Source organism: Pipistrellus hanaki, assembly GCF_964339955.1.
Source record: "Pipistrellus hanaki genome assembly, chromosome: 1".
Lineage (NCBI taxonomy): Eukaryota > Metazoa > Chordata > Mammalia > Chiroptera > Vespertilionidae > Pipistrellus > Pipistrellus hanaki.
The window spans coordinates 197,196,655-197,316,801 of NC_140503.1; the positions used below are offsets into that span (position 1 = coordinate 197,196,655).

Below are 120,147 nucleotides of genomic sequence, written 5' to 3' on the forward strand. Positions count from 1 at the left end.
CCCACTCCCATACATGCCCTCACCCCCCAGAGTTTTGCGTCCATTGGTTATGCTTATATGCACGCATACAAGTCCTTCGGTTGATCTCTTATCTCCCCCACCTCTCCCTAACCTTCCCGCTGTAATTTGACATGCTGTTTGATGCTTTACCGTCTCTGTATCTATCTTTTTGTTCATCAGATTATAATGTTTTTTATTATCCACAAATGAGTGAGATCATGTTGTATTTTTCTTTCATTGACTGGCTTATTTCACTCAGCATAATGTTCTCCAATTCCATCTAGGTTGCTGCAAATGGTAAGAATTCCTTCTTTTTTATGGCAGCATAGTACTCCATTGTGTAGATATACCACAGTTTTCTGATCCAATCATCTGCTGACGGGCACCTAGGCTGTTTCCAAATCTTAGCTTTTGTAAATTGTGCTGCTATGGCACCTTCTCTATTTTCATGTCCAATCGTGACACCCAGAGGCTTTACTAATCCACAGGATAAATGTTAAAAATGAGTTTTTAGCTGGATACTTAGTGACTTGTTAGTCATGTAATGGATGTGCCAAAAGGGTTCCCTTGATAAAATTAGTGGTATTCAATCTATACAGCATATGAAATTCAACATAAATTATCTTAGAGACACTTACTGCCCTTGATCCTTCTTAATATCAATCAATTCAGAAAAATACCAATTAGATTTAGCTCCAATTCAGAGATTATTTTGGAATCCCGGGTTTCAACCATTTCACAATATCTACCTAAACTTCCTTCAGCTTCTTTGGGTTGTTTTGATAGGTGAAAACAGTTTGGTCTTGTTTAGCATACTATAAAAATAATAATATTGAGTGTGGTTCTGTTCACACTCAATATTATTGACTTGGTTTTGATTTTTTTGTTTTGTTTGTTTCTTTGTTTGTAAGTAGACTTGGTCTTATAGCCTTGCTCTGGGAGACTTTTTCTAGGCAAGAAAAAGGGGCTCCAAAGATAGGCTAACCACCCCAGACCATCTTCTAAGTATAAAACTTAAAAGGAATGGTCATCTTGAAAGTGTCCATCAGTTTGGACCAAATGCATGCATCTGAGTTAGTCAACAGTAACCGCACTTCATGCTTGTTGGAGTCTCCATAGTCCAAGACTAGCGGGACGTCCTGTTGGTTATCTGCCCTCCCCTGACCCAATCACCAGCACCTACAGCAGGGAAATTCCATCTGCCCAGCAGCCTGCTTTATAGACTGGCCAAGAGAAGCTCAGGGGAGTTGGTTGCTGGTGTGAGGGAATCAGCATCTCACAGGGTTTGGGGATTGGTTCGTTGTTCTAACCCTGGAAGAGTATGCTGAGCAGAGGTGAGATAAATTCCCCAACAGGACTGTGCCTGGAAGGAAAGTCCACAATCCAACAATTCTCATCCTGTGTGGCAAGCCCTCAAATCACCTCCTCATCGTACATTAGGTTAGACAACATCCTGCTTCTGCCTTCTTACAGCTTCAACTCAAAGAGGAACTATCTCAGACACCTGAGGCAGCTTGTTTGTTGTATGTGTAGATGGATTCACATGATTTAGAAGGTAACAACCTTACGTGCCTTTCAATTCATTTCAGGGACACTTTCCTCTGGGCAGGTGGCCAGACATGGAGAAGGGAAGCTCTCTGAGAAGTCACACAGGACAGCCAGTTGCAAAGCATTCTGGCCCAAAGCATCTGGATCTGGTTGCAGCAGCTCGGCTGCTCCAGACCTAGAGTGATTCCTTGTCAGTGAGGCCCACCCAGAGCCCTCTGCAAGGAAGTAAGTGGGGGGCAGCCCCAAGCCGGCTGGGAGCCTGGGAGGTCAGGGAGAGGACGGGAAGGGACTCTGTGCGGGTCTCCCTCCAAGCCTACAAGTAACTCACAGGTCGAGAATCTCAACCTTTCAAGGGAAGGAAGGAACAGGATAAGGAATGGGGAAGATGTTGAGTTTTCTCTGAAGGATGTTCTAAACTCTTGTGCCCAGTCCCATGAGGATTAGGTAAGCTTTGGGTGTCTCCCATGTGTTCAGGGCATTTAACTCTTGGCTGAATAGGGAAGATTCCAAAGGCAAAGGGAGATAAGTCAATAAATAAGAGAAACCAGCCAGGCTATCACTGCCTCCTCTTCTTCCTTCCATCATATAAACTGCCATCCCAAGAGGCACTGCCCAGGCACAGGCGTGCCGGCCTGAGCCCAAATCCCACTGTGCCACTTGCTGGCTGCATGAACTCAGGTACTTAGTCTTTCTTTCTTTCTTTCTTTCTTTTTTTTTTTTTTAAATATATTTTATTGAAATTTTTTTTTTTTTTTTTTTTTTTTTTTTTTTTTTACAGAGAGGAAGGGAGAGGGATAGAGTGTTAGAAACATCGATGAGAGAGAAACATCCATCAGTTGCCTCCTACACACCTCCCTCTGGGGATGTGCCCACAACCAAGGTACATGCCCTTGACTGGAATTGAACCTGGGACCCTTCAGTCAGCAGGCCGACGCTCTATCCACCGAGCCAAACGATGAAGGCAAAATGGCTCTTCTTGAAATACTAACCTTGGAACCACCTCTCGGGCTTTGCTGGAGTACAGCCTGTGGTGATTTCTGGGGATATTGCTTGTTCCTAAAGGGACCTTCTCAGTAGACAATGTATTGAGAAGCCTAAACTTGAGGTATGGAGGGGAAAGGGAGAATGGTTGTCTTCAATTATTCAGTAATGTAGATTAGGCATTACATTTAATCCATGGGCCCCCAAAGAGAGAAATTAATTGGGATGATCATCCAAATTCAGGATGAAGTTACTTCTGGGTTGGGGCGGGGCGGGGGGGGGGGGGGAGTGAAGGGAGATCCATTCAGGGTGAGGCAGCAGGGACTTCGCTGCCCTGAGAAAGCTTGACTTCTTAAGCTGGTGAAATGTACATCCATGCACCCTGTCTTCCAGGTCTGAGCTCATTCATCACAAAACTTTAAAGCTCCCGTTGACAAGGTAAGCAGCCAGGTTTGGAATCCACCAGGTGATTTGTAGGGTCTTTACAACTCTCACATGATCCGAACTAAAGCAGCTGGAATTGGGGCCGTTCCTATGGATCCGCTGAGCGCCTGGTTAGTAACCAGACCCGGCTCCCAACGGGTGTCCTAGTCGCGCTGTTCCTGCAGCGCCCACCAGCCCCTTCCCTGGGCAGAGTCGAAGGTTTGGCTGATGCCCCCAACATGCCAGACTTTCCACCAGCCAGTCCCAGCTCCAGGACTGCTGGAGCCTCCGAGGGATACTAGGGTCTCAGGCTTGGCCCCCAGTCAAGAAGTACGGCTGCTGGCAGCAGGGGCCTCCGGGAGCATGAGCATGCTACAAACCTGTCTTTAGGTAGTTCTGCTTTAATCAGCTGTTATCACACTCTATTAGGGTGATGGCTGCTTTCAAAACACAGTGTCCCCGCTGTCTCCCTGGCTTTAAGCTGGGGGGAAGCTGGCGAAAGCAAAGCAAGGAGCCAAGTCAGTGGATCCTGAGTAACGAGCAGGCAGGCCCAGCCAGGAGACCGAGGGCTCAGCCTGACCTGATTACTGTTTACAAGCCTCGAAGCCACCGGCTTGTGTAGAAATGAGAGTGCACATAATCCAGGGGTGGGAGACCTACCGCAGTCCTCCAAGCCTTACAAGGTACCTCAGAGTCAGAATACTGAGGGACATGGCATGCTCCTGTCACTGCCTAGCCAGCAGCCTCCAAAGTGGGGGTGAATACACCCAGGGTTCACAAGATAACCCATGTTAAGGAACATACAAGACCTACTATTTCTAGTTATGCATATCGCAATCTTAAAATTTCTTTATATTTTATAATATACACTAGAGACCCAGTGCATAAAAATTCATGCACTCGAGGGGGAGGGGGGGTCCCTCAGCCCTGCCTGTGCCCTCTCTCAGTTCGGGAGCCCTTAGGGGATGTCCACCCGTCAGCTTAGGCCCTTCCTCTATGGGGATCGAGCCTAGGCTGCAGTTGGACAACCTTAGCACTGCCGAGGAGGTGAGAGCGGCTCCCACCACCGCCGCTGTACTCCACCAGCCTGGCTTGTGGCTGAGCGGAGCTCCCCCTGTGGGAGCAACTGAAGACCTGGGGCAGCTCCTGCATTGAGCGTCTGCCCCCTGGTGGTCAGTGTGTATCATAGTGAGCAGTTGTTCTGCCATTGGGGTCAATTTGCATACTGCCCTTTTATTATATAGGATATTTGATTGCACAGTAGTCATAATACAGGCAGTCCTCAGGTTACATCAGAGATCCATCTCTGTGGTACCACGTAACGCAATTTTCGCTGTAAGTCAGAACCCACCTACACAAGCACCTACATCACTCACATGGCACACATACACAGCAGTAATGAAGGAAACAGTAAAAAATATTTAAAAGAAAGATAACAATTCCTGACCATTACTTGTTTTGTAAAGGTCAGGAATTTATAAATAATAAAAAACATAAAGCACATACGTCAAAATGACGGAACTTTTTTAAAAAAAAAAATATTGTAAATGGGAGATGGTGGCCTAACCATAAAATAACATAAGTCGAGTCCAACGTAACCCAAGGCCTGCCTGTAATGGATTATGTTAATGAGTTGTCATCTATGCCAGGGACTATCCCAAGAGCTTGCATGTATCAATTCATTTAACCTCTACAACAACCCTAAGAGCAGCTATTTTTATTTCCATTTTACAGGCCCAGACAGGTGAGCCCTCCAGTGTCGCACAGCTGGTTTAGTAAACCCCCCACTCCGCTGTCTCAAGGAGGCTTAGTAACAAGTGCCCAGAACCTTGGACTATTTCATTGTTGTTTTCTGGCCACTGGCGCTGCCATGAAGAAACCTGGTGCCAACCTGATACTTGGATCAAATACTCAATGAAATTACCCTTCAAAACTAAAGGTCAAAGGACAAGCAACCCCTAGAGAATTCTCAGCCAGCAGCACTAAAAGAAACACTGACAGGAGTTCTTCAGACAGAAAGAAAATTATTCCCAATAGATGTACAGAAATGCAGAAAGGAAGTAAATAAGAGTGAATACTGACTGACAAAACAATAATAAAGATATCTATGCCTTTGAGCTAGCTATTCCACTTGTAGAAATTCTCATAGATACATATGCCCCAATCTCACCCAGATCCATTTTCTGCTGTTCTCTGCCCAAATCTGTGCCAGGAGAGCAACCACTCTGATCAGTGGGGTCCCTTGCCATCTGGCCTCTGTGGTTGGGTTTGGCTCATGGGAGTTATTGGCAGGAAACTTCAGAACAAGAAGAGAATGGTAGATGTATTCTTTTTCCTGTCCCCTCAACCCTTCAATGGTGTGTTTCTGCAAATACACAGCTCCTGCTAGGTGGCCTGCAGTGGCACCATTTTCCCCTTCAGACCTGGGCTGGTAACAGCTTCCTGTTGTTCTCCATCCGGGGCACCTCAGCATCCATCGATGGTTCCTTAAACCTACCCACACCTCCGCAAAGTAGTCCCCTCCACAAATCTCCTAGTTCGAACCTTCTGAGTTCCAGAACTGCTTGCTTCCAGAACCCTCTCTGATGCAAATTCAGATTTCATTGATTTAATCAAAGAGTTGTTTGCAATAGCAAACACTGGAAACAGCCTACTATCCATCCTTTGGGAAATTGGGTACATAAATGATGGTATTCATGTTAACACCATTCCAAATTTTAAAAGAATAAAGTGGTTTAATAGAAACTCAGAGGGAATGTTCTCCAAGATGTATTAAGTTAAAAAAAAAAAAGCAAGGGAAGGGTTTGTATCATAAATTTTCATTTATGTAACAGAAAGTGCTTATGCCTATGTACAAATATTAATACCTCTGCAAGAACACATAAAAATGTGACCTTATTGATAGATACTATTGCCCTTTTTGAAGTGTGTTTACACGGGGGATGTATTAGTTTTTCAAAATCACCTTTGAATTGCTTGGCAAATCAGCTTCCTCTCCCCTTCTCACCTGGTTTCACTCTTAAAAATACACTGTCAGCCAAACCAGACCTCTCAAGTAAGTAGCACTTGAAAGAAACTTGAATAAATCAAAGGAAGAGAGACAAACAGAGGGTCCGGGTTTCAATGAGTTTTCCCAGATTTCTTTGTAACTTTCCTCTTCAGGGGTGGAGATAAGACTTGCAGAGTGGTAAAGGTTCTGGGGGGGACAGTAGGACAGGAACCGACTATTTACACTCCTCTCCCCACCCAATTCTGCCCTCGAGTGAGTGTCACGTGACCTGCCACCAGCTGCTTCTGGTTTGGATAAATTTCCGGTCACCTCCGGTGGTGGAGGAGTGAGGCTGCAGAGGAGCCTAGCTCCCTCCAGAACAGCTAAGGGGTTACCAAGTAGTCACTCCACCCAATAGCATCAAGACCAAAGCAGATGGCTTCATGGTCATCTTTATCTTTTTATTTTTAAATATATTTTATTGATTTTTTACAGAGAGGAAGAGAGAGGGATAGAATGTTAGGAACATCGATGAGAGAGAAATATCAATCAGCTGCCTCCTGCACACCTCCTACCGGTGATGTGCCCACAACCAAAGTACATGCCCTTGACCAGAATCAAACCCGGGACCCTTCAGCCACAGGCTAATGCTCTATCCACTGAGCCAAACCCATCAGGGCCATGGTCATCTTTATCTAAGAAAAACAAACAAACAGGTCCTCTTCTGAGAAAGTGATATATCTTTGTCTAATAAAGACTGTAAGTCTCATAACTGCCCTGTTCCCCTCTTCGCCTTGGCTGTCAGAAAGCTCAGGCATGAATTTGCTTCCCACCTTGAAAATGTTAGTGCAGATTTTGTATTAGTTTGTATACAGGCACATCTGTATACTGATTCTCTGTGCTTATCATCCTAGGTGATTCTCTTTTCCCTTTAGATTTTATGTCTGTGTGTGTGTGTGTGTGTGTGTGTGTGTTTATTGATTTCAGAGAGGAAGGGAGAGGGAGAGAGAGAGAGAAGCATCAATGATGAGAGAGAATCATGGATTGGGTGCCTCCTGCACACCCCCTACTGGGGTGCGAGCACACAACCCATGCATGCACCCTAACCAGGAATTGAATTGACCTCCTGGTTCATAGGTCAATGAAATATTTATTAAAATTAAAAAATCTGTTTCATTAACTTATAGCCACCCCTCGCAAATATTAAGCAGACAGGAAAAGACCTTTGAGTTCATTGAATTATCAAAGCAATAAGCAAAGATGGCAGGCCGCCAGAGACTCAGTCACTTCGCTGGTGTCCTATGAATGCCAATATATTAATATGCACGTGGGTCTATTTATAATTGAGAAAGACCAGAGCTCCTGTCCGAGGCATGCTTCAAACGGAAGAGCCGTGCCACATCCATTTATCATGATTGATTTGTCTGACCAAGATATGGTTGGCATGCTTTTACACGTGAAGTAATGGATCTTGATAAAGCCGTGTTTGAAGCATTGGCATTCCCATTGGCATGCTTTATTTTCACATTGCTTACATTTAACAAGAAGGACATGTCATTGGAGCAACACTTTCATGTGCTGAAACCTGTAATTAGTGCCAGGGATCTTAAGTAATGAATGACTGTCCTTCATGAAGGGACCTCATACATTCCAATGTTCATTTAACTCCCATGACCCTCCATAAGCCCGTGTGTGGTGTTTGGTTGTAAACTATATGGGAAGTTAATAGCAAGCCACGTTAATAAAGAGAGGAAAACGACTATGAGGAGCCCTCAAATACATAAACCCTTCTGACTCACCTCCTAATTTTAAGAACCGCTTTTTACTGAGTGTATGCTGTGTGCCATACACTCAATAAATAGTTGAGTGTACGGCACAGCTTTAAGAGTTTTGTGCTTAGGGCTGCATTAACTCTCCCCTAACAACCCGAAGGTTGTTTGTTTTTTATCTCCAGTTTGACAGAAGAGAAAACTGAGGCACTGAGAGATCAAGCAATCTGGTCAAGGTCAGTGAATCTGAGGCCAGGCAGTCTGACTGCCCGGCCCATGCACTCTAGGTGGGGGTCTGCCCTTCTCTTTCTCAGGGACTCTCATCTCTCCCTCAACCCTAGCCATCACCTCCTCCTCCTCCCCCGCACTAATTGTTCCCAGAGCTTTTGCCTTTGTCCACCTTGACTGGACATCTCAGGACCCTTTCACCTCAACACAGCCCAAAGCGAACACATCCCCTTGGCCTCCAGACCTAATGCTCCTCTTTGTCCCCTGCACCTGGCATCGTAGCTTATAACCCTCCTCACCCACCCCGAAACCTGGAGGGGCTCTGCTGTCTCCTCCCCATCCCAGGTGATCTTATGTCACGTGGACTCTCCCTCTATTCCTGCAACATTATTCCCATCCACCCTCCTGTCCTCCTCGGCAGTCTCTGTCTATGACCATGGCAATGGCCTGCCAGGAGCTTGCCCAGCTCCTCTGGGTCCCCACTCCAACTCAGCCTTCATCCCTTTGCCTGGTTAGTTTTCCCCAAACAGGAACTCGGATGGGTGAGCACACTAAAACCAGTCCTGTAATGTACGCACTATTCCAGCACACAGGGCTTCCCAGCTTCCCCAAAGCACCTCGTTCTCCTTCTGTAAAGAAGTCTGGTGCCATCCTGAGGCCACCTTGCTAATGAGATCCCAAATTCCTCCCCCTGCCATATATGCTGCCTCCTGCCCAAAAAGAGACCATGTGTCTCCATTGTGTGCAGAGGTAAGGAGAAACCCACTCTGGCTTTCTAGGTCCTTCCACAGCATGGTCCCAACCAGCCTTCTCCCACTTAGCTCCTGCTCAATGCCCTTAATACATTTTAGGTTAAAAAAAAATGGAGAGAGAGAGAGTAGGGAAGTCAAGAGATGTGAAGTGTAAAGGCTGTTATTTAGCCCAACACAAGGACATTCTAAGCCAAAAGTCAGTAATACGTTTCCTCCTAGTGAAGAAATATATCTTATGGGCTATTCTCTCCTGGTCTATAAACAGGTTAAAAAACAGATGCTTCAGCTGTTTCTCTAGTCCCCCTTGTTTTTGTTTTTTCTAGTATGAGTTCTTAATCAGTCCATTAAGTGAGACATCGCCATGTACTTTTTAAGAGAAAATGTGCAAAAGCTCTCCCCAATGAGCTCACAGTGGAAGACTCCAGTGTATGATGTTACCCTGGAGCTGGTGTGCCTTCCCTTCAAGGCCCTGAGTGGGGCTCTGGCAAGTGTGAGGTGAGCAAAGCTGTAAGCTCTGGGGTGCAGATTCCCAGTCAAGACTGTGTTTCTTCTTCATTACACTGAAACATTACTCATTAGCTTTTAAAATTGGTATGAATTCCTCTAACTCCTTTTGTTCCTAGAGTATAAATGTCAAAGATCGGTGAAGTGAGGGAGTAATTGCACTCCATGATCAGCCAGAGCCAGCAGGCAACCTGAGGTGGGGGCAGGGCAGGCAAGTGGGTGGTAACACTGACTTCTCAGTCCCTCCCCCCTGCTGTCAGGCACAGATCATCCTATGGTTAAAAGGGAACAGGGGGTGGTGGTGGTGGTGGGGATCGGGGCTGGCTGTGGGCAGCTGGGGAAGATGGCCCTGATCACAGGGCAGGCCTAAGGACCATACCTGCACACACATTTTGTGCACTGGGTCTCTAGTAAGAAATAAGTTTCTGTTGTTTAGCCACCCAGTCTACTGTAAACATCATGGCAGCCCGAGCAGACTAAGACAAACCCACTTCTCCTCAGATCTTCTTCTTAAAATGCCATGTTCCCAATTCCGAGCTGTGAACTCAGCACTGTTACAGCAAAGGCCTTCTGAGCTGCTCTTAGATGTAGGCACAGAAATCACCATTTACATAACACAGACTCAGCATAAATCTAGTTCATTGGTCTCTGTTCATTCACTGCCTCTTTATGCTCAATGGATGTTTAATATCTTTTCATTCAGCTCTCTTCTTCCTCTGAGATGGGTTAATGGTGTTGAGCTATTTGTTTTTAGAATGGATTTCTATTGTCTTCCAGCTGTAATGCTTGCTTAACCTAGAAATGCTAACTTTTTTTTTTTCTCACCATGCCAGTAGAAATGCTAACTTTTAAAAAGAATTAGTATTGTTATTTGTTTGCAAGGCTTATGAAATGTCATTTCACAACAGCTATATTTTTCTTTTAAAAATTATTTTTGCAGAGTACAGAGGACTGAATAGTGTCCCCTCAAAATTCACATCTATGAAGAACCTCACAATATGACTATTTTCTAAAAAAAGAGAGAGAGAGAGAGAGAGAGAGAGAGAGAGAGAGAGAGCCTTTGAAGCTGTAATTAGTAAAGGATCTCGAGATGAAATCATTCTTTTTAAAAAATCTTTTTGTTGATTTCAGAGAGGAAGGGAGAGAAAGAAATTGAAACATTAGTGCATTAATGATGAGAAAGAATCATTGTCCAGCTGCTTCCTGCACATGCCCAATTGGGGATTAAACCCACAACCCAGGCATGTGCCCTTGACCGGAATGGAACCTGGAACCCTTCAATCCACATTATGTTCTACTCACTGAGCCAAACCGGCTAGGGTGAAATCATTCTTGATTGAGGATGAGCCCTACATCCAATGACTGATGTCCTTATAAAAGGTGAGGACAAAGAAACACGGAGATTGGAGTGGCGCCACCTCCAAACCACCTCCAAACCAGTGAATCTCAGAAGTCAGGAGAGAGAGAGCACATCAAGGTGGAGGCCTACACTCACAACCCCTCCTGGATGTGACACCAGTCAGAGGCAAGAGCTCTGCAATACCCCATTTCTCCCCCACCCCCCACCACCACCCCAGGCTTCACGTAACACCTGGGACTGGCTTTGCAAGACTTTTCCCTCCAACATTCAGATACCAATTGTCATGAACTTCCGTTTGGCCAAAGAAGTCTGGCCAAGACCTCCTGCCTCATATTCAGCTGGGTCAGGCTGCCCCAGAGTCTCCCTGGGTCTGCCGGGCTCCCTTGTAACCCCTCCGACAACACCAAATGCAGCACAACTAAACCATCAGGGAAGTCTTCAGTCAAAATTGTGTTTGATCATTCATCCATCCAACAAGTATTTACCCCAACCTCAGTGAACAGGGTGTGGCTGGGCTAGGGCACAAAAATGTCCACAAGTCACTGGAGTTTTCACAAGCAAGTTCCTCTTCCTGGAATGGCCTCATGGCTCCCACCACCATCACCACCTTTCCACTGGCCCATCCCCAACCCCTTCATCTGGTGAGTTTCATCCCTAGAGGCGAAGTTCAAGGACATCTCCTCTTGACCACCTCCCCCATCCCCTGCTGTGCTCCCACAGGACTCCACCCTGTGATTAGCTCTATCCTGCACCTTACCTGCTGTGTGGTAAACACCTGCCTTCTAGTCTTCCATTTTCTCTACACTGTGACCCTCTCTAGGGCAGGAATTGGCTTTTTCTCTATATATACATAGCGCCACCAAGTGCCTCGAAATGTCACTGACTCAACAATATGTGTTGAATGGGTATTTCTGACCGAACTTCTTCATTACAGATTCAAAAAGTGCTCCATCTGAAAAATTGGCCCATAATGCATAGAAAAGAGCCTCTGCTGTCTCTTTTCTATGCATTATGTCTCTGAAAATACTCAGCCAAAATACCTGTGAAGTCTGTGCATGTAAAATATCCCACAAGAATTAAGCAGTGGCAGGAACTGAGTGAAGCAAAGCTATTGTGGTGTCACTGCTTCTATCACATTGATGAGGTTAATGATATGCATTATAAAAAAGGAGCTAAATCTGTCTGCAGGAGGGACCAGAGGCCACAAGATTATAACTTACATTATTTTCAACCCAGCGTTGTGGCCTTGGACAAATCTTATTGAATCCAGCAGCATCCTCATCTGTAAATTGAAAGTGGAGCTCCAGTTAATTCTGAACTTCCCCCAAGTCCCCCTGAGTCTGTAACAGGTGACACAGTCAGCCTGTAGCCCTCATCACACCTCCCTTCCAGGCCCAAGCACCAACTGAACTCAGTGTCGCGAGAGGTCAAGAACAGGCCTCAACCTCAGGCTCTGCAAAGCTGTCTGTGATGGCATCTGTTCCTCTTCTGGTGCATGTTGTCTCCAGACACTTATCCAGACCATGCATGTCTCAAGCACATGGCCAGGGGTGACGCCCTGGGGCACCGATTCTTGAATACTAGTTGGCAGTTCTTTGAAGAGCCCCAAACTAGGTCGCAATGAAGAGCTAACAGTGATACTTACATAATACTATATGTTAACTATAATTGTGGTTTTTTAAGGTTTATTATCATGAAATTTCAGACCAAAAGGGTTAAAAGAAAAATTGTAAAAGCATCCCTATTAGGAATATTGGGGAGCAGAGAATTACCCTCACTACCCTTCTTTAGTTTTTATGTCTGAACTAGTTATAAAGTAATAAAATAGCCCGGCCCGTGTTGAGTGTCAACCTATAAACCAGGAGATCACGGTTCAATTCCAGGTCAGGGCAAATGCCCAGGTTGCGGGTTTGATCCCCAGTAGAGTATGTGCAGGAGGCAGCCGATCAATGATTCTCTCTCATCATTGATGTTTCTATCTCTCCCTTCCTCTCTGAAATCAATAAAAGTATATTTTAAAAAATAAAGTAATAAAATAGACACAAGAGTACATGAACAGGAAAAAAAAACTAACACAAGTTAATAGATGCACAAGGAATAATCACACAGGATGTTCTGATCATGAAATGAGGCTCCAAGAGATGATTGAGCCAGGCATCTCTTTATAGTTCTTTAAACAAAGAAACGATAAATACATTTGTGAGAAACTGACAGGACAAAGAAAGTCAGTGCTCGTGAGAAAGGAAATAAGCAAGGTGTGGGCATTCCCTAGTGAGGAATCTAAACAAGGCTGGGGCTTGGGTAGTGATGAGTGAAGGTGTTATTACAAGGTTTGTAATAACAAAGCCTTTCTGACTCTAGATTTTCTAAGTGATAAGGTGTCTCTGGGCCTTCCGGAAGTGGGTCGGCACCGAGGATGCAGGTATTTCCTGCTTTTAGGAGGGCAGAGCAGAGTCAGAGAGGTCCTCCCACTCCTGCTGCTTCTGGTTGATTTTCTTTTCTTTTTTATTTAAAAAAATATTTTTATTGACTTCAGAGAGGAAGGGAGAGGGAGAGAGAAATAGAGGCATCCATGAAGGGAGAGAATCATGGATTGGTTTCCTCCTACATGGTTCCTACCAGGATCGAGCTCGCAACCCAGGATGTGCCCTTGACTGGAATCGAACCCAGGACCCTTCAGTCCAAAGGCTGATGCTCTATCCACTGAGCCAAACTGGCTAGAGCCCTGTTGATTTTCATTTGAAATAACCAGTGTGCCATAGTGGGACTTCATGGGACAGCTTGCCTTGGGCCTCCATGGGAATCAGAACTGCATGGGGTTCTCAGCCAGGAACTGGAAGCTGGAAGTAATTTCCCATTAGAAATATGAGACCAGAGCCCTCACATTTCTGATGGGAAATGACTTCTAATCTAGATCCCACATCTAGTCAAGCAACCACAAAAGGGAGAAGATGGACAAAAGACCGTTCCAGGCCTGCATGAGGCGACCCACCCCTTACCCTCCCATGCTCACCTCGATTTTGCAACACAGATGACCCCTGCGGGCAGCTTCCCAGGTCTCCTCGCAGCTGGCTTCCAGCTCCCCGTCTCCCATCCATTCCCAACTGGGGCCAGCTCACCTCCCAAAGGCAAAAAATGGTTCTTGGTGGGGGCTGTGTGAAAAAAAAAAAAAGTCTTATTTTTGTTTGTATAAAGCACACGACAAACTACATAAAGAGATATACAGTATCTCTGTGGTCTGAAAATTATATGGGGGAGAGGCTATTAGGAAAACAAATGTCTGAAAAGTCTCCTGGGGTAGGGACCATATTTTTATATATATATATATTTTATTGATTTTTCACAGAGAGGAGGAGAGAGAGATAAAGAGCTAGAAACATCAATGAGAGAGAAGACATCGATCAGTTGCCACTTGCACACCCCCTCCTGGGGACGTGCCTGCAACCAAGGTACATGACCTTGACAGGAATCGAACCTGGGACCTTTCAGTCCACAGGCCGATGCTCTATCCACTGAGCAAACTGGTTTCGGCGACCATAATTTTTTAAAAGGCTGAGAAATTCAGGCTTAGTCCCTGGAAGTTACTGCTGGACTGCGGAGAGAAGCCATTGGAGAAGGAGGCCCTTTCTCCACTTGGCCTCTCTCCTCGCTCTGGGGCAGCATCTAGCAGTGGCCACATCTCTTCCTCGAACATGGCGTGTGCTCCCGCCACCCCGGCCTGGGCCCCCTGCTGCACTGCCTCCTGTCTGAGGGTTCAGGCTGGGTGTGGCGGCAGCAGCCTGCCATTACCTCTCTCTGAGTTGCCTCACCATCTTGTTTCGCTTCTTGGCTCTCCCACCGCTGACATAATCAACCCCTTGATTAAATTCCTTCTGTTAATAACGGGAGGGACACGAGCCAACCCTGTGCGGCTTCATAAAATATGTGCTTTATGGTACAAAACATTTTTAAAATTTGATTAAAATATTGCAAAGCTCCCAGAAGGAATAGTGGTTCATATTTTAAATTCAAATAATAATAGCTGGCCCCAATCAGAAGGGGCATGAGGCAGAGTGAAGACAGGAATAAGCAATGTTTTCAGTTCTTGAGGATAAACCATATGTCACTTTGTTGGGTCTCCTGGAGCCCAGCACAGCATCTACAGAGAGCACAAAGGGGGGGGGGGGGGGGGCAATTGTCTTCTCATTCCTTTCCTCATTCACCTTGTCTACTCTTTCCACAGTGACCATTCTTGGTTTCACTTTTATAATCATATCAACTAAAATCCCTGTAAACAAAACAAAAATAAGATGTCTTGTTGTTTAATTTTTTTATATATGTTTATTGATTTCAGAGAGAAAGGGAGGAAATAGAGACATCAATGATGAGGGAGAAGCATTGATTGGTTGCTTCCTACACACCCCACACTGGGGATCGAGGCTGCCACCTGGGGCATGTGCCCTGATCGGGAATCTCCTGGTTCATAGGTGAACACACACCCACTGAGCAACACTGGCTAGGCTTGTCTTGTTTTAAAAAAAAAAAAAAAAAAAAAAAAAAAAATTCTTTTGAAAGACTAACCCATACCAAAATATAAAGAGTGGTTATTTCTGAGTAATAAAATCTGGGGCAGTTTTCCCTTTATGCTCATCGCTGATGGAATTTCAGGCCCAACCGAGCTAGAATTTGGTTTAATATATATTGAGGCACCTTCCCCCTCCCCAACTTGGAACAGAGGAAACAGGAAAGGAGACGGTGAGAGGAACAGCTCTCCGGCCACATATCCCGTGCAGCTATTTTTTTAATGGTGGTAAAATACAGATAAAACGTACCATACATCAACATGGAAAACTTCCCCAGGGTGTCCCGAGAATTAAATGGATCACTGTCGATAAAGCACTTTAGGGTCTGACGCACAGGGGTGTTTGTTAAAAACTCTGAGGAGCAGAGGAGCTAGGGCACAGGGGCCAGTGATCAAGGAAGCCATGCAGGGCCGTGGATGGGGCTCCCAAGAGGAAAAGCAAGCCAGCCTTCCCCTCTCTCCCTCTTCATTTCTGCACCTCTCATCCCCTTCCCAGTAACTGCTTCACTTTAACGCTGTTCCCACTGAGGCCGCTAGAGGGAGCCACTTCCTCCCGCGGCTCCCTTTCTCCTTCTCCCCCTCCACCTGACACAGCTTCTTTGGAAAACACCCATCTTCCTTCATGAAATCCCATAACTTTGATGTTTCTGAAACATTGTTCACCTGGAAACCGAGTCACCTATTTGATCACACAAATTAGAACCAAAGTTGACAAAGTTTATAATGTTTGGGACCCACCTTGCCCAGAGGCCACACTGAGCCAAACGGGTTAGGTTGAAGGTCCTGGGCCCTTTCTCCTCCCTGTCCGCTCTGGGGGCCTGGGCCTGACCTCCTCAGCATCTCTCCCTCCTCCCTAAGCCCCTCCCTGGAGGCCAGAGGCTGGGCATGGGGCTGGGGCCCTGGGGCTATTTCCTTCCAGGGGAGCAGAGAGGCCAAGAGGCCATGGGCAGATTGTCAGGGCCCAGACTCCGCAGCCCAAGGACCTGGGCTTGCTGCCCTGAGATGATTTCCTCCTGAGATCTTCCTGCCGGGAGCACCACAGGGAGTCAGCAACCAGGGAGACATGCAGAGATGCTTTCTCCCTCCCACAGAGCTTCCCGGGCCACAGCTCCTCCGTCCAGCCCAGCAGGCAACCATCTCTGCTGCTGGCACTGCTGGGTCGTGTGGGACTGACCTGCTGAAGCGCTGCTCATCCTCTATCCCCGGGTCTGTGTGGCTCGTGGCTACTTAGAAGAGAAACAGGGGAAGGAGGACACATGAGGAAGAGGTGTAGAGAGAGGGGAGAGGGAGGGAAAGAAGGAAAAGAGGGGGGAGGGAGGAGTCCTGGAGGGTCACTTGCTATGTCATTCACTTTTGTGCATCAATGTTCAAGTCTCTAATATTTCATAAATTTTATTCTGGGGCTCTGGGGCTCAATAGTTCAAGTCACCCCTTAATTAACTAACTTCATGTGCATGTCCAACCTGCTCTGAACCCTGTCTGGGCAAACTGTCTTCTCACCCACCTCCCTCCCTCGGAGGGAGTCCCGTTCACTTCAGTGTGTTTTCAGAAGCATCGGGCACTCAGGCGCCCTAAGAATGCCCCACTTATCTCTGCTTCATCGCTGGACAGGCTTCAAGCCGCACCGGAGGAGGAAGGAAAACAGTGCTGTCCGCACTTCAATCCCAGGTATCAGGAAGCCGAGGACAGAACAAGACTTTCCTGGTAAGTCCCGCCCAGAGGCCGATTGCCCCACAGCCCTCAGCTTATCTGCAGGGGGAGGGGTGTCTTTGGGGGTGCTGCTGCCTTCACCAAAAGCAAAAACCAACTGCAAGGCTTCCAGAATGTCATGATAGGAGCAGAGAGCCAAGTGGCTTGAGCTACTTCCGAAATCCACACCACGAAGGCATCTAAGGAACCAGACTCAGGTTGGCCCTGGGTCCTGACAAGAGAAGCCAAGTCACCTGTCACTTCCCCGGGTCAGGACCCGCCCACATGGGCATGCGGCTTCCGGGGGCTCCTCCGGGCTGGCTGACAGCACCCTGTGGCCGGGGAGACAGGACAGTCCCCCGGGCCCTGGGCAGGCTGGAAGGGGGTAAGTCTATCCTGGTATTGCAGCCCCTCTTCACTGAGCTCCCTGAGGGCCTCTGCAACTGGTGCACCCTGCCCCGCACCCACCCGGAGGGGCTGCGCTGGGCGGTGTCCATCAGGCAGAGAAGCCCTGCCCTTCACAGCTTACGTTCCAGAGCAGTGTTTCCCAAACTTTTGACATATGTGTTCCCCTTCTATAATTTTCGTAATGCTGAGTACCCCTCGTACTCATGAGAACGTAGAATTAGGTGCAGCTAAGCACGGTGCAGTGCCTATCCCCACCAAACTCCGGTGCAACGGGTACCCCCACCAAACCCTTCCCGTACCCCTGGGGGTACGCGTACCACTCTTTGGGAAACACTGTAGAGGGGCAGCCAGCCATTTATAGGCAAACGATTGCATCTGATCATTGCAGGGGAAGGCACGTTCTAGGCAGAAATGCAAAGTGGGAGGACGGGAGATGTAGGAGGACAGGGGGAGACAGGGAGGCCTCTCTGGGGAGGCGACTTCGGGGCACAGCAGACACGTGAGCGCAGGGTGGGAGCCAGGCATGGAAGCACGGGGGACAGTGGCTCCCAGGAGAGGGAGACGCAGGCGATGAGACGACCAGAAGCAGACCCTGTCCCAGAGCTGAGAGCACTGCCGTGGCTGCAGTTTCCCGGAGGAAGAAACAGAGGGTCCAGGAGGGACCTGTATGTGGCAGCCCAAGCCAGACCATCTGACGCCGAGGCATTACGTCCGATGGCTGCTGTCATAGGACACATGCAGACCTGTGACCCTCAACCTGAACCCTGGCCCAGCTGCCCGTCGAAATCCAGAAGTCTCCGGCTTAAGGACATCTGTGCAGTGCATACGGCGTGGTCTGCGACACCCCGGAGGACCTGGGACAGCACACGGCAACGGAACATGCTAACACAGCATGATGCAAATATATCCACGATTCTGCAGCAGAACAGCTCCGTGGGCAAAATAAGGTCCTATTAATAGCCTCGGTTCAGGTGAGGTTTTGCTACCAAATCGGGTCCCATTTTGATGCCAAATTATTGTAGTTACCAAAATAAACAACAGACCACTTTGCATTGACTGAGCCTTTAGGATTTCCACTAAAAGCCGGGGGCAGGGGATGAAGGGGGGGGTGGGCGGCGCGCACATATCATAGCTTCTGGAAATGACGGCTCTGAAGACAGGGGCAGAGAAACTGCGTTCACAGCCGGGCATGTCCCAGACTTGGGATGCGCAGCCAAGTCTCCTTGGTGAGGGAGCCACAGCAGCTGGAGACAGCGACGACATGGGAGAGCAGTGCCAGAGTTCACGTCCACGGCCAGGTGAGAAAAGGCCACAGAAGCCCCGTTTCAGCAAATACGCCACCTCACATGAGTGTTCCTCTTGCCGCTCACGCTGCCCGTGCTGGACGGATCGGCTTTGAGAATGTGGCAGAGGCAGATACGTTAAAGATGGAAAAGAGAGAAAAGCCATCCTCCTTTAATTTCTCCTTTTAAATCACCCTAGTATTCTTCCTCTGTTTCAAGTCCTCTAGGGTGTCCCACCTCATCGTATATCAGTGGTCGGCAAACTGCAGCTCACGAGCCACATGCGGCTCTTTGGCCCCTTGAGTGTGTCTCTCCCACAAAATACCACGGCCTGGGCAAGTCTATTTTGAAGAAGTGGTGTTAGAAGAAGTTTAAAAAATTTGGCTCTCAAAAGAAATTTCAATAGTTGCACGGTTGATATTTGGCTCTGTCGACTAATAGGTTTGCTGACCACTGTCCTATATAGTAAAAGGCTAATATGCAAATCGACTGAACAGCAGAATGACCAGTTGATATTATGTGCACTGACCACCAGGGGGCAGACACTCAACACAGGAGCTGCCCCTGGTGGTCAGTGCACTCCTACAGAGAGAGCACAGCGGCAGGAGCCTCTCCCGCCTTCACAGCAGGGCTAAGGATGTCTGACTGCCGGCTTAAGCCCACTCACCTACGCTGTCAGTTGGACATCCCCCAAGGGCACCCGGACTGGCCGGGCTGAGGGTGCAGGCTGGGCTGAGGGAACCCCCAAGTGTACTAATTTTGGGCACTGGGATTCTAGGTTAGGATAAAACGCACAGGACTTTGAAAGGCCCTATGATCCAGTCCTCCTCAGGGGGCTTGTTCTCAGCCCCCACCCTGCCCACACCTCAGTGCTTAGTCCAACCCATGCAGGAGGCAATCAGTGGATTTGTGTCTCTCTGAGATGGATATTTCTCTCTCTCCCCTTCTCCCTCCTGTTCATTCTCTCTGAAAATCAAAACAAAAACAAAACAAAAAAAGGCAAGAGAAGTAATACAGGCCTCATATTTCTTTCAGAGCCGCTAGTATGAAACTAAAGCTGCAGCCACCATGGAGGCTTATCCAAATGCCATAGACACCAATCCGATGCCCAAGCAAACGGAGGCCTCCCTCCAGTGGTCAGATGGATTCTACACCAACCACTTCCCCGGCTTAGAGGCTCTGCCTCCTGCTTTTGCAGCCAGGAACTGAAATGTGGTCCTTGGCTTTCCAAAGTCTTTTTTACATCACTCTTACCTGCTCCCTCCACTGCCCCGGCCTCTGGCCCCTAGTCCTACCCTCTGCCAGGCTGCCCTCTCGTAGATTGGCATGACCAAATTCGTCCAGTCCAAACGCTAATATCAACAATAACTTACATCTGTCCAGCAATAGAAGTTTCACAGTGTACTTTTGCATCAATTACCTGGTTGAATCTATCCTTGTGCTACGGATATACCCATTTTATAGGTGAGCAGGTTGCGTGGCCAAAAGGGGAAGGGACATACTCAATATGACACAGTTAGTTAGATGCAGCACTGGGCGCTTGTCCACCTACACTGCAGTGGACTCAGAACAGGGGATTGTCTGGTTATGAAAAACAGAGAAGCAGAGTGTTGAGTTTCATTATTTTTATGAACATCGCTAAGTGGAAAAGGCACTTGGTAAAGAGGGTAAGCCTGCCTCTAACCAGGAGCCCCTCAGGTCACAGGCCAGCAAGCAATTCTAAGCCAAAGTGTGACAACTGCAGCTAGATCCACTCATGTGGGGTTAGCCCCACCCAAACCACACGCATGCTGCTTTGGTCATGGGTCTGAAGACGAATGCGGGAATGGCTGTTTCTAGGGTCCCGTATGAAGTGAAAATCTGGGACCGCTTATCAAAAATTCCAAGATGGACTCAAAACCTGTTTGCTCAGTGGATAGAGCATCAGCCTGCAAACTAAAGGGTCCCAGGTTCAATTCTAGTCAAGGGCATGTACCTTGGTTGCAGGCATATCACCATTAAGGCAAGAGGCAGCTGATCGATGTTTCTCTCTCATTGATGTTTCTAGCTCTCTATCCTTCTCCCTTCCTCTCTATAAAAAAAATCAATAAAATATATTAAAAAAAAATAATTCCAAGATGGGACAGCAGTGTGAGCGAGTGCACAGAGGAAGGACCCTCACGCAGACCACGAATAAAATAGCAGTCTGAATGCAGCCTGCAGCAACCTGCCCAGGGAAACCTACTCCTCACGGCAGGAGCCAGCCTGCTTATGTTGTCGCTCTTGTGACAGGCTGCCATCCTCGGTGACAGTCTAACCACCTCCGTAACAATAGGCCTCAGCTGGCCTGGACTTGATCGATAACTGGCAGCTTCCCTAATTTCTGCTCCTGCTTCCAACTCAGGACCAACCCAGGGAAGCCCAGCATAGGCCCCTATGCAGAGAGGACTCCTGCCTCGCCCACCTGCCTCCAGCTGCACGGGCGGCGTCTTAACAGAATTGCTGAGCTGATTTACAGATCTGCCCCTTCCACTTCCATTTCTTGGTGGAAACTGCTCCTTCCCGAGACTGTGCCACCCCATCAGGGCCCTCTCCCCAGTTGGAGGTAGACAGGATAATTGGCAGGTGATGCTCTGAGCTGCTGTGTGAAAACACAGATGTGCCGTATTTCTCGACGCTGACATCACAGTTCCCGGCCCCCAGGGAGCAGGCCACGCGTGCTGAGCCAGCCTGGGTTCTGGGGAGCCACGCGGTCTTTCTTGCAGTGTTCGCCATGGGAGTTTCCGGCTGTGAAAAGCCCACCTGCTTTCCAGCTTCAGTGGGAGCTTGTACTCACTGGAAGGCTTCAGACCAGCATGCTGTCAAATCCTTTTAATGAACTGGAACGGGGAACATCCACAGCCCCACACGGCGGGCAGCTTCCCCCTGGAGCCCTCCTGGGGAAAGAGCTGGGTGCTGTCCCCAGGTGACCGGGCCACACCAGGCCTCCCTGGGAGCTGATGGCACGTGCAGCTGGCTGTGGGCAGCGCTCTCCTGGACAAAACCATGCTAACCCCAGAGGGTCCAGTGTAGGAGTGCAGGGCCCAGCGGCACCACATGCCATTCCCACGCGTGCAGAAAAAGTGTGGCTGCTGAGGGCGGCTGAGTGAAGGAGCTCTGTGAAGAATGAAGCTCATCACGTGCCACTGTTGGGTCCTCCGGACATTCAGGGAGTCACATCCCTGCAGGAGGCTTGCTGGGGAGCGTGGCCGTGGGCAAGGAGGGAGGGTGGGGCAGTGAAATGACGAAAGGCAGTGCATGCAGGGGCTAAACACAAGGGTCCTGCACCAGGCTGCCTGGCTTCCCCTCTCTATCCTACCCTTGCTGCCCGTGTACAAGTTAGAAAATGGCCCCGGGCCTCAGTTTCTTCAGCTGTGAAACGGGGAGGGTGCTAATAATAGCACTTAACTTACAGGATTGTGGTGAGGCCTAACTGCGTTAACAGTGGGATGTGCTTGGAATGGTGCCTGGCTCCTGCGAGGTACTCAGCAGGTACCGCTCTCTGGGGCCAGATTGTCTCCTGGGAACCTGTTCGGATGACCTGAGAGAGACATATAGACGCCCAGCGTGGCATTATGAACTCAAGACTACACCGTAATAGTTTCTGAATAGAAACTATTAATATTCAAGTGCTCTGACTATAAAAGAATGTTTTAGCATTTTGCTGAGTATAAAATTTTTATTTTGGAAGAAAATCAAGAACAAAACAGCAACAACAACATCAAAAAAAACACACTAGGAAGCCAGAGAATTAGAAAGACTATTATTGTCGTCGTCTTTATTAAGTCTGGCACAAAAATAAATGTTATGCAAATTTCTATTTAAAAAACCCACAATTTATCCTGGAGAAGAGCAGCACAGAACAGTGCAGTAAGTGCTACTCTTCACCGGGCGTCTCATCTTTGCCAACCACATGGCCCTCAAACCCGGGACAGGGACTTCATGACCCCCACTGTTCGGAGGTCAGGGCCCGGGGTGCACACACTGAGTACCTGGGGGAGGCCCGCTGCCAGGGTCCTCCTCATCCTCTCTTCACTTTTTGTTCACTAAACTCAAAATGCAAATCTGGCAATTGCTGCCAAATAGTCTCTAATAAGCAAACTGGTTCTAATTGTATAGAATCCATATAATATATATTAAAATACAACAGCAAACAAGATTATTTGCTCTATATGTATTAAAACTTAGAAAGAGCCCTGGCTGATGTTTCTCAGTGGTCAGAGCGTCGGCCTGCACACACAAGGGGCACTAGTTCGATTCCCTGTCAAGGGCTCATACCTAAGTAGCAGGTTCATCCCAGGCCTTAGCATGTGCGGGAGGTAACCAGTCCATGTGTCTTTCTTTTCTTTTCTTTTCTTTTTTTTTTTTTTTTTTTTAATATATTTTGATTTTTTACAGAGAGAAAGAGAGAGGGATAGTTAGAAATATCGAAGAGAGAAAATCATCGATCAGCTGCCTCTTGCACACTTCCTACTGGGGATGTGCCCACTGCCAAGATACATGCCCTTGACGGGAGTCGAACCTGGGACCTTTCAGTCCGCAGGCTGACGCTCTATCCCCTGAGCCAAACTGGTTTAGGCTTCATGTGTCTTTTTTCACATTGATGCTTCTCTCTCTTTTTCCCCCACCCCTTGCTCCTTCCCTTCCACTCTCTCTAAAAGTCACTGGGGAAAAAAATATTCTTGGGAGAGAATTAATCAAAAACAAAACAACAAAAAACTTAAAGAAAAAAAAAAAAAAAGAGAGAGAATCAGAAATCAATTAAACCCTTTCACTTTGACATAATATAAATCCAGTTCCAAGATATTGGGTATATCATATATATTTTTAAAAATAGTGAAAAGACGATCCTCCTATAGTTAGGAATGACTCACATTGTTAATTTGACTCAATGTTAAGGGAAAGTGAGGGTCAAGCCCGGTACATTAATAGAACTATTATATTTCTGATCCCTGGGTCAGGATAATGGCAGAACTGGAGACTCATTTGTTATTTACCCCTGGGCTAGAACTGCAAATAGCAACCACGCACATATCAAAAAACCTTTGTAAATTTAATGCTGGAGTCACATGGGACAGATTACTGTCTAATAAAGAACTGGTTGATTACCGTAAAATTGGAATTCATTCTAAGAACAAGCTATAGTTACTTGTCTCCCAAACCCATCTAAGTTATTTAAACGTTATGTGGGAAAATCGACCCAGGCCATTATGCTCAATTAGTATTTGACAAAGGAGGCAAGAGCATACAATGGAGTCAAGATAGTCTTTTCAATAAATGGTATTGGGAAAATTGAACAGATACATGTAAAAAAAATGAAACTAAACCACCAACTTACACCATACACAAAAATAAACTCAAAATGGATAAAGGACTGAAATGTAAGATGGGAAATCATAAAAAAAAAAATCTTAGAATACATAGGCAGCAAAATATCAGACATTTGTCATAGCGATATCTTTACTGATACAGCTCCTAGGACAATGGAAAATAAGGAGAAAATAAACAAATGGGATTACATCAAAATAAAAAGCTTCGCCGTAGCTGGTTTGGCTCAAATGGATAGAGCATCGGCCTGTGGACTGAAGGGTCCCAGGTTCGATTCCGGTCAAGGGCACATGCCTAGGTTGTAGGCTCGAACCCCAGTGGGATCCAGGAGGCAGCCAATCAATGATTTTCTCTCATCATTGATGTTTCTCTCTCTCCCCCTCCCAATCCCTTCCTCTCTGAAATCAATAAAAAATATTTTATTTTATTTTTTTTATAATTTTTTTTTAAGTATTTTATTGATTTTTATACAGAGAGAAAGGGAGAGAGATAGAGAGTTAGAAACATCGATGAGAGAGTCATCGATCAGCTGCCTCTTGCACACCCCCTACTGGAGATATGCCGGCAACCAAGGTACATGCCCTTGACCGGAATCGAACCCGGGACCCTTCAGTCCCCAAGCTGACGCTCTATCCATTGAGCCAAACCGGTCCCGGCAATAAAAAATATTTTTTAAAAATAAAATAAAAATAAAAAGCTTCTACACAGCAAAAGAAACCATCAACAAAACAACAAGAGAGCCGAAACCGGTTTGGCTCAGTGGTAGAGCGTCGGTCTGCGGAATGAAAGGTCCCAGGTTCGATTCTGGTCAGGGGCATGTACATTGGTTGCGGGCACATCCCCGGTAGGGGGTGTGCAAGAGGCAGCTGGTCGATGTTTCTCTCTCATCGACGTTTCTAGCTCTCTATCTCTCTCCCTTCCTCTCTGTAAAAAATCAATAAAATATATTAATAAAAAAAAAAAAAAAAACAAAACAACAACAACAACAAGAGAGCCCACTGCATGGGAGAACGTATTTGCCAATGTTATATTTGATAAGTGTTTAATCTTCAAAATTTATAGGAAACTCATACAACTTAACAAAAGGAAGATAAACAATCCAATCAAAAAATGGGCAAGGACCTAAGTATATAGATACTTTTCAAAAGGGGACATATAGAAGGCCAAGATGCTCAAAGTTACTAATTATCCAAGAGATGCAAATCAAAACAACAATGAGGTACCATCTCACACCTGTCAGAATGGCTATCATCAACAAATCAACAAAAGACAAGTGCTGGCGAGAATTTAGAGAAAAAGAAACCCTCGTGCACTGCTGGTGGGAATGCAGACTGGTCCGGCCACTGTGGAGAACAACAGTATGGAGTTTCCTCAAAAAATTAAAAATGGAACTCTCATTTGACCCCATTACCCCACTTCTAGGAATATATCCCAAGAAAACAGAAACACCAATCAGAAAGTGCATATGCAACCCTATGTGCATAGCAGTATAATTTATAACAGTTAAGATTTGGAAACAGCATAAGTGCCCATCAGCAGATGAGTGAATTTAAAAAACTGTGGTACATCTACAAAATGGAATACTACACTGCTGTTAAAAATAATGAATTCTTACCATTTACAACAGCATGGATGGAACTGGAAAGCATTATGCTAACCAAATTAAGCCAGTCAGAGAAAGATAAATATCACATGATCTCACTCATTTGTGGAATATAATGAACAACATAAACTGATGAACAATAATAAATCCAGAGACACAGAAGCATCAAAAAGACCATCAAACCTCTGAGGGAAGGTAGGGGAGAATGGGGGTAAGAAGGAGAGATCAACCAAAGGACTTGTATGCATGCATATAAGCCTAACTCAGACACCAGGAAGGTGAGGGCATGAGTGGGAGGGGGGGAGTGGCCGGGGAGAAGTCAATGGGGGAAAAGAAGACATATGTAATACTTTAAAGTTTAAAGTAAGTTTAAATTCTTTATTTTTGAGCAATAAAGAATTTAAATAGAAATAATAAACTTCCAGCCGAAACCGGTTTGGCTCAGTGGTAGAGCGTCGGTCTGCGGACTGAAAGGTCCCGGGTTCGATTCCGGTCAAGGGCATGTACCTTGGTTGCGGGCACATCCCCGATAGGGGGTGTGCAAGAGGCAGCTGGTCGATGTTTCTCTCTCATCGACATTTCTAGCTCTCTATCCCCCTCTTTTCCTCTCTGTAAAAAATCAATAAAATATATATTTTTTTTTTTTTAAAAAGAAAGAAATAATAAACTTCCAGTGAATGACTACTTAATTGTAATTTTTTCCTGGTATAGGAATGATTTCTAATACCTACCTTTTTCTTCACAATTTGTGTTTCCTTTAAGCACTAGTTCAGCCCACAGTAAACATAAAGGAATTGCAACAAAAAAAAAGTCTATCACAGTGACTATACCATTAAGAGAAGATGAAGTGAAATGAATAAAAAAAATTGCTGTTTATTTCTTTGTTACACAAAGAGAATTAAGTGGTTCAAGACATTTGAGCCCATCCCCTATGTCCTTTCTGACATGATGGGAACACATAAAACGATGGCACCTTGACTAGGAGTCCAGCTCCGGGTCCAGCTTTTCCACTTTGATGACTATATCTGGAGTTGAAGCAGCAGCACCAGCTACTTGGCTCTCTGTGTCGGATTCGGACAACACTTCGTCCTTGATTTTTATAGGCTTATTGCTGCCCTCTTCATCGTCGTCTGAAGACTCATCCAGCTCCCATTCGTCATCAATGTCCATTTCAAACACTCTCACATGACGGAGATTTGAGCTTAACTGAATAAAAAAAGGCCAAATACAGACTTTTAAAATGTAATGGCTTAACTAATATATTATATATAAGGAATTAGAAATCAGGTTTTATAGGAAAATTAGAGGCCCAGTACACGACATTCATGCACTGGGGGTGAGTAGGGGAGGGGTCCCTCAGCCTGGCCTATGCCCTCTCGCAGTCCAGGACCCTGCAGGGAGCGGACCTAAGCAGGCAGTGGGACATCCCCGGAGGGATCCTCAGCATTGCCGTGGAGGTGGGAGAGGCTCGCACCACTGCCGCTGCCCTCACCAGCCATGAGCCCGGCTTCTGGCTAAGCAGTGCTCCCCCTGTGGGAGCGCACTGACCACCAGGGGGCAGCTCCTGTGTTGAGTGTTTGCCCCGTGGTGGTCAGCACGCGTCATAGCAACCAATCGTCCCTCCCTTTGCTTGATTTGCATACTAGGGTTTTATTACATAGGGCTATTTTCCCATCAGTGTTCAACAAAATCACTAAACTGAAGCTTCCATTTTACATAAAAGAATCTCCACATGCAATAGTAACAATTTCATAATTAAAATCTAGAATTGTTACTGATTACTTAGTAAGCTTTCTCAGAATAAGAGAACTAAATAGCTAAGGTGACTAACAAGCTCTTCATTAACAGAAGCAATTCATCACAAAAAGTTTGCCCTGAAAGGACCATGTGGATCCAGTCGCCCTCTCCTGTAACTCTTAGGAAGCAATCTGCAAACACTTACCACACAGGACACCTTTCGAAAACCATTCCCCGCAACATACTGCGCTTTCATACTCTCCAGTAATCGCCAATGCTTCTCGAAATGCAGGGTACGCGTAGGGATAGCGCCACACTGTTCATCCAGCCTAGAGAGCAGGAAAAACCCGCCCGGGAGTGAAAATGGGATCTGCTCCTGGTGTCCCAGGGGTTGTCAGGATCAACCATGGGCTCGATTTCTACCAATATTTCCACCGATATAATTCTACCCAACCTCTGTATAAAAACCCTGGGTGCTATAGTCTACAAAAATACTACAATTACAAATAAGCAAAATATCTTCTTAGTAAGGTTTTTATTCTCTTCGGAGGAAAACAAATTAACACATTTTTAAGTTAGAGAAAGGACCTGCTTACTTAAACCTCAGTCAAAGCCATGTATTGGGAATGGCCATGTCCTCTCCATGTGGCTACTGAGGCCCTACGTCGGGAAGGGAAGCCCTAAAAGCAATCTAGGGTAATTAATTCTACTACAAACTGGGGTTAACACTTCCCTTGAAGAACTCACAGAAGTCCCATTCTCCACCCCAAATAATACCAACCTTGTTCCAGGATATACCTACTGATTTACTAGTAAAGCAAAGGAACAAAAGAGCTGTTAAAGCCAGTATTTTTAAAATAAAAAATATGACTGACTGACTGATTATCTCTGGTTAACTGTTATCTGGCATGCATAAAGGACTGGAATATATGACATACATTAAAAACATCTTAACCATCATATCAGAAAGAGGAACTTACTGATGAATTAGTTACCTTGTAGAGTAATTCCCAGTGAACTGATATTCTGAAGAATCTTCACAGTTATACACTGAAGACAATGGCAACTGGACCAAGAGTCTGTCTCTTCCTTCGCGTCCCACAGTGTCCTTAAGAACAACTGTCACAGTTTCATCATCATAAAACTGTGCATCTAAACAACTGTAGGTGCTAGAAGAGAAATAAGTTTTGTTACATGAAAGATGATCGTAACTACAAAAACAATATTGGATGCATAATATACTTGTACCAAGCAAAACAACCTGACGATAAAAAAACCAAGTGACATTCTATACAATAACATTTGAAATATGTATCATTAGTTTGCACTAAAATCACACTTCATCTGCAAGTATACAGTATGTGGCAATCCCTCCCTTGTGTTGTAAGCGAGGGAAGCCTTATAGGTATATATCACTTATCTGAGTCTAACCATATTCCTATAATTCACATGACAAAACATATCCTATATAATAAAGAGGTAATATGCAAATTGACCTTCATGCCGTTACACTGTCACAGAAGGGACTAGGCAGCGGCGACAGGGCTGGCAGCTGCTCCACATGGGTTCCACAGGGTTTCCTGCAGCCCCATGGGGGCACAGGGGTCCCAATAGCCGCTTCACAAGGCTTCTGCGGGGTTTCCATGGCCCCACATGTGCACCGTGGGGGCGGGGCCCAGTGGCCGCTGCATGCAGCACAGAAGTGGGGCATTGGGGCAGCACTCCAGGACTCTGGACTGTCCAGTGGGGCAGGGCTCTGGGGCTCAGGGCAGTCCCATGGCACGAGGGAGGGGAAGGGTGTCCCAGGTCTCACGAGATTTTGCATTATCCAAACAGAATTTAAGATTTACCTTCTCCTCACTTTCTCAGTTGTGGCATATGTGAAGCTCCCAAATTTAACAGCAATTAGTCCATTGCTTACAGATCTTGAAGAAAGAAGAGGGGGGGGAAAAGAGACTATGTGGAACAACCTGGATAGCCAATAATCTAAATGCTTGAAAGAACAATCAATCAGTGTTAGTGTATCTACCTAAACCCCGAATCCCAGACCCACATACTCACTCTAGAACACTAGTAACTAATTTAAACACCTAGAGAGATAAACCCACATCAAAATTACAACTTGACTTACAATCTTATGGTCACCAAAGTAGCTGGGTACCTTACACAATTAAGGACATCTGGAACAACCAAAAGATTTCATATCTTGGTCTCAAAATATGTCCTGGAAATTCAGATTTAAACCCTTTTCAGATACTAATGGCATTCTGAATCTGATCTACCTTTCAGAACTTTCCTGATGGATTCTCAAAAGCAGTGAGAAAGGCATTGTTGAATGAAAGGCAGGTAAAAGGCCTTTCTATAAGGACCCCATAATGCAGTTTTGAACTTCTGCAAGTTGATAAGACGTAATCCTGAGTGTTCTACTCTTGATTTTTCCTAAGCCTAAAAAACATCCTCCATGTAACTGCTCTACACCAATACAAAATCAGATACTCTAGAATCAGAAGGGATTGGTAGCTTTCTAATCTGGCCCTATCGTCTATCTAGTGACATGAAAACTAAGACTGCGAACAGTTCAGGGAGAAGTCAAAGCCTGAGGTGTAAAAAAGAGGAACTGTATGTTTTATGATTAAGAATAAAATCTTATCTCTTCTGATTCAAACTTCAGACAAACACTTACTGGGAAATATCAGTATGTCTCCTTAAGATGCACATTTTATAAATTGAATCTTCTAAAATAGTAAAAAGAAGATAATGTAGATTTGAAGTCTTATTATTCCACCTAAAGAAAAAAAACATTTAATGTCAAACATGGCAGGCAGTTTTCAATGCACAGAACAAAACGGTGTTGTTCACATGATAAGGGAAAAACACACACTTACAGAAAAGGAAATTTGAACAATCTACGTGTCGAGTCCTCACTAAAACAAAAGGGGAAAAATTAATAAAATTTTAAATTGGCTGCTGAATTATACCACCCAAAAGGCAAATAGAATTACCTTCTAGTATCTTTATATAATGGGATACAGATTGCTTGATTCATTGATTTTCCAATTACATCCTAAATAAAATAATGTTTAAAATATCATTAGAGCAGAAAAATACTGTACAGAAAGTAAATGACCAGCATTGGTTAAGTAAAAAAAATCACCTATATCATCAAACCTTTTGCACAAGAAACTTTAATGACAGTCATGACAGGGAGAGAGAGACACAATTCTGAGCTGACGAGGGCCTTGGCGATAAGCAGGTAGCACCCTAAGAACCACCCCTATAGTCTCACAGTGTCAGCCACCCACCCTTCGGGAGTAAACAGGAGACACAACAGCTCCAAACTAAGAACATTTATACCAAATACGAAAGATGCCAACACTTTCATCTTTTTATTTTTAATATACGTAAGAAACTCGAAGGGGAACCATATTAGGGGGAACCATATAAACCTGCCAGTTTTGTTAGTCAAAAGCATGTTCTATGGTTCACCTTAGTAACTATGATCATTAACATAAATGAGCCACACACTGCAGATGTTCTCGCGCCTACACAAAGGCATGAGTTTCGAACTTACCGCTGGCTTTTGCAAACATTGATCAATAATGTTCTCCATCCGCCTTTTCACAAAATGCAATGATTTTCGAGGATAATAGGGAAACAGCAGAGGGCTTTCTGGTTTCAAAGAAAAAACAAACAAACAAAGCTAGGTTAGACCAGATGATCAGAAGGAAGTATTCTGTTATTAGAGCCAGCCCATACAGCTTATGCGAGGGAGGGATTCTCCCCGGCCACTTCGTTACCCCTTCACACACCATCCCTGAAAACACCCCTGCCATTCAGCACCCCCGCTTAGACACAGCCCCACTGACTCCAGGCCGAGCCCGAGCAGCCTGTTACTCCACATGCTACTTCTCCCACCAAAATCCACAGGGCCTTTCTGTTGGCTCTGAGAAGACTGGGAACCGTAAGACATATACAATGAAACCAAGTTTATTCTTCTCTCTTCTTAGCCACAGTGGAGTGACAACAGGAGTCCGGTGCTGTTTTTGGAAGATTATGATACTAAGAACAGAAACAGGAGACGAGTACTATGAAAATAAGCTCTTTACTTGTAAAAAGGCTACTTTTTCAATAGAAAGTAATATCTAATTTAGTATTTTCTCACACCAACTAGGCTAGGTTCATTAAATAGCTGTTATTTCTATTGCTTACAATCCTTGTACGGAGTAAGCATCATGTTCTCCATTTTACAGATTACAAAAAAAAAAAAAAAAAAAGACTGAGCCCTGGTCAGAAGTTTGGAACTTTCAGCCCCAACCCCCAACAACTGGGAAGGGGAGAGAAGCTGGAGTTAAGTTCCATCACCAGTGGTCAATGCCAGCAATGGCCACGGCTGCATAACGAAAGCTCCATGAAACCTCTGGACCACAGAGCTCAGAGGCTCGGGGAGGTGAGCACCTGGAGGTTCTGGGAGGTGGAGCCCTTGCCGACGCCATGCCCGAGCATCATTTCTAGCCGGATGTTCCTTTGTAATAAACCAGTGGTCATGGGCTTTCTCTGAATTTTGTGAGCCATGTTAGCAAATTATCCAACTTGAAGAAGGGGAGTTCTGGGAACCTGCAACTTTGTAGCCAAGTGAGACAGAAACGTGGGTCACGTGGGGTCCCAACACTTGCAGGTGGAGTCAGAAGTGGGGGCAGTCTATGCAGCTGAGCCTCTAAGCTGAGGTGTCCAGTGCTAACTCACGTAGCTGGGGTCAGGATTAAATTGTAGGACACCCATTTGGTCTCATGAGGAAAAAACCCTCCAATTGTGGTGTCAGATGAGCTTTGTTGGTTGTGAGTATGCGAAACAGAATTCATTCTTGCATTATTTTATTAATTACTGTATTATTTTCCACATGAACAATTGTAAACCTACTTTTGCCCCATCCAGTACTTGTTGCCCTGAAAAAGAATGGACTCCTAGGGTTAAAACTAAAGAGCAATATCTCAAAACAGCCTGATACTGGCACAAGAACAGACATATAGATCAATGGAATAGAATCAAGAACCCAGATATCAACCCAAATCACTATGCTCAATTAATATTTGACAAAGGAGGCACGAATATACAATGGAATCAAGACAGTCTCTTCAATAAATGGTGTTGGGAAAATTGGACAGATACATGCAAAAGAATGACACTAGATCACCAACTTATACCATACACAAAAATAAACTCAAAATGGATACAGGACTTAAACACAAGATGGGAAACCATAAAAATACTAGAAGCATCCACAGGCAGCAAAATCTCAGACATATGCCAAAAGAACTTCTTCACTGATACTGCCCCTAGGGCAATGGAAGCTAAAGAGAATAAACAAATGGGACTACATCAAAATAAAAAGCTTTTTTACAGCAAAAGAAACCATCAACAAAACAACAAGAAAGCCCACTGTGTGGGAGAACATATTTGCAAATGTTACCACTGATAAAGGTTTAATCTCCAACATCTACAAACAGCTTATACAACTAAATAAAAGGAAGATGAATGATCCAATTAAAAAATGGGCAATGGACCTAAATAGAATATTTTCAAAAGAAGACAGAAGGAAGGCCAAAAGGCACATGAAAACAGGCTCAAAGTCACTAATTATCCGAAAGATGCAAATCAAAACAACAATGTGGTACCATCTCACACCTGTCAGAATGGCCAACATCAACAAATCAACAAACAACAAGTGTTGGCGAGGTTGCGGGAGAAAAAGGAACCCTCGTGCACTGCTGGTGGGAATGCAGACTGGTGCAACCACTGTGGAGAACAGTGTGTAGTTTCCTCAAAAAACTGAAAATGGAACTCCCATTTGACCCAGTAATCCCACTCCTAGGAATATATCCCAAGAAACTAGAAACACCAATCAGAAAGGATATATGCACCCCTATGTTCATAGCAGCACAATCTACAATAGCTAGAATCTGGAAACAGCCTAGGTGCCCGTCAGCAGATGATTGGATCCAAAAACTATGGTACATCTACACAATGGAATACTATGCTGCCATAAAAAAGAAGGAATTCTCATCATTTGCAGCAACCTGGATGGAATTGGAGAACATCATGCTGAGTGAAATAAGCCAATCAATGAAAGAGAAACACCACATGACCTCACTCATTTATGGATAATAAAGAACATTATAAACTGATGAACCAAAAGATAGATATAGAAACAGTAAAGCAACAAGCAGACTGTCAAATTACAGAGGGGAGGGGAGGGAGATCTGGGGGAGATAATACATCAACCGAAGGACTTGTATACATGCATATAAGTACAACCAATGGACACAAAACTCTGGGGAGGAAGGGTATGTATGGGGGGGGGGGCAATGTTAAAATATGTACACAGATAATAATTTAATAAAATAAAATAAAATAAAATAAAATAAAGAGCAATAAACAAAGTTCTAGGCCTCAGAGAATTCCTTTCCACTCTCCCCCACTCCCTCATTCATTCAGATAAGCAACAACCAGATCCAAGTGGCAGAGATTACATCTGAGTCCAGCTAAAATCTCATCTGTAGTTAGCAGAATCCCAGCTCCATCACTTACTGGCTTGTATGAGCTTGGGCCTTCTCTAACCTTCAGTTTCCTCATCAGTAAAATGAGGATAACAAGGACCTTCCCACAGGTTCTTCTGAGGACTGCAGGAGGTAATACACGTATGTGGCTATCACCATAAGCATCTAAGAAATAGCTAAACTGGTCAGATTACTCTTTCAGAAAGCGAAGAATACTTTACAAATATTCTCATCTAAAATGGTGACATTCTGACATGTAGAATGGCTGCTATTTTGTGTTGCATCCCTAATAATGCTGGGTAGGGAAAGTTTTTATAGCTGTTATTTCCAATCAGCTATATCAGGTGACTGTTGGGCCTTCTCTAATCAGTTTTGTTTTGTTGTTTTTTTACCACACCAACATTTTAAATCCTAGAACAGTGGTTTGCAAACTGCAGCTCGCGAGCCACATGCGGCTCTTTAGCCCCTTGAGTGTGGTTCTTCCATAAAATACCACAGCCTGGGCGAGTCTATTTTGAAGAAGTGGCATTAGAAGAAGTTTAAGTTTAAAAATTTGGCTCTCAAAAGAAATTTCAATAGTTGCACTGTTGATATTTGGTTCTATTAACTAATGAGTTTGCAGACTAACCTAGAAAATGGAAGGCAAAACAAGGAACAGGAAAGCTGCAACCTCAGGAGAATCCGCGGATGGGTCCTGCTGTTAGGAGTCAGCCAACTGGAACCGGCAAGCAGACTACTCTGACTAGCAGGCTCTTTAGTTTTCTTCGCAATATCCTATTTTTTATAAGGTGCCATACAGACAACATCATACTTCAGAGTAAGCAATCTTACTAAACAGTTACCTGGTAACTGTTTTTGAACATGGTAATGTCATACACTTTGGGGTTTTTTGTGTTTTTGTTTGTTTGTTTTTTTTTACCTTTTTTCTATTCAAATAAAATGGGCACAGAAGATAAATCTAAAGAAGTTAGGTAAGAACTCAGCAAGGGCTCAGGAAAACTGACAGTGGGTGCACTGGTCTCCAATAAATAAATGCGCTGGCCAACACCTCCTGGGCCCATGAAATACCTTTCAGGTGGCTGCTGTTCTGCAGGAAGTCATACCACTGGTTTCCTTCTGTGTTAGGGGGTGACACCAGGTCATCATCTTCATCTTTCAAGTACTACAAACGCAGAATTTAAGATGTATGTAGGAAACCAAGCAAATCAGGCCTCAAATTGCTTACAGATAACGTTCTTCTACGTAATAAGTCTGTTTTACTGTCAAGTCCTCTTGGAAAGTGCCCTGCTGTTATTCTAAGTGAGGAGCTCAAAATCTGCTAAGTACCTAGCAACTGAAGAAACTGCTAACTACTAAGAGATTAGAATGCTATGAACGTATAGGCCATACATTGAATTTTTAATTTTGAGTTCTATTTTCATGAAGCATATTTTAAGCTTATACATGTAAGTCTATAAATTAATTTGAAAAAAGTTATCAACTGGCAATCCACTCTGTGGCAGCAGTGCTCGACCTGAAGCCCACGGGCGCTTTCAGGGACTTGTGAGTTCAGGGCGGTGTTCATGGTGATGCCACGGTGCTGTGTGCCCTGTCACTGGAACGACATCTGCTCTGATGGTCAGAACCGCTGGCGCCGTCACCAAGCGTCAAGCCGCAGCGCCAAACCTTATGGCCGCCGCTGTATCCCTCTTTGCCACATGCTCAGTTTCACTATCTCTGATGAAGCTATTGAAATTATCAATGTTATTATAGCCTAACCGTGGAATATCCTGTGTGACAGAACCAGGAAGCATCTGTAAGGCACTTCGACTGGCACCAACAGGGAGAGCACTGGATGCCCCGGCTGTGACGTCGCCAGGCACTCTCCTGCAGTAAATGGAATTCCGTTTTTATATGAAGGAATGATTGGCGAAAAACACTATGATTATCCGTTCTTGGGTACTTGGCAGATATTTTCTTGAAAATGAAGAAAGTGAGGCTGTCACTTTAAGCAAAACAACTGCCAGTATTGGTTGCCAATGGTAAAGTTTAAACATTTATGCCAAAATTAAAATTCTGAAAATCCTGTATCTGTCACTGTGAAACTGACAGCTTCACGAGACTTAAAGACCGACGAGACCAGAGGTGACAGTAATGAAACCCGACTCCGGCATTCTGCATGAAGAAAGGTGTCGGCATATGGAACTCAGTGAGCCGGTATTTTCCTCATGGCAACACATGACATTACAAAATCACGCCTGGGGGACAGACCTATTCAAAGTGCCAGGCAGATGAATGGACCTGTAGTGCATTAGAGTACGCAAAGTCCACTGATGCAATTTAGATTCCACACTGAAACTAACCTTTAACATACTATCACTTGTCAGGATTTGGTGCGTATCAGAGAATACCCACCATTATCTGAATCGCTATTAACATACCTCTCCCTTTCCAAACACACACCTGTATGAAGCCAGGTATTCTTTAAATACCTTAACCAAATCAATGTATCACAGCAGATTAAATGCAGAAACAGATATGATAACGTAGCTGTCTTCTACTGAGCCAGACATCAGAGACTTGCAGAATTATAAAACAATGCCACTATCTACTAAGTTATATTTTATAAACTATAGTTGTTTTTCATTGAAATTACTTATATTAACATGTAATGGAACTGTTATTTTTAATAACAATGCTTATTTTTTAATGAATCAAGAAATATTTTGTTTCATTTCTAATTCCTAATAACATTTACCATTTACAGATATACCCCACAAAAAAGTTATTTATGCCGAAACTGGTTTGCTCAGTAGATAGAGCATCAGCCTACAGACTGAAAGGTCCCAATTTCAATTCCGGTCAAGGGCATGTACCTTGGTTGTGGGCACATCTCCAGTAGGGGGTGTGCAAGAGGCAGCTGGTCGATGTTTCTAACTCGCTATCCCTCTCTCTTCCTCTCTGTAAAAAATCAATAAAATATATTTTTTTAAAAAAAAAGCTATTTAGGGTCCTCAATCATTTTAACAATGTAAAAGGGTTCTGAGACCAAAAAGTTTAAAAACTGCTACTCTTTAGTTATTTCACTAAAAGGGCAGGGTTACTCTGTAACTGGCCTTATATTACATTCCATAAACTTTGGATAATAAAGACGAACACAGCTAATGTTTAAAAATTAGTTTTTAAAATTTAAAAACAAAATAAAACTAAATTAAATCCAAAGTCCATACCTGACCAACTTTTTCAACATTAAAGTACTTTCCTTTTCGATTATAAAGGTCTGGAGCCTAGAAAGGATAAGTACAGTTTAATTAACAACTCAACTCTCTCTCTCACACACACACACACACACACACACACACACACACACACATCTTATATTTAAACCAAAAACTTTGTTAAGAGAGCTGTTATAGCAGTTACTTTTTTCTTTCATGGACTGTAAGACACATATACAAACAAAAGTTCAACTTACAGGCTATATGTGAAATACATAAATATTGCCATTAATTACTCAATGTTTTAAAAAGCATACCTGCTAAGGACCTTCAATGAAACTGGACTGAATTTGACCACTTCTTACCATTACCCAGCTCTACTGCAATTATTAAGAAGAAAAACCAGCATTACAGAAATACCAATCTCCTACCTCATTGAAATGTTCAGTAAGAAATTCAGCAACAAAGGTGATATCTTTTTGAGTCATCTATCAAAAAAGAAAATTGAACACATCAAGATAAAAGAAAGCTTCCCAGTAAAAGAAATGTGTAATAACAAATGTGACTTTTTTACTATCTATTAAAAGCTATTGGACAAATAAAGTCCCATTGAGGAAATAGCAATAGAAACCCAGATTATGTAACTCTGAACATATGAAATCCCGGGGTTCTGAGAAGCATGTAATTAAAGACTTTACCCCGTTTTCCAATCAGTGACTCCAATAGCCCCAGAGCTCCTCATGGTCAAGGTTGTTTATCATGCTAGGCCTGTGCCAGGCCCAGTGCAGGCCCTCCTGTGGGAGCAGGGACTGTAAGCCCAGGTAAATCACCAACCCCTGAGCCATGAAGGCTGCACTCCACAGCACTACGTGCTTCCGCACTGGCCCCTGCTTCTCGCAACGCCCCTTCCTTTACCTTATGCAGGTTCTTCAGCCCACAAAAAGTACCCATCCAGGTCCCCCCAACAATGAACATATTTTATCTCCCAATATAAAGGTAAGAGTGATGTCTTAGCACAGCTACTGTGAACTTTCCCGATTTACTAGTCCCGGCCCCACCCACAGCACAAAGATCTACTTTGTGTTGAGCTGCAACCCCTTATTCATTTATTCCACCGAGGCTAATTTTACTGCTCTATGTTTTTTCAGGCTCAAAATTACCTAATCTATTCAGACAGTTTGGGCAGGGGTGAGGAGGAGTGAGCTGCACCATTGGGAACTCTGACCTAAACTGTAGGATCTTCCTGGAAAGAGACTGCACTGCTATTTGTCACAATCCTTATAGTCAAAAGAAATTAAGTATGAATATCTAAGTACCAGATTTCCAAGGAAAATAAAAATGTACTTTAAGAATGTTAAATCTCATAAGATTAGCCATGCTAAAGGTATTTGTGAGACAAAAAACAAAAGGCTTACTAAGATCTGTCTCATTTCTATAGCCGAACAGCCTATTAACTAATAACTTGGTATAATAACAATACCAAGACAGCCAGCAAAGCTGAGCTCCACCAGGGCATAAGTAACACATGAGAGAAATATACTGTTATTACTACCTTATTCAGCTCGGGAATCACGTGGTCTTCTGTCATTCTCAACATTGCTGAAAATATAAATTTAAAAATTACCTTTAAAGAAAAACTACAAACATAATTTTAATTATAGATGCTCTTCCAAGACTAATGTGTTTCACTGGACCAAATTCTCAATTTTCAACATCCTCTTTTCACCCAGAAAAACGTATTTTCTTCTAAAAACTACAGGAAAGGAAAGGGGGTCAAATATGGTGAAGGAAGACTTGGCTGTGGGTAGTGAAGACACAAGGCAATAGACAGATGATGCAGTGTTAAACTGTACCCTGGAAACTTAATATAATCTTATTAACCCATGTCACCCCGGTAAGTTTAATACATTTTTTTTTTTTAAATCCTAAAGGGTCAAGAATTTAAATTTGGTTTATTTTTCTAGATTCCCAGCGGTTAGGCTAATCATCCTAAACTCTTACTTTTCATTTGTTCCTTCAACCCAACCCACCACCATTCCAGACAAACAAATATAACTGCTGCCTGTGCTAAGACTGCTTTCGCTAGGATTCCTCCTTCTACCCCGGTGACGTTTCTTCTCCTCAGATCTGCAAGGAATCCTTTCCTCCAAAGCCTTAGAATACCACGGGCATGTTTCTTTCCCGTGGGCTTATTCACTACGTCAAGAAGTTTGCACAACAACCCGTGTGTGTGTATTTACGTCTATTTACACAGACTCTGGTATCTGTGGCTATCGCCATCAACACTGTGCTTTCTGTGTGACGTGCCCCTAAGTCATGAAGCCTGTTGCCTGTGCTTCAGCAGTGCTGGAATGTGCCCCTTGTGTTTGGTCAGGAAAAGGCATGTTGGACATACTTCTGCAAATACAGATTTTAAAAGTATTTTTAATTCAAACTTCTATTGGTAAAGCCAGCCATTCTCATTCATTCATTTATCCTTCCCAAAATTACATATTAAGCGTAGCACAGGTGCTGGGGACAGCACGTATAAAAGAAGACCCTGCTTTCATGAGGGTGACATTTTACACAAGAGCAAGCCAACGTTAGAGCTAAGGTGGCAGAGCCAGGTTCCCATGAGGCCCCAGTGCCCGGACCAGTGTGCTTCCCACAGCGTCCTGCTCTCACTAGAAGGCCTGACTGAGTGGCAGTTCACGCCTCTTCTAATCCCGCTTCTTGTTACCGTGGGGACATGCAATAAGAATGTAAGCTGCCTTGCCGAAACCGGTTTGGCTCAGTGGATAGAGCGTCGGCCTGCAGACTGAAAGGTCCCAGATTCGATTCGGGTCAAGGGCATGTACCTTGGTTGCGGGCACATCGCCAGTGGTGGGAGTGCAGGAGGCAGCTGATGGATGTTCCTCTCTCATCAATATTTCTAGCTCTGTCCCTCTCCCTTCCTCTCTGTAAAACATCAATAAAATATATTTTTTTAAAAGAATGTAAGCTGCCTGAATTACTCCAAAAATTTTAAGTAAAACCAAAGTGCTACTTCTGTAAGAGAAAACTTATTTCTAACTCTGATCAAACAACAGGCTGGCCTGAGAAACACTCTGGCTCCCCATTCTGGCTAGCGTTGGTACATTTTTGAAAAAAATCTAAAGATTATTAATGTCAACATCTGTAGACCGCATTATTTTATCAAAAGCAATTATATTAGGCTGACAAGTATGAAGTTTGTTTTCAGATATCAGAATTGAAGGTTTGCGCAGCTGTTAACGAATAGGGGATAAATTCTATTTATAACTAAATTTTGCATATGTTGGAGGAAAATGTATGCTGGATTATTCCAAAGGTTTTAAGAGAGGTCACAGAAATAACAGTACAAATGGGCATCAATAAAATATGCACACACTGTAAAGTGAACATTAAAGCTTTTAATATCAAGTTAATAAGTATCTGTTAATTACCTACAAATACAAAGATTGTGTGGAGATTTTTAAAAAAGGGCCACAAGTGTCTGCATTCTATTTAGCTACAGCATCACTGTCCAGTGGAAATGACGATGGAAATGTTCTAGGCTGTGCTGTCCAACACAGTAGCCCCTAACCACATGGCTTCTGAGCACTTCAAATGTGTCTAGCATAACGAAGGAACTGAACATAAAATTTTACATAGCTTCAACTAATTCAAATAGCCACAAGTGGCTAGTGGCTACCATATGGACTGCATAGATCTAGAGACAGAAAACCAAAGTATAAAACAGGAGATAAGCTACTCAGGGGCAGATGCTGTGTCTTTCTTTTCTCTATATATATTAATTCTAACACCTAACAATGCCTAATACATAACAGGATTCAAAAAAAATTTTTTAGTATCTTTTTATTGATTTCACAGAGAAAGGGAGAGAGAAACATCAATGATGAGAGAGAATCATTGATTGGCTGCTTCCTGCACACCCCCTCCTGGGGATTGAGCCTGAAACCTGGGCATGTACCCTGCTGGGAATCAACCATGAACTCATGGTTCATACGTCAATGCTCAACTACTGAGCCATGATGGCTGGGCTAAAAAATGCTATTTTAGCCTAAGAGGTTAAACAAGGTTTAAAAAAAAGGGGGTGGGGGGTACTTAGCCCTGGCTGGTATTGCTCAGTGGGCTGGAGCATCATCCTGTGCATAAAAAGGTCATAGATTTGATGCCCAGTCAAGGCACATTCCCAGGTTGTGGGTTTGATCTCCAGTCAGAGTGCATATGAGAGGCAACTGACTGATGTTTCTCTCTCACACCAATGTTTCTCTCTCCCCCCCCCCCCCACTTTCCCTCTCTTCTTCCCTTCCTTTCTCTCTCTCTCTCTAAAAATCAATAAAAACATATCCTTGCCGAAATTGGTTTGGCTCAGTGGATAGAGCGTCGGCCTGGGGACTGAAAGGTCCCAGGTTTGATTCCGGTCAAGGGCATGTACCTTGGTTGTGGGCACATCCCCAGTAGGGGTTGTGCAAGAGGCAGGTAATCGATGTTTCTCTCTCATTGATGTTTCTAACTCTCTATCTCTCTCTCTTCCTCTCTGTAAGAAATCAATAAAGTATATTAAAAAAAAAAAAGAGAACATATCCTTGAATAAGGTTTAAAAAAAATACATTAAACAAAGGTTAATTATCAGTGAGTGACAGAGACAACCAATGCTACACATGACATCTGAGAGGACGTGGGGGTGGATGGATATATTAATATAAAGAAATAAGACTGGCCATATGTTGAAAACAGCTGAATCTGGGTGAAGGGTGAAGGGGTTCATTTATATTATTCTCTTTACTTTTATGGGTATTTAAAATTTTACTAAAGTAAATATTCTAGATTGATTTTGCTACAGTTTAAAAACAAAAGTGTGAAAATGACAAGAATGCTTTAACTTACCCACATAGAGCCACCGAAAAAATGCTTTGAAGTTTTTCATACTACTATCTATAACTCTAAAGAGATAAAAATAAATCGAAAATGAAATTATTACATAGGTTCATGTAACATTTTTCACTGTGGCATATAATAATCCTTCTTGTCCTGTTATATCCCATCTGATGACATGTTAGCCTTTAGAATAGATTTTACCAATCACACACACATACCCCTAAAAATAAACTTTCAAAAGAGCAAATCCTGATTCTTTTCAAAAATAAAATAACTCCTATTCTAACTGGTTATAACAATCCTGTCACAAATGTAATAGTCTCTCCTAGCATTCAGTAAAAGCATGAAATCCTTTTCTAAAGTTTCAAATAAAAGAAATCAGAAAAAAACAACAACAAAAAAAAAACTGTTACAGCATTATTCTTTGTTTAAAAAAAAAAAATGGTCAGAAAGAAAAAACATGAACCCCAACAGAAAAGTATTATAAATCTGTACTGTCACCACCTCCAATATCACTGAATATTATTTTTGGAAGTTAATATTTTTGTCCTTACAGTAATGAATCACAAGAATTGAATTTCCGAGTGCTTGACACAAATGTACCCCCAAAATGAACTATTAGAAGTGGAAGTCACTTTCATGTTGTTGAGACTGTTTCTAAATATATATTATTTTAAAAAATCTCTTAAAGCTTACACCTATAAGGTAATTACTCTAAGCAAATAATACTGCACTTTTCATTTCTCAATCTCAAAACCCCTCCCAAGCCTTAAGTTTCATAACAGTGCTGGAAAGGTGGGTCATTATCAGTAACCTTTCCATCCCCAGTAACACCTATGATCAAAACTCTCTGGCAGCAAAAAGGAAAAAAAAAAAGTTCCTTTCTTAAGAAAAAAAGTTCTTTAACAATCAATACGATTTACAAATATGGAGGTAACTTACAGACGAACTAAAAATGGCAGCACTTAGAGAGTGAAAAGGTCCTAGAGACAGGGCCGGGGTAGGGATAGGGGGACAGGACAATACTGCTTTATGTTATGAGACCACTGTGCTACTGGCTGGTTTTAATCAAGGCATAATTTTCACAAAAACTTTAAAACTGGTTTTAAGCCGAAACCGGTTTGGCTCAGTGGATAGAGTGTCGGCCTGCGGACTGAAGGGTCCCGGGTTCGATTCCGGTCAAGGGCATGTACCTTGGTTGCGGGCACATCCCCAGTAGGGGGTGTGCAAGAGGCAACTGATTGATGATTCTCTCTCATCAATGTTTCTCACTCTCTGTCCCTCTCTCTTCCTCTCTGTGAAAAATCAATAAAATATATATTAAAAAAACAAAACAAAAAAAAAACAACTGGTTTTAAGAAAATCATGACAATTTGCTAAGTTCTTATTTGTAAGCGAAAGGGGAAATAGTCCCAGTCAGTGATGCCAGGTACCCCCAATACTTACTGAAGAAGTTCATTTGCCTTGAGGATGAAAGAGCCGACAGCAGTAATAGCATCTAAAAGGAAATAAGCAAATACCATTTGTCAGGTAAGCAACGTGTGTTTAATGCACTCTGCTGGAAAATGAAATTACTACCTTCAATTCCCGCAGCATCTAATCCAAGAGGTTCATATTTTTGTTTCCATGAAGCCATTCCTTTCAGTTCACTCAGATGGTATAACAAAGACTCTGAGCCACTAAAACGGAGCAGAAATAAATTAGCAGCGTTACCTTCAGCAAGGTGGCAGGCAGTTACTACCTAGCTTGAACGTTACTGAATATTCAAAAATTAAAACTGGAAGTAACTTAAATTTTTTTCTGAGAAATAATTATTTCTCAAAATTATTGCTAAAAATTGTAGCAGAATCATTTGGTCAAAATTGCTGAGATGAGAACATGACCAAGATGACTGAATTTTGTAAGAAAATTGAATCCTGTTCCACAGTTACTCCTAGCACTTTTAAGATAATCATATGATCATCTTATCCATTCAACAGCTCTGTATTTAACATTCAGCAAGCATTTATTAAGCTCCAATTTTATTTATGACAGGCACTGTGCTAGACACTGTGGGAACATAATGGCAAAGAAAGAGAAAGGGTCCCCATGGCACCAACAGTCTAATGGGGAAGATGGTGATTACCACACAGACAGTCCATGGTTCAACTACATAAACACCTTGAAGGAAACGAACACGATGCAGTATAACACAAGAAACTAATCTTCTATTTATATGGAAGACCTCTTCTAAAGGCATAAGGGAAGGCCTCTCTGAACAAGTGATAGTTGAGCTACGAGCTAAAGAGTGCCAAGTGAAGAGCAGGGTGGGAATGTTCCAGAAAGTGATGCAGGAAAGCATTAGGTAGGAGAAACAAACGTCAAGTTTGAGAAGGCCATGAGCGTGGGTGCAGCAGAGGCAGAAGTGCTAACGACCATGCAAAGGTCTTGGGAATGAGAAGGCACTGGGAGTTTTGAAGCAAGAGTAACATGATCAGGCCCATGTTACTTGAACGTTTACCTTGCTTGAACATTCCTAAATATTCAGATTTGTTTATGTTTGAGGGGCACAGAGCGGACTGGAGAAGACCAGGCCAAAGGGTACTTGCAGGGACTCAAGGGAAAGGTGAGGAAGGGTTAGGGGACTCAGCATCAAGGGATTTATCACCATTTAAGTCACACACTGAGCGCATGCATCCACCTGTCCACTGATTCACTGAGAGGCAGTGAGGGCAGCACCAGGGAATTGGGGATCTGGGAGAAGGTCCAGTTCTGACATTTGGTAATGCTGGGCCAGCCAGCCATGACCATTCTGAACTTGTTTCTTCTTATGTAAAATGAGGGTATCTAATCAACACCTTTCCAAGGTATTAAATGCAAAAGAACACTTAAAAATGATATACAAACATTAAACTTAAATTCACTGTTCAAAAAAGGGTCTATGTCCTATTCAAAATATGCCTCATTGTTGGACAGAGAAACAGCCCAGCCAGGGTCTCACCCGGTGAAAAGATGTTGGAAAACAAGTTCATAAGCAGAATTACAGGACTGATTACTTATATCTCAGGTACTCCAAGATTCACCTCAAATACCAATGCAATAATTTTCATTAGAAAAGGCTCAAAAACAGAATGACGGATGGTGATAAGGCTGTAGAAAGACCAACACCCAGTACATGCAAATGCAATACCGAAGAATTCTTCAAAACCTACATACCTCTGTAAGTGACTAATGACCAATTTTTGTATACTGGAATATGAGGACTCTATAGACTGTCCAAGCTTTTTTAAGCCCTAATTAAGAGAAGAAAATATATTTAATATGCAAGCAAGATACAATACGTCAGTAAAAAAAATTAAGACTGTTCATGGCCACTGAAACACAAAGACTCTTTAACCACACACACCTTCACGGTTAACTGGTTCATTAAGAGGGTCTGAAGTTCAGCACTACAATGAAAAAGAAAGTGTTTTTAAGTCTTCTCTATTCAAAACCTGAATGAATACTTAAACCTTTTACATTTAAAATAATAAACAAGATTTTTAAACAAAATAAACAAAAAGAAACATCCCAGCAAACATCAAGAGTCTGTTGTACTGGTAAAAAGAAGCAATAAAGTCCAGAAACAGACTGAAGTGTATATGAGGAGTTACTATATGCTAAAGTGGCATTTCAAAGCAGTGAGGAGAAGGTATAATACTCATATTACCAAATAAATCACACCTGGGACATGTAAATGAAATAAAAAATAAACCATAAAAAAAAAAAAAAAGCAGAAGAAAACACAAATCAATCTTTGAGTACTCATAAGATGGGAAAAATCTTTTTAAGAATAATGCTAAGGCAAAACTATTAAAGGAAAAGTCTAATTTGGCTATATAAAAATTATTAAATTTTTATATATTTAAAAATACATATAATATATATAATTATACAGATACAAAATTATCACATTTACATAAAAATGTGTATGTGCATAGTAAAGCCTAGCAAACATATATACTATCTTTTGTTCTTGTGTGCCAGAATTTAAAAATATTTTTACAATGAATATTTTTTTAAATAAAAAATTATTTTAAAAAAGAAGAAAATGCAGAAGTACCAAACATGAGCTTATTACCTAGCTTTCCCCCACAACAGCAAGTGCATGAATTCATCTTGCACTGATGTGGTTGTGTTCTTCTCCTAAACAAAATGGATAAAATTATACATATGTTTTAAATTGTAGGCATATTTATTCAAAATTATAGGCGTCATGACTCCCTTCTTTCTCCTTAAACTTGCCTTAAATGGATTATGTACCTGTCAGTTACTAGGAATCAGCCAATCAGCTTTTCTAACAGCTGTCCTTATCCCCCAAGCCCCACCTACCCCACTTCACCATCCTGTCTTCACCTACGCTGTGCCAATGGGAAGACAGTCCTTTCTCTTTGAGAAAACAGCCTGAGGTTAAACCAAACCATGTGAAAGAAAACCTGATCTTAGCCTTTTTCAAATCAGACTGATTCTTTTCATGTACCTTACAAGGGTGAATAAGGACCAAGCATTCTTCACTGCGTAGGAGGCTCAGGCACATTACCTGCACAAACTTGGTGAGACGAGAATCCATCTGCATCAGTATTTCTTCCCAGGCTTCACACATACACGTCAGTGACAAATTAACATACTATTAACAAAAAGAAGGAAACATCAATATGGTAAAAGGTATTTAAATCAATATGCTAACTAAATAATGTGTGCTTCTTACTGTTCACTGTCTCAAAGAATTCCAGAATTTACTTTCAATCACTTTTAACTCAGTTAAGCCAGAGGAAAAGACTGTAGCTAACATTTGATAATTGCTTAACTATCAAACATTCCTAAATTACGTTTTTATCTGGTAAAACAAATACCCCACAGCTTCTGACATGTATGCCTTACATAAACGAACTGTCCAAAGGCTGGTTTGGTCTGCTATTCAATTTTCAAACAGGATCTTTAAAAATACTTTGATCTCCCAAAAACTTTGACATCAAGTCAATCAGTGAGTGTGGGAGAAAAAAAGGGATTCCACATAGCTCCTCTATCCAGACAGAGTGGATGTCTCCAGCCCTTAAATCTGGCCTGGCCTTCTACGCTTCCTCTTGCATTCTTGACACTCCGCCTCTGCCACCACTTTATGAACAAGCCTGGCTAGCCCGCTGAGAGGAGAAGGTGAAGCCTACACAAAGCATCACAGCTGAAACACATCTCGATCAGCCAGCTAACCACCCATGCAAGACCAAGCCTGCCGAGATTCGCTGAACCTGGTCCTGATCAACAGAACCTCCCATCTGAGCCCGGACTGAATTGTCGACTAAGACACCAACCTGCAGAATCAGGGGCTGTTTATTAAGTATCAAAGCTAACTGATAAGAAGACTGTTTTTCATAATACTTTCTTTACAATAAAACTTTTAAAATTCCAAGATATTATTTTATTTCTGGGAATATTTAAAACGATTTAAACTCCTTTTCTCTCTCTCTTTTTTTTTTTTTTGGAGAAACAGATGATGGGAGCAGACATTCTATTAAATTTTTGTCTTGCTTTAATGGACATTGTAAGGTTATCTATCAGACTAGATATCTTTACCACAAATAGTTAGCTGTACAAAATAAAATTTTCAAGTTTGTTATTTATAGAACATTAGAAACAGTAAACTAGAGGCCTGTGCACGAAATCCGTGCACTTGTGTGTGTGTGTGGGGGGAATTCCCTAAGCCTGGCCTGCACCCTCTCACAGTCCAGGAGCCCTTGGGGGATGTTCAACTGATGGCTTAGGTCTGCTCCCCCCCGCCTGACATCCTTAGAGTTGTCATTCGGAATCCTTAGTGTTGCCACAGATGTGGGAGAGGCTCCAGCCACCACCACTGCGCTCATCAGCCGTGAGCCCGGCTTCTGGCTGAGCAGCACTCCTCCTATGGGAGTGCACTGACTACCAGAGGGCAGCTCCTGTGTTGAGCATCTGCCCCCTGGTGGTCAGTGTATGTCATAGCGACTGGTCATTCCACCATTCAGTCGATTTGCATATTAGCCTTTTATTAAATAGGACATTCACATAAAACAAGCTATAAATAAATACCTGCAAAAGAGCTGAAATGTGAGTAAACTTTCTGGCCATCCGAGTTACTTCAGGTAAGAAAGAGTACAATAGATTGGTTTCAAGCTGGAAAATCAAAATAATAAATTCACAATTAGATGCACTTATTTAAAAAATATTTTTTAAAAACCTATTAAGTATTTTTCAATTACAGCTGACATTCAATATTGCATTAGTTTCAGATATATAGCATAGTAGTTACATATTTACTTATTTAAATACATTTTTATTTATTTCAGAGATGAAGAGAGAAATAGAAATAATGACGAGAAAATCATTGATTGGCTGTCTCCTGAACTTCCCCTACTGGGGATTGAGCAAACAACCCAGGCCTGTGCCTTTGACCGAAATTGAACCTGGGACTCTTCAGTCTGAAGCCAACGCTCTATCCATTAAGCAAACCAGCTAGGGCTGATTACATATTTTATAACTTATGAAGTAATCACCCCAATAAGTCTAGTACATCATGCAGAGTTACCACGATATTACTGACTATATTCACTAAGTTGTACTTTACATCCCCATGACTATTTTTAATGGCCAATATTACTTCTTTTAAAAAAGATAAATCAGTCCTTCCCTGTACAAACTTCCAGTTACAAAATAAATAAACCATGGGGACTTAATGCATAGGATGGTAACTACAGTAAATAATACTGTAGTAGAAGAGAATAAACCTTAAAAAAAATCTCATTACAAGAAAAAAATATATATTTGTATAACTTTGTATATGTAACAGATGATAACCAGACTTATTGTAGTGATCATTTCACAGTGTGCACAAATATCAAATTATTATGTTGTGCACCAGAAACTAATGCTATATGCTAATTATACCTCACATAAAAACACCTTTTAAAAAATAAATAAAGCATTACCTCCCAGTTTAAGAAACAAAATCCCATAATTCGAATAGTCAAGATCTAACTCTGTATCATCGGAAAGACAATGTTAGAATTCTGCTCCTTTGGAGCACAAAAGTTTTAAGAGTATCAGAACAAAACCATAGGATTTTCTTTGCTTTAAAATATACTTTTATTGATTTTCAAGTAGGAGAAAGGGAAAGGGGGAGAGAGAGCAAACATCAATTTGGCTACCTTCTGCATGCCCCTTACTGGGGATCGAGCCCGCAACCTGGGCATGTGTGCCCCTAATGGGAATCATACCAGGAACTAAACGCAAATGTCCACAGAGGTCTAAACATCCTCTCAGTGCACAGGATGATTTCAACCAACCGAGCTATACCGGCCAGGGCATACTTTAGGATTTTCTACTCTGCCATGTTTAAGTGTGCATAGCTCACCGTCCCTTGGTTAACAATCCCCTCTACATAGGTTTTTGGGGTCCCTTGGCCTGGACTGTGGGGATCAGGCCGAAACCGGCTCTCCGACATCCTCCAAGGGGCCCCGGATTAAGAGAGGACAGTTCTTAAGTGACACACCCCAAAATCAGGCTCCCTCGTCTCTGGTTCCGGGTGTATCACCCGAGAACCTCAGCTGCCTAGTCACCATAGCTTGGCAGCTCCTGCACTAAGTGGCTGCCCCCTGGTGGTCTGTGCATGTGATAGCTACTGACCAGTCGGCCGGTCGGCCAGTCGCTTAGGCTTTTAGATACTAGTATATAGATTCCACAGGTAAGATTTAGAAGCCACAAGTCAATTGTTTGCTTTCTGTTTTAAGAACCATTTGGATGATATGGACAATAAAAACCTACAAAACCTTTTAAAAATAGGTTGACTCTCTGCTGTCAGGTTTCGATACTCACCTGGAAGTATGAAACTTCTGAAACACCAGTGGCAGAGACCTCTGTGACCACGGATAGTGATTTCAAATCACTTGATAAACAGAGCGCAAGACAAGTACCAACAATCTGTAAGACAGTCAGATCCCCCAGAATACTTAGTAATTCTGCAAGAGCGCGTCGCGTACAAGACAGAACGCAAACGTCCACAGAGGTCTAAACAGCAGAAGCACGTAGCCGGGCTCCTGCCACGCATGTGTAACCAGCCAAGGAAGGTATGCACCCGCCCAGCTGCAAGGACGAGGACCCACGGACACTCGCATACCCATATCAAGGCTCCCCAAGTTAAGTGTTGGAGAACAAACATATTCGACAGAGTCTACAATATTTTCAAGAAGATGATTAAGCTATGGAAGGGGGAAAAGCTATACGGAAGACAGAGACTTAGCAACCATGCCACCCGGGAGACTCAGTACTGAGCTTCTGATGACTTGCATCACATTCCTATCACAAATTGTAGCTCTCACCCACCACAAGGCTAGAACAACATGAAATCACAATCAAGAGTTGTCCTACCAACCTTTCTGTGAAAAAGAAAAACTTGACTAATGCCACCAGAAGTTCCATATCTTCATAGACATGATAACACTATTCTGAACTTAGAAAAAAGTGTCCTATTAACATTTAATTTCGTGTTTTGTTCTTTTTTGTAAATCAGTGAGAAGGTAAACATTATTAAAAATATTAAAGGAAAACTTACCCCTGTGACTCGGGCAATTTTGAACATTCCATAAGCATAAAGTTCAATAAAACCAGAGCTTCCTCCAAGGACAAGAATATTAAGCCTAATTAAAAATAATGCAACAAGCTGAGGACAACAGGGAAGATGCAGTTCTTAAACCAAGATATAAATTGTTCCTGTTCTCATATAATCTGCATGCTGAAGCTCCCCTGTGGGGGAAATGAAACGTCGAACAATCCACTGATACTCAATATTCAATCACATCGGCCTTACTGCATTTTTTCAAAAGAACATCATCAATTTTTTTCTAGGCTAAAAAAAATCAGTTTACAGTGAAATAAGCATCTATTATTTAGACAACGACTACATTTGTATACTCTCAATAACAAGACAACCCCTTTTCCAGCTAATACAAAGTGCCGTCAGTTTTATCATGGCTCTGACGCTACATGCACTAAACAAGCTTAAAGACCTTGAATATTTAAATTTAAATTTTAAAAACTCCAGTACTTCTATCCTCCTTTGCTTGTTATTGAAAGAAACAAAGGTACGTTATAATATTGTTAAGCTTGACACAATTAAAGACCACACAATAAAAACAAGTAAACAATATATATATTAATGTCTGTATTTTGTTCAGAGGTAATTGTCAGCAATAAAATAATGACAAGTAAAGTAACTGCTCCTGAAACTCTGAAAACTATTTCAAATACTAAATATCGACTTTAATAAATTAGACTTGTTATTTAAGATATGTGCAAAATTTACCTGACATCTCCCAAAAGTTTAATAATTTCATCAGAATTTTCTTCACTAAAATATAAAAACAACTGGGTTATTTTTCAACTATAGCCTTCAGATAATAAAAACATTATCTTACTTGGAAACAAAAAAGTCATACCTTACCTAAATATTTTCGAGGTGTTGCTATAACTAGAGAAAAACAGAGATTGGGGTAAAAAAAAAAATACTCTTAATAGAAATATATATATATAAATATATTTTTAAATGAGATAATTGTCACAGTGTTAAAAGTAAATAAAAATCTGTAAGATTAATTCCAATGAAATTAAACACCGATACTTACTTTTTTGGCAATGTAGGTAATTTAGGTAAGAGAAGATTTGATTCATCTTCAGCATTATAAAAGGATGTTAGAACGCTAAAAAAAAAACAACAACAACAAAAAAAACATACACACGCACAAAAAAAAACAGAAAATCAAGCATTATAAAAACACTAAAGATTTTACTTCTCTTTCCATTTAAAAATATACCAGTTTTTTTAAATGCCCAGTTTTATACATTATACATTATCAAATAAACAGATGCCACACACATTTTACCATTCTAAAATAGTTATAACAATCACACACAAGAAGCAGAAGGGCAGAATTCTTCACTTACAAAAGAATTTATTTCTGCAAAGAAAAGATCAGTCTGGCCACTTTACATTTAGTGGAACAAATATTAAAAAACAATTATCTCAGTATATAAAATATACTCATATGTTGTTAGCCTTAGATACTGACTGAGACGAATGATTCCTTAACTCTCATCTAAGAACCGTCACTAAACCTGAGTAGGAGAGTAATTTTAAAGAACACTACAATTATTTTATCAGTTAATTATGATTCCTATGGCTTATTTACATTTGGAGATTTGACAACCCAACAGGTATACAAGACAACACGGTGCATTTTGAAACAATCTTATTTACTCCCCCTTCCCCCACCGCTTTTCCCTCAATTCTACCTCCAAATAAGGTTGGAAATAAATGAGAAGGTAAAAAAAAAAAAAAAAAAAATGACTTGGCAAGAATTTTCCCCCACTTTAACACAAACTGGGTGTCCCAGGGGATCCTGGAATCTCCACAAAACATATCTAAACTATTTTTAGAAAGTGTGTAGAAATACACTTAGCAGCTAACTAGTCTGGGGTAGAAATTACATAGAATTCTCTGCTCCTCTAACATTCTGCAAACCCACATGACCATCTGTGACTCTTGATTATCTGATGATGGATTAAACACTCTGTTTTATCTACAGTGAACTTCAAACCCCAGGCTAGATCCTTGGTATCTAATTCTTTACAAGTCTCCCTTAGGAAAGCTGTCAATTAAAATCCAGATTTTACAAATTCATTTGATATTAATGTAAAACTTAATTAGAAAGGAAAAGCTAATGGAAAGAAAATTACCACATTTACTCAAAAAAGCTTTTATTTTCAGTATTCCCTAAACCCACTGATCCTTTAGGCCATTTTTACTGCAAATCTGGTTATTACTGACTATAGAGACTAAGACAGAATTATTTTCATAAAATAAGGAAACTACTGGGACCACGGACACAGAAAGAAGCTACATAACATCAGACAGAATGCTCCATTCAGCACTTTTCATACTCTAAGAATATTTACGAAGGCACAAAAAAACAAAAAAAACAAAAAAACTTAGATGAAATAAATAGTGAAAAGCAAAACAGAACCTCAAGGTGCTAACCAGTCATTTTAATTGCTATTACTCAAAAGTATAAAGCAATGATGCAAACTACAAAAATAACTAAAAAGGAAAATCTTGGACATTCAAACATTACTGCGCCATAAAGAACCAGATTTTTTTCAGAAGAAAAAAAAAATCTAACAAAGCATGAAAATATGTTTATCTTGATAAACTTAAAAATACAAAAGTTAAATGCAATGTACACATAACACATGGCAGACGGATCACGAGAATTCTTGCTTCAGATTACTAGTACACAGTGTTTTACAAAGTATCATACTTTAAAAAGATATCAGCTTGTAAGAACATGTAATAAATAACTTCAAAATGCAATGGGTATTTAATTTTAAAGCATGCTTTAACATTTATATAAAACCTTTTTTGTACTCGCTCAATAGAAACTGATCTGGCCACTGGGCAAAGCTAGCAATAAAACTACTGGTCTGCAATGTGTTAACATACAGATATCCCTAAGTAACCCATTTTTAAAAAAATGAAAATTTCATGAATTCCATCCTATGGTGACAACCTGGGTTTTCCTTTTCTTTCCTGTTTAATTGCTTTACCTGCTTTCTGCCGTCACCTCCATCCAGTGCATACAGGAAACTGGAGCCTCCACAGAGAAGGAGTGCAAGCTCTCAGGCTTTTCCACATCGCACAAGACAATTTTCTTGGTGTCAGCAAGAGCAAAGGCCAAAACTAAAAGAAAAAGATACCATCAGAAAAAATGAGTGTAACATTCAAGAAAAATAAATGGGTATTTCACTTCTTGCCCAGTTTTATCATCTATAATAATAAAAGCACAATATGCTAATTAGACCGGAAGACCTTCCCGAGGAAGCCAGGGCTGCCTGGAAAGCCCAGGTCCCGGGTGCCTGAGGGAAGCCGGGGAAAGGAAGGTCTACTCTTGCACATATTTTGTGTATCGGGCCTCTAATTTTAAATACATTGTGATCATAGAAATCATTAAACCTAAAAAACCCTTTCTCTAAATAGCTGTTATCTAGGCTTATTTTCAAACTAGAGGCCCGGTGCATGAAATTTGTGCACAAGTAGGGTCACTAGGCCTGGCTGGCAATCAGGCCAATCAGTTCCCCACCTCCCCACCTCCCCACTTCCTCCTTCCCATGCTCCCTCGGCACCCCACTGCTGCTGGCTGTCCGCCATGTTCCACGCCACCCCATGGTGGTCAGCACACATCATAGCGAGCAATCAAACTATTGGTCAAACTCTGGAGGGGACACTTTACATATTAGCCTTTTATATATACAGATGCTCAAACTTTCATGAATAATCTACTACTTCCTCACGTAGTGTACTTAGCATCTTGCACATCAAAGCCTCTAGACTGGAACCAAGCTGCCAACCAGAAAATACAAACCAGGTCTTAACAGACGAATAATAATACTGTAGCTGAAACCGGTTTGGCTCAGTGGTAGAGCGTCGGTCTGTGGACTGAAAGGTCCCAGGTTCGATTCCGGTCAGGGCATGTACGTTGGTTGCGGGCACATCCCCGGTAGGGGGTGTGCAAGAGGCAGCTGGTCAATGTTTCTCTCTCATCGACGTTTCTAGCTCTCTATCTCTCTCCCTTCCCCTCTGTGAAAAATCAATAAAATATATTAAAAAAAATATAATAATAATAATATTGTATCAGGGGGAGATAAGAGATCAACTGAAGGACTTGTATACATGCATATAAGTACAACCAATGGATACAAAACTCTGGGGAGGGAGGGTATGTATTGGGGGAGCAGCAATGGTAAGATATGTACACAGATAATAATTTAATAAAAAATAAATAAAAATAAAATAATAATAATATTGTATCACCAAGACATATTGGTCTCATAAACATGCCTAAAAAGCAATTCCTTCCATCTACCTGGTTCTTGGAAAGTATTTTGTTCCCCTTTTTTGTTTCTAACCCCTAATGGAAAACAAGGCCATCACTGTGACTGAATTATCAAGTACACTTTCTCTACCTAAGTCATTGACATCTTCCTAACATATCAAATTTAAGAATCTGTGAATAGTGGGCTATGGCTTTCACTGTATACCAACACATACAACTAGGCTAGATGTGAGGCATCCAGGTTTCCTCCCCTTTAAAATAATTTAAAGTAATCTTGAAATAACCAATACCTAAAAACACAAGACATTTTTAATGATAAAAATATCATCTACTTAAGCACACTGATTTTCATGATATTTCAGATCCTGATATTTTTGGATGAAAACTGCAAGATATCAAGATGTTACTTACAAAAGTCCTCTAATTTTATATGTACTTTTTAAAATATAATATTTTTATTGATTTCAGAGAGGAAGGGAGAGGGAGAGAGAGGAACATCAATGATGAGAGAATCATTGATTGGCTGCCTGCTGCATGCTCCCTACTGGGGACTGAGCCCACAACCTATGCATGTGCCCTGACCGGGAATCAAACTGTGTCCTCCTGGTTCATAGCTCGATGCTTAATCACGGAGTCACCCTGGTGGGCTACTTTAAAAAAAAAAAAAAAAAAAAAAAAAAAAAAAAAAAAGATAAAACAACAACTGATCTAAATGAGTACAGATAAAAATAGTTATCTGTAAGTAATGGGCTTTCAGGGCATTTTTACATATTTATATTCAGCTAGAAAAAAATTAATCAGTGAAGGGTACATAAGAGCTTACAAAAACAGTTCCGTTTTTTTTTCTTAAAGCAGCAATGATTACCGATAAACTTTAGGCTATGATTTACAGAATTTTGTTGTACTGACTGTATGTGTACAACAGTTTAAATAACAACTGTCATCGTAGACACAATACATGGGAGAGAAGAGTTCAATCCGCAGTCACTGCCAGCTACAATACTACAAATTACAAAATAAAGGACACCTAGAGAAAAAAAATCATATACAGAAATGGAATAAATGAGGTCAGAGGTGACAGTCCTTCAGGTGAGGCAAGAAAACGTCAGAGAGAATATTTATGAGCCATCCATTTAATGCTAAGAAACATTTTTGGAGAAAAAGGGCCATGATGGAGGTAGGTGAAGTTTGGGTGAAATTGTGCAGGACAAGACAACGAACAGAATAAAACCAAAGTATTTTGTATATTCTACCAAATTTCATTTTAGAGCTATCTTCACCAAGAAGTCAGATTTTATTCTGGAGAAACAAGATGATAGAATTATTTAAGTTCTAAATAAAACAGTTTAAAATATTCTTAAAAACTAATTTCCCAAACTGGTATTCAAAATTCTAGTATGTAATGAGATCAATAAATTCTTTCTGGTGTTAAGCTTTCTTTAAAGAATACTCTGCGAATAATAAAAACATATTTTCTTGTAATACTATCATTACGTTTGCCATCCGGCCTCCAAGCCAGACAGGTCACTTCCTTTCCTGTATTTTCATTCGGTGGAAAACTCCAAACTCGATGAAAACTTGCAAGGCGATGAAGTAAAACCTGGGACAAAACAGACATAAAGGCAGAACATAAGAATCCATTTCCAAAAATAAAATAAACCTAGATCCCCACTATTTTTTAAATTACCTTGAGTATAATTAAGCTATCAGAAGAACGAAGACAACAGTGTTTGAACGAACTAAAGGTATTTTCAAAATAGGTGGAACAGGTCTAATTTAACCCTATACTCTGCCCATTTTTCTATCTTTATGTCAACAGAAAATTTGTCTTTTTGGAAAAGAATAAGGTTGTCCAAGAAAGTAATGACAAAAAAAAACAAAAAACAAAAAAAGAAACAAACAAAAAAAAAGAATCACAAATAGCACTAGAAAGGTAGGAGTGACATAAATAACAGCAAACTTGGAATCAGAAAACTTGGGGTCTAACGTCAGCCATGTCACTCAGACCATGTCACCCTCTGTCCCTCTTTAACTGCAGTCATCTAGAGCCGCGGCTGCCAACTTTCAGACCTCATGGGACCACCCTGAGGCGACCGCTGATCTAGAGACCCCCAGGCATCCCCCTCATTCCTTGGGGTCTCTGGAAGGATCAGCGGAAGGCGTGGACTCCTGCCTGCCTCACTCGTACTTTCCAACACGACTTACTCATCCTCATTCTTAGTAACTGCAAGAGCTTTTCAGTTCTCAGCTTCCTGTGCTACAATGACCATCACCTCTTCCACCTCGCCTCAGGGTCACGCATCTGACCTTGTCATTACCAACGCTGCAAATGCTCCAACAAGCTCCCTTTCCAGCCTTCCCCTTTCCATCACGGCCTCTATCTTTCCAGCGCATCCCTATTTACACTGAGCTTTGATTCTTCAACCTCACCACGGCATACCATCCACGATTCTACCGCCTATTCAGTATCCCTCACTCCACGCATGCTCTCACTTCCCTACGTAACCAGGTCAGAACCCAAGGTTCATCATTACAACCTTGCATATGCTTCACTCTTGCATCTACTTCCCTTGCACCTCTCCTGCTTTGTCATCTGTGAAAACAACATCCCTGGCTAAACCCAACCATGCCTGCACCCTGGTAGCCAAAAGAACAGCAGAGACATACAGCCATGCTCACTAGTTTCCCTCAAAAACTGCAAGACCCTTGCTGAAACCATTTTGATAGAGCTCGGCCTGTAGACTGAAATGTCCCAGGTTTGATTACGATCAAGGGCACGTACCTTGGTTGTGGGCACATCCCCAGTGGAGGGTGCAGGAGGCAGCTTATCGATGTTTCTCTCTCATCGATATTTCTAACTCTCTATCTCTCTCCTTTGCACTCTGTAAAAAATCAATAAAATATATATATTTTTAAAAACAAAAAACTGCAAGACCCTTAATTTCGTGCAGCTCCAACCAGCAATCCTGAGGTTTCCCTAATAAGAGGCTTTTTCACACCTCTCTTTTCTCCTCAGACTTCTAATATTCCATCCCCACTCCTGGACAGCACCCCTTTTTCTCACTGAGACAACAGAAGCAACAAGAGCCCACTAGTACATCTACCCATCTGATTGCACTGGCCTCCCTAAAACCGCCCTTCCCCCCTACTGCTGTGGCTGCACTATCTGCACTCCTCTCCGGAGCAATGCCATGGTCAGAGCTTCCTGGCAGAGGAGAGAGGTCCTTGGGAAAGTAGACATCAGTACCCGGGAGACCAGGGCAGGGAGGTCAACACAGCGATGTAACCCCGAATGCTAAGTAGCCCTGAATGCTAAGTGTCCCTGGCTCCCGAGTTCTCCTTACATCTGGTTACCAAGCTTGCTGCACACAGCACAACCCTCACCTGGCCAGGACACCTGCCAAAGGCCAGAGGAGGACGCACACACAGGTGAAGGTTTCCTTACAACATGGCTGCCAGGTAAGGAGACCTCCCAGCGGAAAGTTTGGTACAACTAGAATGAAGCTCAAGAATACACTGGCAACACGAATGCGCCCCCCACCAGGAATCCAGTGAGCCTTTGCTCCCTTGTTTTTAAGGTAGTTCTATCCATCACATAATACAAAACTTGGGCAAAAACATATACATGCTTAAACACATCCTCTGTGGCAGGTACACGCGTGCACACCTGCAGCTAAAGTTTGACAGTAACGCATCTCTCTTCTGCTGCTAAACTGCAGGCAAACTTGGGGTCTAGGGACCTACTACTACGAGAGGCACAGGGTGGGCTTTTGCAAGAGACGGGCACGCGGGACTGTGTGTGTGAAAACTTAGTTCAGCCACATAAAATATGCATATACAAGGTCTTTCCCCTACACGGTCCCTTACACGTTTGCTGGAAGTTCACAGCGGCCTGGCAGGGAGAGGGGGGGCAGGGGCCCGCCCGGCCCGCGGAGGGGGAAGCCGAGGCCGGGACGCGGAGCTCCCTCGCTCACCTCGCCCGCGGTGTTGGCCAGAGCGATGAGGTCCCGCTTGGGGGACCAGACCAGGAACACGACCTCCTGCGGCAGCTGCTTCTCCCCCACCACCCGGAAGGACGGGAAACAGGTCGGAAACCGCAGCATGGGGGCGACTCTGCAACGACAGCTCGGTGGGCGGCCCGCAGGGGAGGGACCCCCGCATCCCCTTTCTCTCCCCCCCCACCCCCCGCCTCCCCGGGAGCCCGGCCGCGGCGGTACCTGCGGAGCCCCGGGCAGCCCACGCGGCCGCCGGCTCCCCCGCCTCGGCCCGCGGCGCGCCGGCGCCTCCGTGCAGCCCCGCCGCAGCCGCCGCAGCCGCGCTCTCGGGCACTTCCGGCGCCCGGGCTTCCTCGCGAGAGGAGGGCGGCGTGGGCGCGGGACAGGGCGCGGGAGACTGGGCGCCGCTGCTCCGCGAGAAGCGGGGCTGGAGCGGGCGGGCGGGCGGGAGCGCGCGGGCGATGTGAGCCGGGGACGCGGAGGGTGCGAGGGCGGGACCGGCGCGGGGCTGGGGGGCGGGGCTGAGGGGGCGGGACCGGCGCGGGACTGGGGGGGCGGGCGGGAGTGCGCGGGGGATGTGAGCCGGGGACGCGGAGGGTACGAGGGCGGGACCGGCGCGGGGGTGGGGGGGCGGGCAGGCGAGGGGCTGGGTGGGGGGCGGGCAGGCGAGGGGCTGGGGGGGGGGCGGGCAGGCGAGGGGCTGGGTGGGGGGCGGGCAGGCGAGGGGCTGGGGGGGGGGCGGGCAGGCGAGGGGCTGGGGGGGGGGCGGGCAGGCGAGGGGCTGGGGGGGGGGCGGGCAGGCGAGGGGCTGGGGGGGGGGCGTGCGGACGAGCCGGACGCGGGCCTGGAGGGGGCGGGACAGGCGCGGGGCTGGAGGGGGCGGGCGGGAGCGCTCGGGCAGCGCGGAGACCTCAGACGGGTCTGAGTGTCAGGCTTGCGTGCGCAGGTCTTATCGGTTTTGGGGGAAATTCCTTGCTTTCGGTGAATGGACAGTTACTGGTTTCTGGATGTGAGGCCTTAGAGACAGAGAGGAGGAGACGAAAAGCACCGCAAACGTTAGGTCCTGGTCAGCCTTGTCTCCTTTGACAGTTTCCAAACAGGGGTTCGGTCCGGGGTGCTCCGTAGAATCACCTGCTCCCGGATAGACTTTACACACAGACACACGCCCTCCGGGCCCAGGCAGTTCGTACCCCAGGCCAAGGAAGAGAGAATACATATGGGATGGGACCCAGTACTTATTAAAACTTTCTAGGTGTTTTCCAAGTTGCAGCCAAAGTGGAAGGGCCTGCCTCTGAAATCTCTGACACAGACAACTATCCTGATTCTTTATCCCATTTAAGCCTCACAAGCTGTTAGTGGTAGGAACCCCACCATGATAAATGTGGGATGTGGGGCTCGGCCAGGATTTATCCCATAGCCATCTGAGAATCCACTAGACTAGGGGTGTCGAACTCAATCAGAGAAGGGGCCAAAATCTAAAATCCAGCCTAAATCGCGGGCCGAATGGTTTACTGAACAGTCATAAACTGACAATGTCATAAACTGACAGCGGAGTGCAGTGATGACAGCGCGGTGCGGGCCACATTGCAAGGCCTGGCGGGCTGGATTTGGCCCGCGGGCCTTGTGTTTGACACATGTGCACTAGACTCTGGGCTACAGGAATGCACAAGGGGCACAGGCTCTGCAGAACCCACCTGATGCTGCTTTATACAGGGAACATTTAAATGTTCAAAAGCTCCCCCGACTTAAAACTGGGTTGAGAGAAAGTGGCAGTATTATCCTGTGATTCTGGAACTTAAAAATCTATGATAGAAACCATCTACCTTTCGCTTCTTTTACTGTTCGAAGGAGGGAGGTGGCAGATCTTCAGACTTCAACAAGCCCCATCTTCTTGCCCTCCATCTGGATCTAGCCTTGCGGGAATTAGGTGATAGAGCAGGCTAATTCTTGCAGCAACTAGTACTCTAAGCACTATTTTATGCCAGACACTGTTCCTAAGTGTCTTCACCTTCATTTAAAAAACAAATTTTTTTTTTATTGATTGCTTTTTAGAGAGAAAGGAAAGGAGAGGAACATCGATTTGTTGTTCCACGTATTGATGCATTCATTGGTTGGTGCTTGTATGTTCTCTAGACCAGGATGGAACCACAACATTGGCATATTGGGTCCAAGCTCTAACCAATACTCTCCCTGCTTCCTCTCGGAGATGGACTTTTTTCCTTGCCAAACAATTTATTTAGCATGCTTCCCATTTCTAAGGTGAGAATGAACTTGCCTTCATTATTCATGAAATGCATTTTCAGGTATTAATGTTCTGGGGTGACGATAACGGATAATTTGGATGATGGGGGTCCAATATCTATCTCCTTAACATTCCTATGGAAACTAAAAGCCCATTTCCCCGAAACTTATCCTGAATACGAACCGCCATAAAACACATGAGAAGAACAGGTAGAGGTATGCACTCACTGCTGCGGACACAGGAGAGTCACTACCTGCACATTGTGAAGCCTTCGCACAGGAGTGAATTTCCCAGAAGGCATTACAGCACAGGAGGCAGCACAGCATGAGTGTGGAGTGCAGGATGTGGCCAGGAGACCGCAAATAATAGTATGTGGCCATACTAGTGCCTCGTGTGTGCGGATGGGAGTAGGGGGCAGGGATTGTTAACTGGAAATGATCCAGAGTAGCCCAGGACAAAAGCTATATTAACAGTGCTCCCAGCCTTTTCTTTTCCCCATTGCCCCATGAAGGAGATTTTGGTTTCAGCCACTCCATTTCCTTGCCTTTCCCATTCTCTAATGAGAACATTGATTGCAAATCGGTTTGTTTGTACTTCCGTGGCACAGAATCTAGCAGAAGGGGGGAAAGCCCAGGGGTCGGTTACCAGTGCCTTTTTTAAAAGAGGCAATGGCAGGAGATGTTAAAAGTATGGACCAGGTGGGGAGGGAGGAAGGAAATGTAAGAGAAAATACACTTTTAAGAATTTCCATGCTCTTTACATCCTCTTTCTAGTGCTTGAGGGAAAAAATGGAAGAACTAGCTTTTTTGAAATAACTTTTTGGTAGCTAGCCTTCTTTGATCACTAAATCCCCTAGGCTGGCTCGCGCTGATGGCATCTTTCCAGGTGTTAGAATATGCGGCGTGGGATTCTGAAGGCCCGGGCTTCTCCCAACACGTTCACTGGGCAAGAGGGATGTGTTTTGTTTGTTTGTTTGCAGAATTTTATGATTTTATTAACAGAATGTATACACAATCTGTCTATTCATTTTCTTCGCTGCGCAGCCTGGCATTGGGATTGGTGACTCTGATGGCCAGCTGGGCTGCTCTTTCCACAATGGCTTTGCGGTTCTTGGAGGAGACGTTGTGAGCAATCTCAGCACAGTGAGACTTAGTGCACCTCAGCAGCACTTCAAACTCCTTGACATTATGGACCAGAAACTTCCGAAAGCCACTGGGCAGCATGTGCTTTGTTTTTCTGTTGCTCCCATAACCAATGTTGGGCATCAAGATCTGGCCCTTGAATCTTCTCCGCACCCTATTGTCAATGCCCCTGGGTTTCCACCAGTTCCACTTAATTTTTACATATCGGTCTGACTGGTGCGGGATGAACCTCTTGGTCCTCTTTTTGACAATCTTGGGTTTCAGGAGGGGTCTGAGGGCAGCCATGGTGCCAAGCAAGAAATGGCTGCCACCTCCGTAGGCAGCGACGAGGTAGAGAGGGGGAAGTGCTGCGCGAGGGCTGATGGGAACTCAAGGGGGATGTATTTTTGACAGCACTGGTTCTTTGCTTATCCAGGATCTTAATTCTGTGACAAGGCTCATGCTGCAGTACAGAGAGGTGTAGAGTACAGGAAGACAAGCTGGGTGCGGGAGGAGATTCCAGAGACATTTCTGAGGTAGAAGAACAAGAACTGATTATTGATTAGATTAGAAGAATTAAAGTCAAGACTGAGGTTAGGATATCTGGGTGCACAGATTCAGGGACTAGAGAACTGGTTGCTGTTGGGTTAGGGTTGCGGGGATGAGGGGAAGGAGGAGAAAGTGGACCAGAGCAGAAGAGTTCAGTGAAAAGGACATCAGGTGGAGGCGTGGTGTGAAAGCCTGTAGTGGCCAATGGCAGGTTGAAAGGGAAAAGGTCAAGGCCCAAGCAAGATGTGGGCCTCACTGAGCATAGGGACGAAAGATGGACTTGTGTGGGGTGGGACTAACATAGGCCATGTGAAAGCTGTTATTTTGAGAGGACTATTTTGAAGTCGTAAAATAAGCAAATTGACAAATCTTGCTGGAAAGTGAAATAAATGTATGTTAGTGTTAGAATCTCTGTCCTACTATGGTTTCATTCATTAGGCAATAATAAAAAATAAAAAAATAAAAAACCTGACTCACAGTAGCACAAGTAATAATGGAATGTATTGGTACAAATAAATAGCAAGGCCAGCAATAGGGCCAACCAGCTTCAGGCCAGGCTAGATCCAGCAGTTCATACACCAGGGACCCAGCTCAGGGTGTGTGCCATAAGGCTGCCCCCCACCGCCACCCCCCACCCTGCCTGTGGTTTCTGGAAGACTGCTAACAGCACCTGGAGCTACATGCTTCTTCATTCAGAGGGAGAACAAACACCTCTCCACCAATCACAAGATTGAAGTCCTGGGCCTAGTGATTAGACCAACCTCTGTCATGAGCTCAGGGGGAATCAATCACACGTAAGGGGATGGAGTTATGCTCAATAAAAAGCCCTCCCCAGAGCTGGAAAGGATGTCAGTCATCCTACCCCAAATCCCATGACAGGCGTACAATGGGGAGGGCGGAAGATGCTGCCGAAACTACCGGTCAACAATGTCCAATATGACAGTCATAACTTCTCAAAGAGGAGCTTTAAGTATTAAGTGCATTTGGGAGACATTCCATCCTGGCACGGGGAGTCTAAATGATATCAATTCATGACATTCTGCTTGTCTCCTACAACCCTTTCAGCTGCTGTTCTGGAAAAGTAAGTCAGAGACCTACTCGTATGACTCCCACCTGGAAAAATAAGTTCTAATAAGAGCTACAGAACCGGTATTTGTATACTAGTATGTAGGAATTTAAGAAAATAAGACTTAGAAGTATGTGCATCATAGGTTCATTTACAGTATTGGGGGAAAAAATGCAAACAACATAGATGTCCAACCACAGGAGACTGTGTTTAAAAAAAAAAAACAAAAAAAAATATCAAAGAACAACATGTTTATGGAAAACAAGAGTATCACACAATATGCATTTACAATTTCATTGCTGTGGGAGAAATTGAGAGCACCTCTCTGTATAGCTCCTTACAGAGAGTCTATCCCTGGAAGGACATACGCAGAAGCTGTGACAGTGCTGACTTCTGGGCGGCAGGATGAGAGTAGCTTTGCATTTTCTGGGACTTACCTGGCCCACGTCTTGCCAAGGTAACAGGCAGGGACCTTTGTTTCCTTTGCCCTCGAAGCATGTGGAATGCTTAGGCTGCTATTCCAGCTTTCTCCCACTCTTCACCTCCAATTTGCAGATGAAGAAGCTGGCCTATCTATCTATTCAGGCTGAGACCACCAGATGTTACCCTTCTAGCCTGCAGGGCTATGCAGCAACTAAAGAGTGTGAGGATCTCAACTGTCCCGGTAATAGGATAAAACTCACCTCTCGGAGCTCTGAGATCTGCTTGCTTACTTTCCCTCAGTTTTGCTGAGTTAACATTTATACTGAATCGCCTGAAATCAAATAGGAGAGATCTTATCTTCACTTTATTGATTGCAATGCCCTTCTTAGCTGACCCTCAAGTAATTTAACCCATGCCCCAATGTTCTAATTAAAACTGTGTCAAATCAGTGAAATTGGATTTTCCTTTGCATTCTGTGCAAGCGTTCCTTACCTACGCGGCTCTGCGCATATTAGCTTCTTACTCGTGTAGCAGTTAGGGTTCTGAGGCATAAAGCAGCATGTTAAATGGCATTTCTACTCACTCAATATGTATTTATGAGCAGCTACCAGGGGAAGGGTGAAGAATGTGTTAGCCTGGCCGTATGCTCCCCAAGGTTGCAGGGGGGAATAGAGAGATGACACATGCCGCAGTCAGCTCTGTCTGACATTACCATATGCACAGTCCAGTGATGCCCACACGCCCCTGCCGCCCAGGAGCTAAAAGTACAAGGAAAACAAGTACAAAAGGTGTCCTAATACAAGGCACGAACTAAGCACTTAAAAAAAGCATAAATGGCCCCTAGCTGGTTTGGCTCGGTGGATAGAGCATTGGCCTGTGAATTGACAGGTCCCAGGTTCAATTCCAGTCAAGGACACATGCTTGGGTTATGGGCTCGATCCCCAGTGAGGGGCTTGCAGGAGGCAGCACATAAATGATTCTCTCTCATCATTGATGTTTCTATTTCTCTCTTCCTCTCCTTCCTCTCTGAAATCAACAAATATATATATATATATATATATATATATATATATATATGTATTAGCATAAATGAAAAGACTCACACACACATTTTTATCTCACCAGCAGGTGGTGTACTTTTTTACTAGAGACACTCTCAGGGATACTGTGAAGGGGGTGGCATCAGATCAATCAGACCACCTTTTTGAAGGCTGTGATTTTATATTTAAAAATGAGTCAAACTGCTCTCAGATTTTTGGTATTTTATAGATTACTTTGAAGAGGCCAGACATAAACTTTAGGGTTTTTCTTAAAATAAACTTCAAGGTAGAATTATTTTAAGTTTAAAGTCTTCCAGATAAGGCTGCCAGTCTTGCTCAGACAGCATATCCCCAGCATTTAAGCCCCTCAGTGTTCGGACAGTCATCCTAGAATTTAGCTACTCTAAATTCTTCCCAATATTGTTTCCGTCTGTTTTCCTTTCTCCTGGTCCTTGTAAGAAAGAGAAAAGAGCAAGTTTTCTCCACACCTTAGGCTTGCCTACTATTATGGACTGAATTATGTTCCCCAAAATCTGTATGTTGAAGCCTTAACCTCCCGGTACTTCAGAATGGGACTGTATTTGGAGATAGGGTCTTTCAAAAGGAGATTAAGGTAAAGTGAGGTCCTTAGGGTGTACCCTAGTCCAATGTGACTGTTATCCTAATAAGAGGAGGAAATTTGGACACAAAGAGACACTAAGGATGTGACAGGAGGTGGCCATCTGCAAACCGAGAAGAGAGGCCTCAGAAGAACCCTGTCAGCACCTTGATCTTGGACTTTCAGCCTCCAGAAACGTGAGAAATGTATTACTGTTGAAGCCACCCAGTCTGTGAAAGTTTGCTATGGCAGCCCTAGAAAACTAATATGTCTACCATCTGAAAACCTCTAGAAAATTCCATGCTTTCATCATTTTTTTTTTTATTGAGTACCAACAATGCTTAAGAGACGTAATAGTGTATAAAATGGCCTACCTGACATGGGTCAGTGGTTGAGTGTAGACCCATGAACCAAGAGGTCACCTGTTTGATTACAGTCAGGGCACATGCCCTGGTTGCGTGCTAGATCCCAAGTAGGGGGGCATGTGGGGACCTGCAGGAGGCAGCCAATCAATGTTTCTATCCCTCTCACTTCTCCTCGCTCTAAAGCCAACAATAAAAAACAAAGTGTATGAATTGTTACTGACATTAATAAACTAAAATCTTTGGGGGAGACAGAATCTGTACATATAATCATCTTTCGTGTAAGAATAATACACGAAAAGTGCCTCAAATGTGGTACAGAACCCCAAGGGATTCAGAGAGGAAGGTATTGGTTAGTATCAAGGACTCATGCAAGACTTCCCAGAAGTTTGTCTCAAATTTCTCCCAAGACCTAGTAACTGCCTCTTTTTATTGCTAAAGATCAGTCCCATTTTTCATCTAATTTCTTTACATCATTGTGAAGAAACTATTCTGCTTTCTGCATTAATAATATCTATCTTGAATGGAAATAAATATGTAAATAAAAATAAATAGTGAATAACTTGGCCAAGGACATAATGCCAGGAAATGTTAATCAAAAAAGGAATGAGACTGAATCACTTCTGTATTCCTTTTATAAAGAGAGAAACTTACTGTTAGGTTAAAAGACGAGATGATGGAGCAAGTCCTAATTCTAAATACCCCATTCATTCAACAAAATTTAGGTGCTTCTATTACATCAAAGGACAATTGCAAAAAGTACTTAAAAATAAATATTTAATAATAATGTAATCATAATTATAACCTTTATATCTTTAGACTTCCTTTGTCAAAATTCTTTCCATCATTTTCAGATTGTCTGAAAAAACTGTACTTCTCTTTACAAGTGTACAATATGTAATGTACAATATTTTAACATTAATTTAAAACAGTTATCTTAACATATTCTTATGTAATGTAAACAAAACCTCAGATTTTCATTTTCTTCTGATTCTGCGAAAGAATGCTGTACACATACTTTTCAGATAAAAGAGGCTTAAAATAATATGATTGGAAGGGAGTTAAAGAGAGAGACAGAGCTGGTAAACCAGCTAAGGAAGGAACAACTCACCAGGTCTCCAGAGACACTGCTGCGGGGTCTATAAACCAGCAAATACCACCTGCCTATTATCTCGCTTAGAACGGTGCACACCTTTGAAAGTGACAGAATTTAAGTCCAGCATGGCACTTTCAGAAAATGGCATCAAAGGTTGGACTATAAATCTTTCTTATTCTCAAGTCACTGGACATTTAAGAGCAAAGATATTGATGGGCTCTTTCTCTCCTTTTCTTCTTCCTTGCAACAGATGTATGATTCATGGCTTGTCCTTTAGTGGTCTCCATTTTCATCTTATTACTTTTTCTCTGCTTCTGCTTTCTGACAGCTCTGAAAAACAAGGTGCTAAATTATTTTGTAGAATGAGCACAGTGAATAATTAGATTGAAGTTTAATTAACTAGCTAGCCAAATAAGAAAACAGAAGGGAAATAATTTGCTGTATTATAAGCATAAATCCTCAGAATCTTAAACCATAATAATAAGGAGATAGTCAAAGGCCTGACCAAGCAAACTATTTGAGAAAAGAAATTTCCTTTAAAGATGGCTACTACAGATTTAGAACAATCTATTCCGGACAAACACACAACAGAGGTAAATAGTAAGCCAATGAGTTGGGAGGTTTTTTTGGCTGGGGTTTCCTTTTCATTTTTATATATATTTTTACATCTGTGTACTGCTCAACTCAGCACTTAAATCTCCAAATCCCTGAATTACATTTTTCAGAAAAAGGACAGATAAACTCTGGCAGTTAGCAGAGGTGGAAAAATGAAATAGCACAATAAAAAAAAAAACTGACAACACTTACGGAGGCTCATCTTTAAGTCTTACGGCTAATTCCCCTTGCCTCAGGAGATATCTGAAAGTCCTGGCAAGTGCCATACAGGATGTCCACATTTGTGGTCTCTATCTTCTCAAAGACCCGCTTCAATATGAACAAATTGGAACTCACCCTCTAAAAACACTAACCCACACCAGAAAAAAAAATAGGTCCTTTGTTTCTGGTACTCTCTGAAGTAACTAACAGGCAATCTGTAGCTGAGAAAGATTGCCGGTGTTCATTCTCTTTTTCCAAACTAGCAGAATCATGTCATTTATCATATCACCAACCACGGAGGAGCCGGGGCTGCCAGCCCTGGCAGACTGGAACCTTCCCACGGCTACGCAGCAACATCAACTGTTGGATTCGTCCTCCTCAACTACCACAAACCCCAGAGAGAAGCTTATTCTTGATCTTCCCAGGACCAAACCTGTGTAAGAAGCTTCACAAACTGTATATAATTCCCCAGTGAACCAAATGCAGGCCCCACTTTTTGTTCATTCAACATATATGCAAAGGCCATAACCTTTAACTTCAAGGAGCTGAGAGACTGAGACAAAGCAGACATCACCCTTCCCTTTCCTTCCCAACTTTTTAGGAAGAAACTGAGGCTATGAAATCATCCAGTGAGGGAGTGGCAGAATGAGCTTGATTCTAGAACCTGTGCTATTAATTACCTTAATACGGTATACTCTACTATAAATTATTTAGGTATGTAAAAGGCTAAGCATATTGTAATCATTAAATAAATATTAGCTATTATCAGTAGCTCCACATGACTATTATTCTCAGAATTTTGCTTGACAACTAAGTTTTTCCATATTTATAGATTGTGCACTATGGACTGGGGTATCCTACCAGATTATAAAGCAAATAAAACAATCATTCTTTTTTTTTTTTTTTTTTTTTTTTACCGTTTTGTGCATGTAGTATAAATCTCCTTTCCCTCCAGCTATTTTTTTAAAAGTAGGATGATGTTCTGATAAGTGACGATTTTGCAAATTTAATGAAATATAACCTCTTAATGACAAAGCCAATGAAGCTATGCGTGCTTGTATGTAAAATTTAAACAAATTTTCTTTGGCTGATCCTCTTATAAGAAGAGCCAAACATGAACCAGATTTTACTAGCGAACACAGTACACAAGAACAGAAAGAAAATATTCACTCGTAATATGAATAAATAAAACTTTCCAGAGATAAATTTTTTCAACAGTGATGAAGTGATTAGCATAAATCAATTAATTATCTTATTTTTCCTTAAAATTAAATTGACCTAGTATTTGTCCTCTAAATTATAGGTATTTATATAACTGATAAAGTGAACTTTAACCACAAGAGGGAGCCAGCATCATTCTAATTCACAACCAAAGGAAAATTAATACTAAGGGAAAGCCAATTAATTTGAGCAGCTATAAAATATGTAAGATAAAAAGATATTTTATGCAATTTATGCTAAAAAGGCTATTAAAATTATTTTTTCTATTGTAAAAAAAGGTTTGCATTTTCAATTTCATTATAGAATTTTTTTAAAGCTTAAGATATCTGTTAACAGGAGTTCGTTCAGTTGGCAGTTTTCTCTGAGAGAAGTACCACATCCTAAGGCAGTGGTCGGCAAATTCATTAGTCAACAGAGCCAAAGATCAACAGTACAACGATTGAAATTTATTTTGAGAGTCAAAATTTTTAAACTTAAACTTCTTCTAATGCCACTTCTTCAAAACAGGCTCACCCAGGCCGTGGTATTTTGTGGAAGAGCCACATTCAAGGAGCCAAAGAGCCGAATGTGGCTCAAGAGCCACAGTTTGCCAGCCAAGGTCCTAACAGATTTGCTCTTTGAATTAAACTTGATAAAATGTAGTACTAAAAGATACAAGATGGTTTCCTTCAATGAAAACAATGTATTACTTACTACCAAATAGACTAGCCAGGGCTATTTTAGAACCAATGAAGAGCCTGCAATATATTACCAAAATGCAAATTCAGTTTCCATGGATCCCAAGATCACAGAATCAAAGACTGAGCATGTTACTACTTCCTGTTTGCAACCAGAATTACTCTGTAAATAGTGCAACAATCCCAGACCAATAGTTCATAAGGTTGTATTCTATCTTGAAAGGTTCCTAAGGAAAAATATTTTGTAAAATTCTACAATACATCTCTTTAACTAATTTAAAAAATACCACAGCCCTGGCCAGTGTGACTCAGTTGGTTGGAGCATTGTCCTGTGTACTAAGGAATCGATTTGGAGTCAGGCACAAACCCAGATTGCAGTTTAATCACAGAAAACAATAGATATTTTTTCCTCTCCATCCCCCTCTCTCCTCCTTTCTCTAGAATCAATAAAAAGCATATCCATGTAGTGGAAATCATTATTAAAGTAAATTTGGTAAAAATAAAAAAGGCAGTTTAAATAGTAGGCAGAAATCAAATGGCTGGAAAATAATGAAACAAAATAATTTTCAATGACAAATAAAACTCAAATCTATATATGTAAAAGGCTAATAGGCTAAGTGTCCTTCCAATCATCCAATCGGTAGCTATGATAAGCACTGACCACCAGGGGGCAGACGGTCAACACAGGAGCTGCCATGACACACACTGGCCATTTATAAAGAAACAGCACCACAGACCTGGCCCCAAGTGGGACACAGGCCCCACCACCACCCCAGAGTGATGCCCTACCAAATAACAGCTGATGCTGTCAAGACCCCATGGTGCAAATTCTACCCATAGCCCAGCCCAGATACGGTCTCTGTGGGAATTGGGTAATGAGGTCACATAGCAACACCTGGCTTCCTCTTCCTAGAGACTAGCCTCCTGCAGTTTCTTCAGCCCAGGAACACGACTTGCTTTATAGCCAGGTGGAAAAATTTTACACTTTAACCAAATGTCTGTGAAGCATTTTCTCATGCCTCATCTCATTTGATCCTCACAGAAGTCCTGGAGTAGGTAGATAGGAGACCTGGTAGAATCTTACTTTCTTTTTGTTAGCCAGAAAACGGAGATTTAGAAAGTTTAGAAACTTGACCCAACTAAAAAGAAGAAATGATGGACCTTGAAAATGACGTCAGGTTTTCTCACTGCACAGAATATAGTCAAACACTGTTGCAGTTAAATATTTTACCCTTTGTTCTCCCTGCGTGATCTACAATAATCTGCTTTGTGTTGATATTTACTGCTTGTTGCTGACAATTACCTGAAAGAGAAGTTGAGGTGCTTCATTGGGCTGGAAAAGGTTGAACTAAATCAGAAAGCAAGTCTAATTAAGCAAGTTTATTCTATATATTTCAAAGGATAAATTGACTCATGCATGCACGATACATATAATGCTCTCGCTGGTGACGATCGCACCCATGGGTTTCAATCTGTCATTGTCGATCATAAATTTGGTTGACACTTCTATTATAGAGAAAGGGCAAATAGCCATATTAAAATAATTCTTCTAATTAATTTCCTTTCAATGTGCATGAATCCGTGTACTGGGTCACTAGTGTTATCACAGGTACCAAAGAACTAGATACTTCTATTACTAATAGGTAACTTCTTTCTTTTTTTAATCCTTGCTCAAGGACATGTTTTTATTGATTTCATTTTATTATTATTTTTTACAATATATTTTTATTGATTTCAGAGAGGAAGGGAGATGGAGAGTTAGAAACATCAATGATGAGAGAGAAAATCATTGATTGGCTGCCTCCTGCATGCCCCAAATTGGGGATCAAGCCCGTAAACCAGGCACTGAACCATAAACTCCTGATTCATAGGTCAACGCTCAACCATTGAGCAACGACAGCTGGGCTATTTTTATTGATTTGAGAGAAACAGAGGAAGGAATAGAGAGAGGAAAACATTGGTGTGAGACAGAAACATTGATCAGTTGCCTCCTGCAGGTGCCCTGACTGGGGATGGAACCTGCAACCCAGGTATGTGCCCTCACTGGAAATTGACTCTGCAGTCTTTTGGTATATGGGATGATGGTCTAACCAACTGAGCTACAGATATTTTTTTAATCACAAGTCATCTGATAGCTCAAACTTTGATCCTGATCTCAATTTTTGTGTAATGTTAAACTTGGCTTTCTGATCTTCATATCAATAAAACAAGAGGTCTCAATGCCTATCATCCCTTTTAATATTTAAAAAAATATATAATCATTCAAATTAGTCCACTTGAAATAGCAATTGTTTTTCTAAGTATGCCAGTGTCATTGGTATGACTTTGCTCTGCGTAATAACCAACACCAAATATTGGTGAGAGAAGGGAAACTATAACAGAGAAAAGGTAAAAATTAAACTTTAAATATTTAAATATGAAATATGTCTAAATATTTTTCTTGATGTCTTATATACTTTAAAGAAATAACTTCATCTTCCAGTATGTCCACTGTGGAATGATACATTTCACTGCACCTGAGATTCCTGCTCCAGCTTTACCCACTACCATGTATCTACAGCAGCTAGTCTGTCCTGACTTAAACAGCAGATCCTTCAAGAAAGCCTGAACTCTCGCCCCATAAATTATAATTTCACACTAACCACAGGAGATATAAAGTTAGTCACTTTCTACCTTATTTTCTGGTTATTTTCATGTCTTACTATAAAATTCTAAGCTCTTGGACTCATCTTCATATCCTCCTTCCCCCATCCATGCAAACAATACAACAATTACTTTAGCACTTTTGAATCTTCCAATTATTACACACTTTTGTGGATGACTCTGTGTAAGTCACATAAGGAAACTTGTCTTCTAGTAAACAAAAGAATTCAACTAACTTGCTCACGGTCATGGCTGCAGAGATGCTAGGACAAGAACTACGTTTGTGATCTAATTCACCGCAAATGAAGCAGCCGTCTCGAGGGCCCTCGCAAGAATGATCGGGAAGAGCACAGTGATTGCAAACGCTACAGTGGATCCAGGCTGTAAAATAAAAATTGAGTTTTAGAAGAGGTTCGTTTAATGTAATTTTTCATTTGATTAACCTTTATGATAGGGAACCATGAATAGTGTTTACTTCAATTACTGTCACAGGTTTGCATAGCTGGTTATAATTTCACTAAAGAGCCCAAAGCTAAAAGGCTGGAATGCTTTATAAATCAGCTAACTTCTGTCTGAGACATGGCAACAAATTTAGTCCTTCTCTAGTGAGTCATGTGACCTTAGAGCCACTGACACACGGAGGCTGGCTGCGTGACACAAAGCCCTATTAAAACAAGCCAGATCCAATGGCACACGGAAAGAGGTTAGTAGTCATGGCTCTCTATGAAGTAGAGAACGTACACTTTGGTAAATTATAAAAATCAAAAAGTAAGTAAATTAATTCAGGTCTCTACAGTGATTTTTTCTTTTATAAATGCAGTTACATACAAATTCTATCTACATGAACAAAAAATCAACTGTTTTCACAGGATCTCAAACACTAAGTCAAAATACTTACAAGGCTTTACACACTTTTTGCAGAGAAAGCAATGGTTCCATTTCCTGCCATCCTACAAAAACAAATTTTAAATTATATTTAATTTGTCATTAAAAATCAAGTCCCACAATTAAAAATTAAAATGTCTTATTAAAATCTGCGTAAATTATTAATTCCTATTTCTCACTTTCCTAAGCTTCAAAATTACATACTTTGATTTTAACATATGCATATCTCCACTCTACTCAGTGTCTCATTGATGGGCCCCAATTTCCTTAATTCTACAACTGGAGGGATTTCTCTAAATGATCTTTAAAGTCCACTCCAGATCAAGCAACCCCATCTGCATAAGGAAGGACCCAATGAAAATTTCAAGAGAATTAATGATTCATAATTTTTATATGTCAATCTGGCATAATCCTTAATAAAATTCATATCTGAGAACTATATAATTTAGAAAGGTAGAGATGATAGGTTACTATTTGGGTGATTTTAAAACTGTGAAATAAAGCATACCTAGAAAAGTGCATAAAACACGTATGTCCACTTTAATGAGGCTAGAGAAGTAACCACTTATGAACCCAACAGGTCAGGAAACAGAACACAATCAGCCTCCTGGACACTTCCCTACATGCCCCTGGCCAACCCAGCTTCCTCCTTCCCCAGAGTAGTGACACCTAGTCTGGCTTTTGTGATGGTCACTTCCTTGCTTTTGTTTGTTTACCACTATGTGCGCATCTCTATAAGAAAGTTTTATTTTCCACATTTTGCACTTTTACGCTTTGGGCATCATTTTTTTAGGATGAAAAATACAGATAACGTCTGAAAGAACTGAAAATATACATCATCAGATATGTTAACAAAATTAAAAACTAGTATAACCAGTAATAAAATTATAAAGTTATGAAAAATATGCTTTCTTTTAGTTATAAATATATGTCCTCTTTCTTTTGAAGAATAATATGTCCTTATCAGACAAACTAAACTTCACATGTTCTTTCTGAGTAGATTTATCTATAATAATAAAAGCATAATACATTAATTAAACCAGACGACCTTCCGGACGAAGCCAGGGTTGCAAAAGAAGCCCAGGTCCTTGGTGCCTGCCAGCGGCCGGAGGGTAGCCCAGGTCCTGGGTGTCAGAGGGAAGCCCAGGTCCTAGGTGCCTGCCTGCAGCTGGAGGGAAACCCGGGTCCCAAGTGTCAGAGGGAAGCTGGTGCTGGCAGGCGGGGGAAGGAAGGCCTACTCTTGCATGAATTTCATGCGTCGGGCCTCTACTTTAAAACAACAGAGCAACTCAAGGGTGATTCCTAAAAATAAAGAGGAGGTCTGTCCCATGGCGTCCTTCCTCCAGGACATGTTATTAATTACAGCTTCAGTGATGGTATCAAATACTTCAATGCCTTATTTGAAACATCATAATTCTGTATGCTTAACAAAATTTAGTGCCTTATTTTAAACAGTAATAATTTTAGCAGCCATACAGTAACATATAAAAATAACTCCAAGTAATTATTACGATGACTAAGTTAACTGTGTTACATGCTGTGGAGTTGGCTCCACTCCTGGCGACCCCATGAATGAGGGATGTCTACAATATCCTATCCTCAATAGCCCTGCTCATCTCCTAAGAACTCATGCCTATGGCTTACTTAACTTCAAGGAAACCTTTGGAGCAGAGGTTGCCAACTGGAAAGGTTTGGCGACCACTGCTTTATGGAGTCAGTCTCATATCTTCCTCTTTTCCTGATGCCTTATTTTCCCAGCATTATTGTTTTTCCACAGGACCCCGCCTTCTCAGGATGTGCCTGAGGTAGGGCAGCTTCAGTTCTGTCATTTGTGCCTCCAGCAATGATTCAGGCTTACTTTGCTCCAGGACTCTCTTATTTGTCTAAGTAATTTTTTTTAAACCTGTTGTACTTTATGATTAGAAATAAAATGCTGCATTCAAGTATAATTAATAAATAACATATTAACACAAATTACATTAACAAAATAACATTAAATGTCATGAAAACTAGTAAAATAAAGCTAATATAGTGAATAAAAATGTATTCTAAAAAAACTTATACCTTGGATGTGCATGAATTACAGTGCTCACAGTGTTGATTCTCTAGAGAAACATATCGTTGACACAGAGGACAAAACCTACAGAGGAAAGAAAGATTTGGAGAAGTTAGCTGCATATACTTATTGAGATTCACAGAGTAGATAAAAGTTTGCATTACAAAAAAGTTTGCATTCATTACAAAAACTGGGTGTAATCCAAATTTAATTGAATACAAAATTATGGGTCATAGTTAAAAGTAACAGAACCACATGAGTCAATATTAAAAGCATTTTAATGTTAGATATACAAAACTGATACTCAGTGACATGAATTTCAAGGTCCCTCTATGATCTTACCTATACCCTTCTTCCACAGGAAGGATTATTTTGTTGGGTGGAATATTGGTGAAAATACGCACAGGAGACTGTTTCCGACCTGTCTTTCCATGTTTATAAAGTGCATGATTATCATAATCTACCTGGAAAGTTTAAAAAAATGGAAAAAGAAAATTTACTCAAATAAGTCAATATTCCTTAAGATTCTTTAACCAATAAATGAATAAGCTGATGCCACGATACAGGTTGAAATATTAATAAGAAATTCTTAAAAACAAGAGTTTACTTATAATGAGCAGCTTCAGGAAGGTCTCTATGGCAGTGAAATTTCATTATAACAACAGTAAAATTTGTTATGACAAATTCACATTGCCTAACATTGAGAACAACTCTGATCCTTTATCCAATACAATAGACTTTACAAGAAAGGCTATTATATAATTAAGAATTTAGATTTTGTAAGACGTACAAATTGGTAGTCTCAAAATAGTCATGGGGACATGAAGTACAGCATAGGGAATCTATAATAATAAGAGCATAATATGTTAGACTGAATGTCCTTCTGGACAACCTTTTAGATGAAGTTGGGGCTGCAAGGGAAGCCCAGGTCCTGGGTGCCAGAGGGAAGCCAGTGCCAGTAGCTGGCGGAAAGAAGGCCTACTCTTACACAAATTTCGTGCATCGGGCCTCTAGTATAATCAATAATCCCATATAATAAAAACCTACTATGGTAAGTGTCCAGTTGGCCAGTCAACCAACCACTCGCTATGACGTGCACTGACACCAGGGGGTAGACAGTCAACTGGCCAACCAGTTGCTATGATGTGCACTGACCAGCAGGGGGCAGTCAACCAGTTGATCAGTGGCTATGACGTGCACTGACCACCAAGGGGGTAGATGCTTCAACTGGTAAGTTAGCTTGCTGCTGGGGTCCAGGTGATTGAGACTGAGCAAGACAGACCAGACAAACCCTGGAGCCCTCCTGCAGTCCCTCCTCAGCTGGCCAACCTCCCATGTCCCTCCCTAGCCCCAATTGTGCACTGGTGGGGTCCCTCAGCCTGGCCTGCACCCTCTTGCAATCTGGGCTAAGGGGACATTCTAAGAGTTAGAAACATTGATGAGAGAGAATCATCAATCAGCTGCCTCTTGCACACCCTCTACAGGGGATGTGCCCACAACCAAGGTACATGCCCTTGACCGGAATCGAACCTGGGACCTTTCAGTCCGCAGGCCAACGCTCTATCCACTAAGCCAAACCGGTTTCAGCTTACCATGAGATTTTTATGATAGATCACAACTTTCAAATACTAAGTTGTAATGAATTATTTACTAGATTCTAAACAAGAATACACTTATGAATTTACAACCACCTTGGCCAGGTGGGCTCAGCTGATTGGAGTGTCGTCCCATACACCAAAAGGTTGAGGGTTGGATTTCCTGTCAGGGCACATACCAGGTTGCAGTTTTCATCCCTGGTCAGGCACATATGGGAGGCAACTGATCAATGTGTCTCACATCAATATTTCTCTTCTCCCCCCCCCCCCCCAATTCTCCCCTCTCTAAAAATCAATAAAAATATATCCTGGAGTGAAGATTAAAAATACATATAAATAATTGTTTTAAATACATATAAATAATTGTTTTAAGTATTTACAACAAAACTGGCTTGCAATCTAACTATTTAATATGCAAATCACAAAACTGTAAGGAACTGATGACAATGGAAAGAGAAACCAAAAGAAAAGTCCTAAGCTCTCTTTGTGGCCCTGCCAATGCCTAAAGGTCCACTTACAGGTGGACAAATTTAGGAAGACCGATTAACAAGCTTCAGCAGTGGGGGAAACTAAGTACAGGATGAGGAGGCCCAGCTAACCAAGGAACAGTGTGGAAAACAGCCCTAGAGGTTCTGTCGGCTGTCAGTGTGACAAGTCCACAGTCTGGCATAACTGGGCAAAAGCTGGCACCAGCTCCCACCTCGCCTGCAAGGATAAGTAAGATCACATCTGAAGCCCCACATTCAGCCACTACATTTTAAGAGAGACATTAATAAAACCTGCTCATTTCCAATGAAAGTAATGGAATGAATAGGATTTAGAATTTAACATAGTGGGGGTGTTTGTTCAGAAAAGAAAGACTGGGAAAATCTGATAGCTACTTTATAACGGAGGGCGTGTCATGCGGAATAGAAATTAGGCTTATCCCTTATTGCTTCTGAGAACAGAAGCAGGACTACTAGTAAGAAGTTAATGGGGAGCATATTTTATCTCAATATGAGAAAATTTTCTAACAATTAGAGCTATTCAATAAATTGAGTTGCCTTACTTGCAAGACTGTGGGACTTTGCTCACTGAAAGCATTCAAGTGAGGATAGATGACTACTTGTCGTGAATTTAGTGGAGAGGATTATTAAGCTGGGAAGTTAGCATACGTTACATCTGTTTCTTTCCAATTTTAAAAGTCTATGAATATATGTTACCTAATAGAGTCTAAGATATAAAAGTAGATTTTACTTCTAAATCACCTTAAAATAGTACCTTCAGTTTTCTTTTAAAATTATTTAAATTCGTAATTTCCCCCCATTGCACTCCTCTTTGTACTCAATAAATATATGGCACCTTATTAAATTCAACAAAGATATTTTGAATGTCAAAAGAAAAACAATTCTTCCCAAGAGAATCTTATGAAGAGTTCTAGCAAATGGAATATTCCATGCAATATAATAGATAGCAGATGGGAGAAAAGGGAAAAAAAGAGCAATTTCTTGATGGTTACCCAAGGAGTAGGAGAATATATGTGTCAGGAAGGTGGTTGATTGCTTGATTTTGCATAACCTAATTGAGATTATTATTATTTTTAAATGCGGTTTGTTGTGCTAATTAACTATAAACATATGGTATGTAAAATGCATGCTGCTAGGGTAAATTAATGTACCTCTAACATGCATCCATATTTCATAGCTTCATCCACACAAATAAACCTCCTATGGAAGCGCTGTAAAGCAAACACAATTTTGCAAATTGCATATCACTAGTGGCAGAGCTGATACACCATTTTCCCATCATTATCCCTGACATTTCACTCACAATGATGATGAGAGGCACTTTCAAATAGAAAATTTCTCCCATGGAACTGATTAATGTGATGAAGTACTGTATAGAAATGAGGGAAAGCACAAAATCTCTGCACTTCCTAACTTTTAATTTTATCTCTACACAAATTTCTTCTGTAATGTGAGACTGAAATTAGTTATAGGGAAACCAAGACATTCAAGTTCACCAACATTTATCTTGCACCTACTATGCTCCACGGATCACGCTGGGAAACAGAGATGAAATAAAACAGAGTACTGATATGTTCATAACTCCCTAAGGACTATGCTCTGTTTAATTCAGGAAAACTAAAAGGATCCCAAGTGAACTAACTCTTCAGCTCTATCAACCAACTTCGATCACAGCTATAGGTCTTTTACTCATATTCTCCATATCCCAAGAAACCTCCCTTAAAATTACTATATAAAGCATAGGGCAAAAATAGGTTTATAATTGCCTGTGTAGAAAATAATACAATCCTATATAATAAAAGGCTAATAAGCAAATCAACCAACCAGCGGAACAACCAGTTCCTAAGACGTGCACTGACCACCAGGGAGCAGATGGATGCTCAACATCAGTACGCTACCACAGGGGGAGCACCCCTAAGCCAGAAGCTCGACTCATGGCTGGTGAGCCTAGTGGCAGTGGCAGGAGCCTCTCCTGCCTCCACAGCAGCACCAAGGACCCCCTCGGACTGTGTGAGGCCAGACTGAGAGGAAACAGGCAGGGCTGAGGGACCCTCCACCACCCACACACACTGCACGAATGTCATGCACTGGGCCTCTAGTGATTAATAAATAATAATACAAGAATAAACTGTTTCGCATACTCACAACTGTAAACCTACTCCTGCTCACCCTGTATATATATTACCCCCTTGCCACTCCGAACCCATTACATGTTTTATCATTTATCAAGTCTTAAGAATTTCAGTTGCCATCTTTTTACAATCATACCTCAAAAATTCCTATCAAAATATCTTCATTTCTAAACATGAAACTAGACTTAAAAACAGTTTTCTATACGGGATGATTTTTTAAAAGACAGCATGAAAAAAAACAACAACAAAGCGTCTACTTTTATCAATCCAGACAAATATCTCAGATTAGGTAGAAATAAGAAACCATATAGCAAGTCCAGGTGGAAGGTAAGTGAGAGGATCTAGTTCAGATATGGTAAATACAAGCCCTGTATGCCATCAGTGCTTGACCCTGACCCTGAAGTTGGGCCCAGACATCACTCATCAGCCCCACTGCTCTCTGCCACTGAGCCTGGTATTCTCAACCAATTCTCCAGAAATTCAGTACTAATTAATTTATCAGAATTAGCACTAAAAGTGAAACTTCTGCCTGCCCCTTCCTAGTTCAATCATTTTATTTTATTTCATAGGTAAGGAAACAGAGACCTGGAAAGATAAAGTGACTTCTCCCAAGACTAAACAGCCTCTAAAAGGCAGGGCTAGAAATCAAACTTCTGACTAAACCAGAATTTCTTTTCATTATCACATCCTTCCTCTCTAATCTACCCTTAATAAAGCACTCTGTTTCCTAAGTCTTTGATAACTATTTTATTCTGCACTCATCAAGTGCTTTCTCATAGAAGAGTCTACATAATGTATATTACATGAAGACGTGAAGCATCTCTGCTTTCCTCTCACCTCTACATCTTTTCCTAAGATACTGAAAAGCATCTTAGGAAAAGATGTAGTGATTTTGGGGGTTTTACTGCATGGTGGTTTGAGGGCTTATAATCATCTCCGGCAACATCAGGAAGAAGGCCTAATCAAGGTCTCTGGGGAAAGTCTGGGATGAAGGAGAGGAGACTTCCAAATTTGTATTGATAAAGGTGGCTAACACAAACGAAGAAGTACCACAAAATGAGGGTGAAGTAACAAAAGAAAGAAAAGAAAGTAAAAGGCCCAGAAAGGATGATGAGGAGGAGGAGGAGGATAAGTCCAGATACGTTTTCAAAAACAAAGGTAGAAAAATCATGAAAGGGGAGGTACAACAAAAATGGTTAAATCCACCAGGACAGAGATTTTCTCTCTCTTTTTTTTTTTAAAATATATTTTATTGATTTTGTACAGAGAGGAAGGGAGAGAGATAGAGAGTTAGAAACATCGATGAGAGAGAGTCATCAATCAGCTGCCTCTTGCACACCCCCTACTGGGGATATGCCCGCAACCAAGGTACATGCCCTCGACAGGAATCGAACCCGGGACCCTTCAGTCCCCAAGCCGACGCTATATCCATTAAGTCAAACCGGTTTCGGCAACAGAGATTTTCTCTTATTTTTTAATCCTCACCGAAGAATATTCTTCCATTGATTTTCAGAGGAGAGGGAAAGACAGAGAGAAATATCAGTTAGAGAAACACATTGAATGGTCAGTGGGGAGGAGCCTGCAACCGAGGTATGTGTCCTTGACCAGAGTCAAACCTGGGACCCTTCAGTCAGCAGGCTGACGCTCTATCCACTGAGCCAAACTACCTAAGGCCAGGACAGAGATTTCCAACCACTGTGCCACAAGAATTTTTAAAGCATGCGATATCTGACTATTTAGTCAGGGGCACTGATATTTTTTCCCTTAGATTGTCAATTTAAAAAGTGTTGTGTTGACAACTGCCAACACAACAACAGCTGCCTGGTGTGAATGAATAAAAATTAAACCTATATATTTTTTTGTCAGATTGGCAAAAAATGTGATGTGTTTTTTGGTGTGCTGCAAAATTTTAGTAATTAGTTTATGTGTGCCATGAGGTGAAAAAGGCTGAAATCGCTGCACTAGGAGATATGGTGAAATCAGTTTTTCCAACTGAGCAAGTATGGGCAATAGTTGTATTTTAGTAGACATTATAAAAAATATTTGTTTTGTTTTATAAATACTATTCTAAATTTTCTTTTAAAAAGTTGGCTTTCTCTCTCTTTTTTTTTTTTTAATATATTTTTTATTGATTTTACACAGAGAGGAATTGAGAGGGACAGAGAGTCAGAAACGTCGATGAGAGAGAAACATCGACCAGCTGCCTCTTGCACACCCCCCACCGGGGGTGTGCCCGCAACCAATGTACATGCCCTTGACCGGAATCGAACCTGGGACCTCTCAGTCTGCAGGCTGATGCTCTATCCACTGAGCCAAACCGGTCTCGGCAAAAAAAAAAGTTGGCTTTCTCTTAATTGAAAAGACTGCTTTTCACCCTGTCCAATATACATGACCTAATTAGAACCTATTTCACTAATACAAGGAATTACAAAATTATATCCAATAACCTTGGATCTTGAAACTATTTCTCAAAACAAAACTCCAATATTTCCAAAAGATCTTCCCTAGTTACACAGGCTGTTTAAACGATGATAATGGGTTACTGTATATGAACTTTTCTCATCACTTTATTCTGGATATGCCTTTACCTCCCATCATTTCAAACTCTTGTCCACAATAGATGGAATAGTTTTCTGAGATGCCTGTATTCTGCAATTTTAATGTCTCAGAGACTGTACAAAAGAGGACCTGAAGAGAGTTTTACCCCCACCTTGGGATTATCTGAATGATGACAATATAGTGCTGGCTACGACAATGACAGTGATGGTTCCAACAATGCTGACAGCAACAGCCTTTACATTTGCTCTGTTTTAGGGCTTAGACTAAGCCTTCTTGATGCCTGATCTCATATAATTTATAAGACCTTACGGGCCAGACAGAGTATTACTATCCTTATTTATCAGGTAAGATGAGATTCAGAGAGTGAGATAACATGCACCTTGCTACCGACTGGCAAAACCAGGATTAAAACTCAGTTCCTTTTCGAATCCAGAGTTCATGATAACTTTTTAATTCATTTTTTATTCAGCATGTAGGGCACCTACTATGTGCCAACCACTATACTAGATAATGATTCACTGTAGAAGGCAGCAGGTGTTCCTGGAAACGGGAACTAGTTTAATTAGTTAACATCTTCAGGATATGTCAGCTATCTCTGCATTGTAAATGTCAATATTAGAAGCATCCCTTAAACTAGAAACAGAAAACTGGATGCCCAAAAAAGGCAAGAAAACCACCTCTGAGGAGAATTGTGATGTGGATTTTGTCTGTAGTAGAGCTCAAAAACTCAAGGTTAAAATGGCTTGTGTTATACACTTTTGGAAAGGAACCAGTTAATATGGTCCAATAGTCATCAAAATGTCTATTAAATTTAATAATGTAATTTTTAGAATTCCATTTTACTTTTGGAATTCTATGGAAGTTATGTAAAATATGGGAGAAAATTATATGAATAAAAGATGTCAATGGCAGGGTTATTTATAGCACCTTAAAAGTAGAAGCAACCTGTAAGTCCAAAAAGAAGAGAATGATAACACAGCCTGTCAATGAAATAATTTCAAGTTATTAAAAGCATAAAAATTACATAGCTACATTTTAAAATGTACATTTATATAAGACAGTGAAGAAAACAAAATTCAAATTCATCTGTTATGATTACAAATATGTAAACTGCTTTTAAAAGAGACTGGAAGTGAATACTTCAAAATTAAATTTGCTATTTGGGGTGAAATCACAGGTAGGATCTGTGTCCTCGTTTTTAGTAACCCTACTCCTTTCAGAACTTCTACATAATTTTTGTAATGGTATATCTTCAAGAATAGAAAGATTAGAACCTACTGCTAGCTTGGAATAACTAGTGAAGACATTTACAATCATAGGAAGAAAAGCCTTAATAAGAGGATAACCAATTGTCAGAAAACTCAAATAGAAAAATATCATAGCCTAGCTGGTATGGCTCAGTGGTTGAGCAATAACCCATGAACCAGGAGGTCACGGTTTGATTCCCGGTCAGGTCACATGCCTGGGTTGTGGGCTTGATCCCCAATAAGAGGCAGCCAATCAATGATTCTCTCTCATCATTGATGTTTCTCTCTCTCCCCCTCTCCTCTCTCTGAACTCAATAAAAATTAAATAAATTAAAAAAGAAAAAGATCATTACAGAAGAGGAAGCAGTGCCCACTGGGTGACCTCACATACTAGTGGTGACAATGGGTTCACTTCAGAACTCAAGGACACGAACACAAGAAAATGGACATTAAAGCACAAGACCAGGCTGAGGGGAGGGTGGCGCTACCGAGGCCTCTGGCCTTTATTCTCATCTAAGGCAGGTTCCCAGGGTTTTGGGCAGAGATGTGAAGGAGGTCTTATCAATTCCTCCCTGAATCTGCACATTCACTCACAAACAGACCTCAGCATCTCTGCTCTCTGATGCCCCACGACCTCAGGCATACCTCTCCCTTAGACATCCTGACATCCTCGCAGTTGCACAATGGAGTGTTTATAGCAGACTACAGACCAAAAGAAGCTACTTACTTATCTATAATCTTTAACTAGGAAAAAGTCACTGCATTATGATGACCATGGGTGCTATGAAATCTTCCGGTAATGATAAAAGATTAGGTTAGCTGCTTTAAAACCCAGCTGCACTTCAGAACTACCTGGGAAGCTTAGTAAAATGTTTTTTTGGTTTGGTTTGGTTTGGTTTTTGTGGGGCTCCACCCTGATACTGCTTTAGTAGGTTTATTTTGCTAACTAAAAATCCATATTTTAAATAAGCACCCTGGGGACAACAGACACTTAGATACCACTGGATTTGTATTTCGCACAATTCATAGTATTTTCATTTACTAAAACCAATGGATAGTCTTATCAGGATATTTATTTAAGCTGAAAATACACTCTCCAACCATGCCCGAAGACAGAATATTTACTATACCTGGTAGTCCAGCATGCGGAAGCTTGGAAAAAACTGACAAATTCGGGATTCAAAAAAATAGGGGAAAATCCAGAAAATAGGTAGTTCTTTGTGATTGTTATCTAATGGGTCACAAAAAAAAAGGAGAAAGAAAATAAGAATTGATATTAAAGAAAAAACATAACAGCTATAACTGGAAAGCTTCTGGTATCAGAAGAAACTACAATCATTCAATACAGTTCAATCCCACAAAAGGAAGGACTGTCTATCAGAGCACCATGTATAGTCAGACCTCTCACAAAGGCAATGGAAACGTTCTCCGATATCTAAACACAGCTACATGTATGAAGCAATCCTAACATGCATATCACAATAGCATATGTGAAAGTAGAGATGTTACAAAAAAAGTAGAATATAAAATTAATATTAGAGGCAGGAACACAGCTATTATGTATAGGCTGAACACAATACTAGGTACTTTCTATATATTGTCTCTGTATCTAACCTCTAGAGTTAGATATTAATAATCCCATTTTGCAGAAGAAAATAGAGCCACAAGATTTAAGTCATTGGTTCAAGTCCATGCAGCTGATAAGTGGCAGAATTGGAATCCAAGTCCACAAAGCTCTTTATTGCTGCCCCAATAATACAGACTTTATTCACTCCGATAAGTGACTTGGGAACTGAAAATAAATGGAATACTTAACACTACGAGTCATATTTTAGATTTCGTTTGCATTCTGTCCCCCAAAGCACACTATTTATGTAGCACAATTGACTGAGAAACTTGATCACAAACTCCTAACGCTCTTACAATTTATCAGTTTATAAGCTGGAAACTAAAAAATTATTGTACAAACTAATTAGATCATTGTATGAAATACCTGGAAGTCCTAAGCCACCTGAAACTGAATAATAACCCTCAGCCATTCCTCCACAGCTAGGACCAGGTATCTATGTCACTGACAACCACTGTCGGGCCCCTGGGTGTCTGACTTTCCCCCCCAAATCTAGGCATGTTTGGCACTTTGGGCCAGAGATCGGTGCCATCTCAGAGTCCTGAGTGAGACTTTCGGAGCAGGGAATGTAAGGTGCATGAGAGCAGAGCTATGTGGCTGGCTTGTTCACTACTCTATTTCTAGCACCTGGTTCATGGCCCTTCAGTAAATACAGGGTAGGCAAAAGTCGTTGTGAGTACACAAAACACAGTTTATTTTTATAGTATTATATATTTATTTTAGCATTACTTTCCATATAAATGACTATAAAAAAAAAATATCTGTACTTACTGGAAAAACAACAACAATTTACTGCTATTCTTCATGTCCCTTTATTCCCCTAAGAATAAAATTATCTACAAGCCATTTTAAAAACACATGATTAGGACAATCCAAGTGTATCATGATGATAAAATATGCCACATTATCAAATAAGCCTGCTTTTAAAAAAGACCAGAAACAAATTTTAGTGCTCTGATTCACCAAGATCTGATTTGACAGAAAGTAAATACGCAGGTACATGTTTACTTTGAAGTAAGTAATAAATTACACACCTTGACTTTGACCTTTTTTCCACATAGCAATTAACTGCTTGAATGTAACAGCCAGAGGTTCAACCAAGCCACCGAAAGGAGGGTCTGTCACCATAATGACTCCTTCACCTTTATCTTCCTGTAAAAACGTTCTGCATACTTCAAGGGCAGGCTGGAAAAATACACATTCATTTCTAAATTAGGGAGGCACTTCGTCCTATTTGGAGGAGAATGCTCTGGGCTCCGTCTCACTCTTGGTACTGAAATTTCACCCATCTGCCACCCCAGAGTCCCTCACTGACATCCTCAAGCCTCCCTCATTCAGCCCCTGTGAGATTTTATCTTTGGGTTTCTTGATAAGCAAGTTTTTAAAATTGCAAATTCAAATACCATCACTATCAGAGGACTACACATTTCAAATGGTTAAATTAAAAACCTAAATTTAGTAACCTAAAAGAGAGAAACTCATTACCCATGAAAAACTATCTGAAACTCTAAATTCAATAAACAGAGGCAGGGACTGTGCCAAACACTGGAAACACAAAGACAAGACACATTTCCTCCTATCTGGTCTGCCCACCACCATGTGTTCAATTTACTAAGAGCTACAACTACCAGTTAAACACCGGGTTTTGAGAGCATGCACGGTAGGTAAATAAATAAAGGGCCACAAACAACAACGCGTATCCAGGCCATGAGACCATGCTAGTAACACATTTTCCCAACAAACTGGTCCAGGTGATTTTAGTAACTGCTATCTAAAATATGTATCTTTTTTGTTATTGTTGTTATCTTGGGAGACGTTAATGAGAGATACACCTATAATAATAATTCCAGTCAACTGACTTTGTAATAGTTTTCAAGTACGTACTCGTCTGTAAAAGCAAATCAACACTTAACCATACCGAGTGGCATATGATTTTAAAGTTGAATGGTATGCTAAACTTTAATAAGCCTATAAGTACTTTAAAATATATATTGTTCTACTACTAAATTCCAACTGATGAGAGGAAAAAGCTCTATATCCTAACCCCTTTTCCCTAGGAGAGTCACTGTTAACCTCCTACTGGCAGTCCTACAGTAAAGGATAGTGTTCCAAGAAGGTTAACCATTTTTCAAGTGCCATCTGGTACTTTCTTAACCTGCCAACAAGAACAGGACCTAAAATACGGATGATGTTGGAAAATCATCCTTAGTTAAAAGCAGAAGAAAAAAAAAATAAACAGTAACCTAGGCCTAAACTCTTAACCAAATTTAAAAAACATAAGCATATCCTTCCAGGTAAGAATCTTCAAGAGTTGCTGAGGTCCTAATGTTGACACCTGTGGAAACTGATGCTCGCTTATGCCACCAATGTTGACAGTAACCTCTTTTCTTCATCTCAGTTATCACTAAAAACTCGCATTTTTAAAAATATATTTTTATTACCCTAGCTAGTCTGGCTCAGTGGATAGAGAATGGGCCTGGACACTGAAGGGTCCCGGGTTCAATACCTGTCAAGGGCACATGCCTTGGTTATGGGCTCAATCCCCAGTAGGGGGCATGCAGGAGGCAGCCAATCAATGATTCTCTCATCATTGATGTTTCTCTCTCTCTCTCCCTCTCCCTTCCTCTCTAAAATCAATAAAAGTATAGATGAAAAAATAAAATGAATATATGAAAAAATGTATTTTTTAAATTGATTTCAAGAGGAAGGGAGAGGGAGAGAGATAAATAGCTGAAAAATAGATATCCCAATGCTCAACTGATCCTGAAGGGAGGTGTGCGTCCCTGGCTATCCTTACTAAATCAGTAGACTCATTTTTAAAAAAATATATTTTATTTATTTTTTTACAGAAAGGAAGGGAGAGAGATAGACAGTTAGAAAAAATGATGAGAGAGAAACATCGATCAGCTGCTTCTTGCACACCCTCCACCGGGGATGTGCCCACAACCAAAGTACATGCCCTTGACCAGAATCAAACCTGGGACCCTTCAGTCAGCAGGCTGACACTCTATCCACTGAGCCAAACTGGTTAGGGCAGGAGACTCATTTCAATCCCAACCAACATTTCAAAATCTGTTTTCATTTTCTAAATGCCTGGTTTTTTAGTCTTGCTTGATTTTCATTCTATCACTAGCTATACCTTAAAGCACAATGAATACTTTAGCATGGTTCACTATCCTTAAAAAGTCACACACACACACACACACATAGATATGCTTCAAGCGATCTTGATAATTCCAATCAAAACCTGGCAGGTGTGACTCGTGGTTGGTTGTGATTTTTATTTTGTAATAAGACTGACAAAGAGCTCAAACTAGGAGTGGAAGTATCAGCTCTGGTGTGTTGTTTATTTACAGTGACATTATTGGCATCATATTGAAAGAAGCTTTCTTTAAGCCACTAATTTTTTTATTAAGACTATTTTTTTAGAGTAGTTTTAGGTTCACAGCAAAATTGAAAAGATACAGAGATATCACCCATGCCCCTGGCCCTACACAAGCACAGCCTCCCCCTTAGCATTGACACCAGAGGGGTACATTTGTTAGAACTGATGAACCTATGTTGACACATCTTTATCAGACACTAGTTTTAAAGGAGTAATCTATAAAACCATAAATCCCCTTAACTGGGACATGAAATTTACCAAGGAGGCAGACACCAAACAACTAACTACACAACTATCTATAATAACAAAAGCATAATATGCTAATTTGACCAGACATCCTTCCTTCTGGACAAAGCCACAGTAGGCAGGGGCCCAGGTGCAGCAGGGCCAAGGCCCTTGCACGAATCTCATGCATCAGGCCTCTAGTTTAACTATAGTATCATAGCTCCATGAAGGAGAACTTGACCTTGTCTGGGGCTCAGGGGAGGCTGGAGAAAGTGACTTGGAACAGAGCTCTGAAGAATAAGGTAAAGTTAACAAGGCAACAGAGAGTAAGAAGGCAGAGGGCATGACATGGGCAAAAGGCCGGTGGTGGAAAGGCCAGTTCCAGATGAAAGTTCGAGATGAACACAAAGAGCCAAGCAGAAGCAGAGAGAGGAGGGGTTGAAGCGTGGCAGGGCTCAGTCCACACAAAGCCATATGGGCCTTGCTAAGAAAGTGGATCCTTACCCAAAAAGTAGTGAAAAGTCATGAAAGAGAAATAATTTGATCACTTCTAGATGCTCAATATCTTCTCAGTTAATGAATAACATATCTCTATGAGTAAATGGTGGATCTTAAGGGACTTTAGAAAAATAACAAAAGAGATTCTCTTGAATTTATTCTTCACAAGAGAAGAAAGAGACAATGTTTATAATTCTTACCTCGCCATCAAAGAAGTGATGGTTAAACATGTTATAATGGCAAAAGCTATCTTCCATATAAAACTGCGAATACCTGTAAAATAATTTGCTTATTACTGAAGTTACTTGCACAGTCATAGTTATACAATAAATAAATATAAACTAAATTTTAAAACTGTGAAATCACACCTTTAATAAAGTCAATTTCATCATGCTTTCAATTGTTCTGAAATAAAGAATGCTTTCCCAGCCCTAGCCAGTTTGGCTCAGTGGATAGAGCATTGGCCTGCGGACCAAAGGGTCCCGGGTTCAATTCTGGTAAAGGGCACGTACCTTGGTTGCAGAATCCTCCCTGGCCCAGCCCCGGTCCTGGCTCATGCAGAAGGCAACCAATCTATGTTTTTCTCTTACACTGATATTTCTCTGTCTTTCCCTCTCCCCCCCCTCTCTAAAAATTAATGGAAAAATATCTTCAGGTGAGGACTAAAAAATAAAAAAATAAAAACTTAAAAAATAAAATTAGTGGGTTTTGTTTGTGGGTTTGTTTTTTTTTTAAGTATATTTTTTATTGATTTCAGAGAGGAAAGGAGAGGGAGAGAGAGACAGAAACATCAGCCCAGCCTGCACCCTCTCCAACCCAGGGCCACTAGGGGGATGTCTGACTGCCAGTTTAGGCTGGATCAGGCCTAAATTGGCAGTTGGACATCCCTCTCACAATCCAGGACCACTGGCTCCTAACTGCTCACCTGCCTGCCTGCCTGATCGCCCCTAACTGCCCCCCCCCCCCCCGCTGGCCTGGTAACCCCCAACTGCCCCTCTTGCCAGCCTAGATGCCCCCAACTGCTCCCCGCACCGGCCTGGTCGCCCCTTACTGCCCCCACTGCTGGCCTGGTCACTCCCAACTGCGCCCCCCCCACCGGCCTGGTCACCCCTAACTCCCCCCGCCCCCCACTGGCCTGGTCACCCCTCACCACCCCCTCTGCCAGCCTGGTCACCCCTCATTGCCCCCTCCTGCAGCCTAGTCACCCCCAACTGCCCCTCCTGCAGGCCTGTTCATCCCACTCAGCCTGCTGCTCAGTTGTTTGACCACCCCTCACTATCCCCCCTGCTGGCCTGGTCTCCCATGCAGCCTGCTGCTCAGTTGTTTGGCTGCCCCTCACTAATCCCCTTGCTGGCCTAGTAACCCCATGCAGCCTGTTCCATCATCCTTTCAGTTGTGATGGTTGCTTATGCTTTTATATATATATAGGTGCTTTTCAATATATTTTAAAAAGTATGTGCATTTCATATTTACTGAATTAATGCTGGGAAAGAGGGATATTTATTTGTTGGATGAATCACTATTTTTCTAACATACTACTTTATATAAAATTTATTTTTATTTTTTTAATTAAAAATGTTTTTGCAATTACAGTTGACATACAATATTATATTAGTTTCAGGTATAACACACTACTTTAAAATACCATCAGCAATGAATGAGGGTACCAACTTTGGTTATTAACTTTATAAATTTTTGCTAATTTAGTAGGCAAAATTCATACTAACATAATGGTTTAAATTTGCATTTATTTGGTTTCTTATAAGACTGAGGTTTCCTCATTCCTTAAGTGTATTTGTACTGCCTGTCTTTGTTTTCTCCGTTTATATATATGGATTTTAATGTCTTTCATGCTGATTTCTGAGTTTTTCATATATTACAGAAACCTTTTTTTTTAATCTCAGTAGGATCTTAAACTTTGGGAATTTTGTTATAAACAATTCACATATGAATCACATCATTCTGCTTCGGAATGCATAGTGGAAAGACTGAAAACCATCAGGGACACATCCTTACTTACTTCTTTAGCCATATCACGACAGCAGAACAACTGTGTCTACTCTATTCTCAGTTATCCATTACTGTCTACAACTGATTCACCGTCCATGGTATTATAATGGGCAACCCTGCTTTCGCTCTTCTTCGTATACTGTTTTAAAAGCAGACTTTATAGTCAGATGATCTATTTTCAAACCCTATTAGCAGTGCAACCTTAATAAGTATTTCACCTGTCAGAGCCCCAGTTTCTTCATCTACAAAATGTTTACACATCATAGGCCTTGGTAAGAATAAATGAGATAATGTATGTAAAGTGCTTACCACAGTGCCTGCTAAATAGCATATACTGAAATGTCAGGTCTCATTATTTTAATAAACACCAGCTAATATGCTTTAATGTCCCTAATATTAGGGAATTATGTTTATGTCCAAACAAAATCTCCCCTCCTGTAACCTAATCCATTTCTTCTTCTTCTGTGGAGATGGAGAACAGCCGTTCACCATTCTCATTATGTTATCCCTTAATATTATTTAAGATACTATTAGTACATCTGCATTGAAGAAATAAACAAAAGGTTTGGGTAACTGAAAAATATTTAAAATATATATGGTAGCTTACTGAACATTCCAAACACTGTGGGGCAATGTCAATTATCACTAATAAGCAAATGTCTTCCTATTTAACTAAATTCCAAATAGCTAACTATATATATATATATATATATATATATATATATATATATATATGTTAGTTATTTAATTAATATATATTTGTCAATACCAGTAGAGCTGTGAGTCAACTATCTTTTGAGAGTTTTCTTCTCTCTTGCATTGCTTTGTGTAAGCAAAAAAACAAACAGAACAATCCCTTTAAAAATATATTTCTACTGACTCTCCATTTTTTTATTGCTTCACAATGACACAATAGTCACTTTTTTTCATTAAAAAAGAAAAATTATTTACATAAAATTCAACACAGCACAGTTGTCCAAAACTTCCTAGGCAGCACTGAGCAAGGCCAGAGAGAGAAAAAAAGCCTAGATTTCAGCTCTGAGTTTCATCGAATACAAACAAGGGAGCATAATTATTCATATTTTAAATTATGAACAATCACTCAACATTACCCTCTTAAAATGAAATTGGCCACAAAGCATTATTCTCTCCACTGAATAAAGCAAACAAAACCAATCAGAAAGCATGCACTTGAAAACTGCTCAAAAGGACATTCATTTAATTTGGCCATTCATCTCTTTAAATGAGTCAGTTACCAAGTGTGAAACATACTCTACACACAGGAAATGTAATCAAGAGCTGAATAACATCAGTTCATGAAATGAACCCAAGAAATCCATTTTTTTTATATAACTTTATTTGGATGATAGTTTGCCAAATAGAGTTTCACATCTTTCATGGTAAAATTAGAGCATATAGAAATCCATCTTAGCAAATGTGAACTTCATATCTTAGACCCCTGAAAAGGATATTTACAGCACATCTACATAGAATGCTGGAGTTGAGGCAGCTTTCTGCAGCCTTGGACAGACCTTTTGTAGGGCAACAACAAACCAGTCGAAGTGCCAACTGCCATTCCATTCCCACAGGGAGTTTTTCCTGACTTAAATGTGAGAAACCTAAACCAACCCACACACTCCATACTGTAAATACAGGTAACAAACTGAATTCATTCTGACTACTCCTGTGTTTCTTAATTTTGAAGAATTGACTCAGTAACACAGTCTGGGATCAAAGAAACTAAGCTAGGATAACATCTTAGCACACCACCTTGGGCTTTTGTTTGCAACATACACAGAGAGGTTTATAGACATGAAGGGGAAAAAAAAGTATTAGTGTATTCTGTAAGTTATAAAATAACTTTATCCAAATCCCCTATGCCCTACTCTAACCAAGAGATTTCAACTTCACACTCAAGAAAGGTTAAACTGTAAGATACAGCATTTAAGGCAAAAGAGCTAAGGGGCCGTTTAAATCTTTCAAATTAAAAGTAAATCAGGTAAGGTGAAAAGAGTTCTGGAGAATGGTTGCACAATGATATACATGTACTTCACTTACTTAACACTACTGAACTGTTGTATATTTAAAATAGTTAACATAACAAATTTTATGCTATGTGTATTATGTCACAATATTTTATCTTTGTTTTTTGGTGTTTTTTTTTTAATCCTCAGCCAAGGATATTTTTCCATTGATTTTTAGAGAGAGTATTAGAGAGAGGGAGAGACAGAGAGAAACATCGATGTGAAAGAAACACAGAGACTGATTGCCTCCAGCAAGCACCCAGCCCAGTCTGGGAAGGAGCCTGCAACCTAGGTACATGCCCTTGACCAGAATCGAACCTGAGACCTTTCCGTCCACAGTCCAACACTCTATCCACTGAGCCAAACTGACTGAGGCCACAATTTAAAAAAAAAAAAAAAAAAAAAGTAAATCAGGGCAATAAGCAATTAATAATACAAAATGAAATTAGGAAAACAATTTTCAATAGCAACAAAAAGAACAAAATATTTAGGAGTAAATTTAACAGAGGAAGTGCAAAATCTATATGCTGAAAACTAAAAAATATCACTTAGGCCTGCGGACTGAAAGGTCTCAGATTTGATTCCCTTGACAGGCATGTACCTTGGTTGTGGGCACATCCCCCGGAGGGAGTATACAGGAGGCAGCTGATTGATGTTTCTCTCATCGATGTTTCTAACTCTCTATCCTTCTCTCTTCCTCTCTGTAAAAAATCAATAAAATAAAATTTAAAAAATAAAAATAAAAATAAAAAATAATAAAAAATAAAAAATATCATTTAAAGAAATTAAAGAAGACCTAAATAAATGGAAAGACTCTCATGTTTATGAACTGGAAGACGATTAAGATGGTAATACTCCCCAAATTGATCTACAAATTTAATGCAATCTCTATTAAAAAATCACAGCTGATTTTTTTGTGGAAATTTACAAGCTGATCCTAAAATTCATATAAAATGCAAGGAATCCAAAATAGCAAAAACAATCTTGAACAGAATAAAGTTAGAAGACTCACACTTCCTAATTTCAAAACTTACTACAAAGCAACAATAATCAAGATTGCGTGGGACTAGCATAAGGATAGAAACAGATTAATGGACCAGAATTTAGAGTCCAAAAATAAACCTATGCATTTAAGGTCATTTGGTTTTCAATAAGGTACCAAGATAATTCAAAGGGAGAAGAATAATCATTTCAACAAATGGTGCCAAGGCAACTATGCAAAAAGAATGAAGTTGGATCCCTACCTCACTCCATATAGAAAATTTAACTCAAAATGAATCTAAATATAAGAACTAAAATAAAAAAAGCTCTAAGAAAACAGGTATAAATATTCATGATCTTATATTAGTTAATAGTTAGATATGATACCTAAAACACAAGCAATCAAAGAAAAAAGAGAATAACTGGATTTCATCAAAAGTAAAAAGACAGGATGGGGGTTAGGCAATGGAGGGATAAGGACACATATGTAATACCTTAATCAATAAAAAAATAAAAAAATAATAAAACAACCCACAAAATGGGAGAAATTATTTGCAAATCATATAACTGATAAAGGTCTAGTATCAAAAATATATTAAGAACTTTTTTAATTCAACACTAGAAAGTCAACCAATTAAAAATGGGCAAAGGATTGAATAAACATTTCTCCCAATGATAAACAACTAGTCCATAAGCACATGAAAAGATGGTCAACATCACTAACCATCAATAAAATGTAGTTACCTGTGTTTTGGCAGTTTGGCAGTTCCTCAATAAGTTAAATACAGAGTTATAACTCTACTCCTACTCCTAGGTAGATATGGCCTCAACTGTGTCCCCCCATATACCTATGTTAAAGTCCTAACCCCAGTACTTCAATTTGTAACTGTATTTGGAGGCAGGCCTTTTAAAGAAATGATTAAGTTAAAATGTCCTTAGGGTAGGCCCCAATGAATATGACTGGTGTCCTTACTAGAAGGAGAAATATGCACACACAGAGAAAAGACCATTGTGAGGACAGTGAGAAGGAGGCCATCTACAAGGTAAGAGAGGCCTCAGAAGAAACCAAATCCACTGACACTTGATCTTGGACTTCCAGCCTCTAAAACTATGAGAAAATAAATTTCTGTTGTTTAAGCCACCCAATCTACTGTATTCTGTAATGGCAGCCCTAGTAAATTAATACAATACCGAAGAGATATGAAGATTTATTCACACAAGAAACTGTTCACAAGTGTTCATAGCAGCATTATTCACAAAAGTGAAAGCAATCCAAATGTCCATCAGCTGATGAATGGATAAAAAATTCTTGGTATGTATGGAGGGGTGGGGGGTGGGGGATTGGGATGGGGGATTGAGAACAAATATGTGATACCTTAATCACTAAAGAAATTAAAAAAAAAACTTGGTATGTCTATATAATACAGTATTATTCAGCCATAATGAGGAATCAAGCACTGATCATACTACAACATGGATGAACTTTGAAAACATTATGCTAAGTGAAAGAAGCTAGACACTAGAAGTCACATATTATATGATTCCATGTATATGAAATCTGGAGAAGAGACAGAAAGTAAATTAATGATGCCCAAGGGAAGGGGGAACTGAAGAGAGACTGTGATGGAAATATTCTGGAATTAGACAATGGTGATGATTGTACAACCTTGTGAATAATACTAAAAATGTATGTGAAATATATCTCAATTTTTTAAAATTATGCCTAAAATACAGCAAGTGGGGGGAAAAAGACTTTAAGTTATGATTCTATGTTTTAAAATTTTTAAATGCAGCCCGGCCAGTGTGGCTCAGTGTTTGAGCATTAATCCATGAACCAAGAAGTCCCCAGTAGATTCCTAGACAGAGCACATGTCTGGGAATCCATTTGCCCCAACCTATCAGCAGTCATTGACTCTGAATCTCTCTGTTTGCTAATCCTCGGCCTTGGGGTCTGTCTATTCCCCAGGTAGCATACCCTTCAATTAGGCTACGTCCATGCACATCATCAGGTAAAAATATTAAATAAATGCCTTGTTGTACTTAAAACAGCATGATGAAACCAAGTCCTGGAGGAAGCTCAGAATTATCTTTGAAAACAAGTATATGAGAAGAAATTTCACTCAGTAGGAATTCATCACTAAATTATAAGCCAAAGACAACGAGGCACATTCATGGACAAAATTTAGGAAGCACACTAGCAAAAAGAGAAATTCACTTTATCAAAAGGAAAGGGGAGTCGGGGAGGCAGGAGAGGGTAAAGTGAGGAAAAGAAAAAAAAGAGAAATTCACAGCCTCTGTTTGAAATACGGAGGATTACATATGGAATTTATATGACTGAAAAAGTGCCTTATCACCAATTACTACTTCTAAATGTTAACTAGGATTAAAACAGGTAGTAAACAATGAAAAAGAGGAAAAACAATTAAAAGCAGGAGACAATGAATGAGAATAAATATCATACTTTGTAAACCTACCGAAAATCAATATCCAATAAAAGGCTTTTAATGTTAGGCTTGTTGTCACCTGATGCTTTCAACCTGATCAGCTCATGCAACCTAAAGCAATTAGGGAAAGCAAATTTAATATGAAGTTACAAAGGCCATAGATAATAAACAAATAAATAAAAAACATCAATGTTGCCAAAACCAGTTTGGCTCAGTGGATAGAGCGTCAGCCTGAGGACTGAAGGGTCCCAGGTTTGATTCCGGTCAAGGGCATGTACCTTGGTTGCGGGCACATCCCCAGTAGGGGGTGTGCAAGAGGCAGCTGATCGATGATTCTCTCTCATTGATGTTTCTAGCTTTCTATCCCTCTCTCTTCCTCTCTGTAAAAAATCAATAAAATATATATTTTAAAAAAAAATCAATGTTCTCCTGATATTTCTGATAGTTCACTGAAGAGAATTTGGCAGATGTAATCAGAGTTGCAGTTTTACAAATATTTTTTAAAAGGCAGAACTTCTCTGAAACAGAATAATCTTAAATTATAAACACAATTTAAGAACCAATCAGGGCCGGGACGGGTTTGGCTCAATGGATAGAGCGTCGGCTTGGGGACTGAAAGGCCCGGGTTTGATTCCGGTCAAGGGCATGTACCTTGGTTGCAGGCATATCCCCAGTAGGGATCGATGCCTCTCTCTCATTGATGTTTCTAACTCTCTCTCTCCCTTCCTCTCTGTACAAAAATCAATAAAATATATATTAAAAAAAAAAAAAAAGAACCAATCAGGAAGAATCTCCTATCATATATCAGAAATCTATAAAGATTTCTCCCAAATTAATAACAGATTGCAAACTCCTTTAGAGGGACCATTCTATATACTTCTTTGTATACTCAAAGCTTTATGCTCTATCCTGGAACTTGAGAATTTTTTTTCTTACAGTTTAACCAGTGGTGCCAGGAAAAATTTTTTAAAAACCACATAACCTACCTCGGTGTTCCAACACACAGCACTCTTCTGAACCCAAGGGTAGAAAGTAGGTCTATCAAGAACTGACAGCTCCTATCAGCAAACAAATACTGCGCATTTGTCTTCTTGTTTTCCAACGGAGAAAGGAGCTGACTGGGCCTTTTTAACTGGGTGACAGAAATATCTCCCATGACCTGGTGCTCACGATGCTTCTCCCAGTCATCTGGCAGGAGCAACTGCTGACATCTTTGACAAAACTTTCTCTGAAACAATGGCAACTCAATGAACTTCAAATACCTTCAAGACACAACACAAGGAATGTATTGTAAGTTTGTTGTTTTAAAGACTATTTTTGCTATTTTTAGTATGCAAAAAGCATTATTTCCTAAAGACTACTGCATAAAGAAGCAAAGGTAAGAAAAATCTGGGAAATGTGGGCTAGAATTTATGTCTGGCTACATGCCTACAAAGTGGAAGAGAATCAGCAATTTCGTAAGAATTGAGATGCTCCAATTCGGTCACTGAATGAAGATCAATATCCATTTAAAATGTGAACATAATATACTACTCAAACAACTTAGTAGTAATGGAGACTACTATCACGTTTAAATTTATTGACGAATCCATGTGCTCCAACTTTGAAATGTTAAATAGTCTGGCTCAGTATGACAGTCATTTTAAAATGAGAAATTAAGATCATTCTTCAAGTTCTGATGGCATATTTAGCAAGAAGAATTGCCTCCTTACAGAAAAAATGTTCCTACAAAGTTCCTGTTCTTAGCAATACTGATGGAGGCAGTTCTGGGAAACTCATCCCCAAAACAGCAAGCTGATATTCGAAGCCTTAAAAAATATATATTAGAGGCCCATCTGAAACATAAATTCAATCTTTTAAGTCATTCTTATATCTGATTTCAAAATCACCACCCTGGTCTTTTTTTCTTTTCTTTTGATTTGGGATGAATAAAGAGAGAAAAATACTGCTGAGTATGTATATGCTGTAGCAGATATGAAATCAGAGTAAGAAAACAAAAGAAAAATAAATAAGCTTATCGAGGCTCATAGAGGGTCAGAAATGTCCAAATCTAAGCATGTCAAATAGTGCACTAAAGGATTCTTCTAGTTTGAGAAGAGTCACACGGTTTCAATTGAACTAAACTCTGGAACTGCACTGGAAAAACTGAACTTAATGTAAAATCAAAGTGGGTTTAAACTTTTCATTTCTAAGCACAGTTTCCCTTCAAAGCACCCAAGGCAGTGACAAATACATATTCTGAATGGCTACAGCAAGAAATAAGCTTATCATGCCAGTCATTTAAATGTTTCTATTTCTATGATAACTGTTCCTGTGACAGCTTTATCCATGACTAGAAAGAAAAAGGACAACCATATTAGAAGAAACTTTTATAGTAATTCAAAGAAAGAACATCAGTAGTGAACAGGGCCCCTAAGACATGAAGTGCAAGTGCAAAGAACCAGTACACTGCAGCCACAAGGCACTGAATTCACTGTTACCTGTCATTATTAAGTGTGTGGCAAAGTCACTCACATCCAGCCATGATACAGTAATAGAAACCGGGAATATTTTTGAATATCCTGACCTTCAAAAAACGTTTTAAACAGACAAAATACATGAAACCACAGTTTCAGTACAATGGACAACTGGCAGCCCAGTGAGTAATGGAAGGAAACAAATGAGTAAGTGGTTCAATTCTCCAGCTTACAGTAGTCTCCCAGCCTCCATGGGGGACGCGTTCTAAGACTCTCCTCAGTGCATGTATCAAATCTATATAAACTTTGTTTTTTCCTAAATATACATACCTATGATAAAATTTAACTTCCAAATTAGGCACAGTAAGAGATTAACCACTATAATAGAACAATTATAATATACGGTAATAAACGTCATATAAATGTGGCCTCTTTCTCTCCTGTAATTTTCATATTTTCAAATTCTGTTCCTGAATCTAGACTTGTTAAATTATCTAGAATCCCCCATCAATGTTAAATAGAAATGGTAAGAGTTGACATCTTTGCTATGTCCCAATCTTAGGAGGAATGCATTCAATCTTTTGTCAGTATGGTATTAGTTATAGGTTTTTCTTAGATGCCCTTTACCAGGTTATGGAAATTCCCAACTATTCCTAGTGTTCTCAGAATCTTTATCTTGAATGAATGTTTGATTCTGGCCTTGGAAGGACTCAGGTTATACAGTACTTAATCTAGGTCCTTACTGAAAAACCTGCTAGTCAGCTGCCTGCCGGGCAGAAAGGGCACCTTCCAGACTGGAGCATTTGTATAAGCCCTCGAACAGATTTCTCGAAGATGAAACCAATAGATTACGCTACATGTGAATGTTCTGAAAGGTTCAGACAACCAGCAGTCTGCAGCTGAATCAGCGATGAGCACATAAATAACTAACAGCAGCTACAACAAAAAATCCAAGACTGTTATTAACTGCAAAGAAAACAAAAAGCTGTGTGGAAAAGAACTTACTGTGATTTCATGGTTTAGCTATGAGCAGCATTTATATGGTTATTAGAGGCCCGGTGCACAAAATTCATGCATGGGTAGGTTCCCTAGGCCTGGCTGGCAATCAGAGCTGATCTGTGGGGCAACCAGTGGGATAAACGGGACCCCCTGCTCGCACCCACCTTGGCCAGCCTGGTGCCAGCCACTCACCAGCCTTACCCTCCACCACCACCACTGGTAACCTCCCTCTGGGGCAACCAGCGGGGTGATCAGTGGAGGTGGGGGGGACCCACTCACACCCGCTTTGGCTGGCCTGGGGCCTGCAGTCTGGGGGCAACTCCTGTGCTAAGTATCTGCCCCCTGGTGGTCAGTGCACATCATAGTGACCGGTCATTCCACAGTTTGGTCAATTTGCATATTAGGATTTTATTATATAGGATAGAGGCCTGGTGCACAGGTGGGGGCCGGGTGGTTTGCCCTGAAGGGTGTTCCGGATCAGGGTGGGGATTCCCTTGGGGTGTGGGGAAGCCTGGGCGAGAAGCCTGTGGTGGTTTGCAGGTTGGCCACACTCCCCACGACCCAAGCAGAGTCCCTGATATCTGAGGTTTATTTATCTTCTACTATTGAAACTTTGTAGCCTGGAATGGAGCCAAGCCTCCTGCTTGCTCCTTGGTGACAACCATTTCTGTTGAGATTATTTATCTCATATAATTGAAACTCTGTAGCCCTGGAGTGGAGGCCTTGGACAGCCAGGGTGTGTGGAAAGTTTGGCTTCCTCCATTGCCAGGGAAACCCAAGCCTCCCTCCTGCTCTCTGTGGCCGTAGCCATCTTGGTTGGGTTAATCTGCATACTCACCTCCTGATTGACTTGTGGGCGTGGCTTGTGGGTATAGCAGAGTGATGGTTAGTTTGCATATTACTATTTTATTATATAGGATAATAATACAAACTAAATTTTGAATCTAACCAAATTCATGGTTAGATTATGGTTTATGGGTTTACACCATATAAGACTAAGGTGTGAAAAGATATAGATTATAGCAGGGGGTTAGGGGGGTTGGGTTGGAGGGGAGAGGGTAGAGAGAGGAGGGAAAGATAAATCATCATCTTCCACATGAAATAAACAAAAACTGATAAATCAAGAAGTAAAAGACAAGCAAGCTTTGTATTCTACAGATAGGAATGTGCTTTCTAAAAGAATTAGCCAGAAGACATTTGAAATGTTAGCTGCTTCTGGGGTGGGGGAAATGCATGGGTGGAGACAAGTGTATTGCCCTTCGTACAACCTCTCAGAACTATTTGATTCTACTGTCACAGATTTCTTTATTGAAATGTAATTCACAAACCACACAATTACCCTTTTAAAGTGTACAATTCAATGATTTTTAGAACATTCATGAAGTTGTGCAACCATCACAATTCCAGAACATTTGTATCACTTCAAAAAGAAATCTCACACCTATCAGTAATAACTCCACAATTCCCACTATCCCTGGCCTCTAAAAACCACTAATGTACTCTCTATCGCTATAGACTTGTCCATTCTGTACATCATATATGAATGGGATCATATAATAGCCACATATAAAATTTGATTTAAAATATTTTTATTAATAAAAGACATTTACTTAAAAAATAAAAGCTGGCCCAATTGGTGTGGCTCAGTGGTTGAGCATCAACCCATAAACCAAGAGGTCACCAGTTCAATTCCTGGTCAGGGCACATGCCCAGGTTGCGAGCTTGATCCCCAAAAGGGGCCATGCAAGAGGCAACCAATTAGATACTCTCTCATCAGTGATGTTTCCATCTCTCTCTCCCTCGTCCTTCCTCTCTAAAATTAATAAAAAATAGATTTTAAAAAATCACAGATAACATGATGATGAATTACAACTGACATAGCCAACGATGAACCTGCAAGCCAGATACATGCCCCCTTTTATTTTCCTGTGGGTGATGTGTTTTATTTAACCCGGCATATCCAAAATATTACTTCAACATATAATCAATATAAACATTATTAATGAGATTTATTGCTTATTTTTTAAATAATTGTTAGTCCAGTCTACAACATCCAGAGTAGCCACATTGTAAATGGCCAGTGGCTTCTGGCCACTGAACTGGATGGTGCAGGCCGGGGCCTCATTTCACTTTTGTGTAAACATCAAGCCTCTTTGGCATTTCATGTAGTACTTGAATTTTCCATAAATGCTTCTACTATGCAAACAGAGAATTGAGGTTTAACTGTACTTTGTTTTTTCCAGGTACATGTCCTTGACCGGGAATCAAACCCACGATCCTTCAGCACTGAGCCAAGCCAGCCAGTGCCCAATCTGTACTTCTTTTTTTTTTAAATATATTTTATTGATTTTTTACAGAGAGGAAAGGAGAGTGACAGAGAGCTAGAAACATCGATTAGAGAGAAACATCAATCAGCTGCCTCCTGCACACCCCCCACCAAGGATGTGCCACAACAAATGTACATGCCCTTGACCAGAATTGAACCTGGGACCCTTCAGTTCACAGGCCGACGCTCTATCCACTGAGCCAAACCGATTTCGGCCCAATCTGTACTTCTTAATCCCTTCACCTTTTCATCCAATGGCCCAACTCTCCTACCCTCTGGCAACCATCAGTCAGACACAAGGTTTATTAACAGCTTGGTAGCAAGAACATGAAACCATGAAGAGTTAAGTATCACTCAGCACTCTTTATTTATTTATACTTACTACATACACCCCGGGGGGGGTGGGGGGGAGGAAGAAATTCATTCTGCCACAGGCTCAGCATGATTCACAAACTGCAGGCTAACATTTTGAAATGTCATTTTTATTGATCTCCATGTGATGTTCCATTTGCCTTTCCTGGAGTAGACAAATTATGTTTATGGCATTTCCCTAATAGCAGACCTTGAAAATCTGAGTTTAAATGAGCTTTGAAAAAAAGAAAAAAAACATAACCAAATAAAATATCAACTAAATAAAACGATCTGAATGCACATAAATTAATACTGATTCTAGCATTAAAATATATCTTCCCTGAGACTTCATAGGTCATAATCAAGGTGCCAAGGTACTACATAATAGAATAGCACATTTCAGCACGTAAGAGGCAGCTAAAACCTATAAGGAAAGTCAAATCTCAGGCACAAAATATAAATCTGTCAACCGAGCTCATGAAATACAAAGGACGGTTCAGAGTGAGATTAGGAAAATGAATATCAAGTCCTATTCTGTAGAACCTAGGAGCCTGTGTAGCACCGCCAGTTCCGTAATCAAAATCAAGTAACAAGGTCAATTTATCTTGCTAGCTACCATCACGGCTTGCTAGCAATTCCAAAAGTAAATCAGTCAACGGAAAGCTATTGTTACTCTACAATAACAGATAAAAAACTTGCTTTACAGAATAGGTATAATGCTTAAATGCATTTTACTACTTTCAAATACAGTAGTTAATCAGATAACATAAATGAATTGCATAAAGTTAAAATAGAAAGCAATTACATTCTCAAGTAATGGTACATCGCCCTTAGGTCCATTCACACACAAGAATGAACTGCTCAGTCTTAAGCCGAAGGCACACTAACAGAACAGGTAATTAACAAGAGAGAATAGATAATTTAGTAAGCCTTTGATTTTAAAAGCCAAAATTTAAAATTTTTAGAGGAATAACTGATTTTGAACCTTTTACTTGATAGAAAGCATATAAGAAATCATAAGAGCATGAATTACAAAGTGATGCAATGAAATCAAAGACATTATATTTTAAAAAAGCTTACACTTCTATTCATCCTCCAAAACCTATTCAAATACCACATCCCTCAGCGGTATTGATCTGCTAAGGCACAAGTGAGCTGGAGTGCTTCTGACTCTCCAGAGCACTCAGCCTTTCCTGAGAATGCCATCGATGTTCTTTGCACTGCATAATTTTTGAATATATCTCAACTCCACTGATAGCATTTTAAGTTCTTTTTGAGACCTCAACAAAGAATAAATAAATGGTTGGATGGATGGATGTTTGAATGGTGGGTTGGGCAACAAAATCCAAGGTTATGGGTTATAGATGATTTAAGATGCTGAAAATTGTTTTAAGATGTGCTCAAGAATCAGCACTAGATAACAGATGAAATTATCTTACTGAAACTATATTTTCTTTTTCTCTTTTAAATAATTCCGAGTTTGAGAGGTCAATAACCTCTATAAGCAGCGAAAACAAGCAACCTTTAAAAAATTCTTCAATACTTCATATTTTAACCAGTGTTTTTATATTCTAATAAGTATGCAATATAAATTTCAAAATTTTTTATTATTAAAAAAAAACCCACATACTCTGTGTTGTTTACAGAAACAAGAGTAGTGTTTTAGCTCCAGACTAAAGTTTTATTATGCAAGAAAACAAGAACACCTAGATTTTCTTATAGTTTAATTGAATCACCAATGTCCTTATGTGATAACATGAACAACATGCTTATCAGATAAAAGTAAGTGATAAGGCAGAATATAAAACTATGTATACATTATGACTGCAACCTTGTAAAACAAACCTTGGCAGAGGAAAAAAGGCCTGGAGGAAATGTAACAAATCGACCAAGGTGATGGGTGCAGAGGGAGAAACTATCAGTGATGTTTTTCTACTTTCTCATCTTATTCTATTTTATCTCATTATGATGTAGCTATAACTCCTCATGCTTTATTCCTTATATCTCCTTAAATTAAACATACACATCATATATTAATTACTATCTGCTTTTAAATTTTAAAATATAGCCATTCTAGCCCAGCCAGTGTAGCTCAACAGATGATCGCCAACCCAGGAACCAGGAGGTTGCCGGTTTGATTCCTGGTCAGGGCACTTGACCAGGTTGTGCAGTTGATTCCGGGTGAGAGTGCTTACAGAAGGCAGCGGATCAATGATGTTCCTCTCATCGATGTTTCTATCTCTCTATCTCTCTCTTTCCCTCTCTCTCTAAAAACCAATGAAAAAAACATATTCAAAATATAATAAAATAAAAATACAGCCATTCTAGTAGTATGAACTTGAAGTTACTTAACTCCTCTAAACCTCAATTTCTCATCTAAGTAAACTAACTCACTAAGTAAACTAACTCAGCAGGATTTAAAAAAAATATCTCATGTAATACACCTAGCTTAGTGCCTAACTCACAGGAGTGCTCAATTTATATCACTTCCCTTCTCAACATTTTTTGTTATTGATTGAATTCTTATAAATTAAGTAGACATCACTGATTAAGTATTTGGTTAAGAGGCAACCCATTTATCTTTTAAAAAGCCTCTTCCATCAAAGGACTTTAAAAATCTACTAAGAAGCTTAGGAAGACATTTTTAATAGATCCCAGTAATCCTTTCCACTTAGCCTGGATAAGACTTCTGAAGCCTTCAAAACAGCAGCCCCAATAGCCAGAAGGAATAGCCATTAGAGTGAAAACTTACTTGTCATTAGCAACTTGGAACAGGGAATTCTTAGGAGCTTCTCCCAGCACTGAGAGCACACAGAAGAGGGATGAACTCTTTTCTCAGGTTTGCCAAAGACTTAAATCTATGGCTCAATTCCAGTTCACCCAATAAAACATTTTAACAGTGGAGATATTTAAAAACAGGTATTTGCAGGGTTTTTTTTGTTTTTTTTTTTTAATGGTTCGTTTAGTATTTCAAAACAGAAACATTACAGGAAATCTTCATGGTTTTGTATTTAGCAATGAATACATGGTTTTGTATTTCGCAATGAGCTTTGCTACCAAAAACACAAGCAACAAAAGAAAAATTTGGTAAGTTGGACTTTGTTAACATTAAAAACTCTTGCGTATCAAAGGATATCATCAAGAAAGTAAAAAGGCAATCTAAAGAATGGAAAAAAGTATTCACAAATAATCTACTAAGGGTAAATGTATAAGCATATAAAGAACTCCTGTGACTCAACAACCAAAAGAAAACCATTTTAAAAATTGACAAAAGAATTGAATAGACATTTTTTTCTAAGGAAGATAAGCAAAAAGCTCCCCCAAAAACATATGAAAAGATGGTCAACATTATGAGTATAGAAAAATGAAAAATTAACACCAAAATGACATACCACTTCACATTTGCTAGGATGGCTATAATAAAAGACAAAACAAAACAGAAAATAAGTGTGACAAGGATGTGAAGAAATTGAAACCCTAACATATTGCTGGTGGGAGTGTAAAATGGTGCAGCCACTATGGAAAACAGTTTGGCGGGTCCTCCAAAAACTAAACATAGTATCACCTTATGATCCAGTAGTTCAACTCCTAGGTATATATGCCAAAGACCTGAAAACAGGGATTCAAACACCACTGTGCACTGTAGCACTATTTAAAATAGCCAAAATGTGGAAACACCCAAGTGTCCATTGATAGGTGAATAAATAAAGTGTGGTATACATATACAATAGAATACTATATATATATATATATATATATATATATATATATATATATATATATGTATATATATATATGTATATATATATGTATATATATACATACACACACACACACACACACACACACACACCGTGTTTCCCCGAAAATAAGACCTAGCGCATGGAAAGATAAGACATCCCCTGAAAATAAGACCTAGCACAACTTTGGGAGAAAAAAATATAAGACACTGTCTTATTTTCGGGGAAACAGGATATATATATATAAAAGGCAAATGTGCTAAGTGTCCTTCCGACTGGTCGCTATGACGTGCACTGACCACCAGGAGGCAGATGCTCAATGCAGGAGCTGCTGTGATGCACACTGGCCATCTAGAGAAATGGCACTGCATACCTGGCACCCACAAAGCAACACTCGGCTTCCCCCAAGTGGAACACAGGCCCTGCCACCACCCCAGAGCAACAGCCCACCAAATCACAGCAGTCACTGCCAAGACCCCATCGCACAAAATGTGGTCCACAGCCCAGCCCAGCCTGGAAACAGCCACTGTGGGTGCCAAGTAATGATATAGCAACACCTGACTTCCTCTTCCTAGCGACTAGCCTCTTTGCAGTTTCTTCAGCCCAGAAATACGACTTGCTTTATAGCCAGGTGCAAATATTTTACACTTTAACCAAATGTCTTAAAGCATTTTCCTGTGCCTCATCTCATTTGATCTTCACACAAGTCCTGGAGTAGGTAGATAGGAGACCTAGTAGAATCGTATTTTCTTTTCGTTAGCTGGAATCTTTTTGTTAGATTTAGAAAGCTTAAGAGGAGAGTTACCAAGCTTGGAAACTTGACCCGACTGAAAAGAAGAAATGGTGGACCTTGAAAATGACTTTAGGTTTTCTCGCTGCACAGAATATAGTTAAACACCACTGCAGTTAAATATTTTACCCTTTATTCTCCCTGTGTTATCTACAATCATCATCTGCTTTGTGTTGATATTTACTGCTGTGTTGCTGACAATTACCTGAAAGAGAAGTTGGAGCCTTTCACTGGGCTGGAAAAAGTTTAGCTAAATCAGAAAGCAAGTCTAATTAAGCAAGCATATTCTATATCTATAAAAGGCTAAGTTGACTCTCACATGCACGATACATATAAAGCTCTCGCTGGTGCTAATCACACACATGTCATTTGATCTATCATTGTAGATCATGAATTTGATTGACACTTCTATTATAGAGAAAGGGTGAATAGTGATAAAATATTTCTTCTAATTAATTTCCTTTCAATATGCATGAATTTGTGCACTGGGCCAAATTCAGCTATAAAAAGGATGAAATTCTAAACATGCTACAATATGGATAAGTCTTGAAAATATGCTAGGTCAGTGGTCGGCAAACCACAGCTTGCGAGCCACATGCAGCTCTTTGGCCCCTTGAGTGTGGCTCTTCCACAAAATACCACGGCCTGGACAAGTCTGTTTTGAAGAAGTGACATTAGAAGAAGTTTAGGTTTAAAAACTTTGGCTCTCAAAAGAAATTTCAATCATTGTACTGTTGACTATTGTGCTAGGTGAAATAAGCCAGACACATAAAGGGCAAATATTGATAATTTCATTCATCAGAGGGACCTAGTATAGTCAAATTCATGGAGACAAATAGGTTAGAGGTGACCAGAGATTGGGGACAGGTGGAATAGAGTTACTTAATGGTGACAAAGTTTCTATTTGGGGTAAGAAGGTTTTGGAAATAGTGGTGATGGTTGCACAACATTGTGAATTTTATGTAAATTGGTAAATTTTATGTAACATATACTTACCACAATAAAAGTAATTAATTAAACTTAAAAGCACAGGTAAAAAACAAACCAAAAGGACAATAAAAACGACAGCACGTCAGTACCTCTGCACACACTGCATTCGGGAGAGAGGAGGCTGGCATCTTCGGTTATGAGCTTCTCGGGCAGCAAGTCTAGCACCTGACAACTGAGAATACAAAATCCACTTAATATGCCATCAAACTAGCTACCAGGCTGGCGAAACTAGGATCACATTCTGACATCAAGAAGCCAGAAATTCAAGAAGCTCAAAGTTGTAAACAAGCATTCATTTCAGGGGGGTGGAGGAAGGAACCACAGAACACCAAAACATTAAGCTGGAAAAATTCTAGAGTAGTGTGAAGCAGCAGAGCACACCGATCAGCTCTCATGTGGTGATCTTCGCAGGTCTGCAGAAGAGTAATATACAAGACTGTTTTCTAAGAAACCTACCAAAGCTGAAAATATTCTAGTCAACACTTTCAGAAACATTAATTGGAGCAGAGTCCAAGAGGATACCCAGCTCACAACTATTTCTCCAAGGGTCTTCATCTGTCATCCAGTAGCTATTAAAGGATGTTCAATACAAATGTTTAAAAAGGTGTTTTTCTAAAACACTTTTTGGAATGATGGTGACCTAAACTCTTTAGGGGAGAAATATGTATTTGCAAACCCAATACCAACACCTCAGAAGGTCTTAATGGGAACTAAGTCTTTGACACAGAAATCCAACTAAGTTCAGAATATGAACCTGTCTTACCAAACCACACAGTATCTTCAACTCCTTATAAAGATGTATCTCATTCATTCTCAAAGATGTCACGTACATCAACAATTAAAAATATACGCATCCAAAAAGTGAATATACCTTTTCATCTTCCCATTGAAAAAAATTACAATCTTTTCTATCCCGACAGGCCGAGCAGGCATAAAACCTCCGCGTGTCTTCTTTCCCTCGGCTCACCTTGACAAACAAGAGGGTGGGACCTAGTTCCAGAACAGGAAAAAAAGCATGTCAAACAACAGGCACGTGCACCAAGTTCCTGGTTTTCACCTCCCTTAACTAAACTCGTTTTCATTTTATGCACGGGTTTATCATCATTAAATCCACTACTTTAATAGTTTACTTAGGAACTCGTTTTTGAACACTAGCCTCTCCGGGAATAAAATGCCACTGTTAGCGGAGCTGGAGGTGAATGGCCTGGGCCCTGAGACCAGAGCCAGGAGGGCATCCAGAGAGCCTAGCACATGGCTCCTCCGCCCCTCAGGGGCCCTTTCCCGGGAAATCTGGGCTCTGAGAGCTGGACACACCCCCTCTTCGCAAGAATTCACTCTATCGTTCTAACCTTTTTTTTTTTTTTTTTTTTTTTTTTTTTTTTAATACATTGAATTGATTTTTCAGAGAGGAAAGGAGAGGGATAGAGAACTAGAAACATTGATGAGAGAGAACCATGCAACCAAGGTACATGCCCTTGACCGGAATCGAACCTGGGACCTTTCAGTCCGCAGGCAACGCTCTATCCACTGAGCCAAACCGATTTCGGCTTAAACCCCTCCACCCTTTTTTTTTTTTTTTTTTTTTTTAACTGAAAAAAGTAAAAAAAAAAAAAGTAAATCAACAAATGAAACCGCCAAGTACTGGGTGATATGGATTACTCCATAGCACGCATCCCCTTTGCTGAGCCTCTGCCCATTTCCTTAAAACAGAGAGATCACAGCCCTGGAGCCAAAACCACACCAGTGGGACTTTTTAGAACGGCTCCTTAAGCAAGTTGAAAACCACAACTTCCCGAGGAAGGAGGTGTTTGTTAGACATCACACACGGTGGGGGAGAAAGGTGGATGAAAACCCGGGAGTCCCTAACGCCCCCTGGAAACTAGGGCTAACGCTCGCGCCCCGGCGCCCGGCAGCCAGGCGGGCCCCGAACGCGGACCCACCGTGAGGGCACCGCGGGGCGGGGGCGGCGGGCTCGGAGGAAAGCACCACCTCCACGCCCGAGCCGCCCGGGCTGCTCGCGCTCCCCTCTGCCTCCCCGGCTCCCAGCCCGTCCCTGCGGGCCGCCATCTTCCCGCCGCCGACCCCAGAGCTTCCGTCCAACCACTAAGGAGGCGGAGAAAGAGCGTCGCCGCGACCGGCAGAGACTCACAGCGCCCCCGCGCGTCTAGGAGGAGCTGCGGCAAGCGAGGCGAGACTCCTCAAATGCTATTCTGCCCAGCCCCTAAGCAGTCCTGGGCAATGAAGGGTATGACTCGCAGGCAACTTGTTGGACCTGTGCAGTAAGTTCCTATATTTTCTGCCACACGTCTTAACACCTGCAAGTACCCTCCTTTCATTCAGAATACAGACAGGAAAGGAAAAGACTCTTCAGAGCAAAGATTTGGTTGGGTTTAAGTCCCAAAGGCAGCATCACCACCAACAGCCAGTTGGCCATAGAAATAGCTAGTCTCTCTGCCCTTCGTGAACTCACCCTCTTTTCAAAGTTGGAGGCGCAGTATCATCTTCTACCTATTGGACAATGTTCATAGTTGCATGTTATCGTTGCATATCCATTGACATGTATATATGGTAAAGAAAAAAAAAACTGTCCCTATTTGCATCTGACATGATGGTCTGCATACCATCCCAAGGAATCTACAAAAATGACTCTAAACTGAGTTTGACAAGGTTGCAGGATACCAGATAAACATACAAAAATCTATTGTATTTCTATAGACTAGCAAAGATCACAAGAACACCAAAATTTAAAATAGAACACCACTTACAACCACTCAAATAAATGAAATAGTTGGTTTTACATATGTCTAACAAAACATGTACATAGGAGTTGTGTGCTAAAAGCTACAAAATGCTGATTTTTAAAAATATATATTTTATTGATTTTTTACAGAGAGGAAGGGAGAAAGATAGAGAGCTAGAAACATCGATGAGAGAGAAACATCGACCAGCTGCCTCTTGCACACCCCCTACCGGAGATGTGCCCCCAACCAATGTACATGCCCTTGACCGGAATCGAACCTGGGACCTTTCAGTCCGCAGACCGACGCTCTACCACTGAGCCAAACGGGCTTCGGCCAAAATGCTGATTTTAAAAAAATCAAAGAAGGTCTGAATAAATGTAGAGACATACTCTGTTTGTATCTAGTGGGGGGCTGGTCCAGGTTCACCTTGGCTGGGATAACTCAACTCTGCTCCTTGTGTCTCTCATCCTCCTTGAAATGGACTGAATGTGTGTATCACCCTCAAATTCATATGTTGAAATCCCTACTCCCCAAAGACGAGAGTATTAGTAAGTAGAATCTTTGAGAGGTGATTAGAGCCTCCATAAATAGGTCTAGTGTCCTTAAAAGAGGCCCCAGGAAGCTCCCTACTCCGTTCCACTATGTGATGATACACAGAGAAGTATGTCACCCAGTGAGAGCCCTCATCCAACCTTGCTGACACCCTGATCTTGGACTTCTAGCCTCCAGAACTGTGAGCAATAAATTTCTCTTGTGTTTCAGCTACCCAGGCTGTGATGGTTTGTTAGAGCAGCCCCAATGAACTAAAATACCCCTCCTACAATCAGGGGTCCACCTGGGCATATCTTTCTCATAGAGATGGTAGAAGCATGAGAGAGCTAGGAGACACAGGCAACCTTCTGGAGGCCTAGGCTTGGAGCTGCCACTGTCACTTCTACCTCATTCTTTTGGCTTGAGCAAGTCTCATGGCCACACACTTCACGCACACGGCAAAGGGGAAAAGTCAGGAAGAGGTGAAGAATTGGGGCCAATGACACAATCTACCACAGAAGCATTCTTCACTGGGATAACCAAGTGGCTGGTGGCAGTGTTTCCAGAAACTCCAGGAGCCCCTGCCTTAGCTAGGAGTCAATAAGAAAAAGGCAGAACTATGATACAGGGATGTGTGATAGTACCGTGGGAGTACCTAGATCCGTCCATGCCTCCTGTTTTCAGTTATGAGTCATGGATTCCTTTATTTCCTTGAGCCAGTTTGAGATGGGGTTACTTCTATTGTTATTGGTGGGAACTTTCCTTGTCTTTATTAGTTGCTGGTGGGAGTGGGCTTCTTGCCATATCACAAGAAAAAGAATTTTCTGAGACTTGCAAGAGAGACCGAGTGATTTTTATTTGCATGGAATTAAATCTCTGAATTTCTAAGGTCCCCTTTGAACCGGGTCCAGCACAGCCTGGGGTAAACCTGAGGAGGGGCGGTGAAGGATTAAAGAAGACAGACAAGAGAATACAGTTGGGACCAGGTGGATCATTGCCTGGATGAGGAAACAGTGACACAGCCTATAAGCCAAAGTTTTATTTTATAGTCAGATCACATAAAACAAAACAAGGGGAGTGGTCAACATGTTTACTCAAGCCTTGTTTTGGCAGCACTTGCTGCACCTCCCATAGCCCATTAGCTACCTAGGAACAAGGGAGGACTATAAGGTCAAGCTTAATTGTGCTAGGAGGGCTCTGCCTGCCAAGCTGGGACTTGTATGTGGCTCAGTCCACGGCTTGACCCTATAGCCACTCCCTACACCTTTGTCCTGCCATAGAAGTGTGGATGTGGCTTTAGCAAAGCTAGGATTGAAGACATTGCCCAGAGTTCCTGTTGCATGTCTGCACAATCTGAACCAGCATCAGGCTGGGTTAGCTTGTATTCTCCACGGCAGTCCACTAGTCCATTACATGTGGTGGCCACAGGGCCACATGGCTATGGAGAGAACACGGGCAAATATAAGAAAGCCACAAGAATTCAGAGCCAAGAGAGCCAAGAGCGCAGAGAGCAAGCTCCTTTACCTATGGGGCTACTTCCCAATTTTCATGGGCTTGCATTAGTCCTGCCCCCTCTAGTCAACCATGGTTACCTGGGCTAGATTGACAGGCAGGTACCTTTCCTACATCACCCCCCCTTTACTGCCCATCTTCCCCTTTGTCCAGTCCCTTCTCCCGGAGAATAGACAAGTGGTTCCCTGGGGAGTACAAAGTTGAAAATTCCTGGTGAAGCTGCCCAAATGACCATGCTTATTTGTCTAGCCTCCCTTTTGCTCGTTTCCTATTCTTGGTAATTAGTTAATTACAACAGTATCACTATCAGTCACAACCAAGAATGGCGACTAATGTTCTATGGCCGCAGTCATAATATTGGATGGATGAATGTCTACTAATATGTTATGAAGCTCTTTCCCAGCAAGACAGCTAACCCTTCTCTTTACTATCCCTGCTACAACACCTGTCAATCATCCTGTTGTCCCTCCTCCATCTTTTTCCTCTATCCATTTTGGGCTCTTCTACTGAGGTCCTTTAAATTTCACTAGCAAAAGATAGATTAATAGGAGAGAAAAACAGGAGCTAATTAACTGAACTGCACACATGGTGCACTTAGAGATGAGTAACTTAAAAGAATGATTATACAGCATCTTTTTTAAAAAATATATTTTATTGATTTTTTTACAGGGAGGAAGAGAGAAGGATAGAGAGTTAGAAACATCGATGAAAGAGAATCATTGATCAGCTGCCTCTTGCACATCCCCTACTGGGGATGTGCCCGCAACCAAGGTACATGCCCTTGACTGGAATCGAACCCGGAACCTTTCAGTCCGCAGGCCAACGCTCTATCCACTGAGCCAAACCGGTTTCAGCTATACAGCATCTTAATGAAACAAACAAACAAACAAACAACCCAATAACTTTATAGAGACATGCTAAGGCAAAGGAGAAGGGCTTGGAGATTGTAGGGGTGGCAAATCATGGCAAGGCAAATATTTGGGGAAACTAAAGGTAGGTAAAGGTTAGTTTTAGCAAACTTTGTGTGTAGATGCCTATTGTCCTCTCTGGACTGATGAAGGTCTAGAATTGTCTCCACTGATTAACTTCTGTCCTTCCTTGTAGAGAGGGGAGGTGGCAGACATCTTTACAAATCTTGTTCTGCTTTTAGGCAAGGAAGCTTTTTGTTTGTTGTTGTTTTTGCTTTATAAAAAAATTATTGATTTTAGAGAGAGAAGGGGGGGAGAGAGAGAGAGAGAGAGAGAGAGAGAGAAATATTGATTTGTTTTTATTTGTGCATACGTTGGTTGATTCTTACATATGTCCTGACAGGCGATCTAACGTGCAACCTTGGTATATTGGGACGATGTCTAACCAGCTGAGCACCCCGGCCAGGGCCAGAGAGCTTTTCTTGTATGTGCTTCTGTTCAATTGCATTCTGCTTAAAATAATCCTTATGCCAAAGTGGCATATTTAGGAGTGGCTTATATATTATCCATATCTTCATTCTGAGTCAAAAGCTTTTCTACTGCATTCCTAGATTATACCAAGTTCTGCGTCAGCGGCAACTTGACCTCTCTGAACTGCAGACTTTCAAAACATAAAGGTAATACTATCTCCCCTCAAAACATATCAAGGTGGATGCTGTCCAGCAGATGAGCAGCATTTTAGCTGCATTTCCAACTCCTCGCAGCTCGAATAGCAGGTGTAGCCAGATGTCACCTTGCTTGGGAACTGCCAGGGCAGTGGGGACCTCGGTTTAAACCAGCGCATACGTGGGTTTAAATGTGGTTCCTGATTGTCTTCAAGTACTGCAATTTTTGGCAAACACTTACAGGGTAGAATAGCTCTCTGGGTTGTTTCCAAAGCCACACTGAGATAAAAGGCAGTTTTATTCACCTAGATAGCCGGTCAGGCCTAAGTGTCACTGAAGCTGGTCAAACCAGTTCCGGCAGCCAGGGATCAGCCTCGATGCTTATATAACAGTTCTGGAAAGGGGAGGCTACCTGATTTTTATGGGTTTCTAAAGCCTGGCCTGTCAGGTGGAAATCCTGTAACCAGAGCTGAGGAGCAGCCAGGCTTCTGGAGTCCAAGGAAAAATAAACACATTGCTGTGTTTATGGGGTGATTGGCTGCTCTTGTTTGTTTGTTTTTTGATATCACCCGCTTTCCATTTTCAGCTACAAAAACCGGCCAGGCAGAGGCACAGTCACCGGCCATGCTAGCATTTCACAGGCTGGACCCATGTGCCAGGATTCAGATGCGAAAAACCATTTGAAATGTCACTTGGTTTCTCAGGGAGTCTCTTATTGTTACTCGGTGACCTAAGCGCCTTTCCCTCCCAACCACAAGTCAGCCATGTCATACAACAGGACACTTTAAAATAGCCTTTCCATTCCAAATCTGTCACCGTGCTCCAGGAAAGACGATAGCAAATCTAGAAATGTGCGTGTGCAATGTCCCCTTCATGCAATAATCCAAACTCAGAAACACGGACATATGCCTTATCTCATCATCTAAAACCGGAACTCCAAGCGTGCCATTAATATACACAGACAGCTTCTCGAGTGGAAACCGAATCTATAACCAACAGAATTTGTGCCGCACTCTTCACAAAATATACCTTATTTCATCCTCGGTACAAATCTCTGAAGTTACCGTTAGCTCATGTATTTTACATGTGGGAGATTGCAAGATCTGACCAAGGGCACATAGTTAGTAAGGGCCAGGACCAGGGCTTACAAGCAGGTCTATTCCAAACTCAAACTCTTAGTCAAAAAAGAATTGTGGCACATCTTCTATTATTTATTTATTTGTTTGTTACTTAATCCTCACCCAAAGATATTTTTTTCCCATCGATTTTTAGAGAGAGTGGAATGAAGGGGGAGAGATAGAGAGAGAAACGTTGATGTGAGAGAGGCACATTGATTGGGTGCCTTCCACACTGGGGATCGAGCTTGCAACCAACCTATGTGGCCTTAATGGGAATCGAACCCAGAATCCTTCAGTCCACAGGCCGATGCTCTATCTCCTGAGCCAAACAAGCTAGGGCTCCATTTACTGAAGATGGGAATATTAGAACATAAGTAAGTTTACAGTATTTTGAAATGATAAAAGTTAAATCTATTGCATTACATGGAGGTAGAATAAAACCTTTTAAGCTTAAGGGTTTTTCTCAAAGAACTCTTTACATGGCTTCTGAAGCAGGCAAAAACTTATTGAATAAAATGATGCTGATTAATAATGCAGTTTGCTGGGATGATGGGCACAAGATGCAGTCTGCAGATAATGTTTTATTGAGTTGTACACATGAAACCTATATGGTTTGGCCAGCCAATGTAAACCCAATAAATTCAATGAAAAAATAATGAAATTTGCTTAGATAAATGCATTTTTGTCGTATACATATTTGATCTATGGACCAAGAGGCTGAATGAGTCATACCCTCCACAATCAAAGAGAAATCTAGACATTAAAAATATGCTTCTATAATAAATAAGAAAAATGTTGAGAGCTCAAGTCAAAGGCAATCAAACATTTAGTTTACAAAGCACTTAGTTCCCTTGTATGCAAAGAATTTACAATCTAAGAGGCAAAGGTAGAAATGTGCAGCTGTAGGACATATGATCAAACATCAAGAAGGACCTTAATTCCTTAGAAAATATATTTTTATTGATTTCCATTGTATTCTGCTTAAAATAATCCTTATGCCAAAGATAGAAGTATCAATGATGGAAACCATTCATCACCTGCCTCCTGCTTGCCCCATACTGAGGATTGAGCTCACAACCTGGGTATGTGCCGTGACGTCTTAGTTCATAGGTCGATGCTCAACCACTGAGCCACACCAGCCAGACAGAAAATATTTGATATCACTTTCAGGTTTTCCTTCTCCCTTTGAACAGCATTTGAAGAGTAAATCCAAGAGCTGAAATTGTATCTTACTGATACCTTTTGGATAATCTGGCATACAGTGAGTACCTAATAAATGTGTTGAATTCAATCAGGGATTTATAACCATTACTCCAGTTATTATCCATTCAGGAGTTGGGATTTTATAAAGGAAATGAAAACTAGCTAAAGCAAATTCATGTATCTGCCATAAGTGAGAAATGAGAGGCTCTGGTTTACAATTACATAGAACAGAACCAAGAGCTCAGCAGTAAGCAAGACATTTATCTCCGTAGACAAAATAATTATTACAAATCCAGGTTGGAAAGTGCCTGCACAATATTAGAAAGACTCTCAGGCTTCACTTTAGAAAATATTTACAGGCAGCTGTTCTTATGATCTCAGTCTTCCATTAGGAATATGACTCATAAGGTGGCTGGACTGCAGTATTGGCTAAGGTAGAGGCTGATCTTGGCCACATTAAGACATTGAATGAGTATGCAGCTGCTTACGTTTTTTACTTTGGGTGGTATTATGGACTGAAATGTGTCCTCCCCAAAATTCATTGTCAGGCCTTACTGACAATGTGACTATTTTTGGAGACAGGGACCTTAAAGAAGGAATTAAGGTTAAATGAGGTTATATGGTGGGTCCTAATTCTTTGGGGCTGGTGTCCTTATAAGAGGGAGAGACACCAGGGATGTGCATGCACAGAGAAAAGGCCATGTGAGGACACAATGAGAAGGAGCTTTCCGTAAACCAAGGAGGCAGGTCAAACAGGCCTGCTGGCACTTTGACCTTGGACTCCCAGTCTTCAGACTCAGAAAACAAATTTCTGTTGGTTAGGCCATTCAGACTGTGGTATTTTGTTATGGCAGCCCCAGCAAACGAATAAAGGTGGCAAACAAAACATTCATGTAAATGTGTTATCATATACACTGTATATTATACAGGCTTATTCTTTTTTTTAAATTTATTTTTTATTGATTTCAGAAAGGAAGGGAGAGGGAGAGAGAAACATCAATGAGGGAGAATCATTGATCAGCTGCCTCCTGCATGCCCCCATTTGGGGACGAGCCCACAACTTGGGCATGTGCCCTTGACTGGAATCAAACCTGAGACCCTTCAGTCCGAGCCGACGCTCAATCCCCTGAGCCAAACTGGCTAGGGCAAGCCTTATTCTTTTTATTGAAATAATGGAAACATGGAAAATGACAGAGTATAAAAAACACCTACCACTGTGGGCATCTTGCCCATATTTACTGCAATTTTCTCAATACTCACAGTTTGGTATAAGAATCTTGCACATCTTTGATTGAATTCGATGTTTTGTTGCTGCTATAAATGGTATATTAAATTTTTTTCTTTTTCTAACCAATGTTGCTGGTATATAAACCTTACAGAATTCACTTATTAATTCTAAGAGTTATCAATAGATTCTTTTAAATTTTCTATATGCATAATTATGTAATTCTATCTAATAAAGAGGAAATATGCTAATTGACTGCTCCACCCTCAAAGATGGCAATGGCCATCAGCCCCTCACCCAGGCTGGCCATGTCCCCCAAGGGGCCCCCCCTGATCCAGAACCGCCTCAGGGCAGACCAGCCAGTCCCCACCCGTGCACCAGGCCTCTATATTAATAAAAGGGTAATCTGCTAATCAGACCAGGAGATCTTCATCCTTCCGGTCAAAGCCAAGGTGTCAGGGCCAAGGCAGAGGCGGTTAGGGGCAATCAGGCTAGGAGGGGAGGGCAGTTGGGGGCGAGCAGGCCAGCAGGGTGGGGGCAGTTGGAGGCGACCAGGCTGGTGGGGGGGGGGGGTCAGTTTGGAGAGAGCAGGTCGGCAGGGGGAAGCAGTTGGGTGCAACCAGGCAAGCAAGGGGGGATAGTTGGGGGTGAGAAGGCTGGTATGCACAGTGGTTAGGGGTGATCAGGCAGGCAGGCAAGTGGTTAGGAGCCAACAGTCCCAGATTTTGAGAGGTTGCAGGCCAGGTTGAGGGACAACACCCCTCCCGCACCAATTTCATGTACTAGGCCACTAGCTTATAAATAATGACATTTCTTATTTTTTAAAAAATATATTTTGATTTTTTACAGAGAGGGAGATAGAGAGCTAGAAACGTCGATGAGAGAAACATCGACCAGCTGCCTCCTGCACCCCTCTCCCCCACGCCCCGATACCGGAGATGTGCCCACATCCAATGGATGAGTGAGATCATGTCCTACTGGAAATATAAGAACCAAAAATGAGACAAGCAACAAGCTGAAAGGCATATGCATCAGTCTGTAGTGAGCTTCTTTCTGGGCCACCAGTTCTTTTGAGACCCAATTTCAATGTCAAACAGTTCCTTATGTGTACATGTCAGCAATGATATTTCAGTTCTGGATGGTGGGCAAATGCTGATAATGGGTTTATCTTTATTTTTCAAAGATTCCTATGTAGGAGGTGAGGTGAGCCAGGGGTTTCCCAGTTTTGTGGTTCTAGGGTTCTCTCTCCTGTCAGTTACTGAATAGTATTAGATAATAGTTTTCTGCGTACTCTTTGGTACTTTCTGACTTTATTTGGTCATGCTCTATTCAGTGTCTGGACCTTCTCACCTTTACCCCCAGCTTCCTTCCCTTGTCCATGTGGATTCCATACCTGTTTCCCCTGGTGCAGGCCTATGTGCGCTCAGAGCTACTGCTGAGAACCCTGAAGACCCAGGTTGCCCTCGCACCCCATACCTTCCTGCAGCTCCTTTTCCCAGGATACAGTAACTTATTGCTAGACAGCCCTCTCCCAATTGTGACTGTGGCTTTTAGATCTACCGGTGAGCTTGCCACCACTACTGTGGACTCCTCCTTTGGGGCTCAGTACATGTTGCCAAATTCTAGATTCTTTGGTTCTTACAAACGTCTCATTTCTCCCTTACTTTTTCTCTGCTTGCTCCTCAAAGCTCGTTCCCATATGATCTTGTTCTATTGGTAGTTTTAGTCAGATTATAGGATTCACAGGGACAGTCCAGTACCTAATTTTAGTGAAGATAGGGCCACTGTGTTTGCTTTTCTTTTGTTATAGGATAGCTCCATGGGGAC

The 120,147-nt window shown here is 41.4% G+C and overlaps 3 protein-coding genes across 5 annotated transcripts; all 3 read right to left on the reverse strand.

The window, feature by feature from the left end:
- Positions 1-26,297: 26,297 nt before the first annotated feature.
- ANAPC4 (anaphase promoting complex subunit 4) lies at positions 26,298-59,112 on the reverse strand. The gene is made up of 29 exons (XM_084890507.1): positions 58,960-59,112; positions 58,717-58,855; positions 56,237-56,342; positions 53,457-53,589; positions 51,479-51,553; positions 51,298-51,324; positions 51,160-51,204; positions 50,410-50,494; positions 49,674-49,778; positions 47,892-47,975; positions 46,372-46,458; positions 45,913-45,977; positions 45,199-45,241; positions 45,009-45,085; positions 43,392-43,492; positions 43,260-43,311; positions 41,823-41,878; positions 38,485-38,531; positions 37,364-37,420; positions 36,945-37,001; positions 34,804-34,897; positions 30,753-30,850; positions 30,184-30,245; positions 30,067-30,105; positions 29,865-29,966; positions 29,032-29,106; positions 28,177-28,350; positions 27,387-27,510; positions 26,298-26,650 (listed from the first exon to the last, which is right to left on the reverse strand). Exons 2-29 carry the CDS (start codon positions 58,843-58,845, stop codon positions 26,423-26,425), a joined length of 2,427 nt encoding a protein of 808 aa, XP_084746633.1. The 5' UTR covers positions 58,846-58,855; positions 58,960-59,112; the 3' UTR covers positions 26,298-26,422.
- Positions 59,113-61,986: 2,874 nt separating this feature from the next.
- On the reverse strand, positions 61,987-62,421 carry LOC311631412 (large ribosomal subunit protein eL32-like). The gene has a single exon (XM_084901526.1). The coding sequence runs from the start codon at positions 62,404-62,406 to the stop codon at positions 61,999-62,001; it is 408 nt and encodes a 135-aa protein (XP_084757652.1). The 5' UTR covers positions 62,407-62,421; the 3' UTR covers positions 61,987-61,998.
- Positions 62,422-65,215: 2,794 nt separating this feature from the next.
- Positions 65,216-110,507, reverse strand: ZCCHC4 (zinc finger CCHC-type containing 4). Of its 3 annotated transcripts, XM_084895420.1 has the most exons (14): positions 110,358-110,507; positions 109,289-109,407; positions 108,507-108,589; positions 97,752-98,027; positions 96,796-96,876; positions 89,507-89,579; positions 86,233-86,383; positions 84,702-84,802; positions 78,785-78,844; positions 75,875-75,996; positions 75,541-75,616; positions 73,490-73,541; positions 72,828-72,972; positions 65,216-67,564 (listed from the first exon to the last, which is right to left on the reverse strand). In XM_084895420.1, the coding sequence occupies exons 1-14, from the start codon at positions 110,482-110,484 to the stop codon at positions 67,429-67,431; spliced, it is 1,602 nt and encodes a 533-aa protein (XP_084751546.1). In that variant the 5' UTR covers positions 110,485-110,507; the 3' UTR covers positions 65,216-67,428. The 3 variants fall into 3 exon arrangements, with proteins under 3 accessions (XP_084751546.1, XP_084751547.1, XP_084751548.1); XM_084895421.1 differs by lacking the exon at positions 96,796-96,876; XM_084895422.1 differs by lacking the exons at positions 78,785-78,844; positions 96,796-96,876.
- Positions 110,508-120,147: the final 9,640 nt, after the last annotated feature.

Coding starts and splice junctions, on each gene's coding strand:
- ANAPC4 (XM_084890507.1), bottom strand. CDS start 58,845: ATGCTGCGGTTTCCGACCTGTTTCCCGTCCTTCCGGGTGGTGGGGGAG. Junction 50,495..51,159: donor AAACTTTTGGGAGATGTCAG/GTAAATTTTGCA, acceptor ATTTTTAATTAG/GCTTAATATTCTTGTCCTTG. Junction 45,086..45,198: donor TGAACCAGTTAACCGTGAAG/GTGTGTGTGGTT, acceptor TCTCTTAATTAG/GGCTTAAAAAAGCTTGGACA.
- LOC311631412 (XM_084901526.1), bottom strand. CDS start 62,406: ATGGCTGCCCTCAGACCCCTCCTGAAACCCAAGATTGTCAAAAAGAGG.
- ZCCHC4 (XM_084895420.1), bottom strand. CDS start 110,484: ATGGCGGCCCGCAGGGACGGGCTGGGAGCCGGGGAGGCAGAGGGGAGC. Junction 96,877..97,751: donor CTGTGTGTTGGAACACCGAG/GTAGGTTATGTG, acceptor TAATTGCTTTAG/GTTGCATGAGCTGATCAGGT. Junction 89,580..96,795: donor TTATTGGATATTGATTTTCG/GTAGGTTTACAA, acceptor ATTATTTTACAG/GTATTCGCAGTTTTATATGG.